The sequence below is a fragment of the Harpia harpyja genome, chromosome 1, assembly GCF_026419915.1.
Source record: "Harpia harpyja isolate bHarHar1 chromosome 1, bHarHar1 primary haplotype, whole genome shotgun sequence".
In the NCBI taxonomy this organism is placed as follows: domain Eukaryota; kingdom Metazoa; phylum Chordata; class Aves; order Accipitriformes; family Accipitridae; genus Harpia; species Harpia harpyja.
The window spans coordinates 46,575,799-46,710,714 of NC_068940.1; the positions used below are offsets into that span (position 1 = coordinate 46,575,799).

General features: G+C 47.7%; 4 protein-coding genes across 15 annotated transcripts; 3 read left to right on the forward strand and 1 right to left on the reverse strand.

Moving 5' to 3' along the window:
- Window positions 1–4,236: 4,236 nt before the first annotated feature.
- On the forward strand, window positions 4,237–47,543 carry NCOA6 (nuclear receptor coactivator 6). Of its 11 annotated transcripts, XM_052791234.1 has the most exons (17): window positions 4,893–5,480; window positions 7,307–7,409; window positions 11,452–11,566; window positions 12,845–12,997; window positions 13,100–13,374; window positions 16,392–16,547; window positions 17,139–17,261; window positions 18,666–18,794; window positions 20,501–21,316; window positions 24,162–24,308; window positions 25,252–26,371; window positions 33,188–33,309; window positions 34,230–37,214; window positions 38,837–38,905; window positions 40,833–40,869; window positions 43,559–43,707; window positions 46,952–47,543. In XM_052791234.1, exons 5-17 carry the CDS (start codon window positions 13,140–13,142, stop codon window positions 46,996–46,998), a joined length of 6,135 nt encoding a protein of 2,044 aa, XP_052647194.1. In that variant the 5' UTR covers window positions 4,893–5,480; window positions 7,307–7,409; window positions 11,452–11,566; window positions 12,845–12,997; window positions 13,100–13,139; the 3' UTR covers window positions 46,999–47,543. The 11 variants fall into 11 exon arrangements, 10 of the variants coding, with proteins under 10 accessions (XP_052647214.1, XP_052647232.1, XP_052647224.1 ...); XR_008235858.1 differs by lacking the exon at window positions 11,452–11,566 and having other exon boundaries at window positions 4,811–5,480; window positions 43,559–44,615; XM_052791246.1 differs by lacking the exon at window positions 11,452–11,566 and having other exon boundaries at window positions 4,812–5,480; window positions 44,307–47,543.
- A 7,720-nt stretch (window positions 47,544–55,263) lies between these two features.
- TP53INP2 (tumor protein p53 inducible nuclear protein 2) lies at window positions 55,264–74,452 on the reverse strand. 2 transcript variants are annotated; one of them, XM_052791329.1, is made up of 4 exons: window positions 74,297–74,452; window positions 64,243–64,582; window positions 60,472–60,781; window positions 55,264–59,046 (listed from the first exon to the last, which is right to left on the reverse strand). In XM_052791329.1, the coding sequence occupies exons 2-4, from the start codon at window positions 64,364–64,366 to the stop codon at window positions 58,794–58,796; spliced, it is 687 nt and encodes a 228-aa protein (XP_052647289.1). In that variant the 5' UTR covers window positions 64,367–64,582; window positions 74,297–74,452; the 3' UTR covers window positions 55,264–58,793. The 2 variants fall into 2 exon arrangements, with proteins under 2 accessions (XP_052647289.1, XP_052647299.1); XM_052791339.1 differs by having other exon boundaries at window positions 60,472–60,601; window positions 74,297–74,451.
- A 31,548-nt stretch (window positions 74,453–106,000) lies between these two features.
- Window positions 106,001–126,434, forward strand: PIGU (phosphatidylinositol glycan anchor biosynthesis class U). The gene is made up of 12 exons (XM_052791351.1): window positions 106,001–106,259; window positions 108,053–108,117; window positions 109,438–109,497; window positions 110,489–110,551; window positions 112,075–112,184; window positions 113,893–113,993; window positions 116,005–116,102; window positions 118,335–118,489; window positions 118,993–119,136; window positions 119,966–120,090; window positions 121,955–122,097; window positions 124,950–126,434. Exons 1-12 carry the CDS (start codon window positions 106,130–106,132, stop codon window positions 125,061–125,063), a joined length of 1,308 nt encoding a protein of 435 aa, XP_052647311.1. The 5' UTR covers window positions 106,001–106,129; the 3' UTR covers window positions 125,064–126,434.
- Window positions 126,435–128,860: 2,426 nt separating this feature from the next.
- Window positions 128,861–132,253, forward strand: TLDC2 (TBC/LysM-associated domain containing 2). Its single transcript, XM_052787404.1, is given in 7 exon segments — window positions 128,861–128,893; window positions 129,699–129,860; window positions 130,384–130,398; window positions 130,400–130,540; window positions 130,708–130,800; window positions 131,436–131,509; window positions 131,912–132,253. Coding segments are annotated over 7 exon segments (654 nt in total). The 3' UTR covers window positions 132,048–132,253.
- Window positions 132,254–134,916: the final 2,663 nt, after the last annotated feature.

The window sequence follows — 134,916 nt, forward strand, 5'->3', positions numbered from 1 at the left end:
AAGCGGTGCCCCGGCGGTGTCAGGACCAGCGGCGGCCCGGGCAGAGAGCAGGCCGGGCCCGCGGCGCGGGCCGCCGGGCGCGGGCCGCAGGCGGGCGGCGCGGCGGGAAGGGGCGGCGGGGCCCGGCCCGCCGCCGGCGGAGCGCCGGGCCGGGCCGGGATGCCCGGGCCGGGGGCTGCTGGGCCCGGCGGGGCTCCTTGGCTGAAGCCTGTCAGCGTGCTGCGGGGGACCGCGGCCTGGGGCCCCAGCGCCGGGTGAGCCCGCCCGGCCGCGGCCTGCAGCCTGCCCCTGCCCCTGCCCCCCGGGCTGGAGCTGCCCCCGGCCGGGATGGCTGTTGAACCGGCCCCGTTTCTCCCGACGCTCAAATCTCCACCTTTCACCACAACCTGTTAAATCCTGAAATCGGCCCTGCGCCCTCAGTCGCGGCCCCGGCCCGGGAGGTGGTCGCTTGGCTCTGCGAGGCCGTGCCGAGGGCAGCCCTTTATTTCCCGGGGAGGAATGCATTTCAAGCGAGACGTGGAAAGCAGTCGGGGTACTGTCAGCCACGGGAACTTCTTTTCGACTTAGGACGTTGTTTCTGATTTTAGTTTGTCAGCCCTGACCTCATGGGGGCATTGACGTCTTCATGATATGTCAGCGAGGGTGTGCTGACGTTTCTTTGAACCCAAGCTTTTGTTTGAATTCTCTCGGTAACTCTTTAAAATAGTCAGAGAAAGGCTTCTTAACTTATTCCATGGGTTTGATTTCTGCATTTCTCTAAGTTTCATCTGCTTTTAGAACGTCTCTGAAAACCTGGGGTTCTGATTCCTTCAGGCTTCTTTGGGGAGCAGGAAGTGGAGAGCTTTTCTGTCAGTCACCTCGGCATGGTTCTGAAAGCTGACTGGAAATGGTAGCTTTATGAGCTTTGTCTCTTCAGAACCCCTCAGCTTCCGGACACACGCATTTGTGCTCATTCCCTAACTGACAACTGTAGTAAAACCTTTCTCATTTGAATTTTATTAGATGAAAGACAGTGCCTCTTGTTGGTATTTATCTTTATAATGATTGTGCATTGTAGGCTTTCTGGCTGGTTCTTTGGTTCGGTATTTCCCATATGAGAAAATCAACCACAGAGAGCAAATTTGGCATTTTCAAAAAAGGTCGTCAAGTGTAATAACCACAACTTGTGGATTTAGCAGCTCTTTTCTGGTTATAGCAAGCGTTCCCAGTTTTTCTGTGCATCTTGTGGAGAGAGAGACGAAGGTCTCAAGGCATGTGTCCAAAATGGCCACGTCTACGAGCTTCTGGACTAAACGCACTACCTACAGCAAGACATCAAGGTGTTTGCTAGACAGTCGTATGCTCTTCAAATATTCACTGAGCCACGTGGCTTCCTTTGAAAGTTAACTGGCTTTACCAGGAAACCATTTTTCACATTAATGCTGTATCCTGACTCTCCTATGAGAAAAAATAAAATGGGGGAGGCTGCACACAGACCTGATCATCTGTTGAGAGATGACATTTATTAATATTTTAAACCTACAGAAGGGTATTCTGTTAGGCTTCGGATTTTGACTGGAAAAACTCCCAGCAGCACTCTCCAGCCATTTTCTCTGGAAAGCCTATTCTTCTATAGGACTTGGAGTTGTTTACAACAGGCCCTCCAACTGATACAGTAATTTTACACTATTCTAGTAAAAAAGAGGTGCTTCCTTAAAATAAACAACTGTGTGGGGGGAAACCTGCGAAATCCAGGCCACCCTGTGCATCTCTAAACTAAGTGTTACTGTTTTCATTTTTCAGTGGCTTGAATACTTGAAACTATGGGGTTGTAGAGGTAAATTCTGCTGAACAATCGTAATGCCACTCTTTCTTCTGTTTAAGTATGATCCTGTCAAAGATTGCATGCCTTTGTAGTAGGTGTTAAATATTTGGAACTGATAACTAAATGGTTAAACAGGTTTACAGTATATTTTTATTTTCTAATACCATATTGATTGCTTTTGGATGGAAGCTGGAGTTACAACTGACTTACACAGACATAATACATTTAATAGATTTGCAGTTGCGAAGGGCTTGCTACTGAAGATATCAAAGAGTTAATGTGGCTGTGATAGTTTGATTGCATTGGGAATAGTGAAATTTTATAGGTCACTAGTGTACCTCTGAAGGGCAGAAGGCATGATGGTGGTGTCTGTTTCAAAATCATGTGGTCTCTATTGAGAAATACAAACGCTGTGGCATAGAGAGAATATGAGTGAACAGAAGGTCTGTTAGTGTGTAGACCATTGAACAGCAAGACTTAACCCTGTGTATGTAAAAACTGTGTTCAGGCATAAACTTGTTCCTTAACGCTGGGCTAGAGCAGACGTAATGGGAGAGAACGCATAGGGTTGGGAAAAGTTAAGGGGCAGAAGTGGAAGGAGAAATAATCCTGGATGACACAGACCTGAGGCAGGGAAGATGCATCGTCAGACTCCAGGTGAGATATTTTCCATCTGTTAGCCAGAGGACAACTGTTCTGTGTTTTGTCTTGACACTGTTACAAACTCTGCTCTCCCCTCCAGATCGGATCACTGATGCTCTTCAGCAGGAACTACCCATTGCAGATAACTGAGCGTTTCAGCCACCTAGTCAGCGTGTTCCTTAGTTTCTACACATTGATAGCTGAAGGTTTGGCTCAAAGTGGTGTATGGAAGTCAGATTGTCTAGTGTCCTGGCTAATTAGCAGGAAGGAAAAAATTATTTTCAGTGATGCTGCTGGAATTGAAAGTTCATCTAAGCTTTGGATTACATAGAAGAATAGTAGTGGAAGTTTTCCAGAGGTCCAGGAGCCTGGGATTTTTCTTAGTCCATTGGGCATTGGGGGTCATTTTCCATCCAGTGTGTCCTCTGTCATTAGTTGGTGCTATTAACAGCATCCCGCCTGCACTCTGAATTGCGCATCAGAAATGGCTATTGTCATAATTAAAAATAGAAACAAGAAGTAAATGCTGTCATGTATATGTTGCGGCCTTGAGGTTGTGTCACAGTAAATAACCCTTCTTCATGTGTTTGGGAAAAAAGAAAGGTGACCAGTGTGTGTCACGGTGTAGCCGGTTGGTTTGCTCGGGTGAAGGAGGGAGGTGCACAGGGGACTCGATAGCTTGTGAGAGCCATTGTCTTTTTGGAACTGAGAGGACAGTTGCCTGCTTCTCCAGCTTGAATGAGTAGTCTTGAAGCATAGCCCTACACAACGGTTTGAGTCAGATTTGTATGAAAATTGAAAAGTACAGGAGATGAATGATGCCTTGTCTAAATTTGTCTTCATGTAAACCAGTAATTTGGGACAGCTTGTACTGAGTTGCATATGTGGGAGCCTGAGCATTAGGTTTGATGTATGAAAGGGAATGATCGAGTTATTGCCACCAAAAGATGCATGCTATTGAATTCTCTAAGTCCTATGCATATCATTGTAATTTTATAATTTTTATTCTTTTAAAAATCAAATGACCTACCAAGACTGCACAGCTGGCATGAGATGGCATTTCTCATCATGGTTTCTGGGCAGTACTTGCAGAAACTGAATTAGATGCAAGCCCCTGTTCTGCATACATGTGTGCAGGTGGACTCTCGGAAGCCTCCTTCTTTGCTGGATGATACAAGGAAAATGTGAGGAGTTATTTCTGCCTTGCTTTCTGATCAATTGGAAGTTTTGGCGTCTGTAATAACATCGTTTTTCCCAGCAGCGAGTGGAGAGCATGTGAGAGATGAGATAGAAGGCTCGTACTGGCAATTGTGATGGATTTCTTTCCCAGAGAAGCTGAGTTAGCAGTTCCAGTCTTGGGACTATGGCTGTAGGAGCTGAACCTCCCAAAGCAAAAATACTACCAGTTCTTTTTATTGAGGCTCAGTTAAGGATAATACTGGACAAGAAATAGTGCCTCATCTTTTGGTTGGAGCATGGGAGAGTGGTCCTTCTAAGGGTTATTTGGGGTGCTCACTCTTCCCATCTCTGCAAGAATGCATTGCTGTCTAGTTCTTTTGCATCCTAGTTTTACCAGAAGGTGCAAAGTTGACCAGTGATGACGTGGTTCTTAATAGCAGTAATGGCAATAAGTAACACTTTGGAAATTTGATTGTTCCAAAAGCCCAGAGCAGCACAAAATAAGCTGCAAGTTTTTATACAATCAGGAAACTCTCAGAACAATCTTGATTTTAACAAAAACTATACCTACTTCTGTTATATGAAGGTTTTTGGGTTTTTTTTTTTGGTCAGGGAGAACGGTCTCCTTATTACTGAGTGCCTCTTACCAAAGGAATTACTTTTAAGCTGTTTGTTTTAGCTTAAATCTTTTTGTCATACTTGATAACATTTCAGAATTTTAAAAACACTAGTGAAATCTTCTAGACTTTTTATTACATGTAAGAAGGAAGAATATTGCAATAAACAAGAGGTGCAGTTTTCGGTCAAACCTTACTTCAGGACTGGTAGTCACAAGAATACCTGGACTGGTTATATTGGCATTTATGAAGCTCAGTGAGAATTTGGTGATAAAGGAGTATCTGTGGGGCATGTCAGCCCAGAAAGGTTTGGTGGAAGTTAAATTCAGCTTTAAATAAAAAGCTTGTCGCAACACAAACAATTAATAGATTGCTACTTGAAAATGAGTTTTCTCATAGTCTTTGGAAGGCAAGATAAAATATAGTTTCTTGTCAAGATGCATCTGATTTTAAATAGCATCTCATTTTACTTGTTTGCTGGTTGCATTGGTGGATATTTTTGAAAAGTTACATGCTGCAAAGCTCTGTCATAGTATCCATCTGTTACAAGCTATAGTGTATTTCTTCCAAATGGAAATATCCTTAACATGTGAAATTAATAATTCAGCTAATGGGAATTGACTGATCAAATATTACACTGTGTAGACTACAGCTTCCAAGAAAATTTCTGATTCCGAGTTAACTCATGACTTAGGAAGAAGACTGGCAGCCCTCTTGTGTTAGTTTCTTAGCTGCCGAAAGTGGGAATTTCTACGTGGCTAACTTAACTGCAGTTGAATCTCATTCTGGAGTTATCATCTTGCTTTTTAAAGCAACCCTGATGATCTTGTCATTCAAATTCTGTTGAAATAAAACTTAATGGCTCAGTTGAGACGTGTCCATTGCAGCTTGGCATGAGTTGTGCGGTTTCAACAAACTTCATGAAACTTTAACAAACCAATGTTCCACTAAACCCGCTGTCAAAATACATCAAGATATCACTGCAAAAGGTCATATGTGTTATAACAAGCTGTAATTTTCTCCTTGTCGGAAACACTTGGGTTTAGGTGTTTTATGCTTGAGGACTGTGGGAGTGAGTGGCGAGTAGTTCTGTATCAGAATGCGTGAATGAAGCCTGCCTTCCTGTAGACTTACTTGTTTTGTTTCCTTGACGTTTGGGAAAGCATAAGCTCTGAACTGTTTCTGTAGATGGAGTGCTTCATGGGGCTGTTTTTATGGATTCCTTCGTGTCTGCTGAGGTATGCGTTCAGTCTCTCAGCATTTCCAAGGTCTCTGTCAGATAGCTTATTGTAATGAAAGTTGGAGTTGATGAACCAATATTGATTAGTTATTTTCCTTAACCAAAGTTGGTATCGTCTTGTGTGTACGATGGGAATGGAGACATCAGCAGTTAATTGTTGTTCTTCCCGTAGCCTGGGCTGAGCATCCTCAGTTTCTTACAGGAGCTTGCTAGGACAGCCCGTCTTTCCCAGTCCTCTCTTCTCTGGAGCAGTTGGGTGTCCGCAGACCATCTCATACCCTCCACCTGTGGTGAGGGAGGGTCACCCTTCCCCTCGGAAGGGAGAATTGAAGGAGCAAAAAGCCCCTTGGTTCCTTGCACCAAGGAGTTCAGATGATTTTCCCTCCAGTTCACCACCCTTCAGCCAAATGTTGACTCTTACCCCTGCCTCGCTAAGGCACAGATAGTTAGAATGGGGGCTGACTTCTGTCAGGTTTGAGGCCGCCTTAAAAACAGTTTTTACTTGGCAAGTAAGGACTGTCCTTTCACGTGAACTCTTAGCACGGCTTTGGAGATAACCAGCCAGTTTGTTACATGACTCAATTTTAGGCCATCTAAAGTAGTCCATGGAACATCGTTTTATAAAAAGGGTGGGGAAAAAAGAACTAATGCAATATCCGCTATAGAACATGGAAAGCTTTTTTAGGTTTGGCTTAGACTTAATAAACTATGTTAAAATTTCGTATTTCAGATTTTGGTTTTGCTTGTCAGCTTGGTGTCCGGTTGTGGTATTCAGGCAGGTTTGCTTATAGCTAGAAACAGCAAAGTTACTGCTTGTGATAGAGCCACTCAGGTCTTATAATTGTACTATACTGCTTCTTGAATTACAATGCTGATTTAGAAATACAAGAAGATACCAGAGGTTGAAAAGTGTTAGATGACTATTAAAAGTGCTACAAAACGTATTTGAGCTGCTTTAATATGAATACTCATTCCTTCCCTTCGAGTTGCTGGGCTGGCAGAAGTGCAAAGGCTGTGGCACAATACTAAGGCTTTTAAAGTGATTTTACTTTGTTGTCTAGATAGAAGATAGCAAATTTCTGCTTTGTCTTTCTGAGTGTTCTTCCCTCTTGGGCTTCCCCAGTTTGTTTTTGGGTAGTCCCCTTCCCCACTGATGAGCAGGCTGGTGTGTAAGCAGAAGATATGCTTGAAAAACAGCACTGGGATGTTAATATAAATCATCTTGATTTGAGGGGCGGTGTTTTGTTTTCGTTGAAGCCATTAGCATTACTGCTGTGTTTCTGTTACCCTGAGAGGTTTGAGTGCAACTTGATGAGACTGTGAACAGGAGCAGGTTCTAGGGATGGATTCACCTTGCTTTGTTGGCCACCTGCGATAAAAATGTCTGTTTGAGGTGGTCCTGTGGGCTTATAACGTGTTACAAGCTTAACCTGAGCTGGTTTAGGTGCCTGCTTAGGATGAGCTGAAGTGCATCCTAGTTGTGCCAGTTTCTCTTTTCTGAAGATAAATTTAGTCTAGAAGAGTTTATCTTAAGACTTAAATAAATACATTATTCCAGATAAAACTTGCCGTGGTTAGAGGAATAAAATGGTATTTCCAACCAAAAGGAGTATTCAGGTTTTTGCCTGTAATGAAAGATTGATTTTTCAAGATCCTCAGTTTTTGCTGTTAATATTGGAATATGGTAACGTGCTTTTTACATTACTAAGGAGAGAGTTGGATTTGGTGCAAAACTGCATATTAAAAATCGAGGTATTCGCTGTTATATTCAGTATTTTTGTTTTTTGCATCATTGTCTGATGAAACGTGATGGTTTTCTTTTAGGATTACGTTTTTGGGAGTTGCTGTTTAACCATGTTTGCCAGTCTGGAATTACCTGAAGACCTGTTGCATGTCACAAAATACTGAAGTTGTGGAATTTGTTTTGGTAGGTAAAATAAGTATATGATGCATTTGAGTATCTCTTGTTCTTATATATTCTCCTCCTAACTGTCCCACTAATAGGTCCTTACCTCTAATGTTTGTGTGTGTTCGAAGGGCTGGGCTGTCTTTCAGAGCTGACTTTCAGTCTGCCATAGAGGGTTACGGGCAATTGTCATCAGGTTTGTAGCTGTTTTCAGACCTTCCTCCCAAAGAGGACAGTTGAGACGCTTTTGTGGTGTTATCCCTCTTTAATGCTAAAGTTTGAAGTTCCAAATTGATGGAACTACCCCTAGCTAAGTTGTTCCAGAGGAAATTTTGCTGCACGTTTATTTTTAGGTATTCTTTCATATTATAACAGTGATTCTTAGCCTTACTTAATCTCCTTGTGTAACAATATGACACTTGTCTAGAAGTTGTTTAAAAGTCTCTTTTGTGTATTTTTGCCAAAAACAATTACGTCATTTTAATCTTTGTATCATAGAGTGGTTGTGGGTATATAGGTTTACTCATTGGTCAGATTTAACAAGCTCCAGGATCATTATGCTAGGCAACAAAACGGTTGAAACAGTTGTAGGAGGATAATATGCTGTTAACAAATTTGCAATAAAAAGTGTTATGATCAGAGTGTTTCTGGGTTTTATAGGTGGTACACTGTAAAAGTATGCCTGTCTGGGTGCATGTGAGTACACATTGTGTATTAAAGCCACCTTCTCAACAGTATTCTGGTAATGCTGAACCTCCTGCATGGCCATCCTGAAAAACTTAATAAGTGCCTTTACATATTTTCTCACTGGCACCTAAACCAAATGAAACAAGAAAACTTTCAAGTGGATTATTCAAGACTTCTTTTTCCCGATTTCCTTTTTTTTTTCCTTCCTAGTAAGTTGCTTGAAAACTATTTTTCAATGAATGCAAAAGCAAGGAGGGTTTTGTATCCTTCAGAAATTATTTTGCTACTGCTATCAGAGACTTTTTCTCCTCGCTCTCAGTTCTGGATTGCCCAGGGGACTTGACTGTAGTCTCATTTCTGGGCTGTTTTTTCTTTCTCTTCCCTGTTGCAGCTTTAAATAATAGTCAGTGTGAGGATGAGGACCCTGCTCAGTGCTAACTTCTGCCATCTGCTAGTGAAGGCCGACAGTCAATCCTTCCTTCTGCTCTCGCCCTTTCCAAACTTTTGTGTAATTTGGAAGAGTACTTTTTCAGGCGTAGAGCCGGATTTTAGTACTTTTTATTTAATTGGGCTTCTTGCATGTTTGTTTTGAGAGGGTGCGTGTTCTGGTGTGACATCAGTTGTGAAAGTGTTTATTCTGAGTTGCCCGAAATGTATAAACAGCTTGTAAATCAATAAATAGACTGTGTCGCAGAAGACCTTGGGCAAGTTACTAGACAAAGCCTGGTTTTGGTTTACTGACTTGTGTAGTGCCATGGTTAGAAGAAACCAACACAAGAGGTTTCACATTCTGTTTAAGAAACAAATTGACATAACCTTAAATTTGGATCAGTTGAGTGGATCTTGGGATGAGGATACCAAGATACCAGGTTTGTTGTTTTTTTTTTTCCTTTGTGGTTTTTGTTTTGTTTTGTTCTTTTTTTAACCCCAGAGACCAGCACTTCCATCTGGCAGTGCTGGCACTCCAGAGCCTCCTGGCTTTCTGGTGTTCAGCTGTTCCCCAGCTAGTGACAACTGGCTTTTTCAGATTTTGCTCTAATCCCATCTCTCCCAGGGACTGGATGGGATTTTCTAAGTATTGCCCAATCACATGGCACTGGGTTTGTCGTGCAGGCTTCCTTTTACTATCGGGGCTGTTGGGGGGGGGCAACATGTGGCATGTCAAACTGCCTTCTGGGTTCCACGTGGTGTGCAGTGGGACCCAGCTGTCCATCAGCCCAGAACTAGACTGTGGCATTGCTGCACCCTACATGAATTCTTCCTCTGGATAGCGTCTGTCTTGCACATCTTAGTCTGTCCATTGTTTTATCCATATGTGAAGCGTACCCAGGAGTTTCAGCCTCCAGCAGGCCAGAGTGTGCCCTGTATCCTTCAGTTTGGACACTCCGGTCTTCATGGGCTGTTTCCTGCCACCCCCTACCACCACACAATACTGCAGGTGCATTTTGGTTATTAGTCTGTTATCTGGCTATTTATCCCTGCCTGTCTTACTTAAGTTACATATTTTTAATAATTAGACTGTACTGAATAAGACCAACTTTATAATAAACAGGCTTAACACTGCCCCAGGCCAGGTTCATGGGTAGATCGTTGACACATGGTAGCACAGGACTTGCTCTGAGTTTCCAGAACAATTGCATAATGGGAAATATTAAATTGGAAACTCTAAAACAAGAGGGTGCCAGGGCAGGGAGGAGGCCATGGATGTTCTTTGAATAGAGGATGATATTCGGAGACCTTTTTGTGCTGCCGTGTGAGCATGAATGCTCAAGTTCATGAAATGTGCTGTGGTTATGCAGATCAATTCAAGTATGGTTCTTACTCATCAGAGATACTCTATAGCCTGCTGGGAGTTCATCTAGTTTACAGGAATTGTTGAATGACCGGAGTTTTACCTGTGTGTGCTTATGCTAAAGGCTTTTTGTGTTTGTGTGGAAGAGTGTTGAGCAAGGGTACACGCTAATTATGGTCATGTCCTGGCTTGTGATTTATGGAAGTCAACCCTATAACCAGGTGACAGAATTTGTTAGGACGAGGGATGCAGCTGGGATTCATTTGGTTTGAGATAGACAGCGTGCTGTGCTCTGCCTGAAGAGGAAGATTTCACAAATCATTACTTCCTCCTGTCATACTTGAGATAAATTATACCTGAATATAGGAACGGACTAACCTGTGTGTGTTTGAGAGGGAGAGAGGGAAGCTGGATGTAGCAGAGATCCTTCAGGAGTGTAATGTGAAAAAAAAAAAAAAAAAAGCTAAGGGAGCTGTAGCTACATGTTCTTGTCCAGAAAGTAACATTTAAAGCTCAATCTTGGTTTGTTTTTTTTTTCTTAACTCAAGCTTTCCCTGCAGTCCTATGATTTTCTGAGTCAAATGAAACAAGGCCTGTGGTCCGTTGGGATTTAGCAAACTGTATATAAATAGTGTTCATGAAGGGCCAAAAGTTCAACAAATCCTGTCAGGTTTTGGCACATTGAGGTGAGGTTGGTGGAATCTGGTCTAAGCTGCAGCATTTTCATGAAGTCTTTAGAACCACGGTTTAAGTAGTCTGGGAGTCTTCTGCTCTTTCACAGAGAACATGGATGCTTCAGACACTTCCATTCAAAAAAAGATTTGAAATGTTTGTGTTCTTATAGAGAAATTTTTATTTCTTTGGTGTCAGGGATTGTCAGAAGTACTTGTGTTTCTTGCTGCAGGTGGAACACCCCATCCCCTCCAAGTAATTGTGCTTTTTCAACACGTAAGAGCCTGTATATTGAGCTGAGATTTCTGTCCCTGAAAAACTTAATCAGGATGTTCTGATAAATAATCTTCTATGTAATTTTCCTCAAAATAGAGTCCTTATATTTCACAGGATGCTTGCCTCATTCGGTGCACAGAATGACTGTGCTTGGTCATTAAAAAGGTTATTTGTGTAGTATTCCCAGCTTCTTTTTCCCTCAAGTCAGTGTATATGTAATGAATGATGTAGGGATGCAGAAGGAGAAGGAATTCTATCTTGGTTGATGTAAAGCCAGCTCTGGTAAGGAAGTTCCCTGTCCAAGAAATTATGTGTGAAAATCAATTAAAACAGCTTTTCACAGATGCTTATTAATTGTCATTCTCATTTTCTGGGCACCTGACATGAAACTGAGTAATTTAACTTAATGGAGGTGCCAAACACTGACCTGTAATTGAGATACAGAGCTGAGCAGCAAGGAGTCTGGGGAAGAAAAGAAGATTTAATTGTCTCCATGTTCACCTGGTAATGAATTTTTAAAATTTTTATCTCTATTGCCCATCTTTAAAAGTTCCATGGTAATAATAAGTAACTTATGAAAGCACTATGGAAATAGATCAGTGACTGTGAAACATTTTTACTTACTTTCTGTTGCAGGACAAGAAGAGCTTGTGAGACAAAATTAGCTTTGTTTTTAATCTGAGATTTGAGTCGTGTTTGAGAATGAAGGCCTGGTGCTGCAGTATGAAGAGAGTAACTATATGTAAAATAGGTGATTATTCATTAATGCCATTTAGCCTGCCTAGTGTGGTGTAGGGTTGAAAGGGAGAAAAAACCCCTGTATTACGTAAAATCACAGTGTGTGCATAGAGGCCTGACCAAAAGCTGAGGGTATTTTGTGACTTCCAAGTCCTTGGTTTTTTTCATTTGTAATGTCCCTTCAGCAGTGTTACACGAGTGTGCAAACAATGTAGAGCTGAATCTAGTCTAACATAGTTATATTTTTTTATTAGAAAAGGCTGTTTCCTGGCCAGTATCTACAGCTCACCTTTTAATCTCAGAGTTGTGGTTTTAATTTGTGTTGGGAACTTGAACCTCTGCCAAAAACCCAATCTGTATCCTATTCAAGCGTATGTCATCCCAAACTAAATGTTTTGGGTGGGTTGTGCTGAATACTGACAGCTCTGGAGTTATGAGGTCTTGACAGTCCTGGCTGTTGAATTGATCTGTTTTTGACAGCAGTGTTCAGGAACAGGTCCCTTTTTTTGGTTTTGACATCAGCTTTGGCTGTTGGTGTAGATGGTTTTAATCTTTTAGCAATATTTGCAAAGCGTTGCGGGTGGGAATAGAGGTCTCGCCTGAAGGAGTTAGTGCCATAGCCCTTGTAACAGCTTCTGTTGGAGTGGAAAAATTTGTATCTTAACTAAAAGGTATTGTTCACCATAGATGTAGGGAAAACTTTTATCGTAGGTTGTAGTTCTGTACACATAACAGCTTAGATTACTATCATAATGTCAAGTAAAATTTATTGCGAAGTCTAGACATTTCATAAAGTAAAGAACATCCAGTATGTGACTTGATATACTGATTTCATTCTTATCCAAGCTCAATAGGGGCATGGGGGGGAGTTGTGAGCTAGCACAAGGGGAGCAAATTTCACGTTGTAATGTGCATAAGCAGGTGAAAACACCTAAGTCTTTACAAACTTTTAGAAAGAAGGCATAGTATGCCTGAAATTTCCCTGGATGTGAGTTAAATATTTGTCAAATGCTAAATTTCTGGTGGTAAAAGTGCTATGGCTTTCCTACTGCTTTGCTGTACAAAGGAGCGCCTTTTGCATCTGCAGTCCCTGAAACTAAATTTGCTGGTTTTTCCTATCTTTCTATAATTGAAGTACTGCTGTGAGTCTTAGAATTTCCTGGCAGTCAGGCACTGCAGAATTGGTACTGGGTGCTTGCTTGTCCTCTGTACGATATGGAGATGAATGTAATTGATTTTCTTATTATTCTTTTTTTCCCTCTACCTTCCTTTCTATCTGACTATCATTGAGGTCAACTGGAATACTTCTCAAGTCACGTGCAGCAGCATTCTGTCAGGAAACCACTCCTGTTTGTTCTAGTGGACGAACAGCTTGGATACTGCAATGGCCACCGTTTTCAAAGTCGCACAGTTTGTCTCACAGACCCTAGCATTGGGTCAGCCGGTAGGTTTTTCTGTCAATGATCTATGTGCCATTGAAAGCAGTTGTTAATGTCTTTACACACTTATTATTGTACTTATTATAATTCTTTTTTTCCCTTCCAAGCATCATCATAACGTCTGACAGGCTCCCATTGTTGGAAACAATGGTTTTGGATGATCTACCTAACTTAAAAGATACATATGCCTCCTTGTACTCCTCAGCTATGGAAGACTTAGAGGTGGATTTTGATTCAGGACTGGAGGAAGATGAACTGAAACAGGAGGCTGCTCCTGAGGATTCCACGATCTTTGTAGCTTTTAAAGGAAATATAGGTGACAGAGACTTTGAGCAGAAACTAGATACCATATTGGAGAATGTGCCTGGCCTTTTACACATGGGTAATGTACCTTCTTGTCATTTTTCGACTGTCCTTAAAATATTTATGTAGTCAGGGTGTTTATACAAAGATTATATTGTTTTGGAGTTACTTAGTTTGTAATAAGATTTGTTGGGGTTATTTTTAGTGAATTTGGGAGCTGTTCTTCTCAGAGAGATAGAGTACAAGTTTCTGCAGTTATTTTATTGTTTAAAACCGATTTCATTAGTGAGTTCGTTTACTCCTGTTCAGTTCCCATGTTTTACTTGGTTTTTTCCTCTTTAATTTCCCACCGTTATACATTGCTGTGTTATGTGAAAGTTAAACCAGGCTTGTCCACACAGATGTGTTTTACTACAAAAACCAGCCAGTTTAAACCACTGCAGTTCATCTGAGAATGGGTTCACTCTCAAGTAACTGTCAGTTCAAGATGTTACTGCCCCTTTGCTGCTACATTGACCTATGCTACCTGATTTTTTTTTTTTTTTTTCTGATGGAGGACATGGAGTGCTCTGACGTACCCCTGTATGCCCACCAAGGTCTGGGGACAGCTATGTAGCTAGTGAGCGATAATAGGCTTTTGGGACAATAACATCTTTTACCAGCACATCTAGATCTGGAAAAAGACATCTGCCCACTGTCTGAGCATCTTTGTAAATGGTCTTATGATGACTACTTATAGCTGCTCAGTTATGTAGCCTTGCTTGTACAAGTACAATCTTTCTTGATAGACAGCCCTCCCTTGGTAAGGCTGCAGTGTTGTGATGGTTTGGGTCAGTGTGCTTGTATCAGTGGCATGCTCCCTCTGCACCGCCAGTTTCCCCAGCAGTGCCCCTCATCTGAGATTACTTGAATGGTCAGGTTAATGGCTTAATTTCTTGCCATTAGTATAGTTTGCTATAGAAACAGTTAAAGCTGGGTGGGTTGCCTGAAGTGGGGTGGCATGAACACATACCCAGAAGAGCCTTGGCGACTGGAACCACAGCAGCGCTGACCTGACTTGGCATGATGTCATATAACTGCAGTCTAAAAGCCACGTAATTGCCCATACACTCTCCCTCTTTCTGCTGATGGTCATCCAAGCTTTTCATGATAACTATAGATTGCCATCCCAGCATGCTGCTCTTCTGTTGCATGGTCTTTTGAAATCACACCATACGATGAAGAATCCACCTTTCTTCTTCAGGCAGGCAGCCTTTGTGTTTAAACAAAGCTAATTTTCTAGATTAGGTTTTAAAATGTTCATTGCATTGCTTGTATTTTCAATAATGTAAAATACCTTTTCAGAAAAATAACCTATGACTTCTGAATAACCAAACTGAATTTGTCACACTGTTCTTTTCTTTCCTTTCCATTTTGTCCAGTTGTAGTCACTTGGGTCTGGCGTCAGTTGTTGGGGTCCTTGCTGTTACCTCTCGGGAGATAAAAAAGTTGGGATAAGACAAAAATGCTATGAAGAAATATGACTGTTTTGAGCTGTATCTTATAAACAGTTGGAAGTAGACATAAAACTAACAGATAGTTACTGGTGTAAAAGGGTGTGTGTTAATATCATAGATGAATTGTGTAGTTTTTGAATGGAAATAAATCCAATCTGTAGCTGTATGGAGTTGCCTTTGTTATACAGAGGCATCTGCATGCTGGGTTTGTTATAAATATTAATGGCAGGATTAATAAACATGATTGAGACCTCAGCTGAGAAAGCAGAAGGCAAATTTTTAAAATCAGTGTCAAATTAATTTGAAAATTATCCATGTGACAAGTAATTTAAACTGATTCAGAGCAAAATAGGAAATTCAGAATGTTGAGTTAGTAAATAACATTGGTTTAGACTTGGCAGATGCAATATTTGAAAAACAAGACACTCAGGTACTAATATCTAGAAATACTGAAACTGATAATGCAATTTTTGTATGTAAAATATTGGAACATTAATAACAGTAATATAGGACTGTTCAAACTTCCACAAAAAGAGGTTTTAAAACTACTCCTGTCATGTTTCCAGCCAAAAATGTGTTTATAAGTAGGAAGAGGATGAATTTAATACCATTACTGTAGCAGCAGAAGGGACTTGGTGAATTAGTTAAGAACAAGAGATTCCTAAATAGGAGTGAGTTATTGGCATTCTTAAAGGACATGTTCTTCAGAATCAAAAAGTTAGGAAACTTTTAGTAAATCTGATGTTACAGTGGAGGAACTAGCTGATTAAAATTTGGGCCAATGTTTACTGGTTTCAAAGGGACTTCCTGTTCAGAAAGCTAGAAACTGGAAGCTTAGAAACCTGTATTAGGAATATACTTTTAATTATCTGTAAATGCATTTTTGTAGCAATAATTTAGTCAGGTCCCACTCCTGACAAATATATCCAAGATAACCCTACCTTTTTGCTAATTCCCACCTGTTACTTTTAAAACAATTGATCTACATAGAAACACTCGTATGTAGAATAGGTTTTCAGAAAACCTGCAACTAAATATTTTGCTTGACTTTAATATGGGTTTTTTTGCAGTGGATTGAACATACCTATTCAGAAAAACTAAATAATATGATAGAAATTAATTAATACTGGTAGGACTCTGTTAGCGCTGGTGTTCTAAAAAGATGGTTTCACAAGCATTTGTAGAGCAAATATTTGAAGAATGAGGGTTTCATTCTTGTAGTCAGTTTTTTCACACATCCATCTGGTTCACTAACAAGATTTACTAAATCTGTTTAATTAGATATTTTCATATCTTTCCAAAGTAGTTTATCCACAGAATATTTCAATTTTTGTCAAGTGATTGCGTTGCCTATTGCGTTGGTTATCAATTGGGTAGTTTTTATATTGCCAGTTTTGGGGAAATACATGAAGTGGTTTGGCAGAATCAGTCACTGTACGCCTTTGCTGGAGAAATCTCCTGTATCTGAGACTAATCACTTGATAATTTTCAAAGCCAAATAATTGTTTCATTTTTTTCAGCTGTGCTTTTTTGCCAAGTTATTTCATCATACATGTTTGAAAACTGCCTTTGCACTGACTCTGACCATTTTTCGTTTAAGAATCCAACAAGTTAAAACTGCAGAAGATAGAGCCTTGGAACAGTGTCCGTGTTACCTTCAATATACCCCGTGAAGCTGCTGAGCGGCTGCGAATTCTGGCTCAGAATAATAACCAACAGCTTCGTGACCTGGGAATTCTCTCAGTTCAAATTGAAGGTATTTCACACCTAATTTGCTTCCAAAGGCATTAAGCTAAAATATAAGTGTACTCAACATGCAATTTCGTGTACTGCGTTAATGTTGCAGAACTTCTAATTTAGTAGTTTGGAGAATGACTTCAGTGAAAAGGTGGCTCAAGACTTTTATTCTTTCAATAATAGGTTTAATAGTAAAAATGGTAGCTGAAAATCCTCTGAGCATCAAGAAACCTCCTGAAAAATGTTTTTTGAGTGTTAGCTAGCAAAATGTCCCCCAATTTTTTTTTCCTCCTAATTCTTTCATATGAGGCTTTCTTAAGAACAAGTTTTCAGTGGATTTCACAATTGAAATACCTATTCTGGACAGTTTTCCAAGAGCACACTCAGGATGAAAACAAGGGCATTTAATGCTTGACATGGTGTTTGTTTTTCTGAAAATTGAAATCCAGAAGATAAGGGTAATACGATGCATAACTATCCTTCTGAAGTGCGCATTATAGGTAAAGTTTGTTCTTCCTTCCTTGACATCTTTTAAATGTCCTTTTGAAAATGTCTGTATTCTGCTTTGCTGTATATCGTTCAGTTCACCCAAATTGTGCATTACTTTTAGGAGAAGGTGCTATCAATTTAGCTTTAGCTCAAAACAGAAGCCAAGATGTCCGAATCAATGGGCCCCTGGGAGCAAGCAACTCAGTGCGAATGGAAACGGGGTTTCCCATGCAAGGGGGACAAGGTAAATTCCTTCGGTTTTTATTTGTTTAGCTTTATACACCTTGAAATTTGTTACTAAGCTAAGTGTAAAATTTCACTGATTATAGCAACTATTGTTTGCAGAATTATTATTGCCATTTTAATTGATGTGTGTTCTTGTTTCTGTACTGTCAAACCATGTCCCACATTATGTAAACTAAATAGTTGGCTGCTTTCTGTCCTACAAACATTGGAGTGATTTGGGTGGGGCAGATTGGTTTGGTTTGGGGGTTTTTGAGGGTTTGGTAGTTTGGGTTTGGGTTTTGGCGGTTTGTTGTTTTGTGGGTTTTTTTAAATAAAGACTGTTAAAGCAGATGAGTCTAGTATAGTGAATTCACTTAGAAATGTGCACAAATTATCACAGTTTTCTGTTTAGCTACCTTTATGAAAATGAGCATAAGCCTTTATTCAGTGTACAATAATAAACTATTTTAGATTAAATCCATTATAATTATGGGAAGGAGGACACTGTCTTTGTTAGTTTCTGTTTTTATTTTCTGATAAACTTTTGAGATCTGATCAGAGAGAATTAATTTTCGTGGGCATGATAAGTAATTTCTAACTACAAAAGTCAGATTTTACGAAGAGTTAAAAGAAATCTACTATGTAATGTATTTTAATAGCTGAATCATAAGGCAAAATAATTAATATCTTAGTAGGATTTAAAGCAATTAAAAAAAATGGGAGCATTTTTTGTCAGAGTTAATGTAAGATGATGAGAAGGAATGGAAAGAACATTTCACCTCTGTAGAAACCTGATTAAACACTAGTTTAATCACTGTGCGTAACAAGGAATGTAAAACATTTAAGGAAGGTTTTACTTTGAAAGTGGCTGCTCTAATCTTCACTGTGACAATCATGAGCTTCATTTCCTACCTGCAGGTCAACAATATAAATGTAAACAGTATAAACATAACAACAGTATAACCAACAGGTCAACAATATAAACCATTTTATAAAATAGCAGTCTGTTGAAGTGAAACATTGAAATTTTTCTCTCTTATACCACCTCAGTTACTTTCTAGTATCAGCTTTTGCAAAAAACTCAGTACATGCTTAACTGATAAAACCTTGTCACTTGGTGACTTTAGTGGCAAGTCAGGCTCAAATAATTAATGAGTCAGTAGTGTATCCTTCTGTAACCTTTTTAAAGGTTTGGAGCTAAAGGAAAAGCTTCAGCATGACCTTAACTTGTTTGTTTTATACCAGGGAATCTAAGCCTTCAGACAGAAATGTGTCCTCAGGTAATTTCAGACAAACAGTTCTTAAAGTTTAAAGAAATGTTTTATTAACAAATAGAATTTTTTTCTTGTAAAAAAAAAAAATCTAAAATTCTTCTTTATGTAAAAACTACAAGACTTGATAATTTTTATTTTTATTTTTTAAGGTTTAATAAGAATGAGCAATGCTGCAGCTGTCATGATGTCCCAGAGTGGAAATGTGCCTTCCTCTATGGTGGCAAGTGGTGCTAGTGCTGAGCTGCAGCCAAGAACACCTCGGCCTTCCTCACAGCCAGGTGGTAAAATTTAGTCACAGTACTGACCTGAAAATGTTCTTGAATTCTTATTCTTCAGCACACAGGCTTGAGCGTGCACTCATAAGAGTACTCTAGAATTGTCCTGGAGTATTTCCCCTGCCCTTTCTGGGAGTTACTCTTTCTGTGGAACCCTCCCTGCCCCCATTAATCTGGTAAAACTTTTCAAATAATTTGGGTGTCTAATAAGTCACCAGCTTGCTTAGTATTTTGTTCAAACGCGTTGAGCAGCAGCAGTGGTATTTTTGCAGTAGAACTGTTGTGACTGAGCTTTATGTTTAGATAAAGGTGAGAGAAGGATTGATTAAATGAGGCAGATGTCTCCAGTAGGAAGCAAATGCACCAGACTGAGCACAACTGCTTTTCAGGAGGGGTGGGTAGACTGGAACTTTAAGGATTGGGGATCTGGGGGTGTGTGAATGCTTAGAGTTTATTCTTCGCAATTCTGCCAGTACAAGTTACTTGCATTTTGGGACTACTGAAAAAGAGAGGGGGTTATTCCTTGTCGCTGCATAAAATGGTGGCAGTGCTTGCCAACTTTTGTAGATCTGTGCAGTATTTATTCTTACAGACTGCATTTTTCAGAAATGTTTTAAATACTCTGGGAATATTAGTTTATGATACTATCTTAATTTCTTGTTATGCCACTTTTTTTAACTGGTAGGGATAATAGCCCCAACAAGTGGGTTATACATACAAACTGGGGGACGAGAGGCTGGAGAGCAGCCCCGCAGAAAGAGATCGGGGGGGTTTGTGTTGATGGCAAATTGAATGGGAGTCAGCGGTGTGCCCTGGCAGCCAAAAAGGCCAGCTGTGTCCTGGGGTGCATCAAGCACAGCATCGCTAGCTGGTCGGGGGGGGCGATTGTCCCACTCTACACCGCACTGGTGTACTGGGTGCAGTTTTGGGCACCTCAATACACAAAGGACATCAAACTGCTAGAGTGTGTCCGAAGGAGGGCGACCAAGATGGTGAAAGGTCTCAAGGGCAAGACTTACGAGGAGCAGCTGAGGTCACTTGGCTTGTTCAGCTTGGAGAAGAGAAGGCTGAGGGGTGCCCTCATCGCAGTCTATGACTTCGTCAAGGGGGACAGCGGAGGGGGGGTGCTGATCTCCTCTCTCTGGTGACCAGTGATAGGACACGAGGAAATGGAATGAAGCTGCATCAGAGCAAGTTCAGATTGGACATTAGGAAAAGGTTCTTCACTGAGAGGGTGGTCGGTCCCTGGAACAGGCTCCCCAGGGAAGTGGTCATGGCACCACGCCTGTCAGAGTTCAGGGGACATCTGGATGATGCTCTCAGTCATATGGTTTAGTTTTAGTCCTGTGAGAAGCAGGGAGTTGGACTCGATGATCCTTATGGGTCCCCTCCAACTCGAGATACTCTGTGATTCTACTATTCTAAGCATGTAGAAGGCTTCCATTAGTCTGTAGCAACAAGCGTTGTGGAGCTATTGTGCTTTATTGTAGAGGTTATAAATTGATAAGACCTGGCTTCTCAGGTTTCCCAAACATTTTGAAAACTTTCAGAGCACTGCCTGTTCTGTCTGTTGGAGAAATTGGAACACTGGAGCGTGAATTTTTATGCAGAGTAAGCAAATGCAAGCAAGCAATTTACCCTTTCTTGTTTTGGGGTGGGTTTTGTCTACAGTAGGTTATTTTTTTTACTTTTCTTTGCTATTTTAATAGATGCAATGGACCCACTCTTATCTGGGCTAAATATCCAGCAGCAAAATCATCCATCTGGATCTTTAGCTCCCCAGCTCCATTCAATGCAGTCAGTTCCTGTAAACAGGCAGATGAACTCAGCCAACTTTCAGCAGCTACAGCAGCAGACGCAGTTGCAGACACGTCCTCCCCAGCCACATCAGCAGCCACAGCAGGGTATTCGACCTTCATTTACTTCACCAGCACAGGTTCCAGTTCCCCCTGGCTGGAACCAGCTTCCTTCTGGAGCACTTCAGCCTCCTCCAACCCAGGGAGCATTGGGTACATTGACAGTAAACCAGGGTTGGAAAAAGGCCTCATTGCCTGGACAAATGCAGCAGCAACTTCAAGCAAGACCATCTCTAGCAACAGTACAAACTCCTACTCATCCTCCACCTCCATATCCTTTTGGAAGCCAGCAAGCTTCCCAGGCTCACTCAAACTTTCCCCAAATGAGCAATCCTGGCCAGTTTACTGCTCCTCAAATGAAAAGCCTTCAGGGAGGGCCCTCACGGGTTCCTACGCCACTACAACAACCCCACCTGACCAACAAGTCTCCTGCTTCCTCTCCCTCCTCCTTCCAGCAGGGATCTCCTGCATCATCTCCAACAGTTAACCAGACGCAGCAGCAGATGGGACCAAGGCCTCCCCAGAGTAGCACGGTTCCCCAGGGATTTCAGCAGCCTGTCAGTTCTCCTAGTCGTAATCCTATGGTGCAACAGGGGAACGTACCCCCCAACTTCATGGTGATGCAGCAGCAAAACCAAGGTCCACAAGGTTTACACCCTGGTTTAGGAGGTAAGAAGTACTGAGACCTTCTTTTATTTTAAAAAGAAAAGAAATATAAAATGGTTAGTACTAATGTTGCTGTTAGTTTTGAAAAGATCCTTTAAAAGACAGAATAAAGGCATAGATTGAGTATAAAGTGGGCATGGGTGAAATTAGCATCAGCATCACTTCATTTCTACTACCTATCTCTGTCCTGCAGCATCACAGTGATAACCTAAGGGTAGACTCTGGGCCACTGCAGAAATTGCTATATGCGATTGCTGGTTATGACTGCCAGTCATCCTCTTGACAATTCTTCTGTTGCCTTTAATCAAGTTCAGGATACTCAGAGATGGTGTGGGGTTTTTTTTTTGGTTTGGGGTTGGTCTTTGGGAAGGGGATTTTTTTTGAGAAAGAGAGAGTGAGTGTAATAAGAACAAATGAACATTTTATTTCTCTGTTCAGCTTCCTCTGTCACCATTTACATTTTCTACTACAGAAACAAGGCATTATTTTGCATCTTCCTTTCTAAGTTTTGGATGTCTCTTCTTGAGCCTGTCTTTATTTGTCATCAGTTTCTTCCCATATAAAAGAGGAAAGAGCTATTATTGCCATACTGTTGTACTCCCTATTCTAAAATTAAGAGATCAAGGGGTGTTTTAATTTCCCCTTTGGCTGTGTTGTCTTTAGTTTTCTCCTTGGACCTCCACACTCACATCTTTTACTTACTACTCCTAGAATTCTTCTCTAACAGTGAATGAATTTCATTTGTCAATCTCAAGATCTCTTTTGTGTCCGTGGTGTTTTTTTCCTCTTTTGTAGTTCTGTGCCAGACTTGTAGCACTTCTCTCTGCTCACTCATTTGTTCATCTTTCTCTGGAATGGCTGCTCTCAGATACCCATACACAAGGTCTTGCTTAAGCTTTTGAAATATTTTCTTTCTGTACTTACAAAGTATGAGCCATATTCTTTGTCCACCTACACACAGAGATATATATATATATTCTGGTTTCTTGCATTCTCACATTGTATGTCTGAAATCTGTCCAAAAAGCTGTAAGGAATACCCGTTTCTTGGTCTGCTGATCTGGACAAGCTTTTTGTTTTCACTCTTTGTACCGTGGGCCTCATCTGAATTCAGATGAATTGTCTCAGTTTCAAGGTTCTCCTCTTCCAGACTGTTCTTAGGCTCTGCCAGTGCCCTGTACTTGATATAGCTTATCTTGTCTCCATCTGGAAGCCGTTATATTTATTATTTATTATAGTCACATTTCCCTACAGTTTTGCCTCACTAGCCATATGTCCCTATCAGGAATCATTTCCTCTAGGTAGCATAGCCATGACCTCTAGATAGTACAACCTGTGTATTCTCCTTTCTTTCTAAGTAAACCTACTACAAACAAAACCCTACTTTTTTTGAGTTAAAAATGACACCCCAAATAAACTATCAAAATACATTATTTGGACTCACTGTAGACCTTATTGCTAAAATTGGTAATCCTGCTGTGAGCTATATCCCCAGCTGATTTAAAAAGACAGGATTCCATTGGTTTCAGTAAAGCTGTATTGCTTCCACTTGCTGAGATTTTTGCCTGGCTTCTGTGCATGCTCATTCCTCGCTGCAATGAATGTGTTAATTAAATTGTAATTATGGATCTTTCAATTTTTGAGCCATCTTGTGTTATGTTAACCAAGTTATAGTTACAGATCTTTCAATTTTTAAGCCATCTTGCATTTAAAGGTTTGGTGTAAATGAATACATTCGAACGCTTTCCATTTTGCCTAGTTAATTTAGCAAATCAGAATTTGTATTAGATTTGGAATAGGCCAATTTAACACTTCTTTTTTCTCAGTTCAAGCATTCCTATGTGCAAAACTTTCCTGAAGGTTTAGCAGAACTAAAACTAGAGTCCAGTGATGTGATGTTTCAAGAATTATATGTTCCATATTTGCAGATGTGTTTTGTTGTTTGACCTGTAAACTTGATTATCTTGAAATACTAATTACAAACGTAAGACCAGATTAATTAACACAAGCAATACAATTAATTGTACAAGAAAGCTGTAACTGTAGAAGGAACCAAAGTCAAATTCTGGCTGTATATTGTGGGTCAGAAATGTAAGGGAGGACAGGGTTGCTTCTAGGTCTGTGGCATTGTCTATTTGACAGCGAGTTAAAAAGAAGTGGGTTCTGTTAAATCCATTTATGCTGCTGCTGCTCACATTGGTAGATAGAGGGAAGGTTTTGCTCTTTGTCCCAGGGCAGCAGTGATGTTTTGATATGTCAAAGGGTGGGCGTTGTGCCAGATAGGGGCCTGATGGATTACTTGCTCTTGCAGTAGGAGTAGCAGGGTTACTTGAATGAGCAGCTGTTGTGGAGGTTTTTGAGTGTGCGTACACACAGCAGCAGTGCCAAGGAGTGTGTACCTGGTGTGTTATGGTGAGAGTTGTTGAGAGGAGTGCATCACGGTAACAAATGCAAGTTACTTGTGTTTGCGTACATGGAGTAAGTTAAGGGCCTGATTAGAGTTGAGATGCAGTAGAGAAGAAAACAGCAAACTATGTTACTTTAATTTCTAGTTTCTAAGAAGTCAAACATGGACTTTTTGCCTTCTCCGTGGGGTAAGTTTTGTATTTAAATTACAGTTTGAACTGAGTCATAGTAGTTTGTTAGGCAGAATTATTGCACACATAAGAACTATAAATGTCTTCAGTGGGTTTCGTGTATTGGCAAAAAACACTTTCTGCCTAAACCTGTAATGTGACAGTACAGACTCAAAGGTATCCTTCCTATCACAGTCCAATTGTAGATTTTTTTTCTCTTTTTTTTAAAGTCCTGTTTTCCATACTTACTAATAAGAAAATCCTTGTGTTCAGGAATACCCAAGCGCCTCCCCCCAGGGTTCCCTGCAGGCCAGGCTAACCAGAACTTCATGCAAGGTCAGGTGCCTTCCACAGCTCCAGGAACACCGGTGAACAGTGGAGCGCCGCAGCTGCAAACTAGCCAAAACGTGCAGCACACAGGTCTGTCTGGGATGTGGTGTTCCTCAGTTTTTTCTTTTTTGTGGAAAATTACGCCTTTACTTGTGTAACACAGATACCAAAACATTAAACTCTTGTCATTAATAGGGAGTTAACTAGCTGGGGCTGCAGGGGCATTCTGTGTGTATTGCTAAATGAAGAAAAGACAAGCAGGAGGCTGCTCATGGCTTTTCAAACAACCCAACTATTACTGATTAGGACTGTGGTGCTAGGATCCAGAAGTATCTGTTAAGAAGTGGAATGGAAGTGGCACTGAAATTTGGAGGCTAGGGGTAATGGTACAATACAAAAGGAACTTCTTTCCAGGAAAAAAAAAATTGTGTTGTTATCTTAGAAGCACAACAACAAAATAATCTTGTTCTGCTTTGAAAAGATAATTTATTAGTTCCTTTGAAAGCTTTGGAAGTCTGCTTATAGTCAGACCTGTAAAAATTAAATCTTTAGTTCATAAATGTCTCCATTTAACAATTCAATTATTAGTCTTTTGTCTGGATTATGGGTACCCTGATAATATCATTTCATCAGTACTCTGTGTGTATTTATTTTTTAACCCGTTATAAAATAACCTCAAGGTTTGAAGCTTATTTTGGTTAGGAATTACTCTGTTGAGTTAGGTGATATTATGGAAGATTTTCAAACTTACGTACAGGTAACAACTGAAATTAAATTTTTTATGTCTTCTGCAGTGGGGTACATGGGAAATACCAGTCTAAGTGTTTATTTTGAGAAGTATGATGTTCTCTTTTGGCAACTGACATGTATCTGTAGCATCAAACACTGCATCACAGGACTGCAAATGCGTCAGATATTCCAGTTCATTTGAAAAGGGAGGAAAAAAATTTTGGAGTACTTACTCAGCATTGAAAGTTGTGAAAACTCTTATACCATTCCAATCAGTTTCTTACTGGCAATTTTTTTTTTTAAGGTGGCCAAGGATCTGGACCTCCTCAAAATCAGATGCAAGCACCACATGGCCCACCAAATATGATGCAGACCAATCTAATGGGACTTCATGGAAATATGAACAACCAGCAGGCTGGTGCTAGTGGGGTGCCACAAGTTAACATGGGCAACATACAGGGACAGCCTCAGCAAGGACCACAGTCTCAGCTTATGGGAATGCATCAGCAAATTGTATCCTCTCAAGGACAGATGGTAAACATTCAGGCTCAGGGATCGCTGAATCCTCAAAACCAGATGATACTTTCTCGAACTCAGCTCATGCCACAAGGCCAAATGATGGTGACACCACAAAACCAAAATCTTGGTCCTTCTCCCCAAAGGATGACCCCACCCAAACAGATGATTCCCCAGCAGGGACAACAGATGATGTCTACACACAATCAGATGATGGGACCTCAGGGCCAGGTCTTGTTGCAGCAAAACTCAATGATGGAACAGATGATGACCACTCAGATGCAAGGAAATAAACAGCCTTTTAGTACTCAAAACCAGTCCAATGTTATGACGGGGCCAGCTCAACTGATGAGAGGACCAACCCCAAACATGCAAGGAAACATGGTGCAGTTCACTGGGCAGATGATGGCACAGCAAGGCCCCGTGAATGGGAATCCTTCTCAGGTTATGGGAATTCAAGGGCAAGTTTTAAGACCCACTGGACCTGGTCCTCACATATCTCAGCAACTTGGGGATACTACTACTACAACAAATAATGATGTGAACTTGACACAGATGTTACCGGATGTTCCTGTGCAGCAGCCAAACATGGTACCTTCTCACATGCAAGCAATGCAAGGAAACAGCAATGCTTCAGGGAGTCATTTCTCTGGCCATGGGCTGCCTTTCAATACAGGGTTTAGTGGAACGCCAAATGGGAATCAGATTTCCTGTGGGCAGAATCCTGTTTTTCCTGTCAATAAAGATGTTACGCTCACAAGTCCGCTCTTGGTTAACCTTCTACAAAGCGATATATCAGCAGGACACTTTGGTGTGAACAACAAACAAAATAATCAGAATGCCAACAAGCCGAAGAAGAAGAAGCCTCCAAGGAAGAAGAAAAATAATCAACAACTAGAACAAACAACGTAGGTTTAATATTACATTGTTTTTATATGGGGCATGGGGAGGCTCCACAGGCAACTTGTCAATATTTTTTCAGCAAGTATGGGGTGAGAAAGGACCTGTATTATTTCATATTCTAGCAGTTTCTCTCGAGAGTTAAATGATAAGCCATTGGCAACTCTGCCACTGGAAAGTTCATTCAAGATTAAAAAAAAAAACATGCAAACATCCCAGATCAATTATAAACCCAATTTTAATGGCACCATTCCTTATGTTTACTGGGTAAAGGAAGTGTAGAATGTGGCACATGGTGCCACAGCCCTTGGAAGAGGAGGCTGCCTTTTTTAAGCAGCCTGACAGCCACGATCAAAGGTTGGGAAGTACTTTCAGAAGAATTAGAAGCCTCCATGTCACATGTGCAGTAGAGATTTTGGGGGGGTTGTTTCCTGAATTATATGTATATCTGGACGTGTTTCTGCCTGGAATTGAGCTGGACTTCTCTCTTAGTTGAAGCTGCAACTAGAATTTAGGGGTAGGAATCTGGTACTTCCTGGGTGTGAGAATAACAGGCCCAAGCAGTGGTGGTCTTCCTGGCCTAGGAGAGATTAGGATGGAAAAAAACCCACAACTCCTGAGAGGGAAGAGGCAAATGGGTAATATTGAGAGATAATGAATGAATGTACCTGTTTAGTGGAAATATGAGATTGCTGAATCTTTTCATTCCTCTTTGGCCAGCGTATTCTTCATTGACCAGCTGTCCTATAACCTTTTGCTGTTGACAGTCTACTAATACCAGCACAGGGTGGTAGACTAGTGCTGCTGTACCATTATTTAGCTAAAATGGTAAAGGCAGATATGCTATATCTAATTATTCTGATGCTGCAGATAGGCCACAGGGGCATTGACAGAAATCCATCTGATGGAACATCTGGGAATTGTTTCCAGTTTGCTTTAGAAAAAATGGAAAAACTCTGCACAGAAAATTATAACCCAAGAATATCGAAATTCCAAAGTTAAATTCTTAAACAAACAAACAAACAAAAAGGTAGCAAAGGCACATTAAGTTACTGGTGTGGCTCTGGTTCCACCAGTCCCAATCCTTTGAATAATCATTGTAAGTCTTTAACCTGAAGTTTATGCCACCTTTTCCAGGGACAGATGTCCAGTTCAGTGCAAAGAGTGGATAGCATTCAAGTACTAAGCAACTGTTCGATATTTTATTTTTTCCCTTGGTTATTCAGTGCATAGCCACAACCTGCATTTTCTGCACAATGTCAAGATTCCTTCATGAAAATGGAATTAATTTTCTCATGGACATTTTAGTTCTGGACTGAAACAACTCGCATCATCTATAGCAAGTGATCTTCTGTGACAATTGTTAATTGGTTTAACTGGTACTAAAACAAAATGTAGGAGCTGTTACATGCATTTTACAGATGCAGAAATGCTGCATAGCAAAGATAAAGCAAAGATGCTAATTTAATAGGCCTTGAAAAAAGTCTTTAAAATACCTGCTATATAATTATATATGGTCCTGGTATGGCTTATCAGCTCAACACTGCTGCAGAACAGGCCATGTGATTTCAGATTAAATCTGAAGGAGTAAACAGTCTATGGCCAGCTGTAAAAACCTGGTTAAAGTAACTCGCCTAGAACCAAGTGGCCAACGTGTGGATAGACTGCAATGTTGGGGTGATTTGGAAACTAACTGAGATACCAGCTTGTCTCTTGCAGTGCCTAACTTGTTAAACCTCATCAGCTTCTGCAATGTGTAGAACAGGGATCCTTCATGCCCAGGTGGGTAGCTGCGGACAGCCACGATCCATCCAGCTGCAGTGCTGCCACAAGGAGCAGGGCAGGCCTGTAGGGAAGGCCATAGGTGTTGATGTGCTAAGCTTTCTAGCTTTGAAAGTCTTTGGCTATGTGGAAGGGAGATATATGAGGGCATGTAGGTGTCTTAATTTTGCCATCCCAGAAATCTTAAGTGCAAGTAATTTGGCAGGAGCAGGTTGTAACGGTATATTGCACAAGGTAGTATTGTGTGGTCCAGTTGTAAAGAATAGTAGTAGCATAATGGTAGAATGTGCATCTTCCTGCTTTTGATACATTAGATCCTGCAGAGAGTCTCAAATAAATAACAAGCAGATACTTTCCTGTTTGTTGTTCACCTGACATTCAAAGCTATCCAGATGTCTTTCAAACAATAACAATGTCTTATTTTTCTTTGTATCAAAAACATTCATGTTGCATAGCTGCTACCCAACAGCAATTTGTATAGTACCAGAAGGCACTGCTGATAATTTGCAACGAAGTAAAATATGCAAACCTTGTATCACTATTAGTCATCTGCATCTTTCATGGAAAGTGGGGTTTTTTTGCCCCAAACCAAAGACAGAAATGGCCTTGTATTTCTAGGTAGGAAAGATCTGGTGCTGTGTGAAGGAAAACAAAAAAAAAGCTTCAATTTTAAATAGATTCCAATGAAATAATAGTAACCACTACTGTAGTGAGCTGTCTTGCCATGGAAATGACAGAGGATTCAGAGGGAGCACTCTCTTCTGAAAAGAAAATCCATTAAAGAAAAGCCTTGTTAGGATTTTGTTTTCATTGGTCTTACTGATGATCACCCAGCTTCAGTGTGGCCTGGGAATATCAAGAAACAGATATATAAAGCTCTCCTCTGAGCTTACAAAGCCCCACAAGACTATTTGTTTGTTAAAAAGTTTTCACAACAAAAGAAGCCTAAATTACAGCTTTTCTATTGAACTATGACAACTCAAAAAGAATTCCTAACTCTTAAACCAGGCTTTTAATCAGATTTTGGCGTACTTAACAAAGGAAATACCACTTTGTACTTATTCTATCACTTAAATTTTCAGTGAACATTCTCTTGCGATTGCTACCTGCAGAATGCTGTTTTGGCACCTGATATGGATTAGCATTTTGTTTCTTAATGGGCTATATATTAATCACTTTATCCTTGCAGGAGCATTAAGAAGGGAGCTATCCTTAAAAATATTTTTTGAGATTATACTCCAGCAAAAGGAGGGTGACTGCTATGAGAACTGGCTGCAATACCTTCCTGCCTCATTTGCTCTTGGCTTCCCTAGCATTGTTAGGCAAGCTCAGCATTTTCCTGTCTTGGAACTGCTGATTCTTTTAAATTTGATTTGGATCACTTTCTTCTGCGTCAGAAGCAAACAGGATGCTTTTCATCTCGGCTTCTTCTCTGTCATTCTTCCTTAGAAATTTTAGAATTCAGAGCAGCAAACCTTATGTAGAAATGCAGCTAATTTGATAAACATGCTCAAAATTATTCTGTTTTTTTTCTTAGAAATCATTTCTGAGATGTAATAATATAGTAACAAAAGTACCGTTAGCAATATGGTTTGTAGGCTGAGCTATATTGGAATGTAAGTAGGATAAGTGAGCTATTGAAAGAGTTTATTCATCTGAGTCTAAAATAGTTTTAAGGGTTTGCTTAATTGAGGAACTTAGCATTGGAATGAAAACCAAGACATTTTGGAAAAGTAGGTTGTTTAAAAGTGCGTCTGTTTTCTGAACTTGAAGACTGTAGGTAATGGGGTGTAAACTGAGAAAAAGATGCTAGAGGAAATGTGATTGTAGATAAAACATGTTAGTTAATTCTATTAAATACATGCACAAACAAACAGTTGTTTAATGTTCCCCTGTGCACAGACCATAAACATCATGTACTTCTAGAACAGAAATAATAGACTTGGTGAAATCACTGCTGGCATTCAGAATTGCGGTATCCAGTGTGAAGTGTGATGTGCAGGTGGTGAACAGCACTGCAGGACAAAGAAATTTTTCTCAACCAGATTTAGAGAGCTTCTAACTCCAGGTCTGGAGGTGACAGTCCCCCTGTACACATGGGAAATGAAACTCATTTAGCATCAGAGGACGAGTGCCTTTCTATAAAAGCAGCAGTTGGTGCAGAGCATTGTACTGTGTCGGCAGGGCTGGTTCTGCTTGCATCTGTACTGTAATTTTATTTTTGCACACCTTATTTCAGCATCTGCAGTCCTTTTTGGTTTGGGGGGGTGGAGAGGGGGTGTTTTGGTTATTTTTTGTCTTCTGGAGTTCTCTCTCCACTCTGACAAAGGATTTTGTATCTGAAGAATGTGCTTGAGAATGCAGCTGGTGGAGCAAAGGGTTCACTTATGACAATCCATACTGTACGTAATGTGCAGTTGGTGTTTTGGTTTGGTTTTTTTTTTTTACATCCAGAGAAAAAGGAAAGAAAAAAAAAACAGAATATTTGTCCCCCTCACACAAACTTCTTGTCTTGCTTATTATTCGTATTCAGAATTTGGGGGTTTTTGATGGGTGGTGGTTGCTAAATATGCCCAGTGAATTTCAGCTACATTCAAAATTCAAGTTATGTTTAAGTTTTCCAGCGATTACAGTAGCAGTGTTTCCTATAATAACTGCTCTTCTTTGCTAGCAAACAAAACTCATGTCTGTTTTGCAAGGTTTGTACAGCTTGCGCGATTAGACCCATCTGGCAGGAGATGTTTTCTAAGATCGATTTTGCACCATGATTGTTTTCTAGGTTAAACCTGTTTGCAGTGATGCTCTACATTGGCTTTTATCTAATCTTTAACTGTAGCATTTTTAATTTCCCACCATTATAAAGAAATAATAAATGGCAAAATTACAAATTTAAGACTGTATTCACAATTTTAGGCAGTGATTCCAGTTATTTGCTGGCACCTACATCAAAGGCTGCAGCTCCTCTGGGTGATACTGCTGCCAGAATTTTTGTTCATTTGTGGCTGCTAATACAATGCTTCTGGGGCACGTGTATGCATTTTGCCAATTTTCATCAAATTTATTGGTGGAGGCATGTAAGCCTGCAACAACTGCATCACAAAAATTGGTGGTGTGCTGGATTAGACAAAAGGTATAACTCTTAACTACTTTCTTTGGCAATACTTGTCTGCTCAGCAGCAGTGCTTGGAACGGTTCTGTGTTTGCCCCATTGCTTACCTTTCTTCTCTCTTGGCTTATGTTCTCCCTAGTTTTGACCCGTGAAAGTTCAGGGACTTTCAAGTCACACACTCCTTTTTGAACATGGGTTGGGTACTTAATAGCACATTAGGACAGGCCTGGGTCTCTCCATGTCAGCTGTACAGATGCCAGAAACTGTTACTCTCAAGTAAAATTAAATAAGGTAGATCTCTCCACCTTTACATACTTCAAATTCTTATTTTGCTGAAAATTTCTTTTGTCCTTGGCATTTCTGCTTGATTCTGCCTCTGTTTGTTGGCAGTGGGCTTATTTTGATGTCTTTAATTTTAACTCAGAGCTTTTACTATGTAGATCTCCCTACAGCCTTCATATATTCATGAAGCCGATAAGCAGTTAAGGTCTTTTACTCTTCATCCGTCTTTATCTTACATCCTCTGACCATATATATTGATAGCTACGGAAACTTGTTTTTTCTAAGTCTGCAAAAGCTGTCTTGATTCAGTGGAAGTATTAGGTGTTCAATCTGAACAATTTTAAATGGTCCTAGAGAGTCTCCTGGAGCATGAAGTACCCCTGGAGAAAGACTTGGGGGTACTGGTGGATGAAAAACTGAATATGAGCTGGCAGTGTGCACTTAACAGCCCAGAAAGCCAACTGTATCCCAGCCTGTATCAAACAAAGCATGGCCAGCAGGTCGAGGGAGGGGATTCTGCCCCTCTACTACGCTCTGGTGAGACCCCACCTGCAGTACTGCATCCAGCTCTGGGGTCCCCAGCATAAGAAAGACATGGACCTGCTTGAGCAGGTCCAGAGGAGGGCCATGAAGATGACCAGAGGGCTGGAGCACCTCCTGTATGAGGACAGGCTGACAGAGTTGGGGTTGTTCAGCCTGGAGACGAGGAGGCTCTGGGGAGACCTTACAGCAGCTTTCCAGTACTGAAAGGAGGCCTACAGGAAAGATGGGAAGGGAGTCTTTATCAGGGAATGTAGTGATAGGACGAGGGGTAATGGTTTTTAACTGAAAGAGGGTAGATTTAGATTAGACATTAGGAAGAAATTCTTTACCATGAGGGTGGTGAGGCAGTGGACCAAGTTGCCCCGAGAGGTTGTGGATGCCCCATCCCTGGAAGTGTTCAAGGCCAGGTTGCATGGGGCTTTGAGCAACCTGGTCTAGTGGAAGGTGTCCCTGCCCATGGCAGGGGCGTTGGAACTAGATGATCTTTAAGGTCCCTTCCAACCCAAACCATGCTGTGATCACTTACAGAGCCTCAAGTATCCCACAGAGGTCTGTGCTCTGGCGGGTGACTTACAATGTCTGATACGTCAGTGTGGTTTTGCTGTGATGTTAACAGAGGTCTCTGATACCCTGAGCTAGTCACTTCTGGGTACAATACTGGAAGAAATGGTGCTACCATTAAAATAAATTTCTATGCATCTACCTGTGATACTTACTTATCTATACAGATGTCACAGCAGTATTAGAGAGAAGCCTGTTTATTTTAAATATATATATCTATATCATTTGGAATATCCGTTGGCATTCTCTTGGTTATAAAACTCAGATTCAAGGTAGAAACAAAGGAAAGAAATGTTTAAGATCAATAGAGCACCAGGCAACTTGTTTTCTTTTCGGTAGTATTTAAGGCACAGGAGTGACTGTCAGCAGACCTAGGCTCTGTGTTCACATTTGTCTTGTTATGCCAGAGGTAGCGGTGCATTTTAGTGAGTTACTTGCTGGTCTGTGAAAAATGCTAGGAATTAATTACTTGAGTACTTAGTTATGGAAGCAGAAGTCGAACACTGATATGAGGGCTGGATCTTAACTGCAATTATTTTTCTTTCAGTTCTTCAGAACCACGTCCAGCTGGCCTGGAGGAGAGTGATCAGTCATCGATGTCTGGAGAACAAGGAATGAATTTAGATAATTCAGGCCCTAAACTTTCAGATTTTGCAAGTAGGCCACCAGGTAGTAGGATTTTTCTGTGTATTATCTGAATGTAATAACTATAGGAGAGCTTTTAACTGATCTTTGTGACAGTTCTATTTTATTTGTGTTACCACACATTCAAGTCCAAAGCTTTTTTTTCCTCCTGGTAACTAATTGGTACCATTGTTTAACTGTTTTCTTTGAATTAGCTCAAAATGAAGAGGTGGCCACATTCTCATGTATCATCCTGCAGATACCATAGTCAATACTGTAGAGTTATTCAGCGATAACATAATTGGTAAAAATTTCTGTATTTCTAGCTGTAGCACAGACTGATGCCTTAAAAAATTTAGCATTAACCAATGGCTGATTTTTTAGAGTTAAGAAATAGAGGTTGCAGTTGGAATTATCCTTTGCACGTAGGGAGGATTAAATCCAAAGTCCGCAAAGGAATTTATATTATGAGCCAGACGGGTGATTCTTCGCACCGGTTTTGGCCAGGTAATACATGACAGATTCTACTTTGTACACTAGAAAACGTCAGACCTGTAGCAGGTATGCTAGTCCATGTCCCACAGGGCCTGTCAAATTCTTAGTTTGTTTTAAGGAGTGATAATTAGTGAAAGTCCAACTCTGCATTTGTAAGTGAAAGTAAGCCCATGGACAGCTGCAGAGACTTTTCAGGTGACATGAATCTGGAGCTAGTAGCTGATATGATACACTACGAGATCTCCAATTAAGTGTCATGCAAGTCATTCACACATTAAGTAAAAATATTTTTAAGAATTAAGTAAAATCTTTGTCCTTATTTGTAAAGCCTGTTTCATTAATGTGGCTCTTCCATAAGATAAACAGGTTCCTGGCTATACTTTCCATCTGTCTGATCCTGTTTGTTACAGGAATTCTGCTTTCTCTGATCTTTGTTTGGTTTTAATGAATGTATCATCTTGTCGTCTTAGGTTATCCATCTCAGCCGGTGGAACAAAGACCACTTCAGCAGATGCCACCTCAACTCATGCCACATACACAGCAGCCACAGCAGCAGCAGCAGCAGCCACCACAGCCACCACCACAGCAAGCCCAGGCACCACCACAAACACCACAGCAGCAGCAGCAGATGATGATGATGCTTATGATGCAGCAGGATCCCAAATCGGTCAGGCTTCCTGTACCACAGGGAGTTCACCCACCTAGAGGGCCTCTGAATCCAGATGCTCAACGAATGCCAATGCAGCAAAGCGGTAACATGCCAGTAATGGTTAACCTCCAAGGTCCTGGATCAGTGCCTCCATCTCCTGATAAACAAAGAATTTCCTTGCCAGGCAATCCTCCTCTGGGAAATAATGCAAGAAAAATGGTTTATCAAGATAATGTACAGAATCCTTCCAGCTCACCCCTTGGAGAGGTTTCATCAGTATCCTCCCTTCCAGAAGGAGGTGGAGCTGAAGGCCCCGCAGCATCAGTAGCTCAGAATAATTTGACATCTCATTTAGTAGTTTCACAGAACCAATTAATGATGACGGGACCCAAACCTGGACCGTCTCCACTTTCAACTGCACAAGGTGCAAGTCCCCAGCAGCAGTCTAATTCTCTGCCTAGTGCTCTTACACACCATTTTCCAAATGTTGCCACCCCATCACAAACTTCAAGGCCTAAAACCCCAAACAGAGCAAGCCCAAGGCCATACTATCCTCAGACTCCTAATAACCGTCCACCTAGCACAGAACCATCAGAAATTAGCTTGTCTCCAGAGAGACTCAATGCTTCTATAGCTGGTCTGTTCCCTCCCCAGATTAATATTCCTTTACCTCCCAGGCCTAATCTCAATAGAGGATTTGATCAGCAGGGTCTTAATCCCACTACTTTGAAGGCTATTGGACAAGCCCCATCAAATCTCACAATTAACAATCAGTCTAGTTTTGCTGCTCCACAGTCACACAAATTGGAAGGCGTGGTCATTAATTCAGGAAAACAAACCAACACTGGAGGAACAAAGAGAGCAAGTCCAAGCAATAGTCGAAGGTCTAGTCCTGGATCCAGTAGGAAAACTACACCAAGCCCTGGCAGACAGAATTCAAAAGCAGCTAAATTATCATTGACAACTCAGCAGAACCCGTCTCTCTTGCAGAACATGGAATTACAAAGAAATATGATGGCTGGTCCCTCTTCTTTGCCGACACCTGTGACTACAAGTTTTCAAAATAATAACATGCTAAGTAATCAGAATCCTGCAATTTCTGCACCTGCTATGACTGGCATTCCTGAAGACAATAAAGAGAGCCTTAGTGTGCCTCAAGATAATGAGTGTCAAAGTGCACAAGGTGTCCAAGGTAACAAAGACCAGCCCAGTATTGAACTAAAAGGTATCCCTACTCCAGAAATGAAAATGTTGGTTTCAGAAGAACAGTCAAAAAAAGATGGGCAAGCCTTAGACACCAGTAAGCTTCCAGTCATGGAGGAAAGTAAAACCATGGTATCTCCAGCTGTGAGGGAGGCACCAACTTCTTTAAGTCAACTTCTTGATAATTCTGGAGCTCCTAACGTAACCATTAAGCCCCCTGGGCTTACTGGTCTTGAAATGGCACCGATAGTCACCACTGGTGAGGAGCTAAAGAAGATAGCTGTTATTCCTCCACTACAAGATTCATCCTTGAGCAAAGAGCCATCTAATTCACTTAGCTTGCCTCAAAATAATGAGCCCTGTTCAAATCCAGGGCACCAGGAACTGGGAGAAATTAACTCAAATGTTGCACAGAGTGTTAATCCAGTAATGCAAAGGCCTGTCAGCTCTTCTATTTCAGGTTCTTTACCCCCCAACCAGATAACAGTTTTTGTAACTTCAAACCCTATTACATCTTCTGCTAATACATCAGCACCGTTGCCATCTCACTTGCAACCTGCGTTGGTGTCGACTGTTGTCACAATGCCCAACGTAGGGAGCAAAGTTATGGTTTCTGAGGGACAGTCAGCAGTTCAGTCTAACTCCCGGCCACAGTTCATTACACCCGTTTTTATAAACTCATCGTCAATAATTCAAGTTATGAAGGGCTCTCAATCAAGTACGATTCCAGCAGCCCCGATGACTTCTAACTCTAGTCTAATGCCTCAGTCAGTCGCGGTTGTTGGTCCTTTGCATATACCGCAGAATATAAAGTTCTCTGGGCCCGCTCCTCCCAGCACATCATCCAGCAGTCCTGTTTCTAGTATTCCTACCAGCAGGCCACTGGTTCTTAATCCCTTGGCACCTCCTATTCAGCTGTCTTCCTCTGCTACAACTTCTTCCAATGTTCCTTCACATCTTCCTGCTCAGCAAGTCAAAGACTTCAGCCCAGAGGAGACCTCTTCTCAAAGTGGTGGGTCAAGCGACCAGTGCTCTGTTACAGCAATGCAGTCTGGACCTGTGGTTTCACCTCTTCTTACGAGTAGTCCAGGATCTGGGAACAGACGCAGTCCTGTTTCTTCGAGTAAGGGAAAGGGAAAAGTAGACAAGATTGGCCAACTCTTGCTGACTAAAGCGTGCAAGAAAGTCACTGGGTCCCTTGAGAAAGGGGAAGAGCAATATGCTTTGGATGGAGAAGCAGAAGGTCAGGGACTAGAAATGTCAGTCCCAAATAGTTTGGGAACAGAGCAATCACCAGCAGAACTAGATAATAAAACTGTGACACCTCCAGCACCCAGTCTTATAAAACAGAGCACTTCTGGGGCTGGCAATTCGAGTGTCAGCACTGCAGCTGCTGCTCCTGCCTCTGCATCTCCAAGCGTACCAACAAGCACTCCTCCTACAAGCGTCCTGTCGGTTGTAACCACTCCTGCAGTCCCAGACCCCACGCCTGCAGCACCAAGCACTAATGGTAGTAACCACAGCAGTTTACCAGCTGAGCAGACTGGGGTTGGTGTGGTGGAGGAAAAAGCAGGAGCACATCAGGAACTGCTACAAAGTACAGGTAAGTCCAGTGCTACCCTGCATAAATGGAAGAAACAAGATTGCTTTTGTTAACTTCCTAGGTGCTTTTTTCCATGAACATAATAAAATTTAGACACTGTAGGCAAGGCCAACAACTGCTTTTTTGTTTCTAATATCCGAGTGACACACAGGCTAGTATTTCACTAAGATTCACGTTTCAGATGTTTTATTTCAGTTTCCTCTTACTGCTTAGATGGGGTATTTGTCCTGAACATATGATGCAGTAACAGAGAAGTGACTTCATGTAACTCTTAGAAGTAGGGAGAAAAAGTGGATGTATCAGTAATGACAAAAGTAGTACTTAAGGTGCCTTTTATACTGTTAGATATACTGGTATTCTGCTTCAGTCTTGCCAGACTTTTCATTTTTGTAACTTATTTCAATTTATTGACTTAATTATGATATTTTGAGTTAATCCTAATAATACTAGTTCCCTCTTTGAATAACCTTAACCCTCTAAGGAAATAGCTGAACAACCTCCAGAAGAAAAAGAAATGCCAAAACCCCTTATGTCTAGGGAAGAATTAAAATGCTCATTTCAGAGAAATACCTGAAAAAGTGATTATAAGTGAATTGCATCCAATTCAAAAACATAAAATACCTTCACATCTGAACTGTTTTCTCCTTTACCATTTTAATTTGAGCATCTGACAGACTTTATTTATGACATTGCTGCTATTTCTTGATGCTATTTTTAATCTATTGAAAATGGTGTGGAAATAAACCATCACTTTTGAAGTACGCTGTCTGAATATCCATTGTGTTTTACATCATGAGTTTAGACACAGAAGATAAAATCATGGAAGATAAAATCCACAGAATTCAGTGGAACTGAGAAGTTCAGCTTGAATGTGACTTTCCCTGTGGCTATTAGATTGTTGTAGCTGTATGCCACTAGAAAATGGAAATTATTACTTTGAGCTTCACAAAAAGAATTCTGGTTTGTAAGGAGAAAAATGGAAGTGGATATTCTTTAAACAGGAATGTTTAACTTTTTATCTTGATGTTCTTTGTAAGTTCATTATCACATATAAGAGGAGACTAGAAAGCATTAGCCCAACAAGAATTGTTTTTCCATCTTATTTTTTAACTTGGCAACCTAAGAAATGTTAAGTCACATGATCTTATTGCTAAAGGACTTCGAGGGAGCCTCTGGAGCATATTTTGCCCTCTTGCAATTTAATTGAAAGAGTGAGGGCATTGATTCATTAATAAAGATGCTATTTTTCCTCAGAACTTCTGTTGAAATGAGCATTAAACTGAGAGAGACTAAACTCTTTAATTTTTAGGACTTACTTTAATTTCTCAGTTTGGTGAAAAGCTGTTACCTTTAAAAATGTGTTTTATGATACTTAATTTCATCACTTATTCTAGTTTGAGAAAAGCCACTTGGGATAGTTTTGCCAAACTTTTTTCTAAAACTGGGGAGGTATGTGTGGTGGGGGGGAAAGTAGACGGTAGGTTAAAAAAGTTGCATCTGTAAATGAAAAAATGCAGTAAGCTGGAAGATAGAGCATTTTGTAAAAGCAGCCCGATTGCACAACAGAAAATTCTTGTGACTCCCTTTGAAAATAATGCTTTTTCCCTCCACTTTTATTCTAGCATCCTCTCAGCATTTAACACAGAAAAAAAGTTCAGTTGCGCCATCAGAAAGTACTGTTCAAAGAACAGGTAAATCTTACTTTGGAAAAGCAGAATATAGGTGAACTAAACTCTTTGTAATTGAAAACGCATTTATTTTAATGCATATTTAATGGTCACTAATATGCTTGGTAGTTTGGGGGTGGTTTGGTTTTTTTATTTTTTTATTTGTACTTTTGGGATTGATTTTCTTTTTTTAGATACATTGTGCTTTAAAAGTCTCCAAAGCCTTGTTGGAGATTCAGTATGGGATCAAGTAAAACAAATGAAAAAATCACCAAGGCAGTTTTTAGATAGTCATAATCTGTGGGGGGACTGCATTTGTAATGATATGTTGTGTTTGAGTTTTGAAGTTTTGTTAAGAGCAAGTAGGAGTTTTTCTTTTATGTGGGACACTGCTGAAAATATTTTCAAAAGCCATGCTGGGAACGTAAGTTTGAGTTGTAATCCTTTTATTTCTGTTCAGCTTTTAATGAACCCTCAGCAGTGTTTCAAGGATGGAGCCCTGGCAGATTACTTTTTGTTGTTGCCAGCTATTAGCATGGTGTTTCACCATCAATTCTGTGGTGTTTTAAAAAAGTAATTTCCAAGATGAGTAGGGAAAATGGATAGATGTGAACTTGCGGATGGGAAGTGCCACTCTCCATCGATTTGCCATCTCTAATATGATTAGAAGTAGAGCTTTCAGAAAGTACAAATTGTACTAAATTCCTTTCTTTGAACTTCCACTTAAACAAAGACATTCACACACCCTGTCGATTGCCATCCGACTCATTGCCCCGGTGCTGATGTGGCTGCATTAGGGATTTCCTGCTGGAAGGGGGAAGCACTGACGTTACTGACTTTTATTATTGGATATTCTCCCCATTCAAATTTTGAGTAGAAAGAAAAGTAACTCTTTCCTTATGTTGCTTAGTCTATTTTTCTTTTGTTACCAAGACATCTGTTTTTCCTAGATGGTGCTATATACACTTACACTGGAGAGTCTGATATTCCAGCAATACAAATTGTAAGGGGTATTTACCATAAGGGAACAGATACTATCTGTTTTCTTACTTTTTTTACACCTTTGTTCCTTCTCCTTGGGTACTAAATTGATCTTAAAGCCACAGTTTTGTGCACCACTGTCCCAAAGATTGCAGGGTGTTTAAGGGTGAGACGGAGTACATAAAGGCAATGTGACAAACAAACAGTGAGTTAATACATTACATTGTAATGGTAGTCCCTAAACCAGTGGCAGTTTCTCATGAGAGGTGCTGTGTTTAGGTATAGATAATCCCTATCAACAAAGGATCTGGTGGGTATGGGGAGAATTAAAAGATGGATAGTAAAAAGATTAGGTATCTTATATGATGAAAAGGAGAGCTGTTTATTGTGGTGAAGACTCAAAAGGAAACCTGATCTTTATGTATAAAATCACTATGTGAGAGAGAGAGAGAAAGAAGGCAGGTTAAACTTCTCTTTACATCATCTCCTGAGAGATTTTTTTTCAATTCAGTAGAAGTATAATTGGGCTTCAGAAAATTGTCTTCCTTTGCATTAGAAGATATTGCTCCAAGAGTTGGTTGGGTTAAGGCAAAATTTTACATGCATAATAGATCCAGATTAGTGTTTTTAAGGTTTAAAACTAATAAAACCTAGAAGTTTTAGAAGTAATAAACTGTCTAAAATGGAAGTTAAAAAAGGGAGAGGACTGTAGCCCTTGTCAGGAAGTTTCTCTACAGTTTTCTTCTTCAGGGTTCCTTTTAACTTTTCTCTGTCTTAGCTGGTGCAGGCCATAATCAGAAAGAGCACTTGGCTGATGTGGTACTTTGATATGTTAGCTTGCTTTGCCTTGTGAGAGAGAAGTTTATTCTTCAGACCTAATACATAATGAGAAAAAATGTGAGATAGTCATGCCTTGTCAGCGGATATGTACTTCTACAGCAGACTTTAAAATTATCTTTTTCTTTTGTAGAACTTGAAACAAATGCTCCAGTAGTTGCTGGTCAAAGGTAAGGAGATAGTTTGTGTAGATTCAGAATAGATACAGCTTTCATGGGAGGAAGTCCCTTTCTCTTTGCTTCAGTTGCACAACTTTTGCTACTGGTCTTCCTTTTCTTGTCCATACCCTTTCTGTCCTGCTAAGAAATTGGGATAGTTGAATGTTTCAAAACATTGCTGAAATGTAGAATGTAAGGTAACTTTTTCCTGAGTCTGTCTTCATGATTTGGGCAGTGTTTCCTCGTAGTCCTTCAGCCCTGAGTGTTGCATGTCCTGGAAGGGTCTTGATGGTTCCACTGTTCTGATATTTTCTGAAAAAAAATCAAAGCTAAAACCCCCAAAGCCTGCAGCTTAGCTGTCATGTGAATCTGTTTTCTGAAAGTAAGTCTTTCTAAAGTTTGTTCTTCTGCCTTTGTGACTGTTTTCTCCAGATTTCCTCTGCGTTTTCTTGTTGACACTTTGCCGAAACCTGATAGGAAAGCCAGGTTGAAACTTCATCTTGTCCAGATTAAGACATTCAGTAATTAAAAGATCAAATTTCAAATGGTTCTGTTCTGTCAGAAGAAAATATGGTTTCCAAGATCTATTTCTGTTAGATTCTAAACCCACCTGGCTCTTAAATTCAGCCTAGGCAGCCGTAATGACAGACCTTCGTAAGGTTTTTGGATCACTGTACTGGCACAACTGGCCAGGTTTTTGATGCTGCTCTCGTCAGTGGAGTGATCCCCTAAGGCAGGGCAAGAGGTGCAATTCACTCATTTGGTTCAACAGGAAATAGGGCAGTGTCATCTTTTGTAAGGGAGGTAATGCAGTACATTTTCTCAGATCAGGAATGACTCTGTATTCAGTATTTAACTATATTTACCTTCACATGGATAGGGATCTTTCTAGTTTTATCAAAGACGAACTGAAATTTCACAAGTTTTTTTTAGGGTAGAATTTTTCTAAAAAGCTGGAGGTGCAACACTTGGCAGATGAGCAGATTCTCCAAATGAAGTGTCCTTGTGTGACCATTCTCCAAACTCAGTCAGCACATCAAGTTACCACAAGTGCCTTTCTCTGTGGATTTTTCTGGACTGATGCTTTTCTGAGCAAGACCGGAAAAGAAAGAAAGTTTTCAGGCAAACTGTGAATCTAGTGATGGCTGATACTCACAGCGGTCAGCTTTGAGCTCCTGGAGCTCAATGCCATATGGTACAAACCTTGAGAGGAACCTTGCAACCTGCGAAGCACTAGAAATATTTTTACTTGGGCCAACTTGATTTTCTCCTATAAAAGGAGAGAAGTGATGTGTTGGTTCCTATGAGACAATCCAAGCAATGGATTAGTTACTAGAATCTGTAAAAATTCTCTGTAATAACTGAACTTCAGCTGATGATGCCTGTTTGCTTACCTCGAGGTATCCTCTGAAGCAGGTGGCTGTTGTTGCAGCTGCCCAGGTTACTTAGCAGAAGACCAGTTAGTGACCTGTTTGGGGGATTTGTTTTATAGATTGCCCATAATACTGCCTTACAGGGAAATAGATTTCAGTATTTATTTTGTATCTGAGACAATCCACGTGCTTCCATATTCTCCTCTACTGGGTTTCCTTGCTTGAGAATGTTTGTTTCTCCTTTCATTGACAAACTGTGTTTTATTTCAGATGTCTGTTACTTAAAACTACAAGTATTTGTAGTAGTTTTTCTTCTCAAAGCAGGACTTCCTCTGCAACAGTGACACTGTAGTGGAACCTCTGTAATGCACAGGTCTGCTCTGTGTGTTTTCAGTCAGTTCTCTGATTCAGGTAGCCTTTCTTGAAATCTTGCAAGTATAACCCAAAGGGCATGAAATGAGTTTTCTTTCTTCTTTTCCATTATCAGCAGAATAATTTATTTGGCTAATTACTTACCTTTGAATTCACAGCAGATAAGTTTAGCTTAATCTTCAGAAACCACTTAGTCATCGGAAATTGTCTGGCATTAATGCATTAAGGAGAAAATACCCAAACCTCAGAATGAGTTTACAGGATTAAGAGTGATAAAATAAGAGGAGTTTAGTTACAAAATGTAGCACTCCATTTATTGTCTCAGTGACAAGAAACACAGATTTCCACACTACCTAAAATTATTTTTTTATAGCAGAAAAAGTTTTCTGTTACTAAAAAAAGGATTTTAACTTCAAGCTTTAAAGCTTGAAGAAAGTTTTAAATAAACCTTAAGCTTTTTAATATGTGAAGAAATCACTTGGATCAATGGAGTGAGTCTTTTCAGCAAAAATGAAAGCTGGCATACTCACTGAAGAGTTCATAATTCCTCCTTATGTTCATCTGCAATTTCAACTCTGTATTCCCATATCGTAGCAGTCTCTAATGTAACTTGTTTGCTTTTCCTAGACTTCAGTAATGGTGGCACCTGTGGAAAACAGAGCAGACAATTTATAATGCATCTAATTTCTTGGTCTTCTAATGTTGAAAATATTCTCTTTGAGGACTTCTCAATTCTGTATCCTCTGATAATTTTTAATAGAAATGGACTATACTCTGGCTTACTCAGGTCATTCTTCATCTGATAAAACTTCTGGTATCTCTAGCATTTCATATCTTCAGTGCTAATAGTCCGGAACTGGTACCTGTGTCGGTCCATCCTCCAGCTTGTCTGAGTTGCATAGAAAAACATAATTCTTCTTACACTTCATCAGAAATATTTTGTCCCACTTTATTAGTAATGAGACAAAAGAGAATTGTGAAAAGTCTAAAACTCCAAATAGAAGAAATTCAAGAACAGAGGACTCTGCCGCTTCACAGGAAACTGTAGAGAATGGACAGCGCAAGAGGTCCTCCAGACCAGCATCTGCATCCAGCACTGCAAAAGGTAAAATGCACAGCCATCATTTCCCTGGAGAGGGCAGGAAGTAATGTACTTCCCCAAATAATAACCCTTTCAATAACTGGCTCATAACGATGGTTTACAACTTGTAAATGTTGTGTGCTTTAACTCTAGTTTCAATGATTTAGACACAGGTTGAAGTGTTTACCGACATCTGTACTGGCAGTAAATCTTGTATGAATTTCCCATTGTTAAATTTGTGGAACTTGTTTTCTGCAGTACTCATCAACGTAGCGTTCAGCAAGCTTGCTTAGTTGAAGTTGAAATCTCTTGGCAGAAATGTGTTGCCATTAAAAGGACTGTACTCAAGTAAAAAAGTGACTTTTTTTTTTTTCCCCTGAAGCCTGAAAGACACAAGACAAATGCTTAAGTCTTCCCAAGTGCATGGTCAGCTCTTGTGAAGCCAAATGCTGTAGTTCAGGCATGCTCAGAACGCTGTCTGGATGGCAGCCTGGAGCATCAAGGAGTGCTGTGTGCTAGTGCACAGAGCCTCAGCTGTTCTTTCCAAGAACATGTGAAATTCTAAAGTTACAGATATTAACATATGGCATTAGCAGTTGCTGACGTGCCTTATTTCTACACAGGTTACAATCTTTAACAAAGTATGCAGCATTTGTGTGATACACGTGGTCATTACCGGAATGCATGGTCCACGGTGCCATTCTGCATTTCTGAAGCTAACTGTGTCAGCTCCTTATGTTTAAGGGTCAGAAAAATTCTGATGGACGAAAGTTGTGCGAGAGGGTAGAGAAAGACCGTCAAGAGGCAACATGCGACCAATATTTTAAAGATAACATACAGAACAAAGAGGTATTAATACAAAATTATTATAAAAGGAATTCAAGTTGAATTCAGCAACCATTTTCCATACTGAAGATATTAAAAGTTTGATGGTAAGAACATTTGCGTTTAAGAGTTTCAGAGAAGACTTCCACCTATACGTAATTGTGCAATGACTCTCAAAGATTATGTAGAGGGACCTATATGTTCTGCACTTTTGTGGCTGCTGAATTTAATTAAATTTACTTCTTGTGGCAGGATTGTGCAGAAGAATCTAAATCTGTATTGTAAAAATAAATTATCTTTCATGATTGTGAAGAAAAGTTTGAAAAATGTGAAGCCAATGTAAAATTGATTTGGTGATACCTTCCTGAGTTTGAGGGGATCTGAAACGTATGACCTGCCCCACATACTGTAATGAATAAACCTAAAGATGACAACCAGTGGCACGTCAAATTCTGAAAATGTGGGAACATGAAAGTACGTCAAATTTAAAAAATACCAGAACTCACTTAGGGGTTTTGTATTGACTGTATTATTCATTTACCTCTGTAAGTAAAAATCATTGTTTTTAAAACATGCATCTGAAACTGCTGCAGTATCTAAGGGTTTTGCTTGAAAACATAGGTCCAGCTTACTGTGTAGTATCCTGGGCTTTGATTACCTTGTCTCCATGCAAGCAACTGCCTACTTTCAAGTTGTAGAGAAAACAAGCAAAACAAGACTCTCTTGAGGAAGAGGACAGGCTGGAGGATTAGTGAGGTAGCTAAAGAAGTGTAACGAGGTTTGCCACTTGTGCCTACTCTTTTCCACATTTTTATTAGTGAATCATAGTTTAAGAAAGCACATTTGTTTTGTATGCTCCTGGCCTCCCTCTAGACATCTATGGTTACATTATCTGTGTCCTGAGAAACTCGCTAATCCATGTTAAAGAGAATGCGGGGCTGGGAGAAGTTACCTTTTGAGATAGAGGCTGATTAAGGTCATTATAAAAATGGTAATTAGGAGCAACTTACAGCAGGGAGAGAGAAGTAGACTTTGACCAGTTCATGTAGGAATTCCCTTGCTGAGCATCAAGAAGGAGGCAGAAGGATAACCGTAAGAGAAGAGGACACACTGAAAGTCAGCCCTCATCCATAAATACACGGCCTGTTTCGGTGTGCAGTTTGGGGTTAGAAGCAGGCGAGGGAGATGCTGGTGCTCACAAGTGCTGGTGATGCTCACAAGGCACTGGGGACTGGGACAGGTACTGACTGCTGCCCCATTCGTTCTCCCAAACATGGAGACTTCACCAGCAGCAGGGATGGCTACAGCTAATGCTGCTGCTGCCCAAGCTACTTAAAAGTAGCCTTGCTGCTTGGAGGGAGCTCCAGTGACTGGAAGTTGTGCCTGTTAAGATGTTTCACTTCTGAAAACTGATACTGTATTGATATTTTCACTTTTTGGAGTACCTTTCCAGCAAGGGCTGTTTCAGCATTTACTGTAGCTTTGAGTTTGTTAAATTTTGAAATGTTGTTTGGTTTTGGTTTGGGTTTTTTTTTAATATGACATTTAACAGGCATGGAGTTGTACCATTGCTTTCCTAGTTTTAGATGTCTTGGAAATTTTTTCCCTTTTGACTCTTAAAATACAGCTGTAATCGCTTTTGGAAAATATTGTAAAGATACATTGCCAACATTTAAAATCACATTTTTAAAAAATCTAAAGATGCAAATACCCTTGGTCCTTAGTCCTTTTTTTTGTTTTGAATGGAAACTTAGTGCCTTGGTAAGTGCACTGAAAATGTCATCTGCTTTCACTGTAGGTTCTGCAAGTGCTTCTGGTTGTTCTGCTCCAGTGCTATATAATATTTTGTATCTTTCTGCATAAGCTGTTTTTCTGTGAATCATAATGTACACTGAAGAGACTTGTTTTCTAATGACCTGACTTTCCAAGGACTCAAACAACTAGATTCTTAACTTGCATGGCAGGTTCCAAAATACTGTCCTAAGTTTTTTTTATAACACCACCTCCATGATGCTTGGGTCTGATTGGCGCAGTTTGTGCCCAGCGCTGTACTGCTGTATCACAGAGACTTCCTTCTGTGGTACAGCTGAGCAAGTTGTGGCATGTGGGGAACTAAAGTTAAAGAACAGTTAAAAATACACAACTCTCTTATTTTTAAGGCCGTTATATTAGGACTTCATAAATGTTAAACTCAACACTCGGAAATAGTGTCCTAACAGAAGCTAGGGGGAACATCATGTTGTATCGCTGACAGCTGTCTTCAGGGTAAAGGGTCCATTTGTGTTACGTCTTGTGAAGAGTCAGTCCCGGTTCTGTGGAAATCCCGGTCTTCAGAGGTTTCCACTCTGGTGTGATTTTGGAAAAATAAAAGGGCAATCTGTGCACCTCTGGTGAATGGCTTACCGACTTCGTATCCATGCTTTTTTTCTTCTCTTAATTTCAGAGACGAGTGCCAGTGCAATGCAGTCAAAAAGAAGAAAATCCAAGTAAATTACTGCATGGAAACATGAAACTTGTAAATGAGTGTGAATTTACCAATAGCAATTTTGAGCTGTGATTTTTCTTTTTTAAATTCTGTACAGTAAGTCATTTTAATATTATACTGTTCCCAATAAATGATTTTTTTCTAAAAAACAGATAAATAGATACAAAAACTGGGTTCTTCTAAAACCCCCTGGATTTACAAAGTGAAGTCCAGGGTTAGCACATTAGGTTAATGTGTTTGTATGAAATGGAAGGGGTGGGGAAGACAATTGTAAATTTTATTTGTTTCCACTTTTCATAAATTAGAATACAGGGTTGTCATTTTTAGGTATTAAAATAATGTATTGTGCTGTTGTTTAAGTACTGTATGTGAATAGCAGTAAGAGGGTTTATAAACAAACCTGATCTTGTTTGGAAATGTAAATAATTTTATTATATAGTAGATCTGATGTATTTGTTGTAGAAATGGACCAGTGAAACAAAAAAATAAATTTAAGGGTTTGTATAATGTGGAATCCCTCATGCTCTAAATAAATGTTATTGTCCTGTAATTTGGGTTGTATTATTATTAGCAGCAATAACAGCATCATTCCAAACAGAAAGATTGAAGGGATTATTTAGAGCTCTAGGCCCGCAAGCTCCTTATATGGAGCTTTAGAAAGGAATTTGTTTAACCACAAATGAATTAACCGATGCAGCTGTTCCTGCAAAGCAAGAAAAAAAACGCAAAGGCCAGCCTCCTGCCCTTGGGATATGTGCAATATACATACATAGTGAGGAGACCCAGAAGACACTGCTTCCCACAAATAAAGCTGCTCAGCAGGAAAACACGGTAGAGAAGAATGCCATATTAAATGGTTTGAAGACTTTCTGAAATGCGGTAGCCTGAAGTATATTCATCTGGATAACTACACTGCTATCAGTGGTGAATGGTTTGTACGTATTGCTGCGGAAAGTAGGTCAGCCTCTTTGTTCTGGGAAGCTCTCACAGTGAGAAACTGAGAAGCCAGTCTTTTCAGATTGCTTGTTGCTTTGTGCACAAGTAGATACTTACGCCTTTTTTCTTTTCTTATGGAATTTTAAAAATACGTATATCAAAAGGCTGATTAAATATAAGTTGTCATTAAATATAAATTGTCACCTTTTATAATGACTGAAATTACCTATTTGTGCACAAGGTAATAGACACTGAGCAAGGCTAATGTCTCTGGTCCTCACTGTCAGAGTTTGGATGCTCTGTATCTTTTGCACGGGAAAGGTCAGATGTTGGTACAGGAATGCCACCTCCTCCCACGCCCCAAGAGCCCCTGTTCTCTGAAGCCCTGTCTCTCGCCCAGGTGCTCACACTGCTCATACTTTATGGGGTGGGTAGTATGAAGTTGGTTTCCACAAAAAGCATCTACTCCTATTTATATATGCATGTACAAATTTCTGTATGCACTCATGCACATGAGTTCAGTCAATAGGAAGCAGTTTCTGAAATAGCCCATTTTTACTTCCATCCTCCACGTTGTGTTTCTTAACCCTCATCTTTAGTTGGCCAGTTTGCAGAATTGGTTTTATTCCACATGCCAGTTTGCTCCACGCCTGTCGAAGTCTTCGTAGGGATGGGAGAGGCCCTGCGGTTTGATGTCGTACCCATCGAGGCTGCCTGAAACATGAGGGGTGGCTGTGCAGGTAACCTGGTGTTCACCCTGCCCTGTGCTTGCCCTTGCCACTGCTATTGCTGGTCAGGTCAGCTGGGAAGTTCTGGAGAATGAGGAGCTGGAGAAAGTCCACAAAACTGGAAGGTCATCTTCACAGGTGAGGTCCACGTACCAATAAATCAGGGGAAGAGAGGTGATGCACTCAGGTTTGTGGAAAATGCCACATTGAGGGAAGCAGACAAGCTTGAGGACATGGTCACTGTTTACAGGGATGTGGACCTTGGGAAAGGACAAATGCAAGATCCTACACGTGGGAAGGAGCCTTGTACCGATGCCTACTGATGCGCTTGGCAGTGACTGGCTGGGGTCAGAGCCCTGAAGGAGAGCAAGCTAAGCCTGGCGTAATGCAGCGAGGAAGGCTGCTGTACCAGGCTGTGCTAGCAGAAGTGTAGCCAGTGGGTAAGGGAAGTGATTGTTCCCCTTTTCTTAGCACTTACACCACATCTGGAATATTATCACCTGGTTTCCAACACTCCCTCACCCCCACACACAAGAAAGATGTTGCTAACATAGAGGGGACACAATAGAGGGTCACCAAGATGGCCAGGGGCTGGGAACACCTGGCCAAAGAGGAGAGGTTGGGGGAGATGGGCTTCATCACCCTTTCAGGTACTGGAGAAGATGGACACAAGCTCTTATGGAGGTGGGTGCTGGGAGGAGGCGACACCACTAGAATAAATGGAAAGAGGAGATTCTGGCTGGATAGAAGAAAAAATTCTCCCTGGGGACGGCTGGGCACTGGACCAGGGCTCAGAGAGGTGGCAGGATCTCTCTTTGGAGATTTTCAGGAATTGGCTGGACAAAGCCCTGTACAACATGGTCTGAATTTGGTATTTACCCTGCTGTGAGCAGGATGTTGGACTGAAGACCTCCTGAGGTCCAGCCCAGCCCAAATGACCCTCTGCTTTCCTGCTGCTGAATTTGGTTTTCCCATGAGAAGGTTTATCAAAGCTCACTCTTGCCAATTTTTTTCATTCCTGATATCTAACCTCAGAGTTCCTTGAAGTGATTCCCCCAGCAGCTCGGGGATCACGGGTGTAACACCCAGAGCACCCCTTTGCTTTGCTCTCCTGGAGGCACCGGCGCAGCACTGGGCTGCTGGGCTTGGAAAGTCCCGTCCCACCCCTGCACAAAGCACGTTGCTGATGACCGTGTCCACTCTCATTTGGGGTATCTCCAGGGATGGAGACTCCTCAACCTCACTGGGCAATCTGCTCCTGTGGTCAGCCACCCTTGCAGTAAAAAAAGTGGTTTCTTATGTTTAAGTGGAGTTTCTCTTATTTTTTTACTTCAGTTTGTGCCTCTCGTCCTGCCCCTGGGCTGAGAAGAGTCTGGCTCCATCTTCTGTACTCCCCCCACCAGGTATCTGCACACATGGATGGGATCCCCCTGACCCTTCTCCCCCAGGCTGAGCAGCCCCAGCTCTCAGCCTCTCCTCACCTGTCAGATGCTCCAAGCCCTTAATCATCTTAGAGGCATGTCTCTGCCTCTGTTAGAAGGTGGGTGGTAAGAACGTGTCAGGCTGTTGTGTACGTGCTTGGAGAAACAGCTGATGCTGTAGAGATTGGCTGATGTGGGACTCATCTTTCTCAGGGCAATCGGCATCTGCTTTAGCCCTTTCAAACATCTACTGAGTTTTAGAGTTTGGTAATGGGGAGGGAAAAAAATCCCCTCAAACGACTCAGCCTGTACCATCCCCTCCCCTGTATGTGCATTCTTGTCTTCAAAGAGGACTTTTTTCTATTGAGTTGTCTCTGATAGTTACAGCATTAACTTTTAAAAACTTATTTTAAAAACCAAAGCTTTATGCAAACAGGTTTACTCGCAGGCTTTAGAGGAATACACCTAAAATAAAGTTTAAATATTTTTTTTTTATTTCTTGTGGTTTTTCTTTGTATTAGATTTTTTTCAGTCAAAAGACAGCATTACAACCTAACAACCAAAACCAGGTTACAAACACACAGGCACACTACATAATGTATTCCAGGCAGTCGTGTCCTTCAGTCTGTTGACACACAGCAAATGTTTAAACAATGTCCTACTAGAAGTAGGCACCCTTTCTCTACTAATCTTGCTTACACCAATTTAACATGTAACACACAAAAAGGACGTATTTTGTTAGCTTCGAGTTTCGGACGAGGTTTCAGTCCTACAGCATAGGTGATGTAGAAAAACACGGGGCTTTTTTTTCCTCTTCTCAATATCCCAGTGTGGAAGTTGTCCCACTGTTGTAAGGCATTCAGCAGAGCACGGCTGATAGAGAACAGCTGCGTGGGAAATCTGCTTGATGGTGTGGGTGCTCTGCAACACCCCAACCAGGCCAGCTGTGTGGCTGCTCTACCCCGGGGCGGTGGTGGGCGCAGGGCTGGTGGCCAGGGACCATAACACTCTCCGATGCGTTTTAGGGAAGGCTTAAGGCAAACTTTTCTGACCAAACAGCACTTTCTTCTCCTTTCTCTTGAAAGTAAACACCGGCTATTGAACACACCCTCTGTCCTGGCGAAGCACTGGTGCTTGTTCTGCCGCTACTGCTCGCTCTCCATGCTCAAACCACTGAGGAACTGGGGTTTAGGCTGAACTTTTCAAAGCTGCCTAAGACATTTAGGATCTGAAATGCTTTTTAGCTAAAAAAAAAAAAAAGGGGGCTAAATGCTTTTTAGGGCATTAATTCTGTTAGGCTTCTCTGAAAATCCCAGCATCTACTTTTAAAACAACATAGAAACACAGAAATATTGAAACTGACTCCCCAGTCATCTCTTGCATAGGACTTTTAACTGTAGTTCACTGATTTATTCAAGTTCTGCAGTTGTATTAAAAAAAGATGACAAACTATGAAAAAGTGTGAAAGGCACATGTACAGTCAGTCCAGCATGGAGATGGATAATGTGCATGGATGAGTTTTACAAGCAGAATACCTAGGGTTGATACATACAAATAAAATATTGCAGTGCTCAGTGGCTCTGTACAGATATATTTATGATACGAGAGAAAATATTACTATTTTGCTGCTATGCCTTGTGCTGTTCCCTCATCCCTAGATTTCCCGAAGCATAATTGTGTCAATACAAAGCTGAGGATAAGATTTCAGTGAGACTTGGGCATAGCTGCTCCTGGCTTCCCTAACGTGGATACACGAGGTGAACATGAAAGAGTGGAGAAACTTTGGGCTCCCCATTTTTAAGCTACACTTACAATTTACTGTGCTGGTTTCCCCCTCCATTTGCAAGGGATGAAATCCTCCCCCTCCACAGGTGATAAAATACGATCAGAGTGGAAGGTAGAGGGATTTTTGTGGTTAGCTGTAGCAGAGCCAAAGCTTCACAGCAGGGTTTTCATGCTCTAGGACATGCGGTAGCATCCCTCTAGCAGAGCTTTGCAATTGCTCTGGATATGGGGCTGGAAAAGCGCCCCCCCCCAACCAGCCCAGGAGTTATTAGCTCAGAGCGAGTGTAAGGGGGACACACCTGTGTGTCACCTTGCTGTAAAAAAGAATTTTAAAAAGGACTACACCTAAGAGCCATCTTTGTTATTAAATGGAACTGCTCATCTTTGTCATCCTCATCCTTTTAAGGAAAGAGTTGTGGGTTTAGTTAATGACACAGATCTCTTTTAAGAAGCAAAAAGAAAAGCTGTTTGATGATACATTGATGAATGGCATGAACCGGGAAGCCATGGGGAGACGTCCTGCCCAAGCTGTGTCTGATTGTCCAGAGCCCATGGCTGATGAGTGCTCCCACCACTGGCATCCTGGAGTAAAGTGGAGGAGAAGGCAGCATTTCTGACGGGTTTGAGGACACTGATAACCGAAAGAAGGACTTGCCAACCATGCAGAGCCTCTTCCACCACTTCATCCAGCTTCTGCAGCCACATTCATGCGACCCGTGACAGCTGCTCTGGTCATGTTAATGGGACAAGGACCGAGCCCTTGAGGATGCCAGGAAATTATTCACAACACTGACATTGTATTGAGCAGATCTAAGAGAAATGGGTGGAGATGGAAAGCTCGACCTTGAAGAAGACAAGCCCTGAAGCAATCAACCCCATTTAAGGCCCTTTAATGTCCCCGGCTGGTCTTACGGAGAGAGTCCCCTGGGATGGAGAGGCTGCGATTGTGGTGGGTGTCTGTCCTTGGGCTCTGGTCCTCGTGAACAGCTGTGCTGAGGAGGTCACCAGACACAGTCCTATGGTGGAGAAGGACCTGGGGGGAAGCTCTGAGGACAGGGTGGGGATGCTGGAGTGCTGGCACGTCCCTCCCACCACCAGCAGCTATTTCTAAGTGCAAGCAGCAAAGGAGGTGCAGCAAACAGGAGGCATATCTGTGCCTCCTGTGGAAATGGTGGCTGTTGACAGTCCCCGGTGGCTAGAGAGTCACCGTGGCACCAGCTGAACATGGATGGCCTCTTGTTTTAAACCTGGACACTTAGGGAAGACTTGGGGACTACCATCACCCCATCCCCAGCACTGGGGAGCGAGGCTCGGCGCTGCCTTCTGGCAGGCAGCAACAGGCAGATGCTGAGAATCATTTTTCTTGACTTGAGGTGTCCTATTGCTTTTTACTGGCTGTTTTCTAATTATTATATGGTTTAATCTTTGGGGACTAGCTTGTTTTTCAATAAATTCACCTGAAATTTAACTTCCACTTTATGCAGGGCACTGGAACTGATATTTTTCCTCCACAGAAGCAATAGCAAAGCTCTGTGATTCAAATCTAGAACCTCACTGGAGTATTTTTTCATCTTTTTTTTTTTTGTTCTGACTGATATGACAAGACATCTAGTGTTTTTTTTTCTCCCCAGTGGGGCTGGATGGAAGAGGAAAAGGTATCAGTAAGATGTAAATGTAAAATTATCTATTGATGAGAAAGATGCCTAAAGGAAGAGTGAAGATTCCCACAGCAGTGATCTTTGGGATGAACCATGAGTTTATGTTATCCATGAAGAAAAAGACATGCTGACTCCCACAGAAAGAACCGTTTTCCTTCCAGATTGAGCTTTTACAGCAGAGTTTTTTGCAAAGCGCATTTGTGAGTGCAAGGGTGACAAGGACTTTTGCCCCACTTCCCCTGGCAGCTCCCCCCAGCTATGCAGTGCAGGCAAGAGCCAAAATTCGGTGAAAGGACTTTGTTGCGCCTGACGTGGCTGCCGGCGAGGTGTCCTGTGTGTGCTGTGGCTGTGCCGTGACCACTAGCCTGCCTTTGCACGGTGCGGCAAGCAGAGCCATGCAGGGAGCTGCCCTGGGAGGCAGGTTTAGATGTGTCCTGGTGCGATCTGGTTTTCATCTTAAGAGGCAGCACTTCTTCCAGAGGGCTGCCTCTCCCAGTCTTGCCCTGATGGCTCGGGGAGCCTCACCACTCGCTTCAGGGGTTTCATCCACCGCACTGGTATGGAGCCAGCCTGCCCTGCCCCATACCAAAAGAAGGCAACTGAGATGCAAATCTCTCGTTCCTTGCTTGGAGAAGATCCCCTACACCACGGGGACTTTGAGTCTTTGGGAAGCTGCTGCCAGGGCTAGAACCAGCTCGCCCATCCAAGCCCCAGCAGCCATGGCTGTGGCAGTGCCACGCTGCACAGGCAAAGCTGGCATTTACTGAACAGAGATCTGCCCAGGTCTCTCCACTGGGGAATTTCTCCTTCTTTTTCCATGCTTTCATTGCAAAAAATACAAAAATTTCCTCCCACAAATCTGCCTGTCACCTGCATCGGCATTTCTCCACGATTGCTCTGATTGATGGCTTCCCCCATCCCAGCTGCCTTCTGATCGCAGGTATGCGGTGGGAGCCAGGCCAGCTGTGGCTGATGCAGAAAGCACAGCTCTGCTTCACTTCCAAAATCCTCAGGGGCTCATTGCTTAAAATCAGTACCTGGTTATTCACAGACAAGCCCAAGGAGGGACCAGCTGCATTCTAGCAGCTGTAAGGTGAATTTTTGGGACATGAGCAAATGAAGAGGGACTGCTGCTCAGGGATGGTTTCACCACAAGTGGCCACAGCTCCTTTTTCATGCAGGCACTACATCGGAGCATCAAACCCTGCAGTTCTAACGCACAGCAGCATGTGCAGCCTCTCACCGACACATGCTGCCAAAGGCTCCAGCCACATCCCTGCAGCATCCTTCAGGACTGTGCAACCAAAGGCCTCATGGACAGAAACAAACCCCACAACCGAACAAAGAAGCCTGGAAAAAACACGTTTTTAAAGACCCCAGCATATTTGTTCGTCCCTGAGTCTGTGCTCTAGTTTCCCCCTATGCAAGTAAAGAAAGCGGGCTCACCCTAGCCGTTCAAGCAGGACGGAGGCCCAAGGGCCTCACTGCCAGCCAGCACCGCATTTGCTTCACCTTCCCATCAGGAGCATCACACAGCTAGTCACAAATTGAAAATACTGGGTGCAAAAAAACCCAACCCCAACAAACCCCTAAAAAACTAAAACCCACACCCCAAAACAACCTACCAGACACCCACGCCGTGTTGTGAAATATCTACACATGCACACATGTGCACATACAGAAAAAGTTCTCAGTTTTTAAGCACCTTTCATTTGTTTTAAGATTCGAGGAGACTCATAACCTCAGTATAAAGGGGTTTTCTTGCTCTGGCAACACTGGGCAGGAGATTTGGTATCAGGCCAGGCCTTGTGCTCACTTGGGCAGGAGAGGAGCATTGCAGGGCTTCTGCAAAATGCAGTTTGAACACACCTTTGCCACAGCATAAGAAGGGTTGATCACACTGGTGGATCGACAGTCACTTTGCAGGGGGTTAATAGGTGATTATTAGATGTTAATACACAAGCAAGTGTGCCAACAACAGAGGGAGGGATTGCAGGAGCCCATATATGCTGTGGTAAGCGCATTCTGTTGACCTGCAGGATGCTAGGACTCTGGATTAACCTCTTCATGAAAACATTATTAATAATTTATTAATCCTTTATAAACATACTCTTGATATAAAGTGTGATAATAGTTCTGCTTCATGTACTGTGCTGGCTGGGCACAGCATGATGAAAGATGTCTCAGACTGGCATGGAAAGAAGAAAGGAAAAGAAAAGAGTTTGCATTCGCTTCTGAAAACCAGGATGGAATAACAGCATCAGCCATTTGAAATGGGTGCTGGGTGCCGGCTGTTGGCAGCCGTGACTGTGCTGAGCCCCCGGGAGCATGGCCAAGGGTTTCTGGCTCATGATGGATGAGCGGGACACAGAGGAGGGTTTCGATGAAGGGTTTCTCCTACTGGGGTACCATTTTCAAGCAGACTGGTGGGCACGGGAAGGCCTGGTAAGCGAGACATGGCAGGATCCGCCCCAGGGACACCATTCCCAGCTAGCCTTGCTGTCCCCAGCCCGTCTTCCCCTGGGAGCTGCACAGAGGGTGATGGTGTCACAGCCAGCCTCTGATTTTGGGAGCGCTCTGGAGGGACTGGCAGCACCTTGGATGTGCAGGAAGAGAATTTGCAATGGAGAACCGGCTGGGAGGCAAACCATTGCTTGGCTTGTCCACTTCTTGATATATATTTGGGCTAGAGAGAAAATGCTTCCTCCAATGCTGTTGCCTGGTGGCCACAGAACATATCACAGCAACACAGGCAAGAGCAGCACAGGGAAGGCAGCCCCTCATCAGAGATCCATCGGACACCCAAGAGCTCGGGCTCAGCCCCTGCTTGTCTTCACAAGCACCTGTGCCAGTGTCCCTACAAATGGCATGCTCCTGGTTCGTACCAGGCACCACTTCAGGGTGAAAAAAAAGGCGTTGAATGTGAAGCCCAGGAAGCCAAAGGATGTACATGTTCCCCTCAAGTCAAGCAGTCATCAGTCTCTTCACCAAGAAGACACCAGAGTTGAAATAGGGCAATCTCCAGCGTGGCCTTAGGTTCGGTGGCAAGGGATGGCAATTGCAACGAGGCCCAAGGAGCAGTGGGTGAGGCCAAGGGCCAGGAGGTAACATCAGGTTCCCCAGCTTGCTCTTTCTCTGCTAATAACTTAATGCTAACGCGCTGTGAAAAATCAGCTCCAGTGCCGCCACGCTTACCAGAAAGGCTGAAAAAGCAGCAGGCCAAACCAGTGTGGCAGGTGCAGAATACAGCCCAGCATCTCCACTGGCACAGCAGCCAGTGCTACACTTGCCCCTGTGGGCACTGGCTGCTGCAGCCGGAAGGGCAAGAGGCATCACATCACTCGTGTGATGAGGGTGTCGGGTCTCAGGAGGAGTTGAAACAAGAAACTGTGCTGGAAGAATTGAAAGGGAAAGGCTTAAAAGGCATATTTGAAATTGGTTTTTCATTCTTTCTGTTCTTTTAGGAATGCCATGTCATCAGAATGAAAGATAAATGCTGCAGGTGAGCATCATCAGCCGGCTCCCCTGTGGTCCAGGCTCCCAGGCACAGAGCTGGGGGGTGGTGCTCGTAAGAGTGTTCATTTTGTTTTTAATCTCATTTTTTAAAAAAAAAAAAAAAATCAATAAATATCACTTGTTTGAGATTGGGCTAACCACAGTTCCCTCAATCTAGGTCCCAAGCTGATATTAAGGGATGTAACATGGTGAATGGAAGAAACTCCTGTGAAATCAGCATTTTTTTGGGGGGTAGGGGTATTTCTTGTCTCAGAGGGTGGGAATCCAGGCTGTGAGCTGGCCACGAGCAGGACATGATGGCCAGACCTTCCCCAGGGGATGGGGTGCAAAAGCAGTCCCTAAAGGGAGGGAGCTGGGGGGGATCATCAAATTTCTGCTGGGTTTGGAGCCATCTCAGCTGGTGCTAGAGCCAGCGAAAAGTCTGGACTGTGTCCTTCAAAAGGCAGAATGAGTCCATCATGGGAAGGGGAGGGATTTGCATTAAAAATCAGCATTGCCCACTACGGAATTCGGCCCTTCACAGGAAAGGATGCAATTTTTAGTGAGCAAAGAAGGCGTTCCTGTTATGGCTCCCCTGCAGCGATCCTCTCGCCTGGCCCCACTGCCCAGGCCTGCCCCATCCTCTCCCTTTGCAGCCACTCCCAGGCCCATCTTTGCCCCTACTTCAGCCTCTTCCCTCCGGCCTCCTCTTCAGCATCCCTTCACCACCAGCTTCAACGTGCTTTTGCCACCTCAGGGAAGCTGCACAGGTTGGTCCCTGCCTCCACTCCCCTCCCAGGGATCAACACCAGGCAGCCAACGCTCCTTGGCTTCAACGGTACCTCTTCCAAGTATATAGAGAAATACAATACACACACGTACGTATGTATATAGGTGTGGCTTGGGCAGATGAGTGGCTCCAGGAGGAGGGGGCTCGCTCGGACGAGGCAGCCAGCAGCTCGGCGGGACCACCGGCCATGGTGATGCTACCGCTGGCCCCGCAGCCAATGGCTCCAGCAAGGTGCTGGGACAGTGCTTTGTTTCCTGAGATTGCTTTTAAGGTTGTCTTTAAAAAACACCATGAGGCACCGCGAGCTGCCCGGCTGTCCCTGCCACAAAGGTTTCCACCAGCTCTTCCCCATGACAAGCCCTTTTGGGACCAGCACTGGGGTTTTTGTCTTATCATGGTAAAAACTTAATTAAGAAATCAATGAGGGAGGGGGGTATTTGCTGGTTTTGAGGGGAAGAAGCATTATTTAGTGTCATTGATGAGATTTTCCTAAAAATCCCAAATCTTGTTGCTTCGTTGCTCATTTCACTTCCGCTTGGTGTCTCTGCTTGTGACATCCCAGTCTGGCTATCCGTGGAGTCATGATGTTATGAAGAAAGGCACTGATGTCACAGGCTCATCAGGACAAACGGGCTTCACCGTGGATTTTGGAAAGAGGTGATTTCACCAGAAATACTCATTTCCCGCGTGAAGGCTGGCATGGCTGCAAGGGTGGAGGGGGCAGCACAGCCCTCCATGCTGGCGGCTCCGGGAGTCGCTGGCCCGGCCAGTGTTGGGGGTGAAGGGCGAGGGGAGCAGCAGAGGGAGGAAGACGAGGAGTGGGGGCCTGGGCATGCAGGTGGCGGGGGGGGTTGTGGAGTGAAACCGCAGCCCGGTGTCACCGGTGTTTGTCGGGGCCGGCGCTCGCCGGGTGGTGTTGGGGCGGGGGGTGAAGTCTCCTTCTGCTGGGGGAGGCAGCAGGGGGGAGCAGCGGCCGTCCGGGCGAGGTCAGTAGTTGCAGTGGCGCTGGCAGGGCTGGTGGACAAAGGTCCTGGCATGCTGCTTGGCCCGGCGCAGCGGGCGCTGGTGGGCCCGGTTCTGCCGCTGCAGTGCCTTCTGGCTGAGCTGGTGCTTCTCCACCAGCTGCCTGGCCCGCTGCACCCGCCGCACCTGCCCGACCTTCTCCAAGATGGCAGCCTTCACTGAGAGGGACCTGCTGTGGTGGGGCATGTGCCGCTCCAGCCGGGGCTCCGGCACCTCCCTACGGAGAAAGGGGCCATCAGCAGCCGCTGGCACCCGGCCCTCACCCACCCCGGCAAGAAGGTGACTGGGGTCGCCAACCCTCTCCCCATCACACCGTGCCCCCAGGATGGACCCGGCCCCCTCCTGCCCCAGCAGCCTGCCGAGAGGTGGGGAGGCTCTGGCACTGGCGCGCTCTAGGACACCCAGGATAAATCCAGACACTACCAGGAACAGGGCTGTCCCCACAATCCCCCAAATTGGCTAAGTCCCTTGAGCCCAGCGGAGGGAAGCCAAGCCCAGCCCCATTTCCATCCCGCTTGTGACCCGTTTGGTCTCCTGGCCTGTTTCGAGCTTCCTTTGTCCCCCCTTCTGCACCCTCCAGCGCTGAGGTTCCTCTGAAGCTCTTGAGATCAAGCTGTGGCCCTCAGGGAGACTTTGCAAAGAGAGAAGTCCTGGTGGAACAGTGTCCCCTAGCCCAGATGGAGGTTCACCCCAAATTCGTCCTCCTCCCCAGCCACGGTGAGGGGCTTCTGGGGGAGATGCTAGAGGGCTGGGACTGGGGGACAGCGGGGACCCCACAGCACAGTGGGACCTGGGGCTTGGCTGGCAGCAGCAGGGCTGAGCGTGTGCACCATCAGGGCTTTCCCGGTGCTGCGGGGCAGTGGAGGGCAGCCACGGGGAGAGGGCAGAGCTCCCCAGGGGATGCAGCGAGGCTGTGGCCCTGGGGAAGGATGGTCAGGGGCTCCAGCCCACAGCTTCTGGGGGAGGACAGGGCAGTGGGGCCATTTGGGGCATTTCTGTTAAACCTTTCCCGCCATTCCTAAGCTGGACTTTGAGACAGGGAGAAATGTCTGCATCCAGGGCTCCCCTGTGGCTGTGGGACACCCCTGTGCTGGGCCAGTATGGAGTCAGGAGGAGGATCAGGGGGGACTGCAGCACCCTTCTGCCTGGGGGAGCTGGGAGTCTTGGGGGAACCACTGTGCCTAAAGGCCACCTTGTCCCATTGGGTTTGCTTTGCTTATACCATACCTGTGTGAAACCCCATGTTTAAGCCCAGCCTGGCAAACCACCTGGACAGGTGGCATCAGCACGGGCGGCTGTGCCAGGAGACTCTGCTTGGGGCAGGGGAGGGAGATGCAGCCTTGTCTCACCGCAGCCCAGCGACAAGCTCACAGTCCTGCACCCACAGTCATCTCAACATGGCGTTGACATTCCCTTAGCAGAGTATTTTGGGACATGGAGGCTGCTACCCTTGCACGGTGCCGGCTGGGGCACCCTGCCAGGTGTGCAGGGTGCTCCATGAGGTGGGATGGGGGACACTGAGGTCCCCCACAGCCCCACTCTGTCCGTGGGGATGGGGATGCCGGGACTGACCATCCACCCCAGTCCGCCAGCGGGTTCTGGGGCCGGCAGCCCTCAACAAGCAACCCCAAGCCACACTCACCCAGCAGCATCATCCTTGGGGACCTCCCCGTCCACCTCAAGGGTGCTGGTGATGTAGACGGACATGCTGGGGTGCTCGATGAGCAGGTCCTCCATGGGGCTGCTCCCCACTCCGCCGGGGCTGGTCCCCTCTGCAGTAAAACAGGGGGGAGGGGTGACAAACCAACTCTCGTCCATCAAGCAGGGACCGGCCAGAGCCGGGGAAGCGGCCGACAGCAGTGGCGGACCGGGGGGTGCCGGGCGGGATCGCACCGAGCGCCCAGTACCACCAGCACCCACTCGCCGGGCTGTGCCGGGGCGGGCACGGCTGCCTGGGGGTGACAGGGGTGCAGAGCCATGCGGGGGCACAGCGGGGAGACACACACATACCATGTACAGTGGGGAGGGGAGGGAGGTAGAGAAAGGGGCATCGTTAGTGCAAGAGACACCCCACCACCATCACCACCACGAGAGATGGGCACAGCGCCGATGGGACCTCCTGTGGAGGGAGATGCCAGCAGCGTCCCACACCATGCCCCAACCAGCACCCCCCCGCACCGGGGCAGCTGCTGGTGCTGCGGGGTCTGGCTTTGCTAAGCCAGCAAGCAATGGAAATGGTTCTGGTTAGGCAGTTTAACCAAAAACTGGGGGAAACCAGCAGGGTTTACCACAGCAATTTTTTTTTTCCTTCTCAAAACGAAGGAAGAAATTCAGCTGTCAAGAAATGCTGCTTTTGCCTGTTCTTACGGCATCTGAGCCGTGCCATGCCACTCCGGAGGAACACCAGCCCGCCTGTGCTTGCAAACACTGCCCAGCACTTTGCAAACAATGAAACCAAGCACACACAGAGGACAAAAACAGTTCACACCTTTTTTCTGGAAGAAATCAGGGGAATAAATTCTTCAGCAAAGGTTTTCACCGCACCTTCAGCTTCAGTCCATTAGAGGCCAAGTTTTGGGTGGTTGATCCAGGAGCTGCCCCCCACATCCCAGCCTTCCTCACCTCCACCTCATACAAGCACTTGGGCTGGTGTTTTTCTGGGCTGCCTGTGCTCAGAATTACTGGTTGTGTTATGGGAAGGGAGCCTGCACCTAATGTTGGGCTCATCGGGATACCCAGAGCCATTCCTGGCCTCATTGGGGGATTTGAGGGAACTGGTCTCGGTGGGGGATGCAGTGCAGTATCTATATGGACACGTGTGACCCTGTGGCTGGGTAAGGGTGCAGGAGAAATCAGAGGTGAATGTGTTCTTGCAGTGGAGAATACAGCGCACGAAGCATGGGGCCAGCATTCACCCCTCAGCATGTCCCCGGCTTCTCCTGCAGACGATGCCCCAACCCCGGGGCTTAGGGCAGGCCACAATTAGCCTTGTGAACATGAGAGTGTCTTTCTTCAGGTCAGTGGATATCAAGCTATTAATAGTTGTTGGCATGCCAGGCTGGAGATTATTTGTCAGCCTGGAGACAGCCATTGAACCCAGCTGGAGCATTCCCAGTCTGGCAGTGCTCCCACAACAGGGGGGCTGCGGACACAGGGAGCAGGGGACCCAGCATGGCTGGACCCTGCCCCAGCCATCCATGGCAACCTGTCCCCATCCTTTGCCAAGGTCAGTTTTAATGTCCCAAGGAAAGTTTCTGGATCCCCAAATCCCTGGGAGACTTGCAGCTGTATCGCTAAGCACTGGGAAATGCTCTTTGCTCCCTCCCTGGGTGCTGACCAGAGCCAGGCTGGGCGATAGGGCGAGAGGGGCATCTGAAACGCTCCCGGGAGATCTGGTTAATTGGGTGCATTTTCCAATGTGTAGGTCAAAGACCTGGCTGAGAGGGAATGAATTTGGAGGCTCATTATGCTGCCCTGCTACTGGGAGGGAGCCAGGCTGTGAGATGCTTGCCGGCCACCATGGCTCAAAGGTGAAGGACAAGGGCTGGAGCCAGCGGGTTTGGTTTTTAAAGTATTTTGGATAACTCCAGCCTCAGAAATAGGGCTGAAATAAATCAGTCCCTCACTGGCCAGGGAATGTTATGGGAAAAGGCAGTGGCAGGGCTGGTGGGGATTAGCAGGTCCCAGGCAGACACAATGCTGAAAGCCAGCTCTGCACCGAGAGCTTGGCCACTTGGTTGCAAAACAAATGGGAGCCATTTGTACCAAAGTCATCCCTGGATCTCTGCTGAGCTGGCTGCAGCCTCACACCCAGGGATCAGGGCACAGCCCAGCGTTCCTCTGCCTGGGGAAACTCCTGGCTCCTCTGGCATGCTTTGGGCATGCTGCAGCCATTACCAGCTGGCCGACACGTGGCAGCTGCATGCCTGTTGCTCCAGGGACCTCCTTGCAACCAGCGCCCTCCTGTGTCACTGCTGTGACCCCCCCCAGGACAGTCACCAGAGAGCCCAGAGGACAGGAAATCCTCCACAGCTGCCCATGCCAATGCCACCTATCCACCTCCACCAGCTCTCCATACATAGTGCTCCCACCAGGCACGGGGATGTCCCTGTCCACCATCCCAGGCTTGTCCATGCTCTGGTTCCCTCTCCAGCTCACTGCATGGGGGAAAAACCCTAACAAATGACTTGCAACATGAAAATGACCTCTGCTCACTGTACAGGGGACAGGCAGGGAGCATCTGCTCCTAGGACAGATGCCTGCAAGAGGGAGGACAAAACCCTCCTCCTAAACCTGCAGGATACATTTGTGGTCCCCTGGGCTGGGGCACCACAACTAACCAGAGGCTGCAAAAGCAGACCATGGTCATCAAGGAGCTCCTGCACAGGCAGGCTTGTTTGTCTAAGTTCACTGCCCAATTTGCAAGCAAAAGGTCATAAAATTATCATTGCAATTGGTTGTGTCATCAACCCTACAATAATAACACCAAGGTCTTAATGGAGCTGGAGAAGCTCTCAGCACACAAGGAATTTGATCTGCCTGGTTGGTGTCAAACAGGGCTCCAGATGGTTGTTGCTATCCCTGGGAAGAGGGAGCCCCTGAGGGATGGGGACCTTGCACCAAACATTCCTTGTATGAGTGGTGTTAGCATGGGCACTGGGAATGATTTGGGAAGATAAGCCCTTTGGAGTTGAGATTTGCTCCCCTGATGGACTCAAATGACCCAAGCATGGTCAGATCGCTGGTGGCACATCCCAGCTGGGACAGGCAGGCACCGCCGCTGCCTGCCCTTGCGTGCGGAAAATCCCGACCCCCCCCCACCAGCGCCCAGGGACTGGGGTTTCCCCCAGGGGAACAGGCTCCCAGTTTGCTTTTGGCAGGAGCATCGCAGGGAGCGGCTGAGCCCAGCTCCTCCTGGCAAAGTGCAACCCATGGCACCACTTAGCCGAGGCCACAGCACTGCTGCAGCTCGCAGGCAGACAGCCCGTGTGGGTTGGCATCCCCCACCCCACCGAGCTGCTGGCGGGCAGGATCACACTGAAACCCTGGGTGACTCCCTCCTGGCTGGTGCTGTGCCAGGGTCCCATCCTGGTGCGGAAGCACATGAAGGCTCCCGGGCAGCAGCAGCCCCAGCTGGGGTCACTGCTGCTGCTGCTCCCACGCAGGCAGAAAGTCCGGATCCACCATTGGGAGAGGAAAGGGAAAAAGGAGGAGCAGATGGGGGGGCTGCTGTGGTGACCACAGGGCTGGGTGCAGTGGGCAGGGCAGGGGGACCAGGGGCGGAGGGATGAAGGGCAGAGCTCTTCACATGTGGTGAAAGCTCATCTGCCGTCATCTCAAGGGGTCTGCCCAGCTCCGGAGAGACAAGGTGCAGCAGAGGCTGTGGGAAACCAGTCCCCCCTGCTTTTCTTACCTGCAAGATCAATTATGAGCCAGCCATCCTCCTCCTCCTCCTCCTCGACAAAGGGTTTGGGCTCCTCCAGGCCTTCTGGCATGTTGCTGTCGCTGAAGAAGAGGCTGGTGAGACGCTGAAACATGATGGGGAGTGGTCCAGTGGGATAGACAGTGAGTTAGAGCTAGTGCTGAGTACTGGCTTCCAGGCACGGAGATGGGAGCGATGGGCAGGGAAGGGAAAAAACAGCACTCAAGGTCTTGTTGGTGGTGGAGATGCTTTGCTGCTAACGAAACTGAAGCTGAGTTAAATGGTGTATAGTGCAGTTCTGAGGTTCTTCACTTGGCTTCAGTGCAAAGGCCTGTAAAAGGGAAAGAAAAAGGAATAATGCATTTGGACTGGTTGGCAGTGTGGCCCTCCTGCATCCCAGGGGCTCAGACAGGCCAGAGGGGATGGTGAAAAGGTGGCTCCAGCACTGATTTGCACCGTGGGCTGTCCCAGCTGCTGGTATCTCCAAGGGCAACACACACCAAGTCTGAAAGCAGCAGTGGAGGGCTGGGTGTCCGTGCCCTGCAGCTCCCCGCCTGCACCAAGCCCCGCATTGTGTCCCCTTCCTCACGGGCGGTGTGTCCTGGGGCATCTCATCTGCCAAAGCTGGTGGAGGCAGAGCCAAACACTGTCCCGAAGTCAGGCTGGGACCTGCCTCGCCTGACACTGAACGGGCACTGAGCATGGCTGATGGCACTAAGCTTTGCTGTTAGGACAGGGCAAAGGGTGTGATGCTGCTGTCCTATCTGAGGACCAATGGCACAAGCCATCCCTAAAACCCACCACCCACCCACTGACGGCCACGCCAGCATGGCCACCCTCCCCTCCTCGAGCTGGGTCCAAAGAAGCCCTTGCCAGTGTTTTGCTCGAGCCCTGCCTGTGCCAAAACCTGCTTGAGGTTGGTTTAATTTTGAAAGGCGTTACTGTTATTGTTGCTCTGTGTGTGTGTGTATCTGCAGGGATGCTCTTCTGATGTAGCTGCATTTCATTGCCACCGTCCAGCCCCAGAAGATGACACTGTCACCTGTCATCACTGCTCCTTTACAAGGACCTTACAAGGAGCCATGGGACAAAGCACTTTTAGCTATGGGTTGTGTCTCAGCCCCGAGTGCTCGGGCATCAGTGTGCAGGAGCAAGTGGCAGCGAGCGTGCTGACCCCACACAGCAGGTCAGGGTGAGGATGACGTTATCCCAGCCCTGGGTGAGTCTCTGCTCCATCTATGCTCATCCTTCTTTTACCCCTGGGAAAAGACATTCCTCCCAGCTCGGGGAGAGGTTAGGACTCACTAATTTTATTAATGACTGCAAAGCTCTCGGAGAGGCACAGACAGATGGTAGCCACAAGGTGCAGAATATTATTTGTGCAGAAAAAATGCTTTTTGGTCCAGAGACATTAAAGGGCATTAAAGTGCCATCAAGAGCTAGATGCAGGGAGGAGGGACAGCTGTGTGCTGCCTTGCTTGGCACATTGCCATGGGTGCATTTAGAGGGCAAACCCCCAGTTCATGGCTCTGTGGACCAAGATGGCGTAGAGCCTGCAAGTGATCCTGGACCCTGGTGAAGCCCCATCTGCTCTGCGCAACATGGAATGGGAAGGGTGCAGGGAGGCACGATGTGTCTGAGCCTTGGTCCATACACATGCCAGTTCTCCAACAGCTCAAGTTCTAGCTCAGACCCCCCACAACCAAGTGGCCTCTCCAGCCACTTCCCAATGTTGCTGGGAAGGGTGGTTGGCCTGGGCGCTTGCTGCAGTTCTGGGGCTTAGGCACGCTTGTATTTATCCATCATGGGTTTATCCATCATGGGATCGCCGTGCCTTTTGCCTTTTCCTAGGTGCCTCGAGAGGTACAACATCTGCTCCACAAGGCAGAAAATGAAAAATCAAGAGGAGGCTTTGGGTCCATGGGTGGGATCCCCTGGGCTCTGGGGGCTCATCCTGATCTCTGCCACCCCTGGATGCAGAAGGGAGTGCCAGAGCATGAAGCAGCCTTGCAACACCCAGCTCTCCCTCCCTGGCACAGCTGGGGTAGCAGTGTGACACTACCTGTCCCCTTGAGCAGGTCTCAAGCCCCAGGTGACTTCTGTTGCCCCAGAGGTGCAGGGCAGACCACGTGGCTACAACCGTGCCCGGCTTCAGATTCCAGTACTCAGGGGTCTGGTCCCCCCCAGTGCCGCACGCTTCCCACTCCCTCCAGGATGGCAGCCTCCCACCTCAGTGGTTCATCCCTTCCACTCACACCCTGCGCCTGGATCCATCCCAGGAGAGGCTGCAGCTAAACAAGCCGGGCCCCAGCTGGGAAAGCATGTTCCGAACAGACTTGGCTGAGACTTATGGACCCTCTCGACGTGATGAATTGGAGGTTGGTGAGGATTCCCTGCTCCATGTCCTACAAGTGTTCCTGGCTTCCCCTGGAAGCACTGAGCGGAGGGTTTTGGGGCACTGAGACATGGCAGAGTCATTGTCTCCAACTGCAGCGAGAGCTGCAGGCTCAGCTAAGGCAGCTCTCACCTCCCAGCCCCCCGCAACATCCCCACAACCATAGCAAAGCCATGGCCTTTCTGTTATCCTCCAGTGTGCTCATGATTAAATTACCCAGACACCCCCCCTTTCCTGGAGCATTAAAGCATAATTATATAAGTTAGGGAAACAACATGAAGAGGGGCTGATATCCAGCTGAGCAATGAATGAAAACTGGCCCATCAGGCTCCCTTGTGTGCTCCCTGCCGAGTACAATGGGGATTTCCCTCCCATGGGACCCATGTGTGCATCCATCCTCTCCCAGGCCAGGCTGGCAAAGGGCACCCAGGACAGCCCTGATGCCTGCGGTAGACAGCCATGGCTTCATTACACTCCAGTTCTCACTGCCTGCAATCTGAAATCTGGCATGTGCCTGGAGCATTTGCCTATTTAGTAAATATCTTTTAATATTATATTAATATTATTTAATTAATAGATTTATTAAATATCTAATTGTAGAAGAAACCCTGTTGCTGCCAGGTACCTGCTGGTGATGTCTCAGGGCTTCCTGCTGTTTGCTCTTCCCCAGGTCCCCAGGCAGGAAGGAGAGGGGCAGGAAGGAGCCAGCAGCCTGTGGCAGGCACGGGGGGCTCCAGTCCCCCGAGACCACCATGGCCCTGGCCCCATGCAAGGCCAGGAGCAGGTTCATGCGCTTTTTGAGCTGGGGCAGCTCTGCCTTCAGCATTCCCAGGCCAGCAGAAGTGCTGAGCCAAAGCTGACCCCAGCGTCACCGTGAAGCTTCTGAGGGTGACGCACCAGGGCTGGAGGAGGCTGGGGACAGCAGGGTCCCCTGTGCTGTGCCCTGAGCCCACCTTGCTGGGGAGGACACCAGCAATGCTTTTGGTCTGCCTTGGCCAGTGGCCTAAGTGCAAATTTCAGTCTTTTTCTCCCCTCCTAGATGTGCCTGCCACACAACAGCAGAGAGCTGGGGTCAAGAGCTGGCACACAGGGGACAGGAGGAGGCTGGTGGCCCCAGCCCAGCTGCAAGGGGAAGGTCACCCAGAAAAGCAGCCAAGCAGCTGCCGCAGGCCAAGGTCTGAGCCAGGCAGAGATTTTCCCCACAGCCTCGGCAGAGCCAGCCTAGAATGAGCTTGCTGCTGGACTGTGGGCTGGCTTGGCACGCACAGCCCTGCTGAAGCTCCTTGCCCGGACAGCACCGGCGCACTCCCCTCTGCTCTGCGGGCTTGGCTTGGAGTTCATCCTTGAGTGAGTTCAAAGCCACGTGATAAATTACACAGTCAAAACAGAGAGGAGAAAACCTCATCTTTTTATTTTTGTTAAAACTTGACAGCAGCTTTCACTGAACAGTAGCAAAGCTGGTCTCCACCTCTGCCCCCTGCCCCAGCAGCAGCGCTCATTCCCCTGGCACCCACCTGCTTAGAGACTAGTCCCCCAAAAAAATCACAGGGTGCATCAACGGGAAAGTCAGGAGCTGAAGTGTCTGGACTCCACAGGTGCCCACCTTAACCCAAAGATAACTTTCCTTTCCTGAAGACACAAGACATGGAAGATACTACTAGTTTCAATTGCCCCTTCTCCCAAATTCAACTTCATTTTCCTTACCTCTATAATTAAAGACCCTGGGATAACCACGCTCCCGTCACGCACAGCCAACCCCATGAGAACGGGCTATCAGGGGCCATCCTGCTCCACAGCAAACCCACGGCATGCCGGAAGGGCTGGGGCAAGGGGGCTTACAGGCAGCTGCAATAGCTCTGGGGGCAGCAGGAAAGAGTTAAAAGCTCCCCCAAAAGCAAAAGTTGAGCTGGATCATTTTAAAGGAACATTCCTCAAAGAATTTAAATAAGTCACCAGCTATCCCCCTCTCCATGCCAGGGAGCATGGGGTGGCCCTGAACCACCCACTGGTGTAAGGGGGTCTATGCTGTGCCTTGGTGCATGGGTGGGCTACACAGGCAGGGCAGAGCTTGCAGGATCTGCTCCTTGGATAAAGCAAGCCTGCCTCACCCCACAAGCTCCCACTGCCTGGGGACATTGCAATCCTAAACAGGAGGTTGGTTCACTGGTAACACCTGCGAAAGCACCCATGCGTTGGTGGCAGCACGGACAGAGCCGGCAAAGCCAGGGTGCTGTGCTGTGATCCTCACAGAACGGCTGCCCGGGGCTGCTTGGCCAGACTCTGCCTTGGCTGCCTGTCCTGGCCGAAGCAGGAGCTGGGCAGAGGGACAGACAGCGCGATCAGACAGGCCTCACAGGAAGAGAGCAAAGGCTTCCCGAGAGTTGGAGGAGCCCTGCCAGGGCCAGCCCCGGTGGCACTCAGGGAGCTGCAGGGGAGCTCCTGCCAGTGCAGCTGGCAAAGCCTTCAGGATTAAACCTGCATAGTGGAGGCAGGAGCTAGATCCTGGCAAGCAAGGACCAAAATGAGCTTTAATCCTCATCCTCACTTTATCCTGTCTGCTCTGAAATCCCTCCACAACATTTGGTTAAAAAGGCAGGATCAGGCTCTTTATCCCTGAGATGCACCTTCAGCAAGTTTGCAGATGACACCAAGCTGAGGGTGCAGTTGATTTACCAGGGGGACGGGATGCCATCCAGAGGGACCTTGGCGGGCTGGAGAATTGGGCCCGTCAGAACCTCATGAAGTTCAACAAGGACACGTGCAAGGTCCTGCACCTGGGTTGGGGCAATCCCCAGTACCAGCACAGACTGGGGGCTGGATGGGTTGAGAGCAGCCCTGCGGAGAAGGACTTGGGGGTACTTGTGGGTGACAAATTGGACATGAGCTGGCAATGTGCACTCGCAGCTCAGAAAGCCAACTGTATCCTGGGTGGCATCACAGGCAGCATAGCCAGCAGGTCAAGGGAGGGGATTCTGCCCCTCTACTCCGCTCTGGTGAGATCTCCTGGAGTACTCTGTCCAGCTCTGGGGTCCCCAGCATAAGAAAGACACAGACCTGATTGAGTGGGTCTAGAGGAGGCCATGGAAATGGTCAGAGGGATGGAACACCTCTGCTATGGAGAGAGGCTGAGAGGGCTGGGGTTGTTCAGCCTGGAGAAGGAAAGGCTCTGGGGAGACCTTACAGCAGCCTTTCACTGTATAAAGGGGGCTTAAAGAAAGACAGAGAAAAACTTTTTACCAGGGCCTGTAGTGACAAGACAAGGGGCAACAGTTTTAAACTGAAAGAGGATAGGCTTAGAGTGGACATAAGAAATGTTTTACAGTGAGGGTGGTGAGACAGTGGACCAGGTTGCCCAGAGAAGCTGTGGATGTCCCATGCCTGGAAGTGTTCCAAGTCAGGTTGGGTGGGGCTTTGAGCAACCTGGTCTAGTGGAAGGTGTCCCTGCCCAAGGCAGGGGCGTTGGACTAGATGGTCTTTGAAGGTGCCTTCCAACCCAAACTGTTCTGTGACTCTGTGAGTCTATGATCACCCATCCACTCTAGAAGGGAGCAGCTCCTGGCCAATGTGTCCTCGAGCCACTCCAGACCCTCCCTGCAAGCCACCAAGAACATCAGCTCCTCAATGTCACCATCATGGAGGGTTGGCAGTGAGTCTTTCGGCCCTTTGTGAGGCAAAGGCTCCTTGGCTGACTGCTACCCATAGCACCCAGATGGGAAGACAGCCACACGCCACCTCAGTCCCTGTGGTTTCCACCAAGCCCTTCTCTGGCTGGGACAGCCCACAGCCATTGGCAGATCAAGCTCCAAAGTTTCTCCAGGTTTTCGGAAAGCCTCTGCTTTCCCTGTGGCAAATGTTTGCCCCATTTACACCAGGGGAACCGGGGCCAGCAGCCTCACAGGAACTGCAGTGTGGGAGAGACCCAAATGTGTCCCTGCCAGGGGTTTCAAGTCACTGCTGCCCAAGTAGTGCCTTGTCACCTGGCAGAGACGGTGCCCACAGAAGCAGTGGACCAGGAGGTGGCTTCTCTGCCCCTCCGGTGGCCAGGGCTGGTCAGAGCTCTGGTGCCTTCTTCCAGCCCACCTGTATCTGCCAGATGTCCCACATCCACAGAGGAGGCATGGCCAGCACTGGGGCACAAGAGGACTACCTGTGCGCCACATCCTTGGGGCTGAGCTGCCCCAGAAACCACGCATCCACCCCCTGTCCCCTGCCAGAGCTGGGGTCACCACCACAGGACAGCTGCCATCCTTCCCAGGCTTCCGCAAGCCCCCTTACTCAGCATGGCAACCCCATCCCAGGCCACTGCCAGCACAAGGGCACAGCCCACAGGTGACACTCACTTGGGGACACATGAGTTTCTTAATGAAGTTTATCAGTTTATCAGAATCCTTCCAGAAAGTCCAACAGCCTTTTAAAACCAGCCAGAGGGTATTAAATATTAAAAGTTAAAGTAGGAGTAAGGAAACCATAATGCATCAAGTTATTTTCTTTTCCCCCTTTCAGAAACCTCAACACAATAATTAGTTTTCTGAGTCACCATCACTGCAAATAATCCCAGGAGCTAAGAATAGGCAAAAGGATTGGCAGCAGAGCCCCGGGATGCGCCAGGAACTCACCAGGGTGGGAGCCACAGCTTCGCAGGACTGGCAGCTCCCAAAACTCACAGGCTACAAGAACAACAGCAACTCCACTTGGAAATGGCAACAGTCTCCCTTAAACTTTCCATAAATACTCTGCAGTGGGAGGGATGCTGCTGACAAGTGGCAGAAGTGGTCCTTCCTCAGCAGAGCTAAGAATACCCCGTGCAGTCATCACAGCAGGCGTTGGAAGTATAAATCAGGTGCGTTCCTCCAACCCACTTGGGAAATGTTATTTTCAACTCATTTTACCTAAATTAGACAAGGGTTTCACAGGCTGCTCTCGCCGTGCTGTATGTACCAAAATCCTAAACCTGGCACAGAAACACAAAGCAAAGGAGAACTGGGTCCAGCAGCTGGGCAGCTCGGGGGCAGGGGGCTGCTCATCACCCCAAAAATGACCAGTGAAGCATCCCTGCGCTGTCCTCTATCCGTCCCCATCGAGGAAGGGACCAGAGCTGGCAGGGACTTGCCTGGGACAGTTTGGCAGGGCTGGATTAAAGCATTTGATCACTCAACAGCTGCACTACAGCTCCTGCTGATCCCTTTGCTTTGCCAGCAGCCTCGTTTATGGGGTTCCCCTGGGGGAACACTGACCACACGGGTAGAGCTGGACCCGGAGGCTGCTGCTGGCACGGACAGACTGATGCCAGCAAACCAGAGGCTGATTCACAGCCAGAGCCTCTTCCACTGCAGAGCTGGGAAGTGGAGGCGGGGAGAAGGCAGAGGGTAATTAGAAAAATAAATAAAAAAAAAAACCTCTTTATCATGAGACTCATTATTAATGGTAGAGCAAGCCAGCACCTGGAAGGGCTTTCCTCAGCCAGCCCAGGAGCTCAGCATGGACTGGAGTCCCCACATGTTCCTCCAGATCCCACCTGAAGGAGGGGGACTTGGGGTCACAGAAAGGGGGGTGTTTTTCGTGGAGCTGGTGTTCCCATCCGCACCAGCTCCCTTGTGTAACTGCTGCAGGAAGGTCCTTGCCACAAGGACAAACCCAACCTTCTGCTATTTGATGTCATCGCACAGAGCCCCGGAAAATCTGTCAGTGGCTGGCAGGATCTGAGCAACCAGGAAATTCTTAGATTTGCCATGAGCTGTCCTATGAAATTTTAGAAGTTTCCTCCCTGGGATGCACTAGGTGAAACATTCCTACGAGCGTGCGCCTTGAGAGGGGAGCAGCCCCAATGTTACAGCTTCCGTAAATCACAGGAGGCTGAATACAAGTTGGACTTTGATATCGCAGGAGCCCCGAGCTCCCCACCAGCTCCTCCCGAGCCCACCCGGTGCCATGTATGCACTGGGGCAAGATTTGCCTGTGCAGGGCTCGCTGTGCAATTAGTGCTAAAAAGCTCTCAGATAAGAATTCACATCACAGGTTTTGCCAGTCTTGCTACGAGCAGGTGATATTGGTTTATTCTTGAGGGGAAAAACTCCCATTATGTTTTTCCTTTTGTGTTCAGCCAGATAAGCAGCAATCTGATGCAACGGGTTCCTAATGGTGACAGTGAGCTACAGCAGAAAGCTTTTGTCTTTTTGGGGGGATGAAAAAAAAATATGAAAGGAGAGGAAAGATTTATTTTAGAGCAAAAACAATTGTTCTTGGCACTTTGTAGACTAAGCCAGGTGGGAAAGAAGGTACAGCGCAGTCCTGTACCAGAGCCCAACACCTGTTTCTGGGATGGTTTCCTACTCTAGCAAAGCCTTGGCCAAATTAGCAACAGCACTTGGCACCTACCCAGCTCAGCCCTCCCTGCTGCCGCTGTCAGCAGTGGGTGTTGCTGGTCCCAAGAGACGCACTTTAAGCCAATAGCTTGGGACCCCAGGGTGCCAGTGCCTTTGCTCAGGCTCTCTAAGCAGGGCTGTAGCTCCCCTGCACACAAGAGACATAAACGTATAGATATAGGTGTATGTACAAAAAAATAACAAAACCAAGAATGCCCTTTTTAACATGTTTCTACAATTACACTCCACAGAGTCCAAGTTTTTTAGCTGATGAGCCCCCTCAGATGAGAGCAGGTTTAGTGCCCAGGGCCTTCCAGGCTCAGCCAAGCTGCTGAGGACTGGAGGCAAGAGGCATGAAATCCATAAGAAAGTTGACCTTTTAGGACTTAGGACATTTCTGAGCTGTCCCAAAGCAGGTGCACTTAGAGCAGTCATAACAAAAGTAGCCGCTACGTGCGGTACCCGACATAGTCATGGGCTCAGCATCCCAGGACCCAGCAGTGCCACACTTGGTGACAAAGGTGGGATGCCACGGCATGGACCTCAGCCTGGCACTGCCAGCATCCTTCACCTGCTATGCGCGGCCCCGTGGCTTCTTCCCGGGCATTGCAGTTAAACTCAATAAAACTATCTAAGCACGTGCCCAAATCTCATTAAAACCGCTGGGATTTACAAAGTAAATCGAGATCGAAAGATGGAGGTATTCAAAAGCATCGAGGATTTGCTGGAAAGCAGTGAGTTAAATAGAAAATACCGATGCAGCTATTTCTGTCTTACATATATTTCTATCTTATATATTTACATTCCCTCTCCAAGAAGCCACGTTTTTCACCCAAAGAGCCTCTAATAAACACCGGGTGACGCGTCCCACGCGAGACCGCTGTCTGTAACCCCCACGTCCCACCGGAGGCTCCCCGGGGCATGGCCGCCGGGGGAGGCAGCACTCCGCGGGGTCACGGCGGGACAGCGCGCCCGGAACGCGGGGGGGGGGAGGGAGACACCAGCCTTATGACGTCTCAATGTCATATGCAAATGAGGCATACGTCACTACAGCGGAGCCAATGGGAGCGGAGACCAACCTCGAATCTTAATCCGGTGATGAAGAAACAAACAACAGGCGCGGGGGGGGGAGGACGGCACGGGACCCCCCCCACCCCCGACCCCGGCGGGAGGACACCGGGGCGGTGAGCGCCCGCTCAGACCGAGCCCTGCCCGCCGGCCCCGCCCGGCTGGTCCCGACCGCCCCCCCGCCCCGCAGCGCACAAACCCCGGGCGGCGGGAGACTCACCTTGCCCGTCAGGCCGCCGTGAAGGGGAGCGGCGGGAGAGAGCGGCGGGGAGGCGCTGAGGTAGTGCCGGTGCCGGTGCCGATCGCGCGGTTCTGCCGAGCGCCCGCCGCTCCCCCGCACAAATCGGGACCTTCCGACAGCTGATCGTGACGTCACAAAGCGGCCCGCCCGCCGACGGGTAAACGGCCAATGGGAGGCGGCACCGGGAGGGCGGGGTCGGTGGGGAGGGAGGGCAGCGCCCACCTCGAGCGCGGGGTCCCGCTTCGGGGGGGTTCCGCTATGGGGACGGCGGCTCCTGGGGGCAGCTCAGCCCGGAGCCGCCGCCGCCCCCACTGCCCCGCTCAGCCCGGGAGCCGACGCGGCGGGCAGCGGAGCGGCCCCGAACGGGGGGGGGGACTCCGCTCCGGGGGGCTGGAGGGCCCGGCCCTGCGGGGGCACAAGCGCCCGATGCTGGCTGCGCCCGGGCTCCTTCCCTGCCAGAGGCGAGGGGTGGGCAGCGGGGGAGGGGGGACAGCGGTCCCGGCCTTCCCGGGGAGCGGCCCCCCCGCCTCGGCCGGACACCCGTTTCCTTCTCCCCGTTGCGCTGAGGAGGCCTCGTTCAAAGAGTAACTCTGATGGGCCACAAATAAGGGGGTCGGAGGTGAGGGGCACGCAGCCTTTTGCCCGCCTTCAAAACAAGTGGGGGCTCGGAGGGACGGCTGGTACCTGCGGGCCGTCACCGGGACCATCCCGTGAGTGTTAGGCAGCCCCCGAGATGCTCGGCGGCTCCGGGATCGCCTTCGTCCTCAGCACGGGCTGACCATGGGACCGAGGTTTGGTTTGACGTCGTGCCGAGCTTGTCATACGGCAGGAAATTGTCCGTATAAAGATAGAACATTTATTAAAACAGTCATTAATAGAGCAGTTTAAGCGTCTGAGTCATGCATGTTACAGTTAGGACTCATCTGGCATCAAAGGTGAGAATTCCCCATCACAAATTCACACGAGGCAGAATTTAATTGAGTCTTACTCAAAATTAAATAACATTTAGTCTACTGTAATTGAAGGATCTTGCAGAAGGTTGTAAACCATCTCAGGAGGAGAGCTGCCACCCGGCAGAGCTCTTACCCTCCTTTGCCAGGAGAGGACCAGAAGCCCGTGAAGCTTGAAACATTTCTAAGCAGAAAATCCACTCATTTGGGATGTCCATGGAGGGCATTTCCAGCTGACAACGGCATTTTCAATTAATGCCACAAAGAGCTGGAGGTGCTTAGTGCCGCTGGGCGTAGTGGTGGAGGCATCTGCAGGAGACACCCAGAAGTTAGGGCGTAACGCACGCTTGACCCCCAATCTGGTCCCTGCTTGAAGACAACAGCTCTTGCTTCCACTGGGTCTTCGTTTTGCTGCTTTTATTGGTACTTGTTTGGCAAGGAGGGATTACAACATGGCTCTTACTGGCTGCAGCAGGAGTGCAGAAATCAACCTTTAATCCCGCTGCCATACAGGAGTGGATATAAATAAATGCATCAGAACAAATCTTGCTAGGGTTAAACTTCTTCTGGGGTAAATGGTCCCATTCACACTGGCATGTCCCCAGAAGGGCTGGTTTAATGGGATGACCCTCTCTCCCCATTGGGATGGGAAATGCTTTGGCCTCTGCTGCACCCTGCCCTGGTCTTTTACTGCAAAAAAAAGGGAGGCAGCCCCCCTCCCAGGGCAGTTTTTAGCTGCAGTGATTCATTGCTGGGGGGAAGCTGCTGCAAACACAATAAAGCAGAGGAGCAAGCTTTGCACCGGCCTGGAGCGGTCAGCAGAGGTTGCTGGTAGCTGCTGGGCCTGGCCCTGGGTGCTGCGGTCGATGGGCCCAAGCGATGGTTGACAGCCGATGGTTGACAGCCGTGTCTATGTGGCAGCAGGAAATGGTGACTTTAATCTCGCCAGTGCAGGGAACAGCAGTCAGGAAGCTGTGGTTGCTCAGCCCTCAGTGACTAAGCTACCACCCTGAGCTGGGGTCCATGTCCCTCTGCCCTCTTCAGTCCCTGGGGACAGCAGTGTCTGTTGATATTGAATAAGGGAAAGAAAACCAGAGTGACTTCTCTGTGGCATCCTGGGGTAGGATGCAGGGACACCCACCATAACAAAGGGCATGACCTGACTTTGGCTCCTGGATGGCCCTGGCCATCAGGTCACTGAGGAAAGTTACGCTGGAGAGGGTGAGCAGGCAGCTGACTGCACATCACCTGCCCGCAAGTAATGGAGAGGTAGCTCTAGCCTTGGTATGTCACAGCATGAGGCTACACCAGCAGGCGCCTCAGGCCCTGCTGCTTAGGTGCGTAACCAGCAGCACTCTGTATTCAGGTGACTGTTGAAAATAGGATGGTGATCACGTTGGCTTCTGCTTCACCCAGGAGGTTTTGGGAAGCAACGCTGATAGCTCCTGGCAAGGTGCAGGGCCGGCATGTAACGCATGTGCTTTGTTTCACCCAACAAATGGCATGCAAATCAGTCAGGGCTCTCATTATTTGCCCATCCTTTATTAAAAAAAAAAAAAAGTATGCTGGGTCCAGCTACCCAAAACTTCTAAAAAAATAGGAGATCAGGAAATAATAGCATGACTGGATCTTTGCAAAGCCCTCCAAGAACACGTCTCCAGCGTTCAGGATGGACTGAGCAAGTGTGTCCCAGGGTGTCTCTCCAGCCCCAGCTGTCTCCTCTGGTTTCTCTGCAGGTCCCTGGGGTCACCTCGCTGCATCCTGAGCAGATGGTGGTCCTGGCATCCCCGGCATGAGTTTTTCCCCTGGCCCAGGGAGCACTGCCTCAGTCATTTCTCCTGGTGATGCTAGAGTCACACAGGTAACTGATGAGCACGATGGAGCATTTCACAACCGTGGCCCTGTATGTCCTGGGGGTATGGATCAACAACAGGCTAAAGTCCTCGCAGCTCCCAGGTGCCTGCAGGCCACAATCCCTTTGAGCCATGTGTCTTGCCACCATTTTGTGATTTGTGTGCTCATCAGTTGGGGCTGGGAAGAGCAGTTAATGAAGAGGTACGTGTGTGATGTACAGAGGCAGTCCTTAAACACACACTCTGCATGAAACAATAGAGACCAGGAAAATGAAATGAGCAGAAGCCGCTCGCTCTTCCTCCCCAGAAGGACACCCTGTCCCGGCCACCCCCATTCCACTGTAAGCTCTTGGGGTGCAGGGGCCTGGGGTGTGCCCAGAAACCCTGACACCCATCCAGCCCCGGTGAAGGGGACTGGGAGGTGCCACCAATAACCCGCATCTCCGGTGTCTGGGTGTCTGCCATGCTTCAGCTCCTCAGGCTGCTATCTTCATGCTGCCTGTCCCTTGGGATGGATTTGCCTGGGAGCTCCTGCCTGAAGTTGTTTTTTCTGTGTCCTAGATCAAGAAAAGGCAACATATGCTGTTTTACATCATTAAAAATCCTCATTGCTCTCCTTGTGAGCAGCTCTGGCTCCTTGAGTAGTGGCACCAGGGACAGGAGGTGTGCCCATGGGTGTCAGCTCTGCCTCTACTCACTCTTCTCAAAATTCACTTAAACTGGGCAAAACTACCAGGCCCTGAGAAATCTCAGTGGAGTCTTGCTGGGTTTTAGTGGCCAGAGGAAGATCCATCAGTAAAGGGCCCAGCATGGGCTCTCCCACTGCTCTGCTCCCCCAGAGATGCCCAAGACCTGGCTGGCCCAGGTGGACTCCATCCCAGGTCCATGGGACTCCACAGCAGTGCCTCCTCCCTCTTCCCTTCTCTTCCTCTCCACTGGCATCAAAGGGATGCTGGCAGGGAAACCCAACTGTGCTTGGCCAGCCACACACACAGGTGAAGGGTTCGATTCAGTCCCTGCAGGAGCCAGGACTGTGTGGACATGGTGTGGCTTAGGTGCTCATTAAATTGGAATTGTTACAACCTTTGCTCACTTGCTGCCTGGTGGCTGGGACCCCATGGCTCCCAGCACGGGGCTTTGCAGCCTTCACCTGCCCTTGCTCCACTGCCGGCACTGGCTCCCAGCCTCCGGTGGGCACGGAGACCTCTGCCCACCCGCCCAGCCCATGCTGGACAAGAGCTATGAGGCTCCTCAAGCTCTGTGAGGAGCCGGGCACTCAGGGAACCTGTGATTATTTCAAGGCTGGGGACAGATCCTCCATGGCGACAGATCCTCCATGGGGACACCTCGTATGCCTGTGGGATGGGGACAGCAATGTGCTCTTCAGTGGGCAGGAGCTGCTCTGTGCTGCTGAGGCTGGACAAGAGACACCAGCCTGAGCGAGGTGCGGAGGGGATGGATGCTGATCACACCTACAGGGCAGCCACAGCCCTCTAGACCCAAGAAACCTCCTTGTGCAACCAGTAGATACCCACGACCCGCATGGCACCCAGGGGTGCAGGGGAGAGACAGGGGCCTGGCTCACTGGCCTTCCCCAGCCACTCTGCCCAAGGAGCAGGCAGCAGGCACGCTTCACACCGCACTTTCGTCCTGGAGGAACTCCCCATCACCTGAGATGGGGATGGTCCATCACGTGAAGAGCTGCAGGCACTCTTCACACCGCACTTTCGTCCTGGAGGAACTCCCCATCACCTGAGATGGGGATGGTCCATCACGTGAAGAGCTGCAGCCCCAGGCCTGGGATTTGCCGGAGGCTCTGAGCGTGGCTTTCCAGCAGTGAAGGAGCATGGAGGAGTTTACCTAGAGCAAATAACTATGAGAGCACTCTGAGAATGACCACAGCCAGGAGCTGACCTCACTTGAAAGAAATCTCGGTGTTATATTTACACTTCTCTGACAAAAAGACGTATTTCCCAAAGATGAACGTGGTACGGATGTTTTGCATTCGTTACAAAAAAATGGATTTGCTTATATATTTAGAATTTGGGTCACCAGCAGCTTTCTGCCAGGAGACACCAAAACATCTTTTGAACACAGGGTTGCTAACTGGCTTTCGGCCAGGCAGTGGTGTCCCCTTGGGAAGGCTGCCCAGGGAGGCAGATACTTTGGGGGAGTCATCAGGGGAGAAGTTGGCTGCCTTCCGCAGCAGCACCCAGCCGGGGTGGGGTGTGCCTCCCAGCTGGGGACACTGCAGAGAGCCCATTGCCATGAGCAGCCCTGTGTGACCCGAGCCCAGAAGCTCTCTGACTCAGTGCACCCTTTGACTGACACGTTCTTGTTTTCTACAAGCTTCTCGCTTGGCTTTGGGACAGAAGGAAATAGCAGCTGGTGAGATGAGCCCAGTAATTTGACCCAGGGCGATTTTGGGGTGTGTGTCTCAGCGTAGAGTAACCTTGCCAGCCTGGGTTCAGGCAGCCAGGGTCACTGCCCATGCAGTGAGGGGCTGGTGCAGGATCGGGCACGGCAGCTCCCAGTCACCCGCTGCCACTGCTACCTCCCAGGCAGCTTCAGCACCTCTGCCAGAGCCCGGCAGTAGGAGCAGACAGCTTTCAGGGGCAAGGAGAGCAGGCAAAGGTTTGCTCTCTCCCTGCCTGTGCTGCAGAAAAAGGGAGTGGGGAACTCAGCTGCTGCCCCATTAACATCCATGGGCCATCTCATCCTTAGTGGTATCTCAGTGACGGGTACCCTCAAATGTGGCTGATGATACCCAGCTTCCACCTTCACCATGGCACCGAGAAAAGGAGCCTGCCCACCCTGCCACTCCGCGCCCCTCCACTACCTGGTCCTTCCTCGTCCTTGATCGGTTCAGCCTTTGCATCCCCCTCAGGGCTCGCCCTTCCCCACATGGGCTGTGGTTTCCAGCAGCAGCAGTTACCTCCCAGGGCACCCCAGCCTCACCCCCAAAAAGGCTCATGCCATGAGCCATAGGGGGTGGGGTGTTCTCCATAGGGGTGGGGTGTGCTCCAGAGAGAGGAGTATGTGCTCCATAGAGTGAGTGTGCACCTGGGGTGGTGCCCTAGAAGGCACATCATGGTGCGGAGGCAAGGAATGCACCCCAGCTCAAGGCTTGCTCTTCCTACAGTCCTACTGACTCCAACAAGTCTGGATGAGGACCTTGGAGGACCTTGAGTGCCTTGAGACTACAGAGTCCCCGACACCTCTGACACCCCCTGAGTGGCTTCAGCGATGACATGGGCTTGCAGCTTTTATAAATCAGGGCAGCTGGATTTTCCAGGTGTTGGATCATGCATACCTCTGGCTCTTCTCCCTGCTCCTGGGTTGGAAGTGACCCCCTCCAGATCGGTGTCATGAGGTGGCCAGTGCTCTGCCCAGTGATGCTTTACTCAAGGGTGCTCCTGGGTTGCCCTCAAGTCACGTGTCCCAAAGGGAGGATGAGCATTTGAATCAGCATTCAGGGCCTCTTTAAGGTCAGGGTTAAATCCTGCCTAAGCTGACCTCAGGCCAGTGGAAGTTCAAGCCTGGCCAATGCCTCAGTCACTGGAGGTGCTGCAGCCCGCTGGGTCAGGGCAGGTCACACTGGGATGCTGCTGGAGCCCTGTGCGTGTCCAGGCTGGATGAATCAAGCAACCTGCAAGCTGTCAGCTCTTGCACGAAGGGGTTTCTGGCTCTTTTGACTCTTGCCACATATTTGTCTTGTGCAAGACGAGATCTTTGCTGTCGGTCCCGCTGGAGAATGGGACTGAGCCCCAGCGATCCGTCCAGGCAGGGAAGGCTCAGCCCTCCCATGGTAAGGGTGAAAAATGATGCTGGGTTGCAGCTGAATAAAAGAACAACCCCTCGATCGCCCAGCCAGGCTGCCCCACGGTTCAGTATGGATTTGCTTATTACTTGCCTGTTCGAGCTGGAGCCCTGGGAGTGCACACACCTAAATGCCAACCCCAGCTGGGCTGAGGCACACAGCAGCTGTGATCATGGAGGATGTAGCATGGCAGCAGCACCCTCACATGCTTCCAGCCCATGGCAGGCAGCAGCAGCATGCTGGCCTTTACCTTGGGTTGGCTTCATCTGCTCACGGTCCCATTTATTGGTATCATTTTATTTTAAATCACTCCCTAGGACAAGAAGCAGGAACCTCCTACACTCAAATTCAAGCCAGGACAATTAGGAGCAAATAAAATGAAAGCTGGGTCTTCCATTTCAGGAGATGGGAAAATTATGGGGGAGAAAATCACTCTTCTGTGGGTGCCCAGCCTTGCTTGCTCAGCTAAAGCTTTTCAGAGAGCAGTCAGAGCAGTATGTCCCAGGCAGACTAGTTTTCCTGCACTTTGCTGGTGCCATCCAGACATGTCCCTTCCCTTTGGTCCCTGTACCTCATGATACAGGGTCACACCACACCTTCCCTAGCAGCTGGTGTCTGCAGAGGACACTGCTGCTGGCCACCACCATAGTGACATGGTGACATGGTGTCATGGTCCGTTTCTGGCATGGAGACAAAGCTGCTCTCTTGGGCTTTCCTCCAGACACCCATGCTCCCACCTAAACTGCACAGCCAAAGCCTCATCATGGGCATCGTCATCCCAGAGGTTCCAAGTACTTCCCTACTTTAGTAGGGAAAAGTGAACCCATCACCCCCTCCAGAGGAGTATTCTGTCCTGCAGTTTGTTTTTTTCCTGATGTGGAAAGAAAGGGCTCTCCAGAGCAGCCTGGGAAGGGGCCAAGGGGCCTTATGCCAGCAGCAGCTGGCAGGAGCAGCTTTGGGATGGCCACACTGCACTCAGCTGCTCTGGCCAGGTCACCAGCACCAACTCTGCTCTACTTTCTTTTTCCTCATTAGTGAGTTTTCTGCAGTCTAAGGAGTTCGTGCTGGAGTAGGATCCTTGGGACAAGGACGGGTTTATCCAGCACTCAGTGTGACCCTCAGCCTTAAATAACAGTCTTGGAGGATCTGTTCCAGGTAGCATCTCAGCTGTGTTGATGGCTGTCCTTGCTGTGAGTCGCCTCGACTCTTTTTATGGTGTCTTCAGACTACAACGTGCCAGCCAGGACAGAGGGCTGCTCACCTGTCCTGGTTTCAGCTGGGATAGAGTTAACTGTCTTCCTAGTAGCTGGTACAGTGCTATGTTTTGAGTTCAGAGCGAAGAATGTTGATAACACTGATGTTTTCAGTTGTTGCTCAGTAGTGTTTAGACTAATGTCAAGGATTTTTCAGCTTCTCATGCCCAGCCAGTGAGAAAGCTGGAGGGGCACAAGAAGTTGGCACAGGACACAGCCAGGGCACCTGACCCAAACTGGCCAACGGTGTATTCCATACCATGTGACGTCCCATCCAGTATAGAAACGGGGAAGTGGGGGGCAGGGATTCGCCGCTGGGGGACTGGCTGGGTGTCGGTCGGCGGGTGGTGAGCAATTGCACTGCGCATCATTTGTACATTCCAATCCTTTCATTATTGCTGTTGTCATTTTATGAGTGTTATCATTATCATTATTAGTTTCTTCTTTTCTGTTCTATTAAACCGTTCTTATCTCAACCCACGGGTTTTGCTTCTTTTCCCGATTTTCTCCCCCATCCCACTGGGTGGGGGGGAAGTGAGTGAGCGGCTGCGTGGTGTTTAGTTGCTGGCTGGGGTTAAACCACGACATCACCACAGTGTGTCAGCCCCCCGAACTCCTTGTCCCCGGGGGGGGTTAGAGGGCAGCCAGGCAGGGACCTGCTCTCTGCAGCTGTCCCGGGGTGAAAAGGGACCTTGCTGCTGCTGCAGCCCTGAGCCCTAGCCTGGCTCTCCTTGGGGGACAGGGACTGACTGCGTGCAGTTTTTCCCAAGTGCTGCCCATGAGCTGGTCCATGATGCTGGGAGGGCTTCTGCCCACCCTGGGATCCCCATGCCCATTTGGCACTTTGGCTCAGAGTCTCTCCCTGGAGAGTCCCTTGCTCTCAGGACCCTGTTGAGCAGCTCTTTATCTCCTTCTTGAAGCAACATTGTGAAGCCAGGTATGAAAAATGGAGAGGAGGGACCCAGGGAGCTGATGGACAGCCTGGAGGAAGATCACCAATTTGCATCTGGCATGTCTCCAAAGGGGGCACTTTCCTCCTTGTCGAGCTCCTCTGGCTGCGGTAAAGGCTACAGTAGCACTGAGCAAAGTCTTTGGAGTCTTATGGCACAGATACCAACAGAAGCAGCATCATACGAGGCCAAGAGATCTCCCCTGCCTGCTGCTCACAGATAAATGGGGTGGCTCCGAGGAGCATGAGATGGGTGCTGCAGGTGCCCAGCACCACGGCTGCAACCCCCAATTTGCACAACACCAGCTCCAGACCACAGGGACCTTGGGACTGTGCAATATGTGCAGGTCAGGAAGACTCTGCAACCCCTCTCAGCTGCCTACGGCAGCAACAGAGCATGCTCCCAGGTGTCACCCCGGAGTGAAACCCAAGAGAGCTCCCAATAAGGGAGGGCTGCTATAAATGTCCTGCCCTGTGCAGGTTTCGCTATATTGAGGGGAGGAAGGGAACACTAAAGTCTCCTCTTAATCCACAGTCTGGTTTTGTGCTGAGACGATAGGAACAGATCCCCTGTTATCATACCCAGGGTGCCTCCCCCGAGTCTTAATGTCTGTGCAGATGCCCGTGTACGCACATCCCCGCACACACCATGCCCTTAGCACGCCCCTGCCCCATCCTCCCAACCACCCACCCCAATGACCTGAAAAACATACCACCAAAGTTAAAATTAGCTTTGGGCTATTTTCAGCCAAGCCAGCAACACTGCTTGGCGGCAACACCAGCAACACGGCTGGCTGAGCCATGGCCATAGCCCCAGCCTAGAGAAGGAGCACAGCTCCCACATGGGAGCGGTGTGAAATTTGGGACCACGGCTCCAGACAGCCAGGCATGGGATGGGCATCTGGAGAGAGAGGCTGTAAATCCGGCTGCAAACGTCCATGCTCCATTTTCTGTGCTCCTGGGGAGGTTCAGAGTCTCTGGTTAGTCCCTTGGGCTGAGCTACAGCCACGTGTATGGGAACATGAGCCACGGCCACATGCATGGCACCAGGGGAGGCAGCACCATGGTGCACAGCCACATTAGGACCATCGTGGAGAAACTTCCCACCACACCACTGTGCATCTGGTGCCTGACATGAGATGAGTTGATAGGGATTGGGCTGCAGTGCCTATAGGTACCAGATGAATTGGGACAAGTGAAGGACCTTCAGGGCCAGCAGAAGGGCTGAGTCCTGGTCTCATCCTAGCTCTGGTCGTGGCTCTGGTTCTCCTCCTGCAACACCTCTCCCACGGTTAGGCTGAGCCTAGGCACCAAATTACCACCGCCTTGCAGCTGTGCTGCCTTCTGTGTGGCTGGGAGCAAGCCCCTCTCACAGGGTTGTGCTTCATGTGCAGCAGACTCCTAAAAGCCTGAGGACAAGCCACCTCCACCTGCCTGCAGTCATGGATGCACAGCATTAATGGCCACATTTGTTCCAGGTGCTGCCAAGCATCCGGTTTTGCTGGCAGGGCACCACCCAGCAGCCCGGCACAGGGGCCAGGAGGGGGTTCCTGCTGCGGTTGGGTGCTGGGTAAGCTGGGCTGTGCCAATGCTGGTTAGGTGCTGCAGGCTGGGACTGAGGTCACCCCCAAGCCAGATGAGAGACAGCGGCTCTGCCCTTCCATTAGCCCTGGGCTGACCTTGGCTGCATGCAGCCGGTCTTACCGTGTGCAGGCTGGGATGGTGATAAACACCACAGACCTTGGTGACAGAGGACTGAAAGCCTTCAAGGACCATGTGGCATTTCGAAAATCCTCTCCCAGATGAGTGTTGCAAGGCAGAGTCTCACCATGTGTACCTTGGCACCTTGCTGAAGGATTATGTCAGCCTCCCCAGGAGCCAGGACAGGAGGTAGGATCACAGTGACATTGGAGATGGGACTCCAAATTTGAGGAGAGGAGAGGACAAGGGGAAAGTTTTTCCTTTGCTCTTTGGGCACCATTCCAAGACCATTGACACATACAGGAGTTTTAAAATACCTACAATCCCTGGTCACCCCGTGCCTCTGGGTCACACTGTCTGGGTCCTGGTTGCAGATCAAACGCAGAGCGCAGTGGGAGATGCGAGCAATACATGGCTCTGCAGCGTTTGTCCTTCCTGGATCAGGTACGGTGGTGGGATTGGTCTGGTTTGACTTGCAGGAGCACTGCACTGGCTGTGCCTGACCCCACATCAAAGCGTGGTGGCTCCACTCCCCATGACGTCAGGAGCCATGGCTGCTTTTGGAAACCTCAGAGAGCTCTGACATAATGGGGAGAGCACAGAAAGCTCTCGAGGGGGTGAAGTTCCCCCAGTACTCAGGTCAACACGCTGCTCTGGCCCCTCACAGAAGCAGGCAAGGGGTGTTGCCGAAATCCGGAATAAAACTCCTTAACAGCAATGAGAAGTTAAGAAGCAGGCACTCCTTTATTGCAGCGCTGGGCACACGGGGGATCGCTCCACCTATCGTGTGCACCTGTCTTGTCTAACGATACAGTTAAATACACACCTGTTATACATATTCATTAAATATCTGGGAAATGTTATACATAATCATCAACTTTCCAGTAAATCATTAGCATATGTATATGTCTCTTCACGCAGGCGCAGCAAAGGTCTCTGGTGGTCTTCAGAAGCCCTCTGGTGGTCTTTCATAGTCTTCCTCACTTGTCCGCTTCTTGACCTCCTTTAGCTGATTCTGCGCAGTATGGTTCTCATCACTATCTATATTAGTTTGCATAAAAATGTATACTATGTTCTCTTTTGAAATCCAACCTTTTCAATGATTGGTCTTTCAGTTTGTTATCAAAATGGGAAAGGTAGGGAGTTTTCAAGAAGCAAATCTTCTTGGCTTCTTAAAAGAAAATATAAGCCAACGATAATCAGCTAAAAGTACAGTACTGCACATTCTTTAAGTTCTTTATCTACTATGGTTACACCCCACAACTCTATATTCCTAATATTTCAGTTGTAATCAGATTTGATTTCTTTTAAAATGTAACAGGGGGACCGTCACAGTGGCATGGGGCTGCTGGGGACACGTGTGCCTGTCAGTTTGCTCCTCGGACGGTGGCCTGCCCAAGCACAGTGGTCTCCAAGGAGCTGACCTTAAAAAGAGCAAAACACAGGCTGCTTTGAAGGTTTCTGCTCTCAGGTATTTCCATTGGCTCTTGGCAGGCACCCTGGTTCTGCCAGCCAAGCTCTCTCACCAGGAGGGTGGCTCTCACCGAGCCTGGCCCTTATAAGGACCCATCACTGAAACCACTCTCAGACCCCTCTGCTCTCTCTGTGATGCACATGGAGATGAAACCTTCAAAATCCACTCAAGGCAGAAGATGCCCCGGCACCTTCTCCCCTTCTCTCACATGTGAAGCCCAGGTTTCTGTTCCTCTGAAAGTCTCGTTGGAAGGAGAAAGAGGTGGCAAAGGCCCTTCACAGATTCCAGGCTTAGCTGCTCCATCAAAATGCTTAAAAAAATAATCTTCTCACCTTTTTTGGAATATTAATAAAGCTGCCAAAAAGCCCATTTGCCTGCCTTCTCCTCAAATATCTTCCAAACATTTGGGTATCTGATGATCCCAAAAACGGAAAGACTTTGAACTGCGATACAGCTGAGCACAAGAGCAAAAAGGGGCCCTAAGTCAGCACATGGCCCAAAAATAGAACGAGAGGTTTATCTGAAAAATGCACTAAATATAGACAAAAAAGTTTCGGCCCCCAGCTGCAGCGCTGGCCAGCCCAGTGCATAGCAAAGTGTCACTTGCAGACAGACAGGCTTTTTAAAGGTCCACAGCCATCCCAGCTGATGTGGTCAGAGCAGGTTCATGACATACCTTGGTTGGATACAGCCCCACGTCGCTCTGCCATGGCTCTCAGGGCCCTCAGAAAGTGGGTGACCAAGATTATCATCCCTGCAGATGCTCTCAGGGTGAGCATCCCGGCTGAAGAGGAGAGGCAGCAAGCCCGGGGTGTGTACAACCCCAGTCACAGGGGAACACATCGCCTATGAGAGATTTCCATAGCGGATCTGCACTGGCTTTTTGAAGGCACAGGTGCTAGGTGATCCTGCTGGGAGTGATATCAACCAGGCTCCGCTGCTGCCACCACTGTGTGACAGCAGTTTGCACAAGAATCACCTCTCCTGGCCACCAGATAGCCCAGATCACCCTGAACTTCAGAAATAGCTTTGCTGTCGGCTTAACGCAGAGGGGATGGTGCAGGCAGGGGCTCCTTTCATCTGAGGCAGGTCATTCAGCTCCATTTACAGCACAGAGTGGGAAACCTTCCAGTTTTCCAACGCTTTACAGCCCTGTAAAAGCCTAACCATGCCCTCTGCCCTGCACGGCGTGAAACGGCGACCTGCTGCAAAAGCTTTCGGGGCAGGGGTTGTCCAGGCAGCCCTGAGCCCAGCAGCATCCGTCAGTCCAAGCAGGCACTGCCACCTTCAGCCCTTGCAGTTGAGTTGTCCCCAGTGGGTCTCTGCTTGCCCAGGCTGGGGTTTTAAAGCCATGTCTGGGGTGGGCTTTTTCCTCCTGTAGCCTGCCAGACCCCTGCCAACATCTTGGCCTGATAAATATGCCACTTCCCCGTCTCCTGGCCCATTGAGGTGCAGGAGTGACAGAGGCTTCCGGGCACATAAATTGCCAAGGAGGACAAGCATGGCCAGGGGGCGCGGAGGTGAACACTGGTGGGCAGAAGGAGGGGAGGAAGGGAATTTCACCCATGCAGTCCCCAGGCACTGGAGGACTGCCCTCCCAGGACAGTATCTCCAGAGCTCCGGGCAGGCACCAAAGCGGATCCAGTCGCTCTGCGTGTTTCTGAGATTCAGTGATTTTTGGTCACCAGCTCCTGGGATTAAAAAACCCCTCCCCTGAGCATGAGGACTGAGGCAAAGGCAGAAGGAAGCTCATAAAATGTGTCTGATAGGGCCAAGCCTTGCTATCTTTTTGAAATGAGATAGGAAAGTCTCCTTTAAAAAGGTCCAAGATCCTTTGAAGTCCTTACAGTTCATTAACTGCAGCCTGAGCGAGCCCTGGCAGCCCAGCACCTTCCTCTGCCCGTGCCGGCAGCAGATCCAAGCTGCCAAGAAACAGCCCCACCTGTGGCAGCAGGGTCTCTTTTGGGAACAAAGTCACACCTGGAGCACGAGGCTGGCTTCATCAGCTGATGCTTGCAGATGTACTTTATTCATGGATTTTTAGGTAAATACACACTTTGCCAGGCACATCTGACGCAGCTGGCTCAGCGCATGGGCTACGGGAAAGGCACTGCTCCCCATGGCATTGCCCTCAGGACCTGAGGTGCTTCCCCTGCATTTCTGCTCCCAACTCACATCAGCCCTTCTTGACCTCTAGCTGCAGCAGCCTGGTTTCGGCCACTGAGAAAGCTGGTTTTGCAATATCAGAAACACAAACACACCTCTAAGATCTGTGACCAGACCTTCCCTGACGCCCCAGACATTCTTAATGACTTCTTTCATAAAAACTGTGTCATTGTATGGTACAGATAAGCTCTCTCAAACAGTGTCAGGCATTCCCATCCTCACCTGTCCTTCACAGGACTGTGACACCCCATCATTACAGTTGAGACCAGGAAGGGGCTGGAGAGGCGAGCTCAGTGCAAGGAAACGCCCCGCGGCTGTCCGGGGCAGGTTGCTGGCTGGTGGCTACGGAAAACCCACAACATGGAGGAGGAATGGGATGGGGAACTGCTGCAGTCACACGAGTCGGTTACCCTGGGGGCTCATGGCCCCTGTGAGCCTTCTCCCTTCCACTCCCAGGAGTGGGGTTACCCACTGCTGGAAGTGCAGTTGGAGATAGACCAAGGAGAAACGGCAGTTTGTGGGATTCAGGGGCAGAGCTGGCAGTGCTTCAGTGGGCATGGACAGGTCTGCCCACCTGCCAGCTAGTTGTGACCTGGGCAAGGAGAGGGACCAGGGACCAGAGCCCAGAGCTCTGCCGCCTCCTCCTTGAGCCAGCCACTTCTCAAAGTTACAGGGTTTGATTCTGCCTTACTGAGGGCACTGTGACCCTCATCCAGCAAAGCACATGCATGGCTGGTGTTGGGAGCTGGCTGGGTTGAAGCCAGGCAGCACTGGGAATGACCACCCCTGACACCGCTTCTCTCCTGCACTGCCACCCAGGCAGCAGCACTAGTGTGGGATCGTGCCCGTGCGTCCAGGGTGAGGTTAACTTTAGGCAAACTCTCCCCTGAGCAAGGACAGACATGAGTGAGGTTGTTAGGGACTGATCCATAATGGGGGGACCAAATCATGGGTCCAGTGGGAAAAATCACTCCCATATCCTTCACACCAGCTCCTGTCCCTGCACCAACAACCCCAAGTCCCTGCAAAACCCCCCTAGGCAGCTCCGCAGCATCCCTTCCCAGGTGGGCCATAGAGAGGAATTTTATTTCAGTAAGCTCTTTCCCTGGTCTCATCCAATGACACCAGGGCAGCTGCAGAAAGAGCATAGGAGCATTACTGCTTTTCTGGCTACAAACATCTTCACCTCTGAACCATCACACACTTAGATAAAAGGCTCCTGCAGAACTGCTTCTCCTGCAAAGCCCATTTTGCCCCAGTGGGATAATGGGGTGTATGTATAGCTCGGGTCATTAAAAAAAATCCTTTTTACTTCCTGCTCTTCTGCAACCGAAGGCCGCCGGCAAGGTGATGCAAGAGGCAGCTGCAGTTGCAGCCAGGGTAGGCACAGGCACTGGTGCCAGCTCCGCTCTCCTGCCCTGAGTACACAGGGTGTTGTGCAAGGGGGGGATTTACTGAACTGGTGTGAAGGTAAAGCTGGAGACAGAGCCAACTGCCAGGCCTGACCTCCCCTGTGGTGAGGGGAGGTTGTAGAAAAGCATCGGGGAGAACAGAAACCACACTTTTGTTTGCGATAAATTATTTTAGATGTGCCTGGTTTAGCATCCTAAATGCTGCAGTTGGGATGGAGCCAGAATATTGTAATGCCACCATTGGGGCTGGCATCAGTGGGGCCAGTTGAAGACGCTGCATGGACGTGCTCCTCTGTGGGAAGGTATTTCCAGTCAGTGAGACTCCACCTGCTCGTGTGCCACCCTATAACCAGGAAGCTAAAGGTGATGTTTTCATCACCGCCTCTTTCCATCAGCAATCTGAAGAAATAAAGCCGGAGTGGAATGAAGACAAATTAATTTCACTGACACGCCAAGGAGGGCAGCAGACCCCCTGCCCTGCTTCCCTGATGTCTAGCAGCAGTGGAGGTGAGCGAGCAGGTCAGCGCCTGAGCCAGGATCCCCCTCTGCACCCACCCACTGCAGGCACAGCAGAGTGGCATCAGCATGGCACGGTGCAGCTGGGGCTGTGCCAGGAGCCACTGAGGACCATGTCCAGTAGACCTTCCCGCTGCCTCCTGCCACTGTGAGTGCAGGCAGCCAAGCCAGGTCAGGCACTGGCCAAAACACTGGGGATCACCCTGGGGACAAAAACTGGAGAGAGCTGGCCTGGGCAATCCGGCCAGGCGAGTAGAGCTGGGGGTGGTGAGGAGCCGGACATACAGGTTTGGGAGAGGTACAGCACCTCCTCAGAGCTTCCTCCAAATACCCTGTGCAGCCTGGGACAGTCCCTCTATAGCCACATTGCCCAGACGTGCGTCCCTGCCATGGCCTTTGAACGCACCGGTGCCTTGTGGCTGCCCAGGGGGAGCAGCAAAGCAAGCAGTGCAGTGCAGGGGGAGCAGAGCAGGGGACCCCCAGGGTCTGTCCACCTGTCCTCCCTGCCATGTCACCCAGCACACCCCCGACGTGCTCTTTGCAGCAGGTGGGAAGAGTCCATCGGTGTGCAGGCAGGAGGACACACGGGTGCGAGGCTGGTGGGGGCAGTGCCCAGCTTGCACTCGCCCTCCCTTGGCCCCTCGCAAACCACCATGGTTACTGTGGCAGACATGCTGGCCGTCTCTGGAGCACAGCACAGCGTGCTCAGCACGCAGGTAGCAGAGGTGCCGGGGTGGCACCGACACAGTCTGGAACAACCCCTGCCCCCAGGGAGGGCTGTGAGCCCTGGCCCTGTGGAAGCTGATGCTCCACTCCCCACTGTACCCTGGGGTCCCTCCCCATGAGGACAGGAATAGCCATCAAGGGTAGAGGTGGGCAGTAGGTACACCCCAATGGGACAGGGTCCACCCCAGAGGGACATGGTACACCCCAACAGGACAGGGTGCACGCTGGTGCTTTCATCCTTCACCAGGCACATCACAGAGTGGGGGGTTTGGCCAGGGCAGGGCGGGCACAGCAGCTCTGGGTGCAGGGATGCTCTCACGTGGCAATGATGGGGAGAACACTGTTTTCCAAATGTTGGCCAGAAATGCCCCATTGCTTCTCCAGAGCTCACAGCTCAAGGGTGAGGAGCCCCTGACACGGTCAGAGACTCCCAGCACTCCCTTTACCCAGTGCACAATGGCAGGGGCTTGCCCTCAGGGTCATCAACCTCCTCTTGAGAGGCAGCAGCAAAACCTTCTGCCTTGCTGAGCACCCCAGGCTCTGCACCCACCACCCAGCCATGGGGTGGGGAGAGCATGGGGCCGTGGTTGGCACCTCAGGCAACACGTGACGGGCATGAGGGAAGGGTCCCCGGGGCAGCCGGCAGCCAAGTCACACACCACAGGACAGGCTGGGTGTGGACTTCAAAGACCAGGTCCCACAGGACAAAACAGCCAGGGTGTGACTCCTCTCAGAGAGCTAGTCACAAGGCTGAGCACCCAGCAGCCATGCTGAGCATCCGGAGCAGTGACAGAGTCATGGTCAGGCAAGTTACGCATCATGAAGCCTTCATGCGTGACTGCGAATGGCCCCAGGTTCAGGCCTGGGGCGGCAGGAGGACCAGAGGTCACTGACTGAGTCACTGGCAGGTCTGAGCACCACACTCCTCAGCACCAGCCACCGGCTCCCCTCCAGCCCTGCTGCCCAAAGCATCGCCCAGTGCCTCCTGCCAGCACCGTCCCACCTTGGCCAAACTTGTGCCCTCTCCCTGGGAATGCCTGTCCCCCTCCTTTTCATCCTGACACCCCCCATCTGTGACAGGAGGCTCCAGCCCCGCTGCACTGGTGCCATGGGGAGACCTCCAGGAGTGCTCAGGGTTGGGGTGACCTGTGCCCGGGCAGGATCACCCTCTGCCCTGCAAGGAGCCAGCCCTCAGTGCTTGCCTGGCACCAGGAGAGGGAGCTGGGAGTCGTCTGCTTGCAGGGCCCACCTCACCCACGCTGCTGCCTCCATGTCCCAGCCCACCCGGGTCCCAGCAGGCACACGCAGCCGTGGCAGGACTGGCATGAGACACGGTGGTGCCGGCACCTCCCACCCTGGCTCAGCAAGTGCTACGGGATGTGCTGGGCAAAACAATACCGGGTAAGGTTCCTTCCCTGAGCTGATTTGCTCATGGCCACTACCTTGCACCAGGGCTGGAGGAGGACAGAGATCTCTTTTTTAACCCTAAAAGCCTGGGAGCATCCGGATGAGGCCTTGGGGCAGGTGAGGCAGGAACATCCTGAGCTGCATCTTCTGCCGCTGGGGAAGAAAACATGAGCATGTGGCTGTGGCCCTGCCATCGGAATCCGGTGGGGTTTGTCAGGTGAGATGGATGTTTGCCACCCCGGCAGTTGTGCGGTCACCCAGGGAAGCCTGGCTGATGCAACCCACGCCCGTGGGAAGGGAGCTCCTCGCAGCCCAGGAGCACTGCACGGACCATGGTCCCAACACCCTCAGGATCACCCATTGCCTAGAGGAGCTGGGGCCACCAGGGGTTCAGACACGTCAGGGTGGCGTGGGCGGAGGGAGGGACTGTCCCAGCTGTACCCTGACCTGCAAACTTTTCCAATTAAAAAATTCAGCGTATCTTCAAGCTGGGGGCAGCCCCCTTCTACAGGAGGGAGGAGGCAGCATGGGTGAGGGAAAAGTCTCCAGTGAAGGACCATTTATGTGGGAACATGGTTTTGGGGAGATTCCTTTGCTCTTCATCCCCAGAGAGGACAGAAATGGGGCAGAGATCGGGGGTAGCTGCAGCTATGGGTGGCAGCACTTTCATGCAGGTTCGTGGCAGGATGGCTGTGCCTGGGGGATTCTCAAAGAGCCAGAGCAGCTCAGGGGTCCATGCGTCCATGCGGTGCCCCAGCCGACAGTCCTAGTAAGATGTTGGACATCCTGCACCCACCTGGGGTCACAGCAGAGTGCCCATGCTGCGGGTCAGGCTGCTGCACCCCCACCGCAGAGGCAGCTCTCAGCCCCCACTCAACTACCTGCAAACTCCAGTTTTAGCATCAAGAGGAACAAATTAATTCAAATGTAAAGCCAACGTTCAGTTTGCAGCCTGGCAGAGACAAAGCAGCACCTGCAAGAAGGTGTCATCAGGGGGGAGCAAGCTCCAGCCCCAGCTGGGGAGGGAGGGACGAGCCTGTCCCCATCCCCTCCTCAGCATCCTCAGCAGCACGGCACACCTCACACGGAAAGCACTGCTATACTTCAGGTCACGAGAGAGCAAGAAGAAACCCCTATTTTAGCCTCGCTTTTGTCCCCCAAAGCCCAGCGGTCACAGAAAGCATTGAGTCAACAACCAACCAGATTTGGGCTCCCAAATCCCTCACACCTGGTAGTGTTTTCTATAGCTAGGCCTTTTGCAGTAATAGGTATGCAAATTTAACCAATTACTGGTTCAAAAGGTCCAACCTAAAATGTTTGCTAGTAGGATACAGGTGTACTTGGGCTTCAGAATGAATATACAGAATGTATAGAATGAATAACTTCAGTATATGGGAGAGACATAAAGTCCATCTTAGCCCACAAAATATGATGTATTAAGGGTTGTGACAGGCATGTAACCAGTGGGAATTTCAGCAAATCCATATGAAAGCAGGAGCGGTGGGGTTTGTAGAGAGAAGTAATGCCTTTGTTGAAATGGAAAAAAACAGGCTTTGGGCCCTCTGAGTCTTCCTCAAGTCTGAAAAAAAAGAGGCATGCATCTTTAAAGCTAAATAAATCCGTAAATCAAAAAGTTTAATGTTGAAAACAAGCTGTTTGATGGTTAAGCAGAGATGCACCTCTTTTTGTGAGAGATGTCTGCCAGGACAGAGAACTGCCGGGGATTTGGGTTTGCTATAAACCTCACCTGACATGAGGAAGCAGGTGGAAACAGCATGGTTCTTCTGGGCAAATGCAGGGGTTTCCCCAGAGTAACAACAGCAGCTTTCCTGTGGCTGCTCAGAAGGAGGGACACAACCAAAAAGAAGGTGTTGGAGCAGGCAGTCACTACCCGGCAGTGTCTGTCTACACCACCTGCCAGCTGACGGACCAAAATTGAGCTTCTGTAACCCCTGTTATAATTTTGGAAACTGTCCCTTGAGGGCAGCCTGCCTGCTGCCGCCGCTGTCACAGACAGACCTCCACAGTGTCCTGTCCGAGACAGAGGGGCTTGGCAGCCGGTGGGATCGGCACCCTGCCTGCTGCCTGTCCTTGGATGCCCATAAAAGTTCTTTATCTCACGTAATGGTGGATATACTCATTGTCCATACAAGCGTGATGTCTTTCTCGTGCAGGGCTCAAGACACCGTTTGCTCTGCGTATGTCCTCCCGCTTCATGCTGGGAGGGAAAGCTGTGCTGCAAGGAGCCGCCATGGCCAAAGCCCTGGGGATGAGGAGGGGATGGCACCATGTGGGGAAAATATTTGCTATCCCTGCGGTCCACACATTCTTCTTTCTTTCTCCAGCTCAGACCGCCCCCTGCGAGGTGCGGGTTGCTCCGTGCTGGGTGCACCAAGAGCTGCTGGCAGGGCTCAGGGCTCTCATTTTCCAGTAACAGGCATGACTCAATCACCCTGTTTTGGCTTGGTGGCCTTTCCTTTTCTATGACAATCTTCCACTTGTCTCCTCAGCCTCCCAGAAAATGACATGTTTTTAATTACTGCATCCTAAGCAGAGGGAACCAGGGGATTAGGACTGTGGAGCTGGGCTCAGGGTCTGAAGATTCATTCCCAGTTGATTTGGGGCAAGCACTTTCACCCTTCTCTACTTTGGTTTGCCATTTGGGAAAGAAAAACACCCTTCCTCCTGCCTATTTCAATAGACTAATACACATTAGTGCACCCTTAATAGTGCTAAAATTTACTATATTCATAATGTAACAAAACCCATAAAAAATGCTGGCTCAGACCCCGTAGTGCCCACTGAGGGGGAATGACATTAGTAGGACATTTGGGTCAACTTCAGTTGTAAACTTTGGCTAGGAAGGGCATGTTGTTCCCCAGTGACTCCTTCCAGAGAGAATCATAGACTCACAGAGTGGTTTGGGTCGGAAGGGACCTTTGAAGATCATCTAGTTCCAACACCCCTGCCATGGCCAGGGACATCTTTCACTAGATCAGGTTGCACAAAGCCCTACCCAACCTGACCTTGAACACTTCCAGGGATGGGGCAGCCACAGCTTCTCTGGGCAACCTGGTCCACTGTCTCACCACCCTCCAGATATCGAAATCCTTTTTGCAACAAGAGAAGTCCCTTCCCTGCAGGCTTCTCTTTGCATGCATGAAGTGTCCTCTCCACCATGGAGCTGACAGAGGAGCAGAGGGCAGGTGGACATTACAGCCCTTGCTCCCCTGCACCCTGCAGGCAAGAGCAGCACAGAGGCCCTTCCCATTCCACCTGTGCCCGTCCCACCTCCAACTTACAGATGACCAGTCCCCACCACACACATCCAGCTGCCCCCTCTGCCACAGCCTTGTAGCCCCTCCAACAGTTCAACCCAGTGTGAACATGGAAATACAACTGGAGAGTAAGCCATGCTTTAATTTTCCTTTAATCTGGTTTTACATGTTGCCCACTTTGTTGCTCATGCTGGACTTAATCCCTGCAATTGCAGCTGAAACCCCAGGTGGCAACGTGACACTTTCCAGCAATCAGCCCTTAAATTGACTTTCTGTGGGGAACTCCCAGGAACTAACAGTGTTTCTTCAATACAAATGAATATCCACAGAATTAATGGATTAGGAAGAGGCGTACTTCTAGATGTCATCCAGGGTTACCAAATGATGGAAGTGACAAGCCTGCACTTCCCTGGGCTAGCGTTGGGTTTGCTGCATTGGTTTGGACCAGGATCAAGCCATCCACATATTTGGTTGATGTTTTGTGGAGGAGGTTGCAACTCACCTTATTTTAATTTATGTTGTCATTTAGCCCATTCCCTCCTGTCCCTTCAGAGGATTAGCTGGAAAAATATTGATCCAGACTCTCACCTGGTTTCAGGTTAGCATTGGCTTTCCAAGTGAGGGCTGCTCCATGCTCTAAGGACAGCACTGCTGTCTTCTGTTACACAGCAGGGATAGACAGAAAACTTGTCACAGGACAAATCTGCAATTCCATGATTTTAAACCAAGAAATATGTTCACTGTAACTAAAACTGCACACAATGAGGTGGATTCTGTATTCCTGCCGCCTTCCAAGGAATACAGAATCTAAATTTGTACTTCAAGCTTCTACAGTGCAAAAAGATTGGCAAGATTTGACACGAGTGCCACTCTACTTCCCATGGCCCTGCAGCCACCTCAACCATCTGCAATAGTCCACATATAGGAAATCTCTGCGGCATCTATAGGGTATAGCACTATACAACACCATGTGCCTTTTTTCCACATTCCTGGGGAAAGACAGGAAAAACCCTCAGACACCTCCACTGCGGTGCCCTGGGGCTGGATTGGGTGCGAGAGGCTGATGCTGGGAGAGGACAGGTCTGCAGGTGGACCTGATGCTCCAGGAAAGCTCAGCAGTTGGGAAGGGCTGCTCAGGTGCTCTGTAGGACCAATACATATCCCTCTGCACAAAACCCTCCTGAGGCCGAGGTCCCAGTTGGCTAGGGGCCAGGGGGGCACAGGTTGTTTTTTCACCCCTCTACTGGAAACTTGGGTGCGCAAGCTGGTCCCTGAGTAGTCCAGGAACAGTGCATGAGTGGTGAAGGGGGTGCGGGGTGGGGATTCATTGCTCAGGGATGTAGTGGAAATGGGCTCCCAGTGCCTGGGTCAGAGCAGGGCTGCTCACAGGGCTTGTCTGCATCTGCTTTTTGCCTGAAAACACACACTTGCCTTGAAAATAAATAAATCTAGTGTAATGGCTGAGAAAAACACTCTGCTCTAGCAGTCCCTGCAGCACACAAAGGCACAGTACAGTTCAGCAGCTGCCAGCCAAAAATCAGCTTTCTTTTCTTAAAACACACTAATACTCTTGTGTAACCACACAAGGAGAGGGAGCATCCACCACACAAACCAACTGCTTTATCACACTGGCAGCAAAGGCTGAAGCAAAAGGAATGAGCCACATGTGTCAAAAGAACAGTGTGTGCTACCACCGTAGCTGCCTGTTGGCAAGAATTGTGCAAGGAGAGGAGAGGGGTGTGGGAGATGCTTGGGGAAGGCACAATGCTGAGCGGCAGCACCCCCTGCACCCACAGTCCTGCTCCCAAAGGCAATGGGTGACTGGTGGTTCCCGGGTGGCTGGAAGGAGTCTGCCCAAGGAAGCGTGTGCTTTGTTTTTTCTCCACTTTCCTTGTCTGGCTCTCACCAGCAGCTCCTCCTCAGCTGGGACAGTGCTGAGCTGGGTAACGTACCCCCTTGCTGCTCTTTGCAGAGGCAGGTGAGGCAGACCCAAGATGAACTCACAGATCTGTTTTCCTTCGAGACCATGTTGTCCCACTGGCCTCCCATAGAGGAAAACGTGGACAATAAGACAGTGTGATATACAGAGCTGCTTTTCATAACACACTTTGCCTTTCCAGTCTCTCATTGCTCCAGCTGTTACAAACCTGCCTGGTTTTCTTTTGCTTGAAAAGGAGGAAGGAAATGGGGCTGCCGGCTGTGAATGCTCAGCCAGTGTCCTCAGGATCCTGGATCTGACCCAACCTTTTGGTATAAAGGACTTGAAAGCCAATATTCTACTTCATCAGAACAAAAACCATGTGTTTGTTATAAATGAGTGAATCTAGAAGATCCACAAGTCTATTCAGTTGCAAAAATATTGTGTAGAATACTGCAGACCTGGCTGTAAATTTGCTGCCACATTAAAATTGCTTAGGCTCTTTGATGTGTTAAAATCACAGAGATATGCAGAAGTCAAATGCTGAATATACTTAGCAGAGCAAAGACCAAGTGATTGCCCTCAGCAAGGAAGAGGGGATGAAATCAATAGCAACATGTTTCATTACTATTTCATTAGGCCAGTTAATCTACCACCACGATGCAACTGATGTCGTGTCCAAATGTGTGATCCCACCACCCGTAGAAAGCATTAACAGCTTCAGGGCCTATCTAGATACAACAATTAGAGCAGCAACCTAAAAAAATGCTGAAGTGACAGTTAATCATGGAAGTTGTGAACCCCAGAGAGCTCTTGAAAGGTCATTTTCTAATCAAGATCGGCTCAGTTGCTGCAGTGCTTCTGCCTCCGAGAGTGAGGGACCTCTGGTGATGATGGGGCAGGGATTGCACTGACCCCCCCGCTTTGCTGAAAAGCTTCTCCAACGGCCTCATTGCTGGCTTCCACAGTCACCTACATCCACAGCAGTCATACTCCTTTTATTCCTTTTTAAATATTTGTTTTTCTTTTTTTTTTTTTTAAATGACAAGAAGATGTTGTGTGTCTTGAGGCAGCTCAGCTCCTTGCTCCTCTCTGAACAGGCAGTTCTAGACAGAATTTGTCTTAAATCTTGGAAGAAAGGTCTCAAGCTGTCCTTGGCTAGATTCACTCTGAATTTCAAGCTCCTGATGGCATGTGGTGGTTGTGTTTGGACTAATCCCTCTGTACTGAGTGCTTCAGCCAGTCTCAGCTCCAGGTTGTTATTATGGCAATGACGTATTAACCACACCTTGTTCCAAATAGAGCTTTGTCAAGACTGGATCACAAAATTTAAGTTGCTTTTATTTTTGTCTGCAGTCCGAGAATTTGCAGAGCCTGAGCCTCTTCAGTCTTTGAAGGACTAATCAGTGAAGGTGGTTTTATGGTTCTGATGTGTTGACTGGTGAGTAGATGATCTAGACTTACATCAGTAACTGGTGGGCAGCTGGAGGTAGAAAAGCTTCATACCATCTTTATTAACTTCTTAGTGCCTCCATGCAAAGAAGCGGAGACAGAAATAATTCCATTTCACAGATGGGTATCTCACTGCTAACCATACTCCTCCAGCCTGGACAACGTGTGAATGTCTTGATAATGTGATACCTTTGCCACTGAAATTCCCCACTAGAAAAGTATCCACCTTTTTTTCCTGAACCACAAGATTCAGTGGGGAATGCTTGGTATCCCCACTGCTGTTTTAGGAGCCCTGGTCTGCCCCTGTTACCTTCCTCTAGGCTTCAAGATTGAGGCTGAGGTTAAATGAAGGATTTGACAGGTGCTATGTAAAATCAGCCCCTGCATAGTGAGATCTTTGCTAGCTAAGGGAGACAAAAGAGGTGAGGTTTGTGGCCTCAGCAGTTTTACACTGGTTGTTTAAGAGAAAATCTTTAATTCCTGGGATTTTTGTGCAAATGTAGTTGTTTGAATGCCTCCACTTCACAGTCACATGACCTCTGGAGCAGCAGTCATATAGACTGTATCTAGACCAGTTACCTATTGCTCAAGGCCTTGGATGGCTCTGCACAAAACAGAGGATGTGACACTGCTCCAGACACGCAGCCTGGGAGCAGAGAGCCAGTTGCTCTGGACTCACTCCAATGCACTGCTTTCTGTAACAGCTCACATGTTGTCCCCTGCCTCTGTGACAGGTCACTGCTGAAGTACATGGTTCTCGGGCAGCTTTCCATGAAAACACCTCTCCAGGAAGGCAGAGCTCCGGTGTCACTGGCATAAGCCACCAGCCTCACCAGTTAATGTTGCAGACAACCCATTGCAGCAAACATCCAAATTTTAAACACTTGCATTCTCTTTCCCAACACTTAAGGATTTCCTTCTGGCTTGACTGTTCCCAAAGCTGAGACGAGACTGAACAACTACAAATAATTCATCCAAACCTTGCTGACAGCAGCAAACACCCTACCTGTGATTCCCCACTGCAGTGGGGACATTTATGCTCCAGCATATTACTGCAGTTGGAAAAGGTGAACTAGGTACCATGGCACAGGTCTTGTAGGGTAGAAGACACTGCTCCTGCAACTAGCAAAGCACCCTGGAAACGATCAAGTGAGAACAGAAGAGAAATACAAAGGAGAGTGGAGGGGAGCGACCTGGGCAAGGGCTGGTTTGCAAAGAGTCTTAGTAATGCACAGATAGCTCCCTTTTCACTTCTTTCCCATCTGATTGTATGGCAGATCCCAGATGGAGGTAAACAAGTTGGGTTAGATCTAACTGGGAAAAGCTGACAAGCTTCCACGTGCACAGCATGTTCTCCGAGTTCCCTCATCTGCCTGTCCCCATTCCTCATGTCGAATGAACAAGGCAAAGGAAAAAGCACACCTAGTTTTAACAATTGCTTTTCCATCTGTCACACCCTGTTGGCTTCAATTCTTTCACTGAGTTCCCACAAATGAAGAAAATCATGTTGATTTGGAAATCTGTACTCTCAGCTTGGCAGTGCACACATCCTGTATGTTCCCTCCTCTCCTCCTTTCTGCTTCTCCTTTTCTTTAGACCAGCTGGTGCATGCACTTCCACAACAGTGGGGGTCTCTGCACATGGGTCTGTGGCCTTGGTAAGCACAGTACCTGTAACAGATCATAATGCAGGTTGTTACAAACTGTATATGTAGCCCTTAGCCGCTTGGCCAGTGGGTGTTGCAGACCGTTCTCAAACCCTCCGAATGAGCAATACTGTGGAAAAGTAAAGCACTGCTGAAATACTGGTACAGAAGTACTCTGAACCGTTAAACCTGTGACCTATGAACTCATCACACCTGAAGAGCTTCTCGTCATATTAAAAAGACCTAAAACACCCACTGGTCTGCAAGACCGTATCTACCCTCTGGTCTTTGCTCTGACTTGCCAAGAAAGGTGCAAAGCAGATGACTCTGTCAGGCAGCTACTAGGATGAGAAGTGAAACCAACAACCAAATCCATAAACCTTCACAAGTCTGATATGAACAATCACTGCAACCCAGCAAGGGATTTTAATCAGGGACCTTCCCAGAAGAAGGGTGCCAGGTCCATCACGATGTTATTATTGGGAGCCAATCACATGCCCAGGTGGTGCAGCCCTGAGCAGGCTGAGTGGAATGATGGCAAAGCCAACACCAGCAGATGAGACAGCCCATTTTTTAAGATGCTCCTGTCAAGGTGAGCAGTTTATAATGCTCTGTTTAGAAAATGCCCAAAAGCTGAACAGTGCTGTTTGTCAGACCCTTTAGATTCATCTTGCCTAACTTCAGCTGTCCAGAGTTTCGGTGTTCAGTTCACGTAACCAGCTTGGCCTTTCCCCACCTAGGAAAGATGTCTGAAGTAAGTTTTTAGCTCTCTGGACAAGCCCATCTCTCCCTTGTGCAGATTATAAGCTTCCACTAGATGATTAGTTGGCTTAAGTTAGCTGGCAGGAATTACAGCTTTCCTTTGGGGGTATTTTAATTATTTAATGTTGCCATTTAAAACTCACTCTGGAAAATGTTCAATGTGGCACCAGAAATATAATCTTTCTGGGGGCTGAGAAAAGCTGATTTCCTCTCTTAACAAAGAGATCTGTCTTTCATGTAAAGGAATTTCCTGGCATATGAAGCCACTCAGAGAAATCTGAAGTGCAATTTATTCACTCCTCTCTCTGAAGCCAAAGAAGAAGAGCTGATCACTCAGACTCCATTTTTGATACAGACTGCTGCTAACCTCCACAAAACACCATAAAGTTCATGTTGTCTTCTGTCAACCAGCAGCAGAAAGACTGGAAGACACAGTGCTGCTATTCCAGCCTGTTGTTTTCCAAGCAGTAAATAAAGTAGTAAATAAAAGGCAAGCACCTTTCTCCCAGCAATTTATAAAAACAGCAATACCCTTCAACTTAACAGCAGTTTTTACCCAGGAATGCCAAAGAAAAAAAGTAATGAGAACTCATGTAGGCGACACATGAAATGCATATGAATTGGGAGGTGGGTATTTTCTCATTGGCAAAACCAAAAGCTGGCAGGTGTTCTAACCAATAAACTCCAACAGGAGACAACTTGGAAAAGAAGAAGTAAAAGCAACTGAAGTGTTTTATCAATAAAGGGTCCTGGTATGTAAGATAGAGTACATAAAAGTGGACTTCACAGGAAAACCAAAACCACTGAGGAACAGTAATGACTACATTGCAACTATTGCTATGTAAGGTCTGTGGTAGGAAAGGCAGAAGAGAGCACAATGTAGCACTGAAGTGGTTGACTGTAAGGAAATAAAACATGACAGCTTGGCCAAAATAAATGGTGGGTGAAAATTTTCCCTCTGGGACATGGGGATGGGGTGGAATAGATCCCACAGGAAGAGGAAGCATCTCTGAACTATGAACGCCATTGCATAGGGCCCTGATGAGATCACAGTTAGAATAATACATATAGTTGTAGTGTCCCAAGTACAAAGACATTGGATTAGGTTGGAAGACCTGCCAGGAAGGACTGTAGGGTGTCTAAGGAATCAGAACACCTGTTTTGTAAAATGAAGCTAGAAAAGGAGTGGCTTGTTTACCCAGAAAAATGTCACCATTGTGTAACTCCAACAGGGCACACAAAAAGTGCCCAAACCAGCATCTGTTTGCAGGAACAAAGATGAATCATCCCTGAATTGGCTCAGTCTTAAACAGAGAGTTTTACGAACGTTCTGTGATGCAACATCACCAGGTTGTATTCATCACCTAAATTATCAGTGTGGGTGCCCCACATAGGCAATGCAATCAATGAAGCAAAGAAGCTTCCAACAGCAGCTCTCAGTTGCCTTTTTGGCTCCATCTAGATCTGCACTTTTTTGTTAGGCAACAAAAGCTGGAGGCTTTGGGGTAGGCAGTGAGAGTAAGTCCCCTTCAGGGCTGCATTTGCCACTACCTGTGTAGTCCAACAATCACTTCACTGTCCCACTGCAGTACTACTGGTGGTATCACAGTAGGAGATACTCAAACTTCAGATGGTTAAACTGCTCCCATGCTTCAGTATACCAAGCCCTCTGTGCATGTTATTACCAGCTCACTTACATAGCACAGAATTTCACGAAGAAAGGACAGCACTTAAAAACCCCAGTGTTGCAAAAACTACCATCAGTTTGGGGTAAACACCAGGACACAGGAGATCAGGTTTATGCCTCTGCTTGAAAAAACCCAATATGTTGCATGAACCAAGTTACTGCCAGACAAAAGACCCAGGTCTAGCCCCCCAGATTAGTGTCTGTCTGTAGACAGACACCAAGACTCTAGCACTGGTTTAACCACTCATATTTGCCTTACACATTTGATGCTTTGAGGGGGCTGAACATGTGAACTTCGCCTATGAACTTCACTCTGTTGCTAGCCCCAGGTTCACCTACTGGAGAAACATTTGAGCAAACCTATGCTCCAGAAATAATTGCTGCATTTGTAATGAATTATTCTTTTGACCTTTCTTTTTAGTTGGCTTTTGCACTCCAATTAAACACAGAACAACTGTAGTGGCATGATTTCACATCTGATTCCTGGTGCCCCTGGAGGTTATCTGAATTTCCCCAGAGCTTCCATTTTGCTGTGCTGCATCAGATGGTGCTGGAAAGCATATGGCACAGATCAGACTAGCAAAATGAGCATCTCTGAGCAGGGCAGCTTTAACCACACAACTGTGTTCCAATTATTCAACAAAGTAGCACTCTCAGGCAACTGCTGTCAATTACATTGGACCAGAGCTGTCACTTGGAGAGCAACCAGTGCTGGAAAAAAAGCACTTCTGATCAGAAAACTCAAGCGAGCATTGTTAACAGCTGCAAATAAGAAGAATCAGCATTTCTGGCTTCTTATTTACAGATGCCTGCACAAATAAATCAACTTGAATAAATCCACTCCGATTAATCAGAGGATGTGACAAGCCCAGTCAGTCCTGGGGCCACCAAGTTCCGCAACCAGGTAGTGCCCATGCCAATAGGAAATCAGTTTAACCACCACAACCAGCACCTTCATGCCAGCGGCCTGAGAGCAGAAGCATTGCCACATGATGGACTGAACACTGAAGCTCCCCTTATTGCTTCAGGACCAGATTTGCTGTTCTGTGGCAGTGCATAGGACCACATTTGAGGAAAGCCCTGCAATGGCAGCAGCTGAACAGATAAGCTGCCTCACCCCAGCAAGGGAGTGAGCACAGTAGGACACACTCCTTGGGCCATCTGAAGCTGGTTTTGTAGCATGAAGGGATTAATGCTGTTCTAAGTAGCTATGGTCTTGGTCCAGAAAGTGCATGTGATTTACCATCTAAACCCACCAGTCTCTCCGGTCGTGGGGAGAGTATAAGCTGCGCCATCTGGGCCTTTAGGGACCATGTCCCACTGGCACTCAGCATTTCTCCATTTCTGCAGGTGGGTGCAAGTCTACACAATGGCTCTGAAGCTGCATAAATCCAATGTAAATGTTGTGGCTTGGACATTATCCAGCTCTTTGAAGTGGCAACCCCAGTAGAGTAAGCAAAGCCTACTTACATGAAAGTAAGTGTTGTGAAATGCCTGTTTTCATTCTGTCCCTCAATTTTTTAAGAGACTACCGGGTCTTCCTTCCGTTTGTCTCCACCCCAGAGGAAGTGTTGTAAAGGGTGCTTTTGTAAGAGTTTGTGTGAATGGGCTGTATAGGTATCTGGGGACGTGGATGGAGAAACAGTTATCGGAAAACAGCAGGAAAGCATGTGCTGGGAAGGTAGTGTGTGAAAGTCTCCCAAGAACTCGTAAGCTCTGGAGACTGATGGTCCTGTTGAAACTACATGGACTGACAGTATCAGTTTGCCAAGAGCCTGCTGAAACCGTACAAGGCCACCAGCACTCACTGCTATCAGCAACAGCTGTGTAACTCCAACCATAGCCAAAAGGGTGGTGGCAGCTACATGCAGGCAAAGACTACAGGGGTACATATACACCTGATGAAATAAAGAACAGTCTGAGGGACTTTCCAAACAGCTGCCCAGAAGCCACGGAGCTTCCACTTCTGAGTGTAGAGCTGGGCTCAGCCTGCCAGGCTCTGCTCCAGCTGGGCAGCGAGTGAAGAAGTGAATGCAGTGTGTGAGCAGCTCACGCTCGGGGCAGAGCTGCCATCCAGAGGCACCTCACCTCCACAGGCTGGAGAAATGGGCCAAAAGGAGCCTGATGAAACTCAGGGACACATGCGGTGTCCTGCAGCTGAGGCAGACGAGGAGGAGGAATCCCTTGCAGCAGTCCTGTCCGAGTTCAGCGCAAGGCCGCCACGACGCTCTGGTGCTGGAGCGCCGGCTCGGAGGCAAGGCCGAGGCACCAGGGCCTGCTCCGTGACGGGACGCAAGATGCCTTTGTGGGGCAGCACAGCCGCCTGCGGGGAAGCCAGCGAGGAGGAGACGAAGCCAGGCTCTCGGCAGAGGCGGGAGGACGATGTGCAGCAGTGGGAAGCGCAGGGCCCCGACCAGACCGACGGCCCGGCCCGCCCCGGCGCTGGGGCAGGCCCCATGCCCAGGCGGGCGAGGGAGCGCAACGCTGAGCGGAAAGGGGCAGCTCGGGGCTGGAAGGTGGGACACCCGCCCGGGCCCGGCCGCGCCGCGCCGCGCCGCACCGCACCGCAGCGCTGGTGTCCCCGGCCCGCCTCCAGCCGGGCCCGGCCGCTCCCGCTCCCGCCCTCGCCAGGCGGGCCAGGGGAGGCGGCCTTCGCGCTCCCAGCGAAGTTCGCCCCGCCGCGCTCGCCGTAGCTCTCAAGCTCTGTCGGGAAGCGGTGGGGCGGTGCGGCGCGGGGCCTGCCGGTAGATGTAGTCTTCCCGGCCGAGCTCGTGCATCGGCGCCGCGTTCTCCGGGGCCGCCCGGGAACTACAGCCGGCGGTAGCCAGCGTGTGCCCGCGAGGATGGCGGCTCCCTTGGTGCTGGTGGTCCTGGTGGCCGTGACGGTCCGGGCTGTGCTCTACCGCTCCAGCCTCGCCGCCTTCATCTCCGAGCGGGTCGAGGTGTCGTCCCCGTTAAACGCCTGGAAGCGAGGTGAGGCCCGGCGGGCCCGGGACGGGGCACCGCTTCCCCGGCGCGGCTGAATGGGCCGAGGCCCGCGGGGGTGGGCGGTGAGGGGGCCGGAAGCGGCGGCCGCCCGGGGCTGGGGACCCCCGGGGGCCGGGAGCGCGGCTGCGAGGCGGGCGGGGGCCTGTCCCCGCCCCGGCGCCAGGCTGGGGCACGGCCGCGCGGGGCGAGGGCCGGGCTGCGGTCCCGGGTTTGGGGACCGGCCGCTCCTCTCCCGGGCCCGACAAAAAGCTGCAGGGAATGGTCCGCGGCAGTTGTCCTCGAGCGAAGAGCGCGGGTTGGGCAGCTGGGAGGGGGCGGGAGGGACACTGGGCCGAAGGCAGGAGGATGGGGGTTCAGCCATTGTGTACAGCTGGCCTGGTTGCACTTGTACAAGCTGGTTGCGTCACAGGTGTACGTCAAATGCAAGAATGACGAAACCTCGCACTGCATGTGGAGTTTCAGCAGCCTTGACTGAGTCGCTTTCGTTATGCTGTAACTGCACGGGCACCGTCTCACAGTGATTCCCTGTTCGTGCAGAGCTATTCACTGTTTCGTTTTCCTTGTTCAGTTTGTGGCCCCACGCCTTGTTACCGGCATGATTCAAATTCTCTTCTGAAGTACAGTTAGATCAAGGCTTTTTGGTGGCATTCATCTCTATAGTGTTTGAGCCAGTTAGGAACCTTAATTTGCTTTAGAGACAGCTCTTTGGGAAAATAATATCCATTTATTACGCAGGTAAAATTATTTGCAGTTTTGGGGTGGAAAACAGCAGCCCAGGGTAATAAAGGTCAAAAGCATGAATGCATTTGATGACCTGAGGTCTCCGCTCCACAGTGCGTAGCACTTCATGCTTCATAGTTTCAAAATACAGCTCCCAAAAATTCCCTTGCAGCAATGGATACTTTTTAAGTCTTACCTTAGAGCATCAAGGTAGGCATCTAGATAGTAAGGAGCATAATTAGGATCGCCTTGAAAAGCCTGGGCTGTCATCATACAGGAACTTTGTGGCAGAGACAGAATCTACTTCTCCAGCATATCACTGAACTGAGAACCTCTTGTTGCTTCGTGCAGTCTCCTGCCTCATTTCCCTCTGAACAAGTGGACCCATTTCCCATAGCTTCTTTCACTGCATACGCTGCTCAATCCCCAGGGGACCTTTGTGGTCAGTAAGGTGGAGATCCTATGGAAAAACATGTGCATGCATTGCAGTGCAAGCTGTAATTACATGATCACAAAGGATCTGAATTAAGGCTGCAAAATGTCAGAAAGTTTCAACAATGGGTAAAGCTTTTAGCTTTGCCTGGTAATACGTATTCATTTCTGCTCTTTTTATTGTGGTTTTAGACGTTTCAGGTCTCTCTGCATCTAATTAGGCAAAGTAGCTATATGATGTTGTGATTTGTCCTCTTAGAATTAGTATTTCTCCAGTACAGATATCATGTATCACATAATAGATGACTTAAAATCAGTAAATATCATACACGTGATTTATATATAGTTAAGTGCAAAACATTTCAGCTGTAACATTTTTAGCCGAAACAAACAACTAAATTACAACTGACCATTCAGTAGCTAAAGAAATTTGCATGGCAGAAGTAAGAAAGCAATCAATTCTAGCTGGTTGTTGGCTTTGTGAGATTTTGTGTCACCCATTCAGATGGCAATTCAAAGTGAGATTCTTACGAGTGTGGGTGTTTTAAAAACTGCAGTTTTACCATCATGAGATTTTTCTCTTCCCACATTACAGGATTCTAATGCAGGCATTTTCTATGTTTCAGTGGTCGAAGGATTAGCTCTGCTGGATTTAGGGGTCTCACCGTATTCTGGAGCTATTTTTCATGAGGTCGGTATGCATGTTTCATTTTAAACGTGATATTCAAGTGGCACATTTCTTAGTCTTACTGCTCATGGACCGGCAAAGGCTGGGGACCTGTCTTGTCCTAAAGACTTCAGAGAACTTGGAGTAGTGCAGTTGTCTGTGCAATAGTTGTATATGTAGTGACTAGCACAGTGAGGAAATACAGTTTATCACAGAATAACTCATTGCTGTGCAGATGATAGACATTGTAATATTTGTTACTGCGTAAGGAGAGTCTGAAATAGGGGACATCTGTAGTAAGCAAAATACTTTGTTCACATCCAGATGTTTCTGTCAGCAGAAGCCAGAGCAGGGAGAGACAGTGTCATTGTGAGTCTGAACGCAGTTTTAGTGGATAGCGGCATCATGCGTTTCTGCATTTGCAGAAATACTAACATTAGCACAAGCGTGCAGTACATTTATTCCTCCTCTTGAACACACCTCGTTCCTCCAAACATTTAAGCACCTGTGGGGTTTTGTGCTCTTGAGTGGTCTTATTGATACCAAGGTATGCTCATACATAGTGTCTCCTAGGGGTGAGGCAGATACTTTGTACACCTCTGAAAACTTGTTTCTCTTCAATAAATTCTCCTTCTTTAAACACAGTTTTCTCCCAGACTCTGAAATATTTTCCAATGCTTATTTGTACCTTCACATTATTTTAAAAGTATTTCAAAAGAAATATATTTTCTCACAGTGAAGACTGAATTTACACCATGTAAATATAGTACTTCCAGATTAAGCTTTTCTGTCACAGGAATAATTCAGAAACATGCTCTTCCTCTTACCCTAAAAGGGAAAAGCTGTGGGAGTAAGAGGATGATAGGACTGTAGTCTTACTGCTTTATGTTTTTAACATGCTTTCTTATTTGTGCTTTATAAAAGACTCATCTAAACAACAGACTAAACAGTGAAACCAGCTATGTAGGAAATACTTTCAAAAGTACCTGCAAACAACCTGAAAAAATAGATTCTCTAGAAAAAAAATATTTTCTAAAGCTATTCTTTATATGCTTTCTATTGTAATTCTACCACTGTACTAGTAGAAGTGAAAAGTTGGAATAAAATATAATTTTCAAAGTTGATGGTGTCTTTTCGTAAAGTGTATTGAGAACTTTGCAAGGAAAAAGACCAGTAAGTGCACTTTGATTAATCACTTTACTCTGAAGTAACAGCGTTGTAGAAGAGGCTGAGGAAAATTACGTTTCACAGTCTCTTGTAGTACTACTCTCTTTTTCTCATCAAATCGCCAGTTGTTTTATCTGGACAGTATTTGACATGGGTTTCCCTTCTGCTCTCTTTTAGACCCCACTGATAATATATCTCTTTCACTTCCTGATTGAATATGCTGAATTGGTGTTCATGGTAAGTGCTCCTGGAAAGCTCCTCTTGAAAGGTGCTGTTCTGTGAAATGCTGAGTATGACTTTCCTCTTACTCCTGCAAGAATCGGGGACCTTCAGCCTCCCTGTAGTTCAGACTCCTGCTGAGCTCACAGTTTAATTAGAAAGGCAGCTTTGCCTGTACAAACCCACATGCAGGCTTTCCCCTTGTTGTACATATTCCTTCTTTCTTGTGAGTTCTTGGTTAGATACGTATCCCACAGAGGAATGGGAAGTTGGCATGTGGTTTCAAATTTCAAAGGTTACCTCTTACAGGTCAGAATATTTTGTCCCCCCAGCCTGATTCCTACACTGCAGTGTTTCTCACTAAAACCTGCTGCCAAACCCCAGGCCTGCAAAGAGAACACAAATGGGTTAGTCCTCCAAATGTCTCTTGTAAACTCTTCTCCGAGTTCTGCATAATTCAGAAGGACAGAAATCATATAGCTGGCTGCACATGCCACCTGGTGGAGCCTCTCTCCCCAGATCCCTGCTGGGCAGGTCTCATGCAGAGCTAACAGCCATCTGCGTTGTGCTTGTGCTGGTCGTTCAGATGACTGTACTGCTGCCTGGTTTGGGACAGCTCAAAGCGCTGTCATGCTTTGGTTGGTTAATGGACAGGTGGGTTTAGCCAGCTGGGCACTGCCCCAGTGTTGCCTGTGCTCTAATTAAACCAGTGATTCTCTCTATTACCCTTGCATACTTCTTTCCATGTGCAATTTATTTCCCCTTAATTCCCCGTTCTCTGGTTTTGTAAATATTAATACCTTTGATACAGCTCATGGCTTCAAGGTTAAGCGGTGGTGTGTGAGCACAGTGCACAAATCAGCAATCTAGTGTTTTTAAAGCTTGTTTTTTCTTCTCGTGAGCTGAATCAGATCAGAGCCCTTATTCAGCATTGTAGTCCTGTCCGATATCTTTTTCTCCATTTGTTTATTTCGCTTACAGTCAGTCTGTCTATGCCTTGCTTTTTTAGGTAACTGATGTGCTAACTGCTGTTGCCCTTTACTTGGCCATCCAAGACTTCAACAAAGTTGTGGTAGGCTGACTTGCCAGTGTTGTTGGTCCTCTTCTCCCAGCAAGTATAAATATCTTGTACCAAAGAAAACATGCCAGAAGATGCAGTATCAACCAGTCCTTTTTGCAGTAAATCTGATCATATCTGGATGATCAGTAAACATGGGGAGTGAATGTGGTAAACAACTGAGGTTATTTTAAGTTCTGTTGTGGCAGTATTACAGTATGAAACAAATTAGCGTCTGTAGCTACCACACTGCACTTGAATGATGATCACAGCAGTGTAGGTTCTTTGATCTGAAAGGAGTGTAAAGAATTTGAGAAATTTGTGAGAATGCAATAGCCAATGAAACGCAGACAAGTCTAGAGTCACGGTACGCAAGAGGAGATGTGAGATTTTAGAATGCGTACTGAAAACCCACTTTCAGTTGTCATGGCAGTTTGCAGTATACAGAATTTAATTACTGGACTATGGATTTGGCAAGACTTGAGCACTCCCTTTTCTCACCTCTGCTCCTGCTACAATCTTCTGTACATTTTGTAGCTAGGGCCTGGAATGTTTTAGGTTGAACAGGGTTTGTGTTTGCACACAGCATGAGTTAATACACAGGCTGGAGGCGTGTAAAGGAAGGAATGAAATCTTCCAAGGATGCTGAGGTGACATCAGTCATTCTAGTGAGTAAATTATAAGTACACGTATTTGGAGGTGAGTGATTCTTCCCAGCTCTCTCTCATAAGTAGCTCAAAGAACATTTTGTGTAAGCAATGCTGTGCTCTCTGCGATCCTAGAGAGGCAGTGATTCAGTATCAACATGAACAGGGAGGCTGCATTTTCTACAGCATCAGTGTGGTCTCCCATCCAGCTACGTGCTTGTTCCTTGTCCTCTGACTTTGAGGTTGAAGAAATAACTCACGATAGAACTGCAGACATGTAAAAATCCTGCGTGTGAGTTACTTTGCTCATTGAGAATTTATTGCCAGCATCTCTCTCCTTCTGTCTCACCATGACATAGTTCAGTAGGTTCGTAATTCAGATTTCTCTTTTGTCTCCATAGAGAACATCATAGAACAAAATAGATTAGAGAGAGATTTTAGGTCCCTAAAGGAGATTTGGCATAGAGGTATCCATCTTCAAAATAACAAAGACTGCAGACTTCTGTGACTTGGTTTCTCAGGAGCTTGTTTGTTGAACAGTGAATTTATAAAGTCAGCTTTTCATTGGAGATCCAGACAGGCTTTAGGAAGATTGAAAGTATTAAACTCTAGTGTGGTGAATTCACTGTCAGCTGTGTCAAGAGCTAGACACAGGTAATTAAGGAAGTTCAAATAAGTAGAGATTATCTGCTTTCTCCTGACTTCCACTTCAGTTGTTAAGTATTTGGGAAAAGAGGGGGGGGGGTTGTTCTGTTTGTACAACACCTCACATAACATGAGTTTTAGCTCATGCCTGGGGCTCATATATGTTTTACAGTAATGGATATCCTGAGTAATAAGAAATAATGACTTTCCTCATCTGACAGTCTTTGGTTGTTTTCCCTTGTTCAGTTCAAAAAGCAAAAGCTTCTAATAGAATTGGATAAATATGCACCAGATGTGGCTGAACTCATCCAGACGCCCATGGAAATGCATTACATCCCCCTCAAGGTAGCACTATTGTAAGTACTGCTTCTCGTAGGGTGCAGTAGGCTGCTTTGGTTCCTCAGCTTCCTTTGGGTTTTATTTGTCTGATTTGGGGCTTCAACATTTGTTGAAGATTCCCCCCCCCCCCCCCCCCCCCGAAATATTGAATTTCCTATTATATATTAAAAAAACCCCAGCCCTGAATACTCTGTCTGAAAGTGAAAAGCAGATGCTTTTCCAAATGATTGTTGCCAACAAGTAAATTCACTCAGGCACTCTAAGACCGGCTCAACAGCATAAGGTCATTAGTTTGGTAGCAAGAATGTTGTGTCTGCACAGATCACACTCCCGTTTATTTTGGCCGTATGCTAATGTTATTGAAATTGATTCTATGCCTCCCAAATGCCTCAGGTGTCATTTCAGAAAAGTTAGGTGAATTTTTGAGCAGTTGGACAAAATGTTTGCTGAATATCACAACTTGAATATACCAGAATTGCTTATAACAATTCAAAGATATTTTCAGGTTGTCATCTTAATAATGTCATGTCTTGGTGTTCCTCTGTATACTAAACATTTTTTTTATTTCAGAAAGCTTCAACTAAAATAAATAATATACAAGTGAGATACTTAATGTCAAAGAATTATTTTTTTCATTGGGATTTGACATGAAGAAATTATTGCGTGAATTATTCTGTGACAGAGAAATTTTTTGTTAGATAAGTTGTTATTTTTTCTTTTTTTTTCATACGCATTTTGTAAAATGCTAAATTCCCCAGGGCAAGTCAGTAAATTGCAGACTGGTTTGTATTTAACATTGTTGCACATTACCACAGTAAGGTTGCCGTTAAATTGTACCTGTCCTGCTGTATGCTGTCTCTGTGGAAACACAGGAAAAGGCAGGCTGGGACTCAGAGAAATAGGAAAAATGTAAAGAGATTATTAGGAAATCATCAGCCCTGTCGACTCACTCTGATTGATTTAGTTATTAGCAAGGTTGATCTGTACATTATCTTGCTTATTGTATTGGTAATCCTTCCATTTTTCTGTGCTTTGAACCTAGTTAAATGAGATTATTGTAATTCTCATTTCCAAAAGGAGCTGGCATCCTTACTAACTAAAGTGTGGCTGCAGTCTGGAAGGTAAAGGTGTTCAGAGTTTGCTGTCTTGCCATAATTCCAATTAAAATATGCCAGATTTTCATATCTGGCAAGTTTTGTGTTCAGATCATACCATGGTGAACATAAATGATTGCTCTGCCATAGCAGAGTGTGCAGGTGCAATTGGGTTGGGGGAAACTCTGCTAATGTCTCAGGATTTGTTTCCATCTTGCTGTCTTATTTTTATTACTTCTTCAGAGCCAGTAGATGTGAGTAGCAGGAAGAGTTTACTTTGAATCCAATAATCCTAGGTCTGACTGAATAAATGCACGATGTTTCTGCTAAGCAAGAAACATTTTTGGTGGTCATTTTCTAGGACAGAACTTGCATTTTAGACATCTTCTCAACTGTCTCCTTTCCTCCAGTGTGCTCCCTGTGGCCACTGTGTCCAAGGCTACAATCCAAAGATCTGGTTTTTGCTCCAGACTGAAGAACTTGTTCAGCTGAGTTAATTTGAGGGTGAGAGGATCCCATCAAATGTAAATAAACGAAAAGAAATAGCAAAGTGCATCTGTTTTTCCTTTGAACATCTCTTTAATCAGATGCTGTGTCCTTTGAATGTAACTCGAGCTTTGCTCTTTTTCAGCTACCTGTTAAACCCCTACACGGTGATGTCTTGCGTGGCAAAGTCCACCTGCGCCATCAACAATACTGTCATTGCATTCTTCATTTTAGCTACAATAAAAGGTAATGCAATAAAGAAAAAATGGTTCTTTATTACTTTCTGTAAAGATTAGAAGAGTAGCAGAAATTAAATCGAGGTGGAACTTTACAGATATGATTGCTACAAAGATCTCAGTGAAACACACAGCAGAAATGGGACTGGAGCAAGGTCAAAGTTCTAGCTGAAATCACAAGATCAAGAGACATTATAGTCAAGTCAAAACTTAATTTCACAGCTGTGTACCTAGGAATTTCATCTCTAAAAACTGACTCCTTTTCCTGGATGACTTAAAATAGTTTTCTGTTTATGAAGTAATGCATGTCTGTGTGTAGGAGGACATAATACTCTGCTGCTCTTTCTTTTGCACATGAATATGCACTTAAAGTGTTGTAATTTGGTTTTAAAGTGTATCTTTGAACTTTTATTCAAAAGCAAGCAGTTGCCTGCAGCTATTATTTGGCTTTCACTCACAGTTGTAAACTTGGTTTGAAATTAGCTGATTAAGCTTTGGGGAAACAGAAACCATAACCAAAGACCCATACCAGCACAGTTGAATAGATTGTGACAGAATAGCTGTTTCATTCATTTTGTGCATAATGCCAGGTTTCTTTTTCTTTTATGACTCCCCAGTGCTGAAGTCTTTTAGCATATGTGATTTGTACTAGTCATATAAGTTTTAGGAGTTCTCTGCTGGATCAGAGGAAAGGTCAGTCTGATCTCTTGTCGCCAGCACTGCCCAGACCCAGACCTTGTGAAGAAAGCTGATATAGATTGTTTCTATCAGTGTTTCCAAAAGAAACTTTTCCTCCAATTATTGACTAATTGAGGCAGGAGGGGGTTTGATTTAAAACCATTTGCAAAGGCAAACAAGTGGGATCCTTTTAGTTAAACTGATTTTTAACTGTTCACTGATACCATATGACGAATAGTTCAGTCATAGACAAAACTGTAGTGGCTGTCCCTAGTGTTTTCTCCTTGACTGGGAGTGAGGCAGCCTCTAGGTTTTAAAGTGGGCGAAGAGAGGATATCAGATTATGACTGATTTCTGGGTACGAATTCTTTAAGCTCTGTGCAGAATTGGACACTTGATGAAATAGAGCATAGGGAGGTTTCTGTCTAGGAGAGCGTAGTTGAAGAATGGAGAAGGCTCATCAGCAGGTAACCTTATATTTTCTTTCAAAAGGTGGAAGCAGCGAGAAGCTTCCCGAGTGTTTGATGTCAGTAGGCTGATGATTAGTCCAATGCACTGAGTCAGGGTTCTTGCTGTCTAAGCTGTATTTTTAAAGATGACTTCCATCAAGTGACTTAAGACTGAAAGCTATAACCAGGCTACTGCACTGGGTGCTTGTATTTTTATTGTTTAACCTGGAACCTTTTGGACTTGATTTCTGGTGTTGGTGGTTGGGCAATGTGGGTACTCAGCACTTAGCTCAACCTGATACACCTCAAATAAAGCTTCCTCAATAAAGGCATTCATATTTTTAAGACCACTTGGAAAAGCTGTGCTAATCCTTTCTATGCCTCAGTTTTGGTATCTGTAAAGTAGGGCTAATGCCACTTAATTCCTTCAGCTGCAGACTTTGGCTTGCTCTCTTTCACAGAGTTTTGCTGAGGGCCCTGACACATTCTGGTGACGAGGTTATCCAGCATGCCCACTATGAGTATAACAGCTGTTTCATGTGGATATGACTTAAGTGAATGCATTCCCATGCATAAACAGCAGACAGCATGGTCTATTTATAGACTGAATTACATTAATCTCTTTCTGTATGTGAATGATAGGAGATATAAACCAGTCAGCATTTTTTTCTTGTGGGAGAATCACCTCGGTATGAGTCATTCTCTGTTCAAAATGTAGTTAAGAAAAGGACACTCTCCAAGACACATTCTGCTAAAAACGCCTTTAAAGTGGTGTTCTGATATTTGTAAAGCCCCTGCAAAGGATTATGCATTTCTTTCCATTTGGACTTCCTGTCTGTAAAGCTGTTTATATTAAATGTTCCTTACAAATGAACATTTTTTTTTTCTTTGCAGGTAGTGCCTTCCTCAGTGCTGTGTTCCTGGCCTTAGCAACCTACCAGTCACTCTACCCTCTCACATTGTTTGCTCCAGCACTCCTTTACCTTCTACAGGTAGATGCTTTCTGACTGTTGGTACCTGTTGTCTTCTTGTAGCTGTGCAGGGACCGTCCTTAGCTATTGAAAGGGGAGTTGGAGAAGTCCTGAGTTTCAGAAAAAGTGACTCTCCTCAAGCCATGGGAAGTTTGAAGCCTTAATGGGGATGCCTGTGCATAAAGAGAAGGGACCAGAAAGTCATCTAAAGAACTGCCTGGTGTTTAGCTTGCCCGAAATAAGTGCTATTCTTTGTGTTGTGTGAATAGCAATGAGGATTTTAGACCTGGAGTATTTCCTTTCCACTGACGTGGATCACTGAGCTGTGTTTGAATGAGGAGCTGTATGTTTGAATCACTCAAACTCAGAAATGCTGATTTGGAGTTTAATGGCAAAAGGCATGTGCTTGTGAAAGTGGCTGGTTGCCCTTGTCCTTTCTCCCTCCCATTAACAGGACCCCTGAATTCCAGCAGGGCTGACCTTGATCATTCATGGGTACACAGTGCCTCAACAGACAGACACTGCTCCAGGTAAAACTAGCCCAGCAGTAGGCTGGTAGGCACATATGCAGGCAGGGGTGGGGTTTAAAGCTGAAGCAGCTCTTTGCTAGTGAGTGGATTCATCACCCATTTGTCTGCATGCTTCCCACTGGTCTCTCTCAGCTCTTGTGCTGATACTGTAAACAACGACTTAATTGAGAGTCCAAATTGTAATGCACTTAATGAAAACCGATCATTTGCTAGTCTTATTCTGATATGGGAGTAATGTGAGGCTGTGACTGCTAGCAGAGAACTCATCCCACTTCGCAGATCACTTGGTGATCATTTTTATTATTTTGCCATTTTGAAAGTCCTGCTGTTGAGTGTTTTGCCAGTCTTTCTTGGTTACTTCTGTCCTGTCTCCCTCATGATTTTTATAGCTAATCTTAACTACAGGTTCATTACAGCCTATTCTCAAATCTCTGAGCTTCAAAAGAGAATGGAGAGTCAGTTCTAGTCCATTTTCTTTCCCTGACTATCTGACATGAATGTGTCTTACTTTTTTTCAGAAATTGTATTATTATTACTCTTTGCAAGACAAGAACTTCTGCGAGTCAGTGTTGCTTTTTCAGTTTGATAATTTTTAGGAGCATTTCCTTTCTATGTCTTATATTTTGATCTCATTTGCTCTCTTTTAACTTTAGTCAAAGTAAAGTACAAGCATTGTGTTCACAAGCAACAAGTGCTTTGATATGTGAATGCCTAATTTGCAACTTTTAAAGGGCATCATGCTAGTGTGTGTTCTTTTATCCAGATTTGTAAATGAACTTTCCTGCATTCTTTGTACAGAATTAAATAGCTTTTCTCCAGGACTTTGCAACCTGTCCTGCCAAAAATCCCTGGTAAACTTGCTTACATTGTTCCAGCAAGTGGCGTTAAACACACCATGACTGAGAAAACAGAGCATGCTTTACACAGAGCCCACATCAGTTAGAGCTGGCTCTCTGTACATCTGCCAGTGTAAACCGTAGTACCAAATGGAAAAGCTACATCACTGACTTGGAGCTGCAGAACTCTGAGCAATTCCCAAAACTGTTTGCCCCTCTGTGTATATTTGTCTTTACAAATGCAGTCAGGGGACCTCTTGGAGTGAGATAGCCATATGTCATGTTATGTGACAAGGGCTTGTGGTTGACCTGTCAGGACATGTGGCAGTGGCAGGACTGCAGTGGTTGTCTTTGTCTGAGGAGGCAGCCTTTTAGAGGGACTCCTTTGTGCTTAGGAACCCACTGAATGTCCTCTTTCCCTGATTTCAGCAGAGCATGAGTGCCAGTCCATGTGATAGAGACCTGGCATCGCAGGGTGGTGGGTCATGGAGCAGGGCTCTCAGTCACCCAGTTGATGTGGGTTCATGCAGTCGAAGGCAGGCAGCAGTACAGTATTGCAAACATCTGAAATACAAGTGTAGCTGTGAGGAGGTGTGTGTAAATATTACATTGAGTGCATGAAACTTGACTCGCTGCAAGAAGAAATGACCAGCTTAGCTTACTGTATTTTTAAGCACAGTTCTGGAAATGCATGCAATGTGTATGACTTAATTGGCCAAAGTGGAGGACATCAAGCAAATTGTGGTTGAGCGCCACTCCTTCCAGTGCCATAGTGCCAGTGTTTGATGCTTTCTTTCATCAATTTAAAATGATGTTCTGAACACTCAGGCTTTCTTGTGGCTTTCTACCTGATGACGGATATCTGCCTGCTTGTATTTCATTTTCAGCGTCAGTTCATACCAATAAAACTGAAAAGTAAAAGCTTCTGGCTCTACACCATGCAGTATGCAGCCCTGTACTTGTGCAGCCTGGTGGTGATCATCTGCCTCTCCTTCTTCCTCCTCAACTCCTGGGATTTTATCCCATCTGTTTATGGGTTTATGTAAGTATAAGGATTCTTACTGTTTTTTCTGTGTAGCCTCCACCCATGTTGTTTCTTGTGCATCACACACAGGTGCCCCACTCCCTGTCCTAAGGAGAGTGTGGTCTGTGATTTTACTGGCAATGCAAGAAAAGAAAGAGTGTGTGGAGGAGAGCAGGCATTAGCCAACTTCTGTTAATTAAGTAACAGCAAGAATTAGAGAAGACAGGAGATGTTTTCCACTGAGTTGTTTGGAAATTGATTTGATCGTTGAGCTACCGCGGCTGTGAAATTTTCATCTCTGCAGAAATGTCTGCTTGGGAACGGTTTAAATCCTGCTGGGGCATAGGAAAGGATTAGTCCCTTTTCTCTCCAGGTTTTCACCCTTTTGGTTTCTCTTCCACGGATTTACAATATAGATCCTCCAGCCAGTAGCACACGATAGTTAATTAATCTAACAGAAGCAGGGCAGTGAAAAACAACCATTTAAAAATGTTACTTTACCTTTTCTTTTCAAATTTCAGCCTTTCCGTTCCAGATCTGACACCCAATATTGGCCTTTTCTGGTACTTCTTTGCAGAGATGTTTGAACACTTTAGTCTTTTCTTCGTATGTGTGTTTCAAATCAATGTGTTCTTCTACACCATTCCCTTGGCAATAAAGCTAAAGTAAGTATGTTTCTCTGCTAGTTTTTTTAATCTCAGTTGTCCAGTGGAAGCTTATAAGGCTGGCATCAAACGTCTGGATCTACAAGCCTGAAAAGGATAGGGTTTTTTTTAACAGGGCCTATCCTCCTCATTTCCCAAAGTTTCAATCTTTATTCCTCTTAAATAGAGTGAGTAGGGCTCTGCTATGCAACAGATGTGTTACAGGCATCAAAAGAGAGAGCAGAAATTTAGGCAATAGAGGTGCCTGCTCCCTGCCAGCATAAGCCAGTGTAGTCAGAAAGCAAGAACTCTTGGGTGGAACTTCAAGTTCTTTATTGTCAGAAAAAAAGTGAAAACTTGGGGACATTCCTAGTGGACTGTGCTGACAACGTTACCCTTCTTTCTGATAAAAACACCCGTTAACATGCCTGGATTCTCAGTGTGCTTATCCTGTTGACCTGGAATGGATACAGACATAATGACATACCAGAGGGATAAACTATGGGCTTCTCCAAATAACCTTCAGAGATGAGGTGCTGATTGCTTTTTGGTGAATAAGACAGAGCTGGGGAAGAGCAGCCCAGGTGACCAACTGTATGAATGTATGTTGAGTAGAGGCATGAAGTTTCTGTGTGAGGGCAGTGAGCAGATGTGCATCCCCTTTTACTAGTTCTCTGCAGAGCAGCTCAGTCTACCCCACCCAGCACTCAGAAGCTTGTTTGGAGAGAACAGGGGTATGAGATCCTCTTTGAGCCTATCCCACGGTACATTTGTGCCCTTGCTGATATTCATTTCCAGTTTCCAGAGACTGTGCTGCATCCTCTTATCCTTTGTGTCTTTTCCCTTCTAGGGAACACCCTGTGTTCTTCATGTTTGTCCAGATCGCAATCATTTCTATCTTCAAGTCCTATCCCACTGTGGGAGACATTGCATTGTACATGGCCTTCCTTCCAGTCTGGAGCCACCTTTACAGATGTAAGTTCTTTGTGTTTGATTGTTCCTTATCTGGAATGGGAAAGGGCCTGTCCAATACCTGTCACCACTAAACCAAACCAGGCCTAGGTCCACAGGCTCTTGTGGCCTCCTTGGGGTGTCTGGCAGGAGACTTGATTTTTCTCTACAGTCTCTAACATGTCTTTAGGACTAGGGTTGAAATTGGTTGAGGAGGGAATTTTCACTTGTACCTTATCTTCCCCCTCTCTCCAAGTTGTTCTGAAGATAAACTTTTTTTAAGAACTTTTTATAGTCCTGCAGAAGGGATGTGGCTTATTTAAAGTACATCCATCCTTCAAATGCTTCACTCCCATTTAAGGCTGTGTAACTTGAACGCTGCTCCTGCAGTTGGTGAGTCCCCCAGCCCTAAAATCCTGCACCTTGCAGTGGTTCTTTGTTTTGCATCTCCTTGTTTGCTCAGAGTGAAAGTAACTGAATTATTCCAAGCAATTGTCCAGTTTTTCTTAAATGCTTCATAAACAATGTCTTTAGCTCTTTAAATCACCAGAGAGCTTCCTGATGATTTTCAAACTCAGTCTCTAGAACCTACTACACTGGGGAGATTTGGGAGCGCTGTGTTCTTCCTGGTGTTTCTTGCTTAAACCAACTGCTTTGACCAACCCTGCCAGGTTGTCCAGGCCTTTTAGTGCAGTGTTCTCTAACCCAGGCCAAGTGTGTTTATGGACAGCTAGCCTGCCTGATGTCAGGAGGCATAATCAGGAGTCAAGAGACTTGGACACCATCTGCTCTATTAGTTTTAGACTAAGGAAAGCTAAGGCCAAAGCAGCTGTGATAAAACAGGCCAGGAAGCCCCATGCTAACCCTGAGCATGTTGCAGCCATAGCAGATGATGTACTTCTGAAAAATCCTGATTCAGCGTAATTCAGTTGCATGTTACAAGCATGCAGATAAGGGGACTATGACCAGTGAGAGGGACAGTCATCTGTCACATGCTCCCACCCCACAGTGAGTGAATAGTGAACAAGAAGTTTAAAAAGATAGGTGTGAACAGGTTTGGATGTGACAATGCTCTTAAAATGTCAGATAGCTCCCTTCAGCTGCAGAATGATGGGGAGTCTTTCACTTACCTTCAGGGACATTGGCTGAACATTGGACATTGCCAAGCACAGCAACACAAGTGCCGGGATGAATTATAATACTGCTGCCAAAAGGACAGGCATAAATAGTTCACAGAAAACAAAATCTCTTCTGGCCTAGTAGTTTTTAGCTCTTTTAGACAAAGTTGTGCTTGGGTTTTGTCCATCTGACACATCCTCACACACACTAATGGATTCTCGCTATACTTGCGCCTCCCACAGTCAAGTGTTCGTCAACGCATTTGGCCTATATGAGTTTCCTCCTTTTATGGTGCTTTCATTTCCTTACTGCCTCCTGAGAAAGTATCTCTTTTCCTACGGCCCACAGGTTCATTTTTTTTCCTTTGTTGTCAGCTTGACGAAGCTAGGGAATGGCATGCTCTGCTCTCTGAATCGTAATGCTAGTGGAAAGCCCTTCTCAAAACTGCTAGTTACTGTAATGTAGACACCAAAAAGCCAAAGTCCTCCAAGGAAGAGTATTTGGAAGCAGGACCTAGAGGGAAAGAGCTCCAAATGAGGATTTCACACTCAAGAAAAGGCAGAAGTATTTATTTTAAAGGGAAATGTAGTGGATTTCTTATAAAAGCTAGCCAGGAAATTATTAAAGCAAACTGTGAAAGATTATTGGAGAGAAGTATGTGTTGGCAAGTGCCTCTCCCCCACTGCCCATACCCTAAATACCATCAGCGGTTGTGTGAGCATGGCTGCTCAATAATGCATCATTTTAACATCTTGGTTTTCTTTTGCAGTCCTCCGGAACATCTTCATCCTGTCATGTGTGCTCATTGTCTGCTCCCTCCTGTTCCCCGTTCTGTGGCATCTATGGATTTATGCAGGAAGTGCCAACTCCAATTTTTATTATGCCATCACGTTGACTTTCAACATAGGGCAGGTTAGTAGAGCGAGGCAAACAAGGCTGCGCTTTGGGTAGGTCACTGGATCGGGTGTCCTGTCAGAAACAGTGAATTCTGCAGGACGTGTCTGGATCTTTGCATCCTGTGTAGTCCTGCATAGCAGCTTCCTGCCTCTCCTTGCTCCAGCTGAAATCTGCCTAGTCCTCACGTTCTGGCACACTAATGGAAAAGAGTTCTTGTAGTATTTGAGCTATAGCTTAACAATCCAACTAGATTGTACTGCAAGTTACATGGTCTGTTCCTTGACAGCAGAGGAAAAGTGTCTCGGTATGGCAGGACTAAGAGCACACGTGAATGGAGAAGGTGAGCTAAGAGGGGAAATGCAAAAAAACATGGGGCAGCAGCAGTGGGGCCAGACAACAGGCAGATGAGAACTGCCCATACACAGGGACATGTCACCAATTTTTCTGAGCACTATACCTGACTGAATCGTGGGGTTGTGAGCACATGCAGGGTCTCAGTCATGCCAGGGCTTGCTCTCCCTGCTTCTCTCAAGGCTGTTCTAGATGCACGACTTTCACTAGCCTTAGGGAAAACAGAGCTTAGCACCCGTGGAGGATGGGATTCAGTGTACACAGTTGCTACAACCTTTTCTAAGTCCTTCCTCTTCTCTGTGCTATTTCTTGTGTCCCTAAGCCGTGGGACAGTTTCACATGGGGGTGAGCAGAATGTTCATTTCATCTTAAAGTTGCCTTTGTTTTGAATGTGCCTCAGCCATTTATGTTTGTCTGCTTCTCCTAAAACTAGAGGAGCGGTTTTGCCAGGGGCTGAAAATCACCTGCTTGTACCTCCCCCACCCCATTGATAAATGGGGACAAACATCCATTCTGTAAAAGCAAAAAGGGACTCCGTAGAGTGAGAGGGTGTAGAGAGATACTACTGAGAAGGGTTTATAGGAAATTGGGAGTGGTTCATTAACTCTCTAACTACATGTCTTGCTATGGAATGAAAGCAATAGTAAAACTTTAATTAGAGATGGCAGGTGTTGATATTCTAAGAGGATTTTATTTCCTACCTGAGAAAGTCATAGTAGATCCTGCAAGGTCTTGTGCTCTGTGTAAATGCAGACCGAGCAAAAATCTAATTTCCTTGTGAGAAAGAACTAGCCCTCAGCCCCATTAACCTCAGCTCTTTCTTTTCCCATTAAGACATCTGCGGAGAAGTTTAGTTAAAAGTAAAATCAACCATATTGATATAGCATGTCCGTAGTCAGCCATGGTGTTCAGCAAAACAAGTGGACAGAATAAGCATGGCTGTTTTCATTCTTCCTGGGCACCTCTACCCTTCTCTGTCTGTTCTCCTTTGCACTTTCTCCTCTGACCTCAGCAGTTTGCAGCCCTGTTTCTCTTTCCCTCAGTCTCCACCCGGTCCTCCATATCCTCCCATCCTGCCACTGAGTCTTCTCCACAGGAGCTGTACTTAACAGTAACCCAAGCAGGCTCTGGCCGACAGCCTGACTCTCCCTCCCCTGTCCCCTTAGCACTGCAGCATACTTCAGGTGAGGCATTGTGCCAAAGGGATGCATTTAGTGGCATCTGGACATTAGGACAATAACTGCTAGCTTGGTCTAGCACTCAAAAGGTTTTCCAATCTAGTTATGTGATGCCGTTTCCAAATGGAGAAGGTCAGCATTCTTGGGGGAGGGTCACACCACAAGAGGCTAAATGACAAATGGCACTACAGAGCCAGTGGGTCACTGTCTGTGCTTACAGTAGCCCAGCCTGCCCCTGCAGAGGCATCTTGCCCAAGGTGACTGCTTTAGAAAAACCACTGAGACCCACTTGTGTGTTCTCAGTGCCTTTTAGGAAAGGGAGCAGTCACACTGTGGTGCCTCAGTACAGCCAAAGTGGGGCTGAGGAAGGGAGGGACGTTGTGATTTCCACATCAGGTTTCCATGTTCACTGTGGTTCTCTGCAAGGCACTTCAGTTGTGATTTCACATTACGACATGGCCAGTGGCAATACCAGCCTAAGTTACACCTGTCTCCCGAGCAACACGGGACGGTGCCAACATCCATGTGTGTGGCAGCATGCTCTGACCTGGATCAGGGGAAAATCTGGGGGATAGCAAGCTCTGTTCACCACTTAAAGGGAGACAGTGTGCAAACATATACACAGGGTTGGGTGTCCCACAGAGAGGGCATGACAGGGGCAGGAAGGAGATGCAGAAGTGATGGGGGTGGAAGAAGTGCTTTTATCTGGTGGTGTCTGTCAGTGTTGTACTGTGAAGCCACAGCCTTGACATTTCAGCTCTTCTCTTCACCCCTTAGCCTGGTAAGTATTATTCTGTTAAACTGCTAAAACTTCTGTTTGCTAAGGCTGACCTGGGGAGCTGTGGTATTCCTTCTGCTGCCTGCAAGCTTCTTACCCTTTCTGAGTGGAAATGGCAGTTGAAAACCAACCACAATTGAAAAGTGCTTAATAGCAATCAGCAGCAGGAGACTTTGAGCATTTGGGTTGAACTGCATGACAGTGTTTGCATGGAAGGAGTCCTGTGGGTGAGGCTGAGATGGTCTGTAAAGCTGCGACACAGATGGACCTCCCATTGTCATCTATTTTGGCCAGTTTATGGAGCTGCTGTCTCCTTAGCAGAGATGTCTGTGAGAACACACTGGTAGCGCAACAAATAGATTAGTGTAAGTCTCCTTTGGCTTAATACTGTCAGGCTATGGACAAGGAGTGTTCACAGAATCACAGTGTCGTCTTTTGCAAAGCATCATGAACAGCCTAAGAACTTCTTAAACCCCTTCAGGGTCCATCACAAACACATGTCCCTTTTTATTCCTTGTTCTGAAGCATCACTGATGTGTCTGAACATCTCGCTTCTGCAGATCCTGCTCATCTCGGATTATTTCTATGCCTTCCTCCGGCGGGAGTACTACCTCACTCATGGACTCCACTTGACAAGGCAAGATGGGACAGAGGCCATGCTTGTTTTGAAATAAGGATTGTACCCGCCATTCCCTGGGACATGCAAAGCTTGGGGTATGTGGGGTGGGTGGGGAAGGTTCCCTGAATGAGGTCTGACTTGGGGAATGATACCTACTGAAAGAAAGGGTTGAAGTTCTTCTGGGAATACCCTCCTGAGCTGTGGGCTCAGTGCAGAGACTGTAGGAGGTACAAGTAGGAGCTGCAGTGCCTCTGTCTGGAGTATCTCCCTTCTTCCCTCAGCTGTGCTTTTCACTGCGACCTCAACCATCAACTCTGGGCGGTCCAGCAGGAACTGGAGAAAGTGTCTTGAGCTAAAAGTGGGGCTGAATCTCTGGCCCAGAAAGAGCTCAGCCCATAAGCTGTTTAATTTACTATTACTGCTTCTTGGAGATGTTTGCTTCTCCTGGAAATTGCCCCCTGCTCCTGCTTGGCTCAAGGCAATTTCTGGATACCTGGTGCTTAAGCCCTGGCTGCAGATGCCATTTCTTGGTTCTCCTGCTGTTGTGGGACCTGGAAAAATCACTCATGCTCAGGCACAGCGGGTGCTTGTGAAACAAATGGGTGACCAAGGATGAATGACCTGTTGAAAGGACAGCTAAAGCTGCTGCCACAGGTAATAATCTTGGCGCTCAAACACTAGTAAGAACTGGAATTGAGGTGAAAACAGGAGCAGGGTGGGCACCAGGTAACTGCTGGATCCCATTAAAGCAATGCAGACACTTTCGTATCAGGAGCTGCACAGAGGCATTACAGGGTCTCAGAAGAAGGAACACTACTGTGGAGGTGATGGATAGACTCCTGCTACTCCTTGTTTCTGTAGGGTAACAAAGCTTGGCAGTGCAGGGCTCACACTATACCGTTGTGATTGCTTGGGGAGGCAGCCTGGATGTGGAATGAGCAAGCTGCCTGCCTGGGCTAGAGACCAGGAGGTGTCAAAAATCTCCCCTTTAAGGCCCCAGACCAAATCCGGAAGGAGCCTCAGCCACTGCTGTTGTGAAGTTGTTGGGCTCCAGGTGTTCCACAGCCACTTAGCACTATGGGATATGCACTTCCCCATGTTACCCTCTTGCAAGTACAGTGATGGTATCTTGCGGCTGTGTGGGGGGGACTCCATTAAAGCACTATCCCTTGGTTCCCCCATGGCTCCCTTCTGTCTGTGCTCAGACCTGCTCACTTCAGAGCTGCTGCCGCTGCTGACCCCGTGAATGTGACCCACCAGGGCGAATCCACCAGGCAGACTTCTTGCTCTGCTGGTTGCGTGGTGGCACTGAGAAGCAGTAACCACAGTGTGAAAGCCTTCTCACTGGTGTTGGGGCAGCAGGCAGCCCACTTCTCCACTGACCCCAAGAAAAATCCAAACGGCTGGGAATGTGACAACATCGAAACCGAACTGCACCTGGTACAGAGCAACTGAGAGACCAGTGTGCCCAGGCAGTTGTGTAAACAGCTCTTCTTTCTTTCTGGACAATTAAAACTTTTGCCTTACTGCACTGCTATTAGCGCTTTGGTGGGGGATTGTTAATCCGAGTCCAGCTCAGCCCTCCACGCTCAGCCACTCTGGCTGGGGCAGGCAGTGCAGCAGCCCTGTGCCTCCAGCTGTGGAGGGGGCACACAGAGGCAGGGCTGCTGGCTGTGTGGCATGTCAAGGAGCAAAATAAACTGCAAGTTTTAAACACCTCTTGTGTGCTCTGTGTTTGGGAGGGGGCTGAGAATGGGGGTCAGGACAGGACTAGAGGGTGAGTGGGGGCTCTGGGAGGAACCAAGAGGCACATGGAGGGGTCGTGAGGGGACTTGAAAGCAAACACAGGGGTCAGGAGGGAAAACAAGCGGCCATGGGGCACACCAAAGAGCAAACAGATGTCTCTGGGGCACGCTGAAACCCACTCTAGTTTTAGGAAATGCCAGCTATGCATGGTTCAACCAGACAGCAGTATAAAAGAAAATAAGAGGGTGAAGAGCTGGGACTAGCTGGGGGCTATCCATTTTACAGCCCTCCTCTTCCCATAACAACATAGAAAATAATTCACCCAGCAGGAGAGACGGTGCTGGCAGGAGGAGGCAGGACTGAGCCGAGGGGCCACAGGCAGCAGCTCTGTCCTCTGTCTCCAGCAGCTGAATTTGTTCCTGTGACTGTTCCCAGGGCCCACTCCTGGCTGCCCACCGGCATCCCCAGGCTGGCTCCATCTGGGTCTCCCAGGGGAGCAGGTCCCAAAGCTGGACTCGGAAGCAGTCCTGAGAAGAAGTAACGGTGTGAGCACTGGGGGGGGGGGGGGGGCAGAGGAAGAGCGAGGGGCAGAGGCATTGGCACTGGTATGGACAGAGCAGAGGCAAGGACAGGGAAAGGGCAAGGGCAGAGGCAGGGATAGGGCCAGGACAATGGGCAAGTGCATAAGCAGAGAAGGCAAAAGGAGAGGGAAGGGGCAGGAATGGGGAAGGGGCAGGGGCATGAGCAAGGGCAGGGGCAGTGAAGAGATAAAGAAAGGACCAGGGCAGGGGCAATGCAGGACAGTGCAGTGTCAGGCACAGTGTCAAGGGCAGGGACAGGCAATGAACAGGGGCAGAATCAGGGGCAGGGGTACAGAAAGGGCAGAGCAGGAGCAGGGTCAAGGGCAAGGCAGGGCAGGGGTGGGCTGGCTAAAGGACAGGGGCAGAAGTACTGGTGTGGGTAGGGGTATGGAAAGAGCAGGGACAGATGGTGGGGCAGAAGCAACTGCAGGGACAGGGGCAGAACTGGGCAGGAGCAGGGATGGCTGCCCTACTCAGACAGGGACTGGGTGCCCTGTCCTGGCTCCTGAGCAGGGAGTGGGTACCAGGGGAGGCTTTTGGGGCCACCGGTACCACCCAGCCCACCCGGGACCCTGCCAGTGGCCAAGGGCCAGCCATGGCGGGCACCAGGAACCCCCAACCTCCTGCTGCCATCCTGGGGTCACTGCTGCCATCGAAGCCTAGTGGGGACAGCAGAGCTTGGGACCCACCCACCAGGGCAGCCAGGACTGATGGGGATGCAGTGGGCCCTGCCATGGAGGTGAGGAGCAACCCCAAAAATGCCTGCAGTGGGGCCAGGGCCTGAGACAGGCCATCGTACCACCATGCAGGGTACATAGCAACTCCTGTATTGGCATAAATGGGCCAGTATTACTGTTGGGCCCACAGGCTCATGGCTATGCTGACTGGTTGGGCGGGGGGGGGGGGGGGAAGCAGCAGTGGGAAGGGGACACACCAGGGCACCACAGCCCCTCCCTGGTTTGCAGGAGCTTCTCCAGCAGTGCCTGAGGCAGGGGAATGCCTTGGCCAGGGGTTCACTCCTGCAGCCACTGCCCCCCCAGCTCTCCCAGGGCCCTGGCTCTCCCCACTGCAGGATGTCAGCCCAGGCTGCCTCTCCCAGATCGAGGGGCACATGCCACCAGGTGTTGGCAGTTGCTACAACCATTGCAAAAGTCATGTTGCAAAGAGCAACACAGGCATGACTTGCCTGTTGATCCCAAAACAAGGGCTCCCATGCAGCCACAGGGCTCCCTGCTTGGTGATCCAGACCCTGGCCCAGGCGGCAGCTGGGCTGCAAAGGAGACGATGGCCACCGGCCTCCCAGCGCCTGGCTGGAGGGGAATGCCTGCCCACCCCTCCCAGCACCACACAGGACCTGGCTCTGCAGGAGGACACATCCTGGACCCCCCCCCATTAGCCAGGGCAGGCTGCCGGCATCCCCACCCATGTCATGTGCTGGGTGGGACCAGCACAGGTGAACATTAACCCGGGGTGGTGTTGAGGGCTCCCTGGCAAAGCAGCTCCCAGCAGCACCTGCACACCTGCGATGAGGGGGATCTGTGCCTCCTACCAGCTCCTGGCAGGTCCAGTGTGACAGTGTCCCACGTGGCAGTGTGGGCACTGGGAAGGAGGTCCAGGGCAGTGCCAGGAAGCACCAGCTGGGCTGGATGCATAGCTGGCCGGGCAGATGGGGGCTGCCCTGGGGAGAGCAAGGGGCTGAGGAAGTGCAGAGGGTGATGGGCACATTAGGGACCTGCCCCTTTAGCCCTGCTGCCCCCTGAGGATCCAAGCACCCTTGGGGCAGGAGATCTCCTGCCGCCTGGGGCTGCCCTCTTGTGCCCTTGGGGTGTTTTCTGCCAGTCCCCCACCTGTGGCAGGGAATTGCTGCCCACCTGCCCTCGGGCAGGGGCTGCACCCACAGCTGCCCTGAACGTGTGGCCAGCTGAGACACTTGTCACCAGCTGCCACCAGGACCAAGGCACATCCCTGACCCCATGCGCTGCGGGGCCAGCCCAGCTGTGGACAAGGAGGGGAGTGGCTGGGCTTCGCCCCTTCTGCTGGGGCTGAGGTTGGGCTGCAGCTGTTAAAGCCTCCCTTGCCTCCTCTACCTCCACCTCCTCCTCAGGCAGCCCCCCCCATCCTGGTACTTCTGTATGCAGTGGTGGTATGGCCTGGCAGGGTACCAAGGGCATGGCATGGCACAGCAGGGCTGTTGGGAGCAGCAGGCAGCCAGGAGCTGGGCTGGAGGCTCAGCCAAGTGCCCATCCCTGTGGCCTTTGCGCCCCTTCACCCAGCCCCTGGATGGGACACAGCCCATGCAGGGTGGGTTCAGGGATGCTGCTCCCTCGGAGCCCGCAGAGATGCTCACCTCCACTTGCCCCCAGCCCGACAAGGATGAGGAGCTGCCTGTGGGATGTGGGGAGCTGGCCGGAGAGGGGCAGCCAGGCTGGGAGGGAGCCCCAGCAGCGGCCCCGGCACTGGAGGAGCCATGCAGGCTGGCACTGAGCACACCGAGCAGCATCCTGCAGGACAGGGAGATCCAGGTGGTGAGGGATCCTCCCACCAGCACAAGGACCCCAACACACACACCCCTCCCCTGCGCCATGCAGCCATGGCCACTGTTCTGCCAGGAACTGGTCCAGTGCAAGGCCAGATGGGTGATATCCCTCTGTCCCAGGGGACAGCCACCTCAGCAGTGCCTCTTGGAGGTTGCAGGGGGTGGGGTGGGGGGGGGGGAGGATGCTCAGAGACATATGTCAGAAGGGTTCTCAGGATGAGGATGCTTGTGGGGGGAGCATGCTGGGAGGCTGCTGGGTGGGCCAGGAGCTTGAGGAGACCCTTTGGGAACATGTTTGGGGAGGAGGATTCTTGGGGACACCTTTTGGGAGGATGCTCACTTGGGAGGAGGTCTCTTGGGAGGGGGTCGAGTGCTTGGGGAGATGTCTTGGGATGATACTGGGCATGAGGTGGGGAGGATGACTGGGGAGACCTCTTCAGGGGGGATGCTTGGGGTGGGGGAGGATGCTCAGAAGCAGCCTGCCAGCCCTGGCTGAGCCCGCTCTGCCCCAGCTGGGCTCCCACCTGCCCCCCCCGGCTGACACAGCAGCGCTGGCACCTGCTGTGCTGCACCAGGTGGGACGGCTTCAGCCTGCGGACCCTGTACCGGTTCAGGGGCCAGCTAGGCTCCCCCACCCTGCTGCTCATCAGGGACACAGAGGCACAGCCGGTCCCTCCCCAGCCCAGCTGCCCCATGGCACTGGGGGCAGCGAACACAGCATCACCCGGGGCCTGGCCACATCCTCACTGCTGCCAGCAGGATGGGGGACACGCTCCAGCATTGGGGAGCCCCACCAAGCACTGCAGCATGGGAGTCCCCCTCTCTGTTCCCCCCAGGCCTTCGGTGCCTTCTCTGTCACCACCATTCGCTGCAGCAATGGCTTCTACAGGACAGGGGAGACCTTCGTCTTCTTCTCCCCGGACCTGAAGGTGGGGGCTGCAGGCTGCCAGCCACAGGGCACCCCGGAGTGGGGGGGGCTGGTGATGCTCCTGGGACCTGGCCATGCTGGGGGGTCCCCAAGGTGCTGGGGAGGGGTCTGGGGTGACATGACTGCACTTGGCTGGATGTGGGTGAAGCAGCTGGGGGACCCTACCAGCTGTAGTTCCCTGGGTTCATCCAGGGCTGGGGGGAGAAGGCAAATCCCAGCCAGCCATGCAGGGAGGGGGGCTCAGGGAAGGGAACCCTGCCCAGCCAGGCATCACCAGGCATCCTCTGCATGCCAGGGCAGTCGCAACCCAGCATCAGTGGGACATGGAGGCAGCTCAGCCACATCTGCCTGCAGTAGCAGGGGTCCGTGTGTGAGATGGGGGGGGGGGGTGGCATCAGTGGGTGGCAGCCATCCCCTGGGGGGGCCCCCAGCGCTGCTGGCAGGGATGGGCCAGCACCAGGATGGTGCCCACAGGCTCAGCCCGGTCTTCCTCTGGAGAAGCAGCACACAGTGGGGACAGGCAGAGCTAGCTTTGCTCAGCAGCCCCCAGCTGTCCCTTGCAGGACAGGAACAGGGGTGGGGATGGGGATGTTGCACCCCAGCCCACAGTCCCAGCCAACTGCTGTCCTCACACAGGTGTTCAGGTGGATGGGCAGGAACAACTTCTTTGTGAAAGGGGACATAGACCTGCTGATGATTGGTGGGGGCAGGTAGGAGCTGCGCCGGCAGCTTCAGCAGCCCACAGGGTCCCCAGCCCTGATGGCCTTCGGGGCCATGATCTGAGCCCAGGCTGCCCTGCAGAGCTGGGTCCAGGCAGTGCCAGTGGTTTGAACCCAAAAACACCAGTGGAGGTTGTCCAGCAGCACTGGCCATTTCATCTCCCTGACCCTGCTGCTGGCAGGCCTGCCTGCTCCTTGCCTGCAGGCAGGGTGGCAGCCCCAGGAGTGGCTGCTTGTCCTGTCTCATCCCCGTTGTGACTGTCCCTTGTGCTTGGCTTCCTCGGCAGGAGGGCAGCTGGGACTGGGGATGGGGAGGTGGCTGGGGAGGTCTCCAGGCATGGAGGAGGCAGGGGAGGGAACTCTCAGCCAACCATGCCGTTGGCACCTTCCCAGCAGTAAATTTGGGCTGTGGCTGGACAGAGACCTGCACTACAGGGGCAGCCACCCCTGCGAGACTTTTGACAATGAGACCCTCTCACCCGGGGAAGAGTTCTGCATCCAAGACCTGGAAGTGTGGGGCCTGGCCTGATCCTGCCACCCACACCTGTGGACAGAGGTGGCATCAGCGGGGATGCTTTGGGACCGATGTCTCGTGCACAGCTGTTCCCTGCCAACACTCACCGAGCCTGCTGGGATGGTGCACAGCCTCACCCTTGCCTCCCTCCACCCTGTCCCCAGCAATGTCTCCATTTCATGTGCCAACAGCTGGTAGGGGCAGCATGATGGGGACAGGCTGCAGTGGGATCTCAGACACCTGCAGCGCTGCTGCTACCATGCCGGGGTGGCTGCAGGACTGGCCCCCACCGTGGCACTGAGCACCCTGCCTGGCCAGGATGACATAGAGCCACCCCAGGAGGAGAGTGTGGTGGGGCCAAGCACCACACAGTCCCACATGGAGAAACAAGCTTCAAGAGCAGCATGATGCCAGCAGGACCAAGCAAGCCCAGGCAGCCTCTGCCCCACCAGCCACTGCCCCTGGGGCTGGCGCTGCCAGGGCTGGCAGGCAATATGGTGACCACTCATCAATAAAGAGGCAGAGCTGCGCTCCCAGCTTTGTCCTTGCCCTAGAAACAATGCATGGCACCATGAAGTTGTGCAAAGCAAGTGACGGCGAGCAGACCGGGAGCTGCGAGAGCACCATCCGTGCTCTGTCACAGCCTGGGGCTGCGTGCCCGCAGCAAGCTTGGGGGGTCGGCCCAGGGCGCTGCTCCAGGGTGTTGTGGGGCCCTGTCCCCCTCTGGCAGCATCCACTCTATCCACCACATCACCTCCTGAGGACCACAGCTTCCTCCTCAGGGGTGTCCAGGCTACGTTGGGCATCTCACCCTGACCTGATGGGTGCTGAAGGATGTCAGGAGCTGTGGCCTCCTCCAGCCGCTCCAGCCCAGGACGCTCCTGCCCAGCTGCTGGAGCCCAGCATCTACCCAAGGGACACAGCTGCCTCAACCTGCCCGGCCCCCTGCCTGCATCCCTGCCCTTTTACCCCCACCACAGCCCCATACACACCAGATGGTCAAGCTTAAAGTTTACCTGCAAATGACACACATCTCCCCCATGGACACCCAGTTTGGGGACAACACAGCCACTCGCCCCCTAGCAGCTGGCACTGGGACTCCCACCCGCTCCAGTAGCTGACACCAGAGGCGCCTACAGCCCCAGTCTGACCCCAGCTGCTGGCCCCAAACCCACCCACGCTGGTCTCTCCAGCAGCTGGCACCTTGTCCTTGCAGCACACATCCACACAGGCTATGTGAGATTAACAGAGAAAGAGTTAAGAAGGGATTTAAGACAACAGGACACAGAAGGTAAGACAGATCAGGTGCAGGGCTCAGACAGACAACTCACTGACCAGCCCCATTTTACACACAACCATTTTATACCCCTTTTCTGCCTACCCCCTCTTCATTCCTCCCTCCTCCTCTGCTTGTGGAGTCCCACCAACCCCCTCCAATGCCCCAGACCTGCAGAGTTACACTCCAACCAGCTGCGAAGTCCTGGTTGCCTGTAGCTTCTTGAGAGCCCATCAGTTAGTGGGATGAGGTTTGTCTCCCTCCCTTTCTGTATCCTCCCAACTGAAAAAATTAATGTTCTCCTGCCCATACCCCTCCCACGGAGTGCCACCAACAAGTGGTGGCACTTATCACCTCCCTTATCCCATGACTGTAAGGCTTGGCTCACATGTTGTTTACAGCTCCTCTGACCAGGTGCCCTGTGGGGAGCAGATCCCTCCATCCCTGTACCCTCCCCATGGGGCTCCTGGACACCCCCAGCAGCACGTGCCGGGAGCCCACTGCAGCCACTCAGGGCACCCAACCTCCTGTGCACTGGTGCCACCGGCTGCACAGCACCATCCCTGAGGACCTTTATGCATGATGAGGTGCCCATGTGTCCTCACCGAGACTGCTTGTTGAGGTGCAATGCCCACTGCTGTCACCACAGTCTGCAAGCATAGCTGGGGGCATGCAGCAGAGCCCCCGAATTAACAAGACCCCCCACATCCCGGGACTGGTAGCCTGTGGCCTCCACCTTCAGATCAGGGAGAAAAGGAAGAACATCTTCCCCACCCCATAGAAGCTGTTGCTGCAGCAAATGGTGGCAGCAGCAGAGAAGGCACTGAAGGTGCAAGCCATCACCAGACTGGGGAAAGGCTCCAATAAAGCTTGGCTGCCCAGGAGGCCACTAGGAACCAATCCTCTTCACAGGCCTCTCAGCCCTGCCTCACCCCTTGCTGACACACATCCCCTGACTGCAGACCCATTTTACATTTCTGCCAGTAGCACTGGGATAGGATCACAGGCTGGTCAAGGGTGGCAGTGATCTCCGGAGGTCACCTTGTCCAACTTCCTGCTCCATTAGGGCCACCCAGAGCCAGCTGAACCACATCCAGGCAGCTTTTGAGTATCTCCATGGATGGAGACTCCACCACCTCCCTGGGCAACCTGTGCCAGTGCTCAGCCACCTTCACAGTGAAAAAGTGTTTCCTGATGTTCAGAAGGACCCTCCTCTGTTCCAGTTTGTGCCCATGGTCTCTGGTCCTGTCCCTGGGCACCACTGAGAAGAGCCTGGCTCTGTCCTCTCTGCACCCTCCCTCCAGGTATTTATACACACTGATGGGATCCCCCTGAGCCCGCTCTGCTCCAGGCTGAACAGTCCCAGCTCCCTCAACCTCTCCTCTTAGTAGAAATGCTCCAGTCCCTTCACCCCCTTCATGGCCCTTTGCTGGACTCTCTCCAGTCTGTCGCTGTCTCTGCTGTACTGGGGAGCCCAGCACTGGACCCAGCACTCCAGAGGTGGGCTCACCAGTGCTGAGAAGAGGAGAAGGATCCTCTGCCTGCTGGCACTGCTTTGCCTAAGGCAGCCCAGGACACCATTGGCATACTTTGCTGCAAGAGCACATT

Coding starts and splice junctions, on each gene's coding strand:
- TP53INP2 (XM_052791329.1), bottom strand. CDS start 64,366: ATGTTTCAGCGTCTCACCAGCCTCTTCTTCAGCGACAGCAACATGCCA. Junction 60,782..64,242: donor GCTCATAATTGATCTTGCAG/GTAAGAAAAGCA, acceptor TGTCACCCCCAG/GCAGCCGTGCCCGCCCCGGC. Junction 59,047..60,471: donor CCCAAGGATGATGCTGCTGG/GTGAGTGTGGCT, acceptor CTTTCTCCGTAG/GGAGGTGCCGGAGCCCCGGC.
- PIGU (XM_052791351.1), top strand. CDS start 106,130: ATGGCGGCTCCCTTGGTGCTGGTGGTCCTGGTGGCCGTGACGGTCCGG. Junction 108,118..109,437: donor CTGGAGCTATTTTTCATGAG/GTCGGTATGCAT, acceptor GCTCTCTTTTAG/ACCCCACTGATAATATATCT. Junction 122,098..124,949: donor TGACTTTCAACATAGGGCAG/GTTAGTAGAGCG, acceptor TCGCTTCTGCAG/ATCCTGCTCATCTCGGATTA.
- NCOA6 (XM_052791234.1), top strand. CDS start 13,140: ATGGTTTTGGATGATCTACCTAACTTAAAAGATACATATGCCTCCTTG. Junction 16,548..17,138: donor TCTCTCAGTTCAAATTGAAG/GTATTTCACACC, acceptor CATTACTTTTAG/GAGAAGGTGCTATCAATTTA. Junction 40,870..43,558: donor CCAGTAGTTGCTGGTCAAAG/GTAAGGAGATAG, acceptor CCACTTTATTAG/TAATGAGACAAAAGAGAATT.